This window comes from Spinacia oleracea, chromosome 2, assembly GCF_020520425.1.
Source record: "Spinacia oleracea cultivar Varoflay chromosome 2, BTI_SOV_V1, whole genome shotgun sequence".
In the NCBI taxonomy this organism is placed as follows: domain Eukaryota; kingdom Viridiplantae; phylum Streptophyta; class Magnoliopsida; order Caryophyllales; family Amaranthaceae; genus Spinacia; species Spinacia oleracea.
Genome location: NC_079488.1, coordinates 47,058,149 through 47,202,327, shown reverse-complemented (window position 1 = coordinate 47,202,327; position 144,179 = coordinate 47,058,149). Strand labels below are relative to the sequence as shown.

The 144,179-nt window shown below is 36.8% G+C and overlaps 6 protein-coding genes and 2 long non-coding RNA genes across 12 annotated transcripts; 1 reads left to right on the top strand and 7 right to left on the bottom strand.

The window, feature by feature from the left end:
- Positions 1 to 43,579: 43,579 nt before the first annotated feature.
- On the bottom strand, positions 43,580 to 47,735 carry LOC110798470 (uncharacterized). Its single transcript, XM_056835902.1, has 5 exons — positions 47,270 to 47,735; positions 44,913 to 47,046; positions 44,454 to 44,802; positions 44,150 to 44,270; positions 43,580 to 44,072 (listed from the first exon to the last, which is right to left on the bottom strand). Exons 2-5 carry the CDS (start codon positions 47,043 to 47,045, stop codon positions 43,580 to 43,582), a joined length of 3,096 nt encoding a protein of 1,031 aa, XP_056691880.1. The 5' UTR covers position 47,046; positions 47,270 to 47,735.
- Positions 47,736 to 52,111: 4,376 nt separating this feature from the next.
- LOC110785000 (uncharacterized) lies at positions 52,112 to 54,863 on the bottom strand. Of its 3 annotated transcripts, none has more exons than XR_002532448.2 (3): positions 54,723 to 54,863; positions 53,222 to 54,020; positions 52,112 to 52,712 (listed from the first exon to the last, which is right to left on the bottom strand). It is a non-coding gene; the product is annotated as an uncharacterized lncRNA (long non-coding RNA). The 3 variants fall into 3 exon arrangements; XR_002532449.2 differs by having other exon boundaries at positions 52,112 to 52,709; positions 53,222 to 53,979; XR_008927069.1 differs by having other exon boundaries at positions 52,112 to 52,709; positions 54,723 to 54,860.
- An 8,564-nt stretch (positions 54,864 to 63,427) lies between these two features.
- On the top strand, positions 63,428 to 71,602 carry LOC110785016 (uncharacterized). 3 transcript variants are annotated; one of them, XR_008927800.1, is made up of 14 exons: positions 63,428 to 63,743; positions 63,854 to 63,942; positions 64,038 to 64,125; positions 64,599 to 64,698; positions 64,791 to 64,864; positions 65,006 to 65,077; positions 65,236 to 65,313; positions 66,812 to 66,936; positions 67,373 to 67,445; positions 67,532 to 67,593; positions 67,912 to 68,289; positions 69,029 to 69,128; positions 69,669 to 69,938; positions 71,244 to 71,602. XR_008927800.1 is itself a non-coding variant. In XM_021989459.2 (14 exons), exons 2-13 carry the CDS (start codon positions 63,860 to 63,862, stop codon positions 69,867 to 69,869), a joined length of 1,434 nt encoding a protein of 477 aa, XP_021845151.1. In that variant the 5' UTR covers positions 63,429 to 63,743; positions 63,854 to 63,859; the 3' UTR covers positions 69,870 to 69,886; positions 71,244 to 71,602. The 3 variants fall into 3 exon arrangements, 2 of the variants coding, with proteins under 2 accessions (XP_021845151.1, XP_021845152.1); XM_021989459.2 differs by having other exon boundaries at positions 63,429 to 63,743; positions 69,669 to 69,886; XM_021989460.2 differs by having other exon boundaries at positions 63,429 to 63,743; positions 63,851 to 63,942; positions 69,669 to 69,886.
- A 456-nt stretch (positions 71,603 to 72,058) lies between these two features.
- On the bottom strand, positions 72,059 to 75,598 carry LOC110789775 (uncharacterized). Its single transcript, XR_008927799.1, has 3 exons — positions 73,848 to 75,598; positions 73,513 to 73,608; positions 72,059 to 72,324 (listed from the first exon to the last, which is right to left on the bottom strand). It is a non-coding gene; the product is annotated as an uncharacterized lncRNA (long non-coding RNA).
- Positions 75,599 to 78,538: 2,940 nt separating this feature from the next.
- LOC110784999 (probable plastidic glucose transporter 1) lies at positions 78,539 to 85,244 on the bottom strand. Its single transcript, XM_056836765.1, is given in 6 exon segments — positions 78,539 to 80,089; positions 82,103 to 82,188; positions 82,377 to 82,450; positions 82,706 to 82,849; positions 83,653 to 83,809; positions 83,892 to 85,244. Coding segments are annotated over 6 exon segments (804 nt in total). The 5' UTR covers positions 84,120 to 85,244; the 3' UTR covers positions 78,539 to 79,974.
- Positions 85,245 to 88,649: 3,405 nt separating this feature from the next.
- Positions 88,650 to 92,285, bottom strand: LOC130467846 (uncharacterized). Its single transcript, XM_056836764.1, has 3 exons — positions 91,919 to 92,285; positions 89,069 to 91,431; positions 88,650 to 88,832 (listed from the first exon to the last, which is right to left on the bottom strand). The coding sequence occupies exons 2-3, from the start codon at positions 90,225 to 90,227 to the stop codon at positions 88,798 to 88,800; spliced, it is 1,194 nt and encodes a 397-aa protein (XP_056692742.1). The 5' UTR covers positions 90,228 to 91,431; positions 91,919 to 92,285; the 3' UTR covers positions 88,650 to 88,797.
- On the bottom strand, positions 91,312 to 111,700 carry LOC130467400 (probable plastidic glucose transporter 1). The gene is made up of 5 exons (XM_056835901.1): positions 111,561 to 111,700; positions 111,011 to 111,211; positions 96,234 to 96,333; positions 95,071 to 95,202; positions 91,312 to 91,431 (listed from the first exon to the last, which is right to left on the bottom strand). Exons 1-5 carry the CDS (start codon positions 111,698 to 111,700, stop codon positions 91,312 to 91,314), a joined length of 693 nt encoding a protein of 230 aa, XP_056691879.1.
- A 1,049-nt stretch (positions 111,701 to 112,749) lies between these two features.
- Positions 112,750 to 116,404, bottom strand: LOC130467399 (probable E3 ubiquitin ligase complex SCF subunit sconB). The gene is given in 7 exon segments (XM_056835900.1): positions 112,750 to 112,970; positions 115,121 to 115,202; positions 115,291 to 115,488; positions 115,573 to 115,624; positions 115,626 to 115,921; positions 116,090 to 116,197; positions 116,294 to 116,404. Coding segments are annotated over 7 exon segments (948 nt in total). The 3' UTR covers positions 112,750 to 112,869.
- Positions 116,405 to 144,179: the final 27,775 nt, after the last annotated feature.

Below are 144,179 nucleotides of genomic sequence, written 5' to 3'. Positions count from 1 at the left end.
TAGCAAGGCAGTGTCCAAGCTCAGTTGTTAAAGTTAGTCTTTTGTTTTATTCAGGAGAAGGGAAATGACTACCCAAGGAATTGCCGATGTGGTTAGGCAACTAGCTGAAGTAGTGCAGAACTTAGCACAGAATAGGAATAGCCAGGGAGTTGATCCAGCTGGTGAGATGTTTAAGAAGGTGGCCCAAGGTAAGCCTCCTTTGTACCAAGGGGAGATAGACCCAACTGTACTTGAGAACTAGCTAAGGGAGTTCGATAAGCTTATCGTAGTTGTCAATTGCCCGGAAGACCTTAGGGTTAATAGTGTTGTTTATTACCTTAGGGGGGAAGCTGATCTGTGGTGGAAGAGGTGTGAGAATTCTTTGAGAACTACACCTGGATGTGGATGGGAATCATTCAAGGTAGCCTTAAGGAACAACTTTTACCCACCATACCTGAAGAAGCAGAAAGCCCAAGAGTTCATCGAGTTGAAAATGGATGGTATGTCTGTGACAGAGTACTATTCTAAGTTTATAGTGCTGTCTAGATTTGCACCGGAAGTGGTGGCAACGGAGGAGCTTAGAGCCCAAAGATTTGAGAGTGGATTGACTATGGACTTGCAACTAATGCTTGCTGGAGAGACCTGTACATCTCTTGACACCCTATATGGAAAAGCTGCCCATTGGTATGTCCTGCAGCAAAGGAAGAATGGAATTGGTGAAAAGAGGAAGGATGTTGGTAACCAAAACCAAGGTGGTGGCCAGCAGAATCAGGGGAACTTTAAGAAAAATAAAGGGAACAACCATTTCCAGTTCAAGGGAAACCAGGGTGGAAACAGGAACAATTTCCACAATAACAATGGAGATAAGAATCAGTCTGCAGGGAATGGAACGAGAGTCTATGAGTGTAGACGTTGCCATACTAATCACCCAGGTCGGGACTGTAATGGAAACCAAGTTGTCTGTAGGTTTTGTGAGAAGCTAGGCCATAGAGAATTTGAGTGTTGGGCCTAGAATGGGAAACCCAACCAAGTCAACCAAGGCAACCGCCAAAACAACAATCGGAATAACCAGAACCGGAATGGAGGGAACAATGGTGGAAACCAAAGGGGTAACCAGAATGGTAACAATGGCAATAATGGCCAGGGTAATGGAAAGCCCGGAGGGAACTATCAGCAGAATGGGAACCGAAATTCCAATGATAATGCCAATGGAGGTGGCTATAACAAGGGAGTTGCCCAAGGAAAGCTGAATGTGATCACTAGGCAGGAAGCCGAAAACTCGTCTGACGTCATAGCTGGTACTTTTTCTATTAACTCCATTTTAGTTAAAGTACTATTTGATTCTGGTGCAACTTATTCGTTTATATCAAAGGGTATCTTAGAGAAGTTAGGATTGAAAGAACCTGAAGAGATTAAAGTACCCATAGTGATACCAACCGGTGAGATTGTGAAATGCACTAAGATCCATAGGAATGTACCTTTAACCATAGCCAAGACCATATTCTTGTCTAGCCTAATTGAGTTTGAGTTAGGAGATTTAGATGTGATTTTGGGAATGGACTGGTTGGCCATGTTCAAAGCTAAGATTGACTGTGAGAAGCAGAAGATTCATTTGAAGTCTAGTCTAGTAAAGGTTGTATCATATCGACGTTTTGGGAAGCCTAGGAGTGTAGGAATCGTCACGACAATGGAACTCGTGAAGTTAATACACAAAGGGAACCCTGTTTTCTTATGAAATGTAAGAGACCTAGACCATGTAGTGAGAGAGCAACCAGGGGATATTGCAGTGGTGAGTGAATTCCTAGACGTGTTTCCGGAAGAGATCCCGGGAATGCCGCCCAATCGACCAATCGATTTTACCATAGATTTAGCACCCGGAACTGCACCTATCTCGAAAGCCCCATACCGGATGGCTCCAGCAGAAATGAGTGAGTTAAAAGGTCAACTTGAGGAATTGCTAGAGAAAGGTTATATCAGACTCAGTGCATCGCCTTGGGGAGCGCCAGTCTTGTTTGTGAAGAAGAAGGACGGTAGTATGAGACTCTGTATAGAGTACAGGGAGCTCAATAAGGTCACAATCAAGAATAAGTATCCTTTGCCTAGGATAGATGATCTATTTGACCAGTTAAAAGGAGCGGGAATGTTTTCCAAGATTGATTGAGGTCAGGTTATCATCAGTTGAGAATCGCAGAGCACGATATACCAAAGACTGCAATTAGGACTAGATACGGTCATTATGAGTTCACAGTTATGCCTTTTGGGTTAACCAATGCACCTGTAATATGGACATAATGAACCGAGTATTCCATGCATTCTTGGACAAGTTTGTAGTGGTTTTCATAGATGACATTCTGGTCTACTCTAAGAATGAGGAGGATCATGCGGAACACTTAAGGTCAGTGTTGAGTACCTTGAGAGACAACCAGTTGTACGCCAAATTCTCGAAGTGTGAATTCTGGCTGGAAAGAGTTGCGTTCTTAGGACATTTTGTATCCAAGGAAGGAGTTGCAGTGTATCCTGCAAAGATAAAAGCCGTTAGTGAGTGGCCTACACGTAAGAGTGTCACCGGTATTCGGAGTTTTCTTGGTTTAGCGGGTTATTATAGACGCTTCGTGCAAGACTTTTCTAGAATCGCCAAACCAATGACAACCTTGATGAAGAAAGAAGCAAAGTTTGAGTGGAATGACCAGTGTGAGGAGGCGTTCCAAGCTTTGAAGATGCGATTGACAACCGCGCTAGTGTTAACTTTGCCAGATGAGAGCGGTACTTATGATGTATATAGTGATGCCTCTAAGAATGGTTTAGGGTGTGTGTTGATGTAGAACGGGAAAGTGATTGCGTATGCATCGAGGCAGTTGAAGCCATATGAATCCAATTACCATACCCATGATTTAGAGTTAGCCGCCATAGTGTTTGCATGAAAGATATGGAGACACTATCTGCATGGTGTGAAATGTAGGATATTGACGGATCATAAGAGTTTGAAGTACATTTTTACACAGAAGGACTTAAATATGCGCCAACGAAGGTGGTTGGAGTTAATCAAGGATTATGATCTGGATATTCAATACCATGAGGGAAAAGCCAATGTAGTCGCAGATGCCTTGAGTAGGAAATCAAGTCATGGTGTAAATGCGTTAGTAGTTGCTAGCGAGCTGTGTAAGGACATGCATTGATTTAATCTGGAAATAGTGAGTGGAGAATGCCTTGAGGGTATGATGAGTGCCTTAACCATCCAGTCGTCGGTATTTGATGAAATCAGGGGGAATCAGGCTGGTGATGTTAAGTTAGAGCGGATCAAGGAAAAGAGATTGATTTTAAGATCCACGAGGATGGAAGTTTGAGGTATAAAGGACGATGGTGTGTACCTCAAAAGTGTGGTGAACTAAAGGAGACGTTGATGAGAGAAGGTCACAATACGCCATATTCTGTTCACCCGGGAGGTGACAAGCTGTATAAGGATCTGAAGAAGGGCTATTGGTGGCCAAGGATGAAAATCGAAGTGGATGAATTCGTGGCAAGGTGTTTGACTTGTCAGAAAGTTAAGATTGAGCATAGGAGACCTCAAGGAAAGGTCCAACCTTTAGAGATTCCGAGTTGGAAGTGGGACTGTATCTCAATGGACCTTGTCACTTGTTTACCCAAGTCGAAGAGTGGAAATGACACCATTTGGGTAGTGGTGGATAGGTTGACTAAGTCGGCAGTGTTCATACCAATGAAAGAAACCTGGAAAATGGAACAACTTGCCAAAGCTTACATCAAACATGTAGTGAGATTACAAGGAGTTCCTAAGGATATCGTATCAGATAGAGATTCTAGGTTCCTTTCGAATTTCTAGAAGAGTGTGTAGAAGAACTTTGGTACCACATTGAAAATGAGTACAGTGTTCCACCCAGCCACAGATGGACAAACCGAAAGAACTATTCAAACCTTAGAGGATATGCTAAGAGCTAGTGTGATTGATTTTCAAGGTGGATGGGAAGATAGCCTAGATCTAATTGAGTTCCCATACAACAATAGCTATCATGCCAGTATTGGAATGGCACCATTCGAAGCCTTGTATGGACGAAAATGCAGAAGTCCACTATGTTGGAGTGACATTAGTGAAACCGTGGTATTAGGTCCCCAAATGATAGAGGACACTATGAATCAGGTTAGGACTATTCAATCCAAAATCCAAGTCGCGCAAGATCGCCAAAAGAGCTACGCAGATTTAAAGCGTAGGGACGAAGAGTTCCAAATAGGTGACAAAGTGTTTCTTAAGGTTTCACCAATGAAAGGTGTGATGAGATTTGGGAAGAACGGAAAACTTAGCCCAAAGTATATAGGCCCATATGAATCCTAGGACGGATAGGGAAGGTAGCATATAGATTAGCCTTTCCCATGGACTTGCATAGAGTGCATAACGTGTTTCACGTATCTTAGTTGAGAAAGTATGTCCCGGATAAGTCTCATGTACTGCAACCGGAGACCACAGAGTTAGACCAAAGTTTGACATTTGAAGAAAGACCTGTCAAAATACTCGATAGCAAAGTGCGTAGTACACGAACTAAGGATGTTAAGATCGTTAAAGTGTTGTGGTCTAACCAAGAGTCTGAGGAAGCTACCTGGGAAGCGGAGGAGGAAATGAGAAAGAAATATCCCGAGCTTTTTCCCGAGGTTAGTTGAGTTACGGGGCCGTAACTCGTTTTCTTTAAGGGGGGTAGAGTGCGGTAGAATTTCGCGCTTTTTACCTTATTTACCCAATTTATCCTTTAAGATATGCTTGAATCGTTGTTTCCAGTGAAGTTTCACTGTTTATTGTCATGTTGAATTACTTAAAGAGTACATCAACTAAAACTTTTTGCAAAGAAAACACACTAAAGTCTCAAAATAGTCTCAAGTCTAGTTTTAAAGGTGTGATTTCCGTGCCCAAGTTTCGGGACGAAACTTCTTTTAAGGACGGTAGACTGTAATACCTCGTATTTTTCTATAATTATAAATATATTTTATTATATTTATAAAATATTTCGTTGTATTTTTATAAATTAATTTCATTTAATGAGAATTAAATGCTTTTTATTTTTAATTAATTTAAATATTAATTATTACGAAAACCGAATTTATTAAATAGATCCAACGAATTTATTTAATCTGGAATTGTTGGGTCGTATTTCGAAAACGAATTTAATATACTTAAAGCCCGGTTGTTTTGTCTTGATCAAACCCAACAAAGCTTGCAAGGAGTAAACTTAAATGAGCCCGGTAATAAGCCCAACTCAAAACTACCTTAACCTAGCCCACAAGGGAGAGAAAACCTATAAATAGACCTCTTGTGAAACCCTCACAACCAAAAATTCAGAAATCTCTCTCTCTCCTCTTTTCCTCTCCTTGCGGCACACTCCACACCCACAACCCTCTCTTCGTGCGCCCTTTCTTGCGGCGCAAGGAAGCCCTCGCCCGTCTCTCTCTCTCACCTTCCCGCAGCCGCAGCGTAGCACTACGTGCCTGTGTGCTGTGCGGATGTGCCTTGCTGCGCTGTCACTCATCCCTCGTCTCGCGTCGCGTCGCAGCACAACAGCAGAGTTGTGTGTGCGCGCATTGTGCCTCGCCTGTGCCCAGCGCCCAGCTCACCAGCCCTGCCCCTTTGCGCGCGCGCGCCCGTTGCTGCGGTGCGTTGCGTCGTTGCTGCTATTGTTGTGCTTGTCATGTGTGTTGGTCGGCACACATACACACACACGATTAATTAATCGTTGTGTGTGTGTGTGTTGATCAATTGTTTAATCAAATTTTATTTTCAAAAATATTAATTTTCAGTTTTAAATTGATTTAATTGTTGTGATTAGTTTAAATATTTGGGTTGTTTAAATTAATTAAAACGGTTATGAACACCGTATTGGGTTAGCATTGTGTTTTAATTAAAGAGTTTGGTTTTGATGATTGAATTTATAATTTTAAGATTTTATAAGTTTTTAAAGTGTTGATTTTTGAAGTCAAAACAGGTTTTGGAATAAACTATTGTTAGGGTTTTGGTTTCAAATTAATTAAGCGATTGATTCACATAATTTAATGACACTTTAAATTATGGGAATCAACTTAAATTTTCAGATTGTTTATAAGCTTTAAAAAGTTGGTTTTTAAGGGTTTTAAAGCTAAAAAGTCAATGTTTTTATGTTAGGACTTGAGTTGACTATTTGAGACTATTAAATTAACGATTAATGATGATTTCTAATTAAACTAAGAGTTTTAGAATCTTCAATAGTTGCTGGAAATTTAGTAAACATGGATAATAATTTAGTTCTCTTATTTTGTTTATAGGAGTTGATTTCTTGTGAGTCGTGATTCGCACAGTGGCCCCCGTACTTAGGTATTCCAGGTACGTACAAGACTAGGGTGACCACCCATCCCTTGAGGACTTTTTGAAGTGTATTGAATGCGAATCATGTGAACTTATATGTTATTATGAATTCATGTTTGTTGATTGGGAAGGAATATGTTATTATGAATTCATGTTTAATGTTGAGAACGATGATGAGCGACATTTATGTCGCTCTTAGCTTAGGATTTTATTTTCGCTTAGTTTTATCGTTTTTAGTTCGTTTATCGCATTTTTGCATTAATCGTTACATTTTCTCGTCTTGCGCATATTTTAGTCGTTTTTGCTCTAAATATGCCTTTTGCGCGCATTCTGGTTGTGTAAGGTTCGTTTTGAGTATTAACGTGTTAATATTGTATCATTATGCTTGTCGACGAGTTATATGCTTCACGATTTGCAAAAAAAAACGATAAACGAATTAATAATAATGTTTTCGATCTTTGAATAACATGCTTGGCGATTTACTAATGTTTTACGGCACTTTGCTCTTATGTTTGTGTGCAGCTAGGCAAGCACTTAGTTTCTGCCCACACGACCAACATAGCAAGAGCCAACACGCAATCAGAACAGCCTTGAGCCTTGAGCCTCACGAGCATCACAAGCAGCCACAGCAATGGCACGCAAACAAGGCAATGACAGCAGCTGTTCATTTGCCTTTGCAGCAGCCTCAAGTGCGCTCCTATGAGCCCCCTCGCATTACCTTGATAGAACCTTTGTAGCATCACAAGAGAAGTAGTCACAGCAGCCATACGCGCAGCAAGAAACCACATCAATGCAGCAAGAAGCGCAGCAGCACGCGCAGAACCTGAAATGAGCAGTCTGTGCGCTCGAATCCTCTTTGTGTGATCGAATCATAGATGTTCGGTCAAACAGTTCATTCTGTGCGGTCGAACAAACTGGAATTCTCAGACAGAAGCTCTGATTTTTGGTGAACGATCGAATAAATAATCTTGTTCGACCGCGCAGAATCTGTGCGACCACACAACACCCAATGTGCGACCGAATTCGATTGTGGAGCTGCTATTATAAATACGAAAATCGCCGCAACTTGTAATTAGGCTTTTCATTTTGTTAATTACGTAATTTTCATTTTAGGCTTAGCTAGAATTCTCTCTCTAGAATTAGTTTAGGGATTATATTAGAGATTAGGATTAAGGATTCTTAGCCTCAAATTCTTGATTCTAAATTCAATTCAATCATCATTTTCAGATTTTTTTCCTCTTTCTCTTCAGTTTTGTTCTTCATTTTTGTGCTTCAAGTTTGTTGCAAATTCTTCAATTCAAGGTATAATTCTTCATTTATTTTTGATTAGTTCTTTAATTCTTTAATTGCTTTATTAATTTCGTTTATGCTTTGATTTCATGCTTGAATTCTAGAATTAGTTTCAAATTTTGAATGTTCTTAGTTTTTCCCCAATTTTTGTGGTTTTAATTTTCTGAATTTTATTGTTTCAATTAGCTTCATTAGTTCAATTAGTTTCATGATTAGGATTAATATTAGTTTAATGTTGATGTTAATCATGCTAATTGAGTAGTTTAGTCTAGAGGTTAGGGATGAAGCCTTGGCATTGAATTTGGGGAATTTTAGGGAAAACTCATGATTGATGTTGTGATTAAATGTGATTTAGTGATAGGACATCCATGACTAATTGAGTAGTAGTCGCGAATGCTATTTGATTGGATTAGATTGGAATGTATGATTAGGTTTGGCAAGACATTGTGAGCCTAATTTGTGCAAGTGAATGATAGCTCCTATTATATGCAAGCTTATCTAGTTTAGGATTAGGCGAAAGCTCTTCCATAGGCTAGGTTGCTTCGCGTGCTCCATCCAAGAGGTGGCGAGCACGTCTTTGGTTTCATTCCCCTATTTGCTATGTCGTTGCATATTCATGAATGTCTTGACCTTGTTATTTCTTTGATTCGATTTCCATTGCCGATTCCCGAAATATCTAGAGCTTCTTTATTTGTTTGCATTTCTAGCTTTGATTAGTTTAATTCAAAAACTCAAATTCCATTTGAACTAGCTTTCGAACGCATAGATTGAATAGTCAAACATATCCATTCCTATGGGACGATCCCTATACTTGCCGCTATAGTCCATATAGCCGGTTTGTTTAGGTGTTTTATAAATTTTGTTTGGTGAGGTGAATTTCTATTCAACGACGGAAAAACACCCTATCAAACGAGCATGTTATTATTATTGTTGAATCTATGTGAACAAGCATGTTATGAATTGAATTATGCTTTATAGATTCTATTGAACTATCATGTTATGGACTTTTATAATCGTTAAATTATGTCAAGCATGTTGTTCAAGTTGGTTTGCATGTATGAGTAGTGCGTATGCAACTGTTATTATTTTTATGCTATAGTACAGGATGTCTAGCATAATTATTGAGCCAGTGGAATATTGCCAGTGAGCAATATATATTCTACCAAAGGGGTAGAATATGTTAGAGAGTCTATGTGAATTGAATTAAGGACAATTTGTGCTAAGGGCACACCCCGCTTGTTAATAGGCAATGTCGGGTTATCTCAAACAGTGTTTTTGAGAAGGAACAATGGGAGTAATTTCACTTGAGTCTATGTTTGATCACAAGTCCTAAAGAAGTAAAATAATGAAGTGTCATTGTTGAATTGTTCAATTGTTTGTAGGTTGTGTCTTGTGTAGAGTCTTGAGTCGCCTTGAACATAATATACTAATTAACGTAAAGTGTAACCCAAAGATCTTTAAAACTCTTGGAACGTATATACCTTGAGTATGAACAATGGGGGGAATCTTGCCTGGAAACTTGTACTCCTAGAATTATACAAGACGTTGTTTCATTCTCTTTTATGCCATTGTGCATTGGAATTCCTGTCGGTATGGCCCGACTGTCGGTAGTAGCCCGACTTATTTTGGTGTATGGTTGGCTCCCACCACCCTTTTCTTTCCTTTTGAGGATACATTACTTTACCCGTTCGAAGCTACTTTTTATTAATCTGTGGGTCAAGAGTCGTGTCAAGTGTCGAGTCTTGTCTCCATGATTATGTGTTTATTATATGGCTTTTGCATGTGGATTATTTAAATTTGTCGAGTGAAGCATGTTAGGATAGAATGTTATTCTAGCTTGTTCGTACTCAGCTTTTGCTGACTTCATGCTTCATGTCTTCTGGTCATGGCCTTTGCCTTAATGACCCTATAATGATCCATCAATTGCATTTGCGTTGTTGGGGAGTAGATTTTTAATAAAGAAGGTTTGTAGAGATAACTTGCGGGAGAAGTTATCATGGGATTCGAGTTGAGAGTTTTATTCTTCCGTATTTTATAAACTCTACTTTTATTTAGTCATGACTACTACTATTGCTACTATTTTCAGTTAATGGATTTCAAATGGTTTAATAGTTTGGATTTGGGCCTCAATGGTTCCAACTTGTATTAATGACCATTAACTATTTACTTAATATGTTTGGAAAGTTAGTTAAATTCCGCTGCGTGATTCGGGTAAATAGCCTTAGCCGTTATCACAGTGGCAGTAATATCTTGGTAATTCCTGTGTTTTAAGTTGGAAAATGTTTTATAAAAAGCAAGGAATTATTAGGGTGTTACAAAGTGGTATACTAAGAGCTTAGTTCAGTCCTTCTTTGTAGTAAGTAATACTACAAAGTGGTATTTGCAGAGCTCTAGTTTGAGAGCTGTTTTGCATTAATTAATAGTGCAAAAAGGTAAATCCTTAAACTACGATTGCGGAACTTTAGGATTTTTGTAAATTATTTTCCTAAAGTCAAAATGTTGTTTTTGAGTACTCAAAATTTTGAAAAGCCAAATACCAATTATTTCAAGAATTTGAAAATCATTTGAATTATTCGATTTTTGTTTTTTTATTTTGAATTAATTATTTTAATTCCGAAATAATTTCGGATTTTTTTTCAAAAAAAAAAAAAATTATTTTCAGAATAATTAATTAATTAATTAATTAATTATTTATTTATTTATTTATTCCTTTTAATTATTTTCGAAAATAATCGAATGAATTTCTTAAATTATTCGATTAATTATTTTAAATTTTCGATTTTAATTTTTATTATTTCGTGTATATTTGAAGCTTTTTATTTAAATTAAATTAGAAATTATTTATTTACTCTAAGTGAGGAAAGGGTAAAATAAGAAGGGTATAATTAGACCAAGTATGTGTTAAGTATGCATTTAATCAAGTGTTTATGTGATTATGCCTTGATTTTGTGATCTTTTAATTAAAGTTTGATCATGCCTTGTTTGCGTTATGTGATTAATTGCATCACGATTCATGATTAAGCATGTACTTGTGCATTGAAATTGTATTGCTCAACGAACTTACTTTGTTTTGGAACACTTTAGTAAGACTTTGTAGTTGTTAACTTTCAGGAGTTAAGATGATGATCTCAAAGTACGCAAATCTAGGAAACCTAGAGAAGCTAGATTGTGAAACCCCACACATTTATGTGAAGGAGATCGAATTTGCTTGCAACTATTTTTCTACAGTGAAGAACCTACCTGAACTAAGGAAGAAAGATGTTATGGCAGAGATGGTTATCCATTGCTTACCTTCCAAGAACCCATACATAGAGCTTAAGAACCGATTTCGTGTTATGCATATGGAAAATGGTATTCCTAATTACTACAAGTATGGTACTCCAGATGGTAGATGGAGATATAATTTGGAGATTATGACCACGATTATAGAGCTTGCGGAGGAATGTTTTGATGATGGTAAGACAGTGGAGAACATCAACCTTACAGGATTAGATAATGATACAGAAACTCAGATGGATGAGGATAGTGATGATGATGTTGTTGAGATTGAGAACCCTAATCTTATCATTCCTGAACCTACTATTGAGATCTTCGATGATACAGAAATTGAGCCTGATACCAACAATGATGAAGTAAACATTGTGATACAGCAGAATAATCAAGATATGGAGTATGAGTCTAATCCACAGGAAGACTTTGATGACTTTGAAGACCATGAGCACTCTTCACCAGTTTGTAGAGGTGGTTGGATAGTAGAGTAGCATTTTAAAGACTTTTTTAATGTAATAGCTAGTGCTTAAAAATTTAGTGAAGTAATATCTTGGTAATTCCTGTGTTTAAAGTTGGAAAATGTTTTATAAAAAGCAAGGAATTATTAGGGTGTTACAGTCTAAGGATTCGAGGCATGCACGAACACAACGACACACACGAGCAGCCCACAAGGGGCGCAGTGCGCGCGCGGCCCAGCAGGGCTGGCACGCGGCCCATGCGAGGGCGCTGCCAGCCTGCTGCCTTGCCTTGCGAGCTCGTCCGATGTTTATTTCGTACGTCGCGCTTCCTATTCGTTTTCCGATTCCGGAATTCATTTCCGATTCAAACAATATTTAATATTTCCTATTCCGGAATTATTTTCCGTTTCGAACAAATATTTAATATTTCCGTTTCCGGAATTTATTTTTGATTCCGATGATATTTCCGATTCCGGCAATATTTCCGTTTCCGGTAATATTTCTGATTCCGGCAATATTTCCATTTCCGATAATATTTTCCGATACGTACCATGTTTCTGTTTCCGGCAACATCTACGACTTGGATAATATTTATATTTCCGGTACGATCCATATTTCCGTTTCCGGAAATATCATCGTTTCCGGAGTATTCATAATTTGCCTTTTGACCATTTCAACTCCCACTAGAACCGAGATCCGTCGATTCCGAATATCCATAAAGGAAGTATTTAATTCACTTAAATAATTGATCCGTTCACATACTATTTGTGTGACCCTACGGGTTCAGTCAAGACTAAGCTGTGGATTTATTAATTCCACTTGAACTGAAGCGGCCTCTAGCTAGGCATACAGTTCACTTGATCTCACTGAATTATTAACTTGCATAATTAATTAATACTGAACCGCATTTATTAGACTTAGCATTGAATGCATACTTGGACCAAGGGCATTATTTTCTTCAGTCTCCCACTTGTCCTTAGGGACAAGTGTGCATTGTCTAATTCCTTTGACGCTTAATCCTTGCTCATGAACATAAGGTAAGAGTTGTCATCCTTATTATGTCCAGAGGTATTTCTCGGTTTCAGAGTTCAACTGATCAAATAAACAGCTAATCATAGCCTATGATTCATCTGAGCACGGCCATGCATTTTACAGTTTTTAGCTCTCCGAGTGGCCTTGTACAATTTTCAGCATCTCATCCCGATTTATGGGAGGACAATCCCAATCTTGCGATCTTGAGGTTAGACTTCGTTTGATAGGTGATTACCCGAGCATTGCCGTTTTTCCTTTTACGGTGCGACGGTTGGCAATGTTAAAGCAACCAGTTCTCAAACAAGTAATCTCAAATCACTCAGGTATTGAGGATTAGTGTCTAATAATTTTAATGAAATTCACGTATGACAGATTTTCATCTCGTACAGTAAAGTTTCTAGGTCTGTCCGATACTAGTCTTCTCAAAGTAAGTATCTATACAAATGATTGCGACATTGCCATGTACACATAGTTCAAGAAACGGAATTACTAGTCATCTTGCATTCTAGTCGGCTAGCGTTTTCTATGCGTCCACCTTTATAGAAAACTTCCGACCAGGGATCATTTTCAAAATTTGACATTCAAGTTAACTTGATAGACATGTCTTAGTCACAGGACTGGTCCTGACATTCTATCTTGAATATATCGTCAAATTGAAGGGACTCATCATTTAATAAACCACAAATTAAATGGAAAAATGAATTATATTCATTTATATGAATGGTTAACCAATAACGTTTTAAAAAGTATTAAACTCTAAAACTTTAAAACATTAAATAATGACATCAAAGCCATTCTCCAACATGTTTGATTTCCATAGCTACAGTGTGCGAGTTGTGCTTCTCTTGCGGCAGAGGTTTAGTTAATGGATCTGAGATGTTGTCGTCAGTTCCAATCTTGCTTCTCTCGACTTATTTTCTTTCAACGAACTCTCGTAGAAGGTGAAATCTACAAAGTACATGCTTGACTCTCTGGTGGTATCTAGGCTCCTTTGCCTGTGCAATAGCTCCGTTGTTGTCACAATATAGAGCTATTGGTCCTTTAATGGAGGGGACTACACCAAGTTCTCCTATGAACTTCCCTTAGCCAAATAGCCTCCTTTGCTGCTTCATGTGAAGCTATGTACTCCGCTTCAGTTGTAGAATCCGCAATGGTGCGTTGCTTAGCACTTTTCCAGCTTATTGCACCTCCGTCGAGGCAGAAGACAAACCCAGACTATGATCTGAAATCATCCTTGTCGGTTTGGAAACTTGCGTCCGTATAGCCTTTAACAATTAATTCATCATCTCCACCATAGACCAGGAAATCATCTTTGTGCCTTTTCAGGTACTTCAGAATATTCTTGGCAGCAGTCCAATGTGCCTCTCCTGGGTCTGACTGGTATCTGCTCGTAACACTGAGTGTGTACGCAACATCCGGGCGTGTACATATCATAGCATACATTATTGAACCAATCAATGATGCATATGGAATCCCATTCATTCCTCTACGCTCATCTAGTGTTTTTGGGCACTAATTCTTGCTCAGAGTCATTCCATGAGACATGGGTAGGTAGCCTCGCTTGGAGTGTGCCATATTCAACCTTTCAAGCACCTTATTGATACAAGTTCTTTGACTAAGTCCAATCATCTTTTTAGATCTATCTCTGTAAATCTTGATGCCCAGTATGTATTGTGCTTCTCCTAGATCCTTCATCGAAAAACATTTCCCAAGCCAAATCTTGACAGAGTTCAACATAGGAATGTCATTTCCGATAAGAAATATGTCGTCGACATATAATACTAGAAAAGAAATTTTGCTCCCACTAACCTTCTTGTAGACACAAGATTCGTTTGCGTTCTTGACGAAGCCAAAGTCACTGACTGCTTCACCAAAACGTATATTCCAGCTCCTTGATGCTTGCTTTAATCCGTAAATGGATTTCTTAAGCTTACATACCTTTTTAGCATTCTTTGGATCCTCAAAACCCTTAGGCTGTGTCATAAACACAATTTCTGTTAAAACACGAAAGCGGTTTTGACATCCATCTGCCATATTTCGTAATCGTAATATGCAGCGATTGCTAACATTATCCGAATAGACTTTAGCATTGCAACTGGTTAAAAGGTTTCATCGTAATCCACACCGTGGACTTACCTGTAACCTTTCGCGACCAATCTAGCTTTGAAAACTTCTAGTTTCCCATCCTTGTCCTTTTCAGTTTGAAAACCCATTTGCTTCCTATGGCTTGGTAGCCATCTGGCAAATCGACCAAATCCAAAACTTGGTTTTCACACATGGAGTCTAATTCAGATTGCATGGCTTCTTGCCATTGCTTGGAGCTAGGACTTGTCATAGCTTGTTTGTAAGTCGTAGGTTCATCACTTTCAAGTAATAGAACTTCGTCGCTCTCGTTCATCAAAATACCTAAGCACCTTTCCGGTTGAGACCTATATCTCTGTGATCTACGTGGGGTTACATTTCTAGATGGTTCCTAATTCTCACCAGATACCTAATGTCATCTTGAGCATTCTCTAGAGTTTGTTGTTTGACTCAAATTTCTTCGAGGTCTACTTTTCTCCCACTTGTGATTTTGAAAATGTGATCTCTTTCCAAAAAGATACCATCTCGAGCAACAAACACCTTGTTCTCAGATGTATTGTAGAAGTAATACCCCTTTGTTTCCTTTGGATAGCCCACAAGGATACATTTGTGAGACTTTGGTTGAAGTTTGTCTGAAATTAATCGTTTGACGTATACTTCACAACCCCAAATCTTAAGAAAAGACACAGTTGGAGGCTTTCCAAACCATAACTCATATGGAGTCTTTTCGACAGCTTTAGACGGAGCTCTATTTAGTGTGAGTGCAGCTGTGTTTAGTGCATGTCCCCAAAATTCTATTGGAAGTTCGGCCTGACCCATCATTGATCTAACCATGTCTAGCAAGGTTATATTCCTCCGTTCTGACACACTGTTCCATTGAGGTGTTCCGGGAGGAGTCAATTTTGATAGAATTCCACATTCTTTCAGATGGTCATCAAATTCATAGCTCAGATATTCACCGCCTCTATCAGACCAAAGTGCCTTAATCTTCTTGCCTAACTGATTCTCTACTTCACTCTGAAATTTCTTGAATTTGTCAAAGGATTCAAACTTATGCTTCATTAGGTAGACATAACCATATCTACTGATGTCATCAGTGAAAGTGATAAAGTAGCTGAAACCACCTCTAGCATTTGTACTCATTGGTCCACATACATCTGTATGGATTAAACCCAATAGTTCAGTTGCTCTTTCTCCAACTTTAGAAAAAGGTTTCTTTGTCATTTTGCCAAGTAAACATGATTCGCACTTACCATAATCCTCTAAGTTAAATGGTTCTAGAATTCCTTCCTTTTGAAGTCTTTCTATGCGCTTCATGTTAATATGGCCTAATCGACAATGCCACAGATAGGTGAGATCTGAATCATTCTTTTTGGCCTTTTTGGTATTTATGTTATAAATTTGTTTGTCGTAATCTAGTAAATAAAGTCCATTGACTAATCTAGCAGATCCATAAAACATCTCTTTAAAATAAAACGAGCAACTATTGTCTTTTATTAAAAAGGAAAATCCCTTAGCATCTAAGCAAGAAACATAAATGATGTTTTTAGTAAGACTTGGAACATGGAAACATTCTTTCAGTTCCAAAACTAGCCCAGAGGGCAACGACAAATAATAAGTTCCTACAGCTAATGCAGCAATCCGTGCTCCATTTCCCACTCGTAGGTCGACTTCACCCTTGCTTAATCTTCTACTTCTTCTTAGTCCCTGTGAATTGGAACATAAGTGTGAGCCACAACCTGTATCTAATACCTAAGAAGTTGAATTTGCAAGTATACAGTCTATAACGAAAATACTTGAAGATGGAACGACCGTTCCGTTCTTCTGATCTTCCTTAAGCTTCAAGCAATCTCTCTTCCAAAGCCCCTTCTTCTTGCAGTAGAAGCATTCAGATTCAGAAGTGGGTTGGCTCACCTTCTTCTTTTCAGACTTGGTGCCGCCAGCTTGCTTAGTTGGGCTTGCCTTCTTGCCACCTTTCTTAGCATTCCTCTTCTTACCAGATTTCTTGAACTTTCCCCCACGCACCATAAGCACATCTTGCTTATCACTTTTGAGCATCTTTTCAGCGGTCTTCAGCATACCGTGAAGCTTAGTGAGCGTTTTGTCCATACTATTCATACTGTAGTTCACCTTGAACTGATCATACCCGCTATGAAGAGAATGGAGGATGGTGTTTACAGCCATTTCCTGAGAGAACTGCTGATCCAGGCGACTCATATTGTCAATGAGTCCAATCATTTTGAGAACATGTGGACTTACGGGCTCGCCTTTCCAAGAATTTTCCTATGAGTCTCGAATCTTTCGACTCGAGCCAAATCTTGGAACATGTTCTTTAACTCACTGATGATCGTGAAAGCATCTGAGTTGATGAACGTTTTCTGTAGATATGCACTCATGGTTGCAAGCATTAGACATTTTACATCCTTGTTGGCATCAATCCAACGATTGAGGGCTGCCTGAGTGACCCCGTTGCCTGCGGCTTTGGGCATCACCTCTTCCAGGACATACTCCTTTTCTTCCTGCATAAGAACTATTTGCAGGTTCCTTTGCCAGTTAAGCAAGTTTTTCCCGCTCAACTTCTCCTTTTCGAGAATTGATCGGATGTTGAATGAATTGTTGTTTGCCATAGTTAAAACTACATTTTAAAAGAATAAACAAATAAATAACCATTCACGGTTTCTCTTAATAAACTTAAATTCTAGCATTCATGCATAATTCAATATTTATTAAGCATTTTATTCAAGTTATGTGTTCCGGTAGGTGTGAATAAAATGATTCCAAGACCCTTAAATCATTGAAGAATTAAGCACATTATGTATTTAGACTCAATTCTAAAATATTTTAGGTAAGCAAATACTTTGCTAATAGTCTAGAAACTACTCTTGGTTGATAGGTACGTCTAAGGACTTATTAGGTAAACCTATCTGTTTTGCCACGACATAAAAGGACTCCTTACTTATATCGTTGAGTTTCACCAAAACTAACATGTACTCACAATTATTTGTGTACCTTACCCCTTTAGGATCAATAAGTAACACCTCGCTATGGCGGAAAACTATTACTAAGATTGATGTAAAGGTTATCCAAGTAAGTGTTATTTTGGCATGGCACCTTTTAACTCAATTTTTAAAGTTTGGAACTTAAGGCTCTTACTATGTTGGTTAGATTTTAAGTGAACTAAAATCCTTAATCATGAAACATAATCAAGCCACAATCTCATGCATAATTAAGACATATTTAAAGCAATAAATAATTTAAAGCATGCATAAGATATTAATGTGATCTAGTATGGCCCGACTTCATCTTGAAGCTTCAACTTCAAACTCCGTCTTGAAAATGGATTGGAAACTCCGTCTTGAATTTCACCATGGCAGGCGCCATTTTCTTCAAATAGGATAAGCTATGATTGAAACTAATTACAACTATTTGATGGTACATAGACCATATTTAAAATTAAAAACTTTGGTGCATTAGACCAATTTTACATTCAAATTAATGGTACGCAGACCATATTTTCTATCCTATTTGGGCCATACTAGTCACTTTTCATAACCTGCAAAACAGTACATTTACAATATACCATTCACCCATTCATTTATCAATGAATGGCCCACATAGCAAGTTAGTATAACATATTATGCATCACATAAATATTTGCAACAATTAATCAAGGGATCCAATAATCTAAAAATTATTCAATCCTTATTAATTCTAATCGAGTTGTTTTAACCTGAAAGGAATGTAGACCTAATCAAGAGTTTATGACTAAAATGCTCCCACTAAAACCAAGAAATTTACATGCTTTACAAATTTTTAAACATAAAATTGTATTTCCTAGTCCAACCGGAAACTTACAAATTTAATTAAAAATTAAAGCTCATTAAAATATTATTTAAATCCTTTATTTTTATTTTCCGTTGATTAAAAATAATTAATTTAAATTTTATCAAGGTTTTAATTTTAGTAAAATAATTAGTATAAATAAATTTATAATAATTAAATTATTCAAAATTAAATTCCGAGAAAAAATTAAATTACGAATTTAAATTTATTTAAAATCTTTTTCAACCGAAAAATTAAAACGAACCAACGGGCCAAGACAAAGCCATGGGCTTGCGCTCATGCCTCGTCGAGGCCTTGTAGTAGCAGCGCCCACGGGCCGCGTGCATGAGTGCAGTGCCCATGGCCTGCCACTTGCATTGGTCGTAGCATGAGCATCGAGCAGGCCACGCGTAGCACGTAGCAAGCCGAGCAAGCCACGCCTACGCGCAGCAAGCATCGCTCGCTGGGATGGGCCAGCGCGCACTGGGCGGACCAGTGCTTGCTGGAGCTAGCGTGCCAGCACTCGTCGCTTGCGCACACGGCTTGTGTGCTCGCTGCCTTCGTCTCGCCACTCGCTCACATGCACACCGCACCGCAGGGTGTGAGGGGGTCGAAAAAGCACGAGGCTATTGCGTGACCTCGTCCCTCGTGGGTGTGACGCTTCTTTTTGTCAAATCAAGTGTAATTGGATTTCCTGTGAGTTTACACCCAATTGACTAGTAATATAGGAGTCGTCATTCAGTTTTTAACGACAATGAGAAAAACTGACAAAACCCGGTTATCGTGACATAAAGGGAGTGCAATTATGTTTGACCACGACGGCCGTAGGATCCCTTGTGATCCCTGGTGGTGGGGATCGCTCAACGTACACCCGCAGGGTAGAGATTGAGGGTTCGGGGGACTGTAACTACCGAGAGGAGTACTCGCTTTTCGATAACTCCAGAGGCAGGATATCCTTACTAGCTCAGCATAAATAATTGAAGGGACATGCGTTAACTATTAAACTAATCTGAGTTGATTTTAACAATATGCAACATATAGTACTAGATCGAACGCGATTGTCTGATTGTTTTAAGGGACCTAGCATGATAATCCAATTTCCCAAAAATATCATATTTATTAAGCATGATCGAACAATCAGATTTTAGTTAGTTTAACAGTTCATAAAAGGGCGAGGAAAGCAATTAAACCATGGAAAAGGGCCACATTACGACGCACCCTTAAGAGGTGTGTCACGGTTCTCAGAAAACTAACCACTTTGACTTTGCTATTTCTCCTTTTATTTAACGAATCTCAAGTTATGGGACAGGATACGTTCTGTTCGATTTATGGATCGATTGCGACATTACGCGTGATCAGTTTTGCAGCGTGAGGCTTAGGCTTAGGGGTTTAGAGTCAATACTCAGAATATAATTGTGTGTTGTGTGTCCTTTTCACGTCGAACTTAAGGCCCTATTTATAGAAAAGAGTTCGTGGAAAGATAGAATTGCAGAACTCTAATCCACGAGGAATTAGGAAAAAACACGTACAAGGTATTTTCAGCGCCCAGGCCTGGGCGCCGAAGATTTCGGCGCCCAGAGCCAGGCGTTGAAAATAGGATCTGGGCTGTTTTTCTTAGTCAGATTCGGATTCCTAGAATCCGGAGTATTTGAGATTTAATTGAGTCCTTTAGTGCGTATTAACCTTGTGACGGGATGCGTCTGGGCCCATTACGAACTCTAGGCTCGTTAGGATTTTAATTAATACGTGACTCTTACTTTCTAATCATATTAGGAATAGGATTCTCTCGCAATTTCTATCTCATTTAGGATTTTTGTTGGAGTGCAACACCTAATTCTGACAGGTTTCTATCTTTTATGACTTGCCACTTTTAACAACTACCCATTACGGCAGTTACTATTTTTAGCAGGTTTCCATAAATAGCAGGTTTCTATAAATAGCAGGTTTCGGGTGAAATGAAAAGGGGTAATGAGATTCGTTATTTTATAGCAGATGCGTTGTCAAGTGGAGATTTACGTTTTCATCATCGAACCTTCCCTTTCGGGAATGGGGACAAAAGTAGGTGTCTACACAAGGTAGCACCCCCGCGCGCGTGTGCCTGTGCCTTGATCGCTGCATCGTACCGCATGCGCGACGAGCTCTCTTGCTCGTCGTCGCATGCCAGCACTATGCAACACCCCTTAAGGGTAACACTTAGCTTCCATTGCTTCGTGCGTGCAAGATTCGTGAACGATTTTCATAAAAATCAAAACTTTTATAATTTAAATTTATTGACAAATTAATAACTCATATTAATTTCATAAATTTAGGCGAAAAATCGAAAATTTATTATTCAAATTAATTTCCGATTATATTTTTCATGGATTCAAATCTAGGTCATAAAATTTTAAAACTTTTTCAATTTTAACAAATTTTATGGTGGTTTTTAATCATAGGATCCTAATTAAATTGCTAATTAATTATGAAATTCAAATCAAATTCTAAATTATTCGAATTTCAACAAATTAATTACAATTAAAAATTAGGTTGTATAATTAACAAGATTAAGCTTTAAAAATGTTAAACATATACATTAGGTCAATCATAGATTCAAGATTTACATACAAGATTCGCAAATATTTAATTTAACATCATAAAAATTATAAATTTTGCGTTCGAAAAACTAAAACCTCCGAAAAGTCATAGTTAGGCTTCGAATTTGGGAATTTTGGATTCGGCATCAATCTTTGATTTTAGTCAAAATTTTAAAACGTCGTTTACATGCGAAATTCACTATAAAATTATACGATTCCGACCATTATTGACTAAACTCCCGAAAATCCTGCGAACATATAATCAAATAATTCGAACGAATTTGCAATTAATTACATACAACGAAATTAATCACACCTTTAATTCATTGCAAATTTATAAAATTTAACCATGTTAACTATAATTGATTATGGAGTTAATTAGAGGTTCGTGATACCACTGTTAGGTTATGACAAATATAAAACATACATTTCATGCGGAAAAACCATAAAGCCAGGAATCAAAATTAATTGCCACATAGTCAATTAGCATAATCTAGGATACATACATGTGACGCGTGCCTTCCCTAGCTGCTCCGGAACCGAATAAGAACAAGTTTAGGACTCCAAATGTCGCTGTAACACCCGTCTAAAAACTAAAGAAGAGACGTTAGCCGCAATAACGTCGAGACGGTAAATCTTACTCTAAAGGTCACTATGGACTTAAATAGAAGGAAAAGAGAAATAAAGTAAATAATAATCTGATGACAAAACCCAAATCAAGTATCAAACCACTAAGGAGGCAAAACAACCTCAAACCAATAACTCCCAAAATACAAGGTTTAAAGTTTTAGAAGAAATAAACTATTAAAACAACAGTCTAAGCTCTCTGCTCTCAGCCCGGACCCCTACATGACCTATTCTTCACCTGCAAATAACATTTAGGGTTCCACAGTCAGTGGGGAGTAACTAGAAGTTCTCCCAGAACTATAGAATCACATAACTAAGCATATATAGAGATAAAGCATAGATGACCACATGAGCAAACAATATATAAGCATGATAAAACATAATACCATAAACATGATAAACATGATTTCAAGCAAAACAAGATCACAGCATGAGATGAAAACACACAAAGGAAACTGTACGCTTACTTAGTCATGTCATACTTTCACAAAGGCTAAGTAAAATATTAAGAAAAACTCCTAACTCCAACTTAAGAAAGGCTTTTCCAGAAATACTAATTTCAAAATAATAAAGTTAACTTTCGAAAAGAAATAGATCGTGAGGAAGCGTATAGAATATGAACGTCGGTGAATCCGCAGCCCACCTCCAAAGGTTTGTCAGGGCGAACCTCCAGACGATCCGCAGCCGTCTGTGTCTGAGAATGGCCAAACTCCCGGTCTTTCTACTTGAATCCGCAGCCCAAGTAGTTCCGGACGACAACAATTAACCTAGGTAATTACTACTCGAATCCGTAGCCCAAGTAGTTGGCATGTTACAACCATCGAATTCGCAGCCCAATGATTGTCTTACACTCACAAATCAAAACGTTGGAAAATACTTTATAAAAATCATAAAAATGTATTTAGGGATCGTCAACCCTAAAACTACTGCAGAATCATATCAGGATCACTAACCCTTGATTCAAACTACCTCAAAATCTTACTTCAGAGATTTAACTTCAAAATTCCTTGAAAAGGTTTACAAAACCTACTTTTTATCTAGGTGTCATTCTTATTGTCTAGGTTCGGGTACGAGGCGATTATAACAAATGTTACTGTACATTTTGTACACAACCCTTGGCGAAGCGGTGCTAAAGACAGTGTTATTCTCCCTAGAGCACAACTACGTCGACAAATTATTAAACAACCTTACAACCCACCTTTAAAACTTCAATTCTCCTGCCACTCTTATTAATTCGAATTTGGTTACTGACAAAAATTATTTATAAAACTTATCCCTTAACAATTCCTCAAAACTAATATTTACGTAAATAATATTTAACATCTATCTTTTTCTAAATTAGTTATATAATATAATAATTACTCACAATTGCTTAATAAAAATTTCTTAAACCTCAAAATATTACACAATAATTATCTAATTAAAAAAAACGATTGGGCGAAAAATAACTTCCACATAGACAGAATTTATGAAACTTTTATTCTACCACATACATAAGACATGGCTGCAATTTAAGGACCTTTAGGCTTAAAACTCGAATCAAACAAGCTTAAACAAACATGTAGAACATGGTACCAAAGATAATAATTTAACATGTCTTAAAGCTTCCTAATTAACTCATACCATAAAAAAAAAAACTAACATGTTAACTATTCTACTCTGACATACAACATGCAACCTGGAAATTACCCAAACCACACGGCCATCATGAGTATATAGGTCAAACTTTACTCTTACTATTCTATCTACATTCCAATTTACTAAATACATACTACCTTAACTATTAGTATGACAAAAAAAAAGGAACAACAGTAATAAACTTGTTTCTAACTCTCATTTTATCCAATACCAAACATAAAATGAATGACATAATGATATTAGGCATTATAGAATTATAAGAACATGAAAAGAATTCTCCCACCTTAAACATATTTTTAAATAAAAAGGCTAATTAACAAGATATTATTATTAAACCTAAATCTGTTAATCTAAGGAAACATGATACTAGTATTAGTTAAGCATAACAAAATATAAAACAAAAAAAAAAGATTAGATGATAAGAACATGAAGATAGTCGTCTCTAAAGCTACATACACCATCATATTAGTACGAAATTTTGGACAACATACAATCTTATCATATCCTTCTAACCATCCCTACATATCTAGCCTTAACCCTAAATTTGGCCATGAATTCTAAGCATGGGATAGTACTAGTTACCTTGATAACGAAAATTTTTTTTACAATAACGAGTCACGCCTCGGGACCGTCACGCTCTTCTCCTCCTAGCACAACCAATGGACGAGTCAAGCCTTGAAAAGAGAACGATCGAACATACAACTCTCACTAGACCACTACGAAAGTGTACGTGTAAAATTATGATGGATAACTAGGTAATAGCTCTTTGATGTTGCCTTATACTTGTAAGAAACCGAAACAAATAAATGAGAGGAAGGAGGGTGGGGTGCTCAAGCACACGGTACAAAGAGTGCATTTGCAATCATTTTTACCCACTCAAAAGTTTTTAATTAAAGTATCATTAAGTGGGTCTTTAATATGGAGGTTACAAATTGGAAGGTCAAAATGGAGGTTATAAAGAGAAGAATCGGACTCAGCTTGCCCTTCTGTCCAAAACGCATCACTCCTTTCATTGGAGATACTTTCAATAGAACTTTGTCACCAACCTCATAAGAAATTGCCTTGCGACGCAGGTCCGCATAAGATTTTTGTCTATCTTGAGCAGCCTTCATTTTAGCACGGATCATTCTTACCTGCTCAACAGTATCCCGGATCAGATCCGGACCTAAAACTAGTGAATCGCTGATGTCGCTCCAACAAGTCGGACTACGACACTTCCTCCCATACAAGGCTTCATACGGAGCCATCTGAATACTTCCATGATAACTATTGTTGTAGGAGAATTCCACCAGACTCAACGATCTCACCCAAGATTGCTGAAACTCAAGGGCACAAGCGTGAAGCATATCTTCCAAAGTCTGAATAGTTCTCTCCGTTTGACCATTTGTAGCAGCATGAAAAGCAGTGCTCAACTTCAACTTTGTACCAAAGGCCTCTTGCAAAGCACCCCAAAAGTGCCATAAGAATCGTGGATAACGATCCGACACAATATCTCTCGGGACACCATGAAGACGGATAATCTCACTTGCATAGGCCTCCGCTAGCTTCTCCATTGACCAAGTGTTTCTCATTGGAATGAAATGAGCTACCTTAGTCAACCTATCAACAATGACCCAAACAGCATTCTTTCCTCCAGAAGCTTCAGGAAGACCCATTACGAAGTCCATAGAGATAGAATCAAACTTCCAAGCGGGAATCGGCAAAGGTTGCAATAAACCCCCGGGCCTCTGATGTTCTATCTTTACCTTTTGACAAACTAGGCAACGAGCTACAAACTCAGCTACTTCCTTCTTCATACCCGGCCACCAGAAACTTACCTTTAGATCTTTGTACAGCTTCCCACCACCTGGATGAACAGAATATGGAGTGTTATGAGCCTCTTCCAGAATCTTCCTTTTGAGATCGGCATCATTCGGAACACACCATCGACCCATGAATTTCAAACTACCATCTACACAAACCTCGAAACTCTCAGCTCGACCCTGAGCCTTAGCTTCACGTATCTTTTCTAACACTGAATCATTTCTCTGCTTAGCCCTCAATTCTCGGAACAATTCAGGCTCGACACTCATGGAACCCAAGAATGACGAAACAAACCCTTGAGGCACAACTTCGATATTCAGCCTCCGAAACTCTTCACACAACTCCTTAGGCACAACCACAACGGTGTTCAAAGAATGTTTGTTCTTACGACTTAAAGCATCCGCCACCTTGTTGGCCTTTCCTTCACGGTAGTTTAGTGTCAAATCATAATCTTTGATTAGCTCTAACCACCTTCTTTGCCTCATGTTAAGGTCCCGTTGAGTGAAGATGTACTTCAAACTCTTATGATCAGTATACACCTTACACGAAACTCCATACAAGTAATGTCGCCACATTTTAAGTGCAAACACAACAGCAGCTAGCTCGAGATCATGAGTTGGATAATTCCTTTCTTGAACCTTTAATTGTCACGAAGCATAGGCGACAACTTTACCTTCTTGCATCAGAACACAACCCAACCCATTCTTTGAAGCATCACTATACACCTCAAACTCCACCCCTTTATTGGGTAAGGTAAGAACAGGTGCAGATGTCAAACTCTTCTTCAGCTCTTGGAACGCATTCTCATAAGCATCGGTCCACAAGAACTTGCAGTCTTTTCTCATTAGCTTAGACAACGGTTGAGCAATTCTTGAAAAGTCCTGAACAAACCTTCGGTAGTAACCAGCAAGACCTAGAAAACTTCGAACCTCTGACACATTCTTCGGACTTTCCCACTCTACAACAGCCTTATGTAGGGGAATACAGTTAAACATAATAACATGTGCGGAACAATCCCCAAAGCCAAGAAACATGTATAAAGCACAGATTAAGCAAACTTACATTTGAAGCGTGTTTTCCACAATAATATGTCAACGAACACGAACAAAGACCTCCACTTGTCGTTCCTCTACTTGGTTCACCGACACGTTCAGATCCGTCTTGATTATCGTAGCTTAGACAATTGATCAAGATACTTTGCCTTTTGGGATGAATACACTATGGAGGCACAGAGAGAATTAGGGTTCTCTGTTTTCTCCTAGGGTTGTGTGTAATCTGAATTGTGTGTTAGGAAAAACATAAGTTTAGGTTATTAGAATAACCTAGATAATAATAAAGCCAACCGACCAAAGCCTAAGGCCATTGGCCGGCCAGCAAGCCCACGAAGGGTTTATGCGCGGACAACAATGCGGGCCGCGAGTTGCTGCTTGCTTAGTGCCTTGTCCGCGCGCGCCACACGGCAGCAATGCCCATGGGCCAGCGCTACATTGCCATGCACGCTGCGCCCATGGGCCTTGCGCTTGTGCGCTCCGGCTCGTGGGTTGCTTTCGTATTACGATTAAATTATCCTTCGACAATTTATTTATCGTTTCGTACTTGACGATCCAATGTCGTACGATACGATTATTCGTCTCGCCTAGCTTATGAATATACGCAATACGATATACGATTTCACGATCCAATGTTTAATCGTATAATTATGTTTTTCCAAACTAATTTCCCGAAAAGCTATTAAATGAATTTCCGATTCATTTAATCCGGTGATCTGTTACGTGCCATTGGTGTGACCTTGTAGGTTCAGTCAAGAGTAAGTTGTGAGCTTAATATTCATTAGAACTCACTGATCGGAAGCATTGCTCCAGCTAGCTGTTCCGATCATTTGATCTCACTGAATTAATTGTTCGCAATTAATCTGAACCTTGGTATTAGACTTAATGCACCTTGGTGAAGGACATATTTCCTTCAATCTCCCACTTGTCATTCAGACAAGTGTGCATCCACATTCCTTTGTCACTTAGTGTTACTTACTGAACATAAGGTAAGATCCAAGCCATCCTTATTAGGTCCAGAAGTGTTTCTCGGATTACAGAGCTCAACTGTTAAACTTTTGCAGAAGGTTAAGCCTAACCATTCTGAGCACGGCCATGCATTTTACAGTATCTAACTCTCCGAGAGGCCTTGTTACACAACAACACCATATCCTATCAAAGATAGGAGGACAATCCATTCTTGCAATCTATGAACACTCACTTTGATTCATAGTACGCCCAATAACTACTTTTATAGCCTCCTTTTACGGTGCGACGTTTAGCTAGTATCAAAGAGAACTAATTCTCAAACGAGCAGACATAATCTCTCATGTTCTGAGGAATGGTTCTAATCACCATTAATGAGAACTACCTATGACATGAATTTAATCTCTTAAAGTGTTCTCATGGTCAATCCGATACAAGATCCAATAAGTATCTATGCAAAAGATTCTGACATCCAGTCACTCTAGTTCAAGAAATAGAACTAAGTAATCTACTTGCAATCTAATCTTCATTAGTCATTGGTCGTCCACCTTTCAATGACCTGGATTAGGGATCCTTTGTGACTTCAATACTCAAGTTCACTTATGGGTGTTTCTTTGTCGAAGAATCCATCTTGACATCCCATTTGAATGATTTGAATCACATGGACTTATAATTTAATACTAAACCAAGATTAAATGAACTATGAAATATAATTTCATAAATGATAAATGTTTAAACCAAATGCTTACCAATTTGTGGGCCTCTAACCCAAAATCAAGCATTTAATGTTTTACAGATATAGGCCTTTCACCCAATACTTAAAACATTCATGGAACTCAAACTTGATTCCATATCTGCATATGAATGTTGTGTATCATTCAATGCAGAGGTTTAGTTTATCATACTTTGCTATCCTTAGCATCTTTTCTATCGAAAGCCTTTCCATGTAAGATGAAAAAATCTTTGAATATGTTTCTAGAATGATCTAGTCTTTCGTTGCTGTTTAGAATGATAATCATATCTAAAATAGAAAATCATCCAGGTAGCAGACTTGTGATCAACCTGAGTTCATTGAAGAACTCCCACTAAAAACAATTCCCTTTTATTGCTTCTTAGGCAATAATGAATTCATATCAATTATGTAGAATTTCAAATGATGCTTCCCTTTTGGAAAACTCCAACCAGTTCACATAGAAGTGGGAGATACATATTTCAACTGAGAACTTGGAAACTAATCATTGATTCAGTTTCCCATGCATCACGTATGGTTTAGAACCTATGTAACCACCTTTTAATCACGACGCCTAATTGCCCGTGTTTGTTTGTGGTTTGCCTAACAACAAGATTCAGCTTTTGCTTAGGCAAATGAATGTAGCATCAAAACTTTAGTTATCTTCACTTCCTCTTATCAAGTGCTCATCCTACATATCCAAATGTATTGGATGTTCTTGATACTGTTCCAATGATCTTTGATCCAGATCAATAGAGATTGGTATAAATCGTCACGATCCAATGTTCACGAGTTATCTTGGTGATCACATTTTACATGATTGATTGTAATGCAAAAACCAATCGCATTTTAAAATCTATCCATGTAACTTTTAGCTTCATTCTGTTTCAAGAGATACTGAATCTTGCTAAAATCTTGGCATTGCCATGTGATATAAGGTGAAGGCACCTCATCAAGGTTCTTCATGCTTAACTTTAGTGATAACAGCCTAGCTTTATACTTAGTTAAAGCATTCATAACTTAGACTTACTCATATGGATTGAGAGTATCTTTTGAGTCTCTCCATTGTGCTTGATTTAGTAATTACTTTTACAGAATCCAAACAACGCTTCAGATCCTATCCAATAGATCTTTAACCCAGTATGTTCTAAGTTTTGCCATGGTTCTAATATTGACAAATACTTTCAAATCTAACCATTTGAATGTCATTTTCAATAGAGAGATATGTATCTCATATATTGAACCAATAAACATGACTTAGCTCCCACTAAACTCCTCATCTATAAGATGATCCATATTTTCATTAAGCTATGATTTCTCAATAGCCTTTTAGACAAATATGGTCCAATTCCCACTAGCATGCTTTAATCTACGAATAGATTTCTTAAGCTTGCTCTTTTATCTAGCATCCAAAACTTTTACATTGTGTGATGTACACAATTCCTTTCTACAAGTCCAATTGAGTAAGGTGTTTCGTTATCCAATTGCCATATTGCCATATGCAATGATTGCTAGATTTATCCAAAATAGTTCAAGCATTCCGACTTGGTGAAAAATATTTCAACATTATCAACGCCGTGAAGTTGTTTACAATCTTTAACCACCAATCTAGCTTCTCTTTTGTATCTGAATACAATATCATCTTTGTATGTTTTGAAAACATGTTTGCAACCAACGGGAGTAACTTTATGCAAATCAACGTTGTATTTGCAACCAATGGGAGTGAACCCTTTATGCAAATCAACGTTCTATGTTTAGAAAACATGTTTGCAACTAATGGGAGTGAACCCTTTATGCAAATCAACCAAATCATAGATTTGATTCTTCAAGATGAAGGTACTTTGGATGAAATGGCCTCAAACCATTTTGTATGGCCTCGAACCATACTTGGGAATTTTAATTCGTCGTAGCTAACCTTTAAGTCGTATGTTTTTGAAGCACTTTCCAAAGTCTTCATTGTTTTCATTCCTCAAGATATCTATGTATCTATCTTGGTTGAATTCTATTCCCTATACGATTTACTTAGGTATTGAACATCAAACGTTAGTGTCTATAAAGACATTACTCAAGTCCTTTGAGTATTAGGATTCTCTTGAAGCACTTCTAAAGTCTTCATGAAGCTCTTCCAAAGGCTTCTAAGTACGGAGCTTTTCCAAAGACTCCTAAGTATCCTACATTTGTTTGTTGCTTGACTCGAAGTCCATTCGAGGTCATTTTTCTCCCACTTGCCTTTTTGTAAATATGATGGTTTCCTAAAAGACATTATCTTAAGCAACAACCATATGTTCTCAGATTTGTGGTAGAATCAATACCTTTTGTTTCTATGAGTCGCTCATAAAGAAACATATATCCATCCTTGAGTTTGTTTGATGTAAACACTAACTCCCACTGGGTTCGACAACCCTAGATATATATGTACTGAAAAGATGTACTGAACCGAAGTTCAATCCTTATGACATCTTATCCTTAGCTTTGACAACTTTGTTTAGTGTGATAGTCATTTGAGAGTATCATTTAGAAACTATATAGGAAAATAGTCGTGATTATCGTTAATCGAAATAGATTCCGATTTCTCCATTTGGACATACCATATTCTTATGGAGCTTCGATTGTTATAATGCCATATAAACAATCTAGATAATCTTTCTTGGCTCATGAAAACATCACCTTGACCCAGCCTAGATGTTCCAAAATTCTTGCCAAGTTGATTTTATACCCTTTTGTGAATTACATTGAAGCATTTCACACATTTCACTTTGAGTAAATATAGCCATATTTTCTCAAATTCTTGTGAAATAGGTAAGTCATAAAATCCATCTTTGTCCCATGAACTTCATTTTCTAGAAACTTCTAACAATAGTCCATTTCTATATCATGTTCAACAAGCAAGACCCACATGTCTTAAATTAACCAACTTTCAGAAATCCATGCCATGGAATCTTAGAATGTTGACTTGTTGATATGGTCGTATGACATGGCCAGAGATATGTGGAACATAAATCAAAATGTTTGATTTGAACCTTCTGAAGTTTGAGTGTGAAGAGATTCGTTTGTTTATTAATCAATCATATGACTCAACCCTTAAATGACCATTTCATTCAAATAAACACTTAACGAATGTTTTTGTTACTTTGAATGTGAGTCTTTCCGTTGTCCAAATAGAAATTGATTATGATGATTAATGGAACATAATACCATTAAGTTCCAGCCTTTAGAAGGACTTTAAAACAAACATGATGATCGTACAGTTAATGTAAAACTTTGCTTCATTTCCCACTTGTAGGTCAATTACCAGACTTAGCTCCCGGAATTTGAGTTCTTAATTAACAAGAGTTAGAACCTCAAGCGGTAATCTAATACCATAGGATTTTATTTGCTAAGTCGTTTCTCTTTAACACAAACTTTTAGGCAGAAATTGAATATTGAATTCATTTCTTTTGTTCCCCTTTCCTATCCTTTCTAGCACGTTTTCTTATAGTCCTAAAGATTTTACTCTTTGCTTGATCTTCTTACTTTGTTATGCGTACAAAGTCCCTTTTTTTTATTCACTTTGAATGACCGCATCCAACGAGTCTAGTTCATTGTCGAATCAAAAGAAAATTGGTTGTTAACCATTGGTTATACATGAGTCTTTAACTCAATACTTCATTATTTCAAAACTACCCAGTATTCTGAATATATGAGGTCCAATTGGTCTACCATTCAAATTCTAGTTTGAAAACAACCATGAAGATCACTATAAGAAAATAGCATTCAAGATATGCTCTCACTCTCCTTTTCTTTGAGAATCACTCTCAAAATAGTTACCAATCGATCGAGGAAATATCGCAGTTCTATTGTCTGAACGCAATAAGGGTGAAGATTGACTATTCTACAAAATGAACTAGCAAAGAAAACATTTATCATACTTTAATAACTTGAAATAAAAGCATTCACGCAATCATCAAAGCTATTAAACATTTCATTCATGCAAAAAATAAAACATGGTCCAAAATGAATGAAACGATTCCAAGACCCCAAAAGTCCTAAATCCTTAAGCAGCTTTAGCATGTCTTAAGTAGTTTAAGATTTTAGGTAAGAAAAACCTATTGCTAGTAATCTCCAAATTACTCTTGGTTAATAAATTAATGCCATAATTTATCCCATTGCCACAACATAATGCCATTGTTGTTTGAGTTGTAACCACAATCAACGTGCTCCTTTAGGACGCCTTACCACCTAAGTCAACTAAAATAGCACCTCGCTTTAGTGTAAACCTACTATCTTAGATCCCTAGATTTTTGTAAGTGTTGATTTGGAAGGCAATTTTTAAACTCAATATTACTTGGACCTAGTTGTTTCTATGTTGGTTCGATTATTTAGTGAACTTAAAACTAATCGATTCATAGGAAACAACCTGTTCATGCAAAGCATTCATACATTCACGCATAATATATATATATAGAAGTGCATAAATAAATGGTGATCTAGTATGGCCCAAAACATCTTGTCTTGAAGCATCCAATCTTGATCACCTGCTTGTTAGCTTGGCATCGTCTTGAATCTTCGTTCAAATGCTAACTTAAAGTTCTAAACTTAGAAATACTTGAAAATAATAAATTACATCAAAATTTCCATGGTACGCAGACCATATTTAAAACTTCACATTCAAAGATAGAACGGTACGCAGACTGTATTTAACTATCCTAAATTGGCCATACTAGTCACTTGGAGTACCTGCATTGCATAAAATATATATTCTATGCATTCACCCATTCGTGTGCTAAAACGAATGGTCCATATAAATATGCAAGTATTTACGTGAATTAATTAAAATTCACGTTCACATAAACGCGTCCTAAAAGATTAATCAATTTCCACATTATTAATCCTTAGACTTTATTCTAATTAAAATTGAATTTAATTAAAATAATGCGACCTATGAAAATAATTAAAAATAATTATTTCATTTTAATTTCATTTAGTGGCTCCCACTCAAACCAATAATTATTCCGGATAATTAATTATGAAATATTAAATTAAAACTCGCGGCCCAGCCCAAGCAAATAAAATATTAAATTAAATATCCCGTTAGCCCAAATTAATGCAAATAAGTCAAGCCCAACAAAAAAATTGTCATGTGCTAGGCTTGTGCCCAACCCATTAGCATTGCGTGGCCTACGAGGCACACGAGCATAGCCCGCAGCCATCGCAGCCGTCGCATGGCCTACGAGGCATGCGAGCATAGCCCGCACCCATCGCATGCCAGCGCACGCGTACCCGCAGCATCGCTGCTACCCTACGTGCCTTACTCGACTCGTCGTAGCGCATCGCTGCACCATCGCAAGGGCTTGCGCCCTGCAATGCGCGCAACACACGCCCTTGACCTCTAGCCCAGCGCGCGTGGCACGCAGCATGCATGCTGCTGCCCGCGTCGCTGCGACTCGATTGCGCACGGTAGCTCGCATGGCTCGTCGAGCCACACGCCCACCACACACATGTGTTTGTGCCTTTGGTTCGTGATACGGACCAACTTAATTAAAATTAAATTTAATTTCACGAACTTGCATTAATTTTATTTTTCAAAAATTTACGATTTTTATTTTCGAAAAACAACGATTTTTAACGATTCAATAAACTTTAACGACAATCCAATTTCGTAAAATTATTAAATCAAGGGCTAACAATATTCAAACTTTTAAGAACAAACGAATCAACATTTAAAGTTTGAACTTTTAATTAATAAAATCCGAAGCTTTAAATCGTTCATAAACAATTAAATTTCAGATTTTAATAATTTGGTTTAAGTGCGATTAAAATAAACGAAACCATTCAAAATTTTAATCCAATAATTTTTTAAAATTGGCCACTGACCCATGAAATTATATCCCCTTTCCCAATTAACCGAATTATTAAACCAAAATTAATTAAAATTCAATTAGGGTTTCAAATTTTACGAATTGGGGAAAGGCAAAATTAGGGTTTATACTTATCGGAAAAATCTGAAAATTGTACCATAGATCAAGCATGTAACCAGAATAATTGTGTCAAATTTTCAAGAAATTACGAGTAGTTTTGGTCGACCTTTTGAATTGAATTAGTGTCCGACACTTTTAATTTTAATGAAAAATTAAAAAAAACGCCCAAAAAACGATACTTCGAGGCCTGTTTTCGCAATTCTATTCCCATGAGTTGATCTTAGAAAATCGTTTTCAATCCAGTTAGGGTTTTAAAACTCGAAAAAACGAACATTTTTTATTTCGGACCTGATTATTACGCAATTCATCCAATAATTCGTAAAAATTCCGAAAAATCAAAAAAAATTCAAAATTTTTCGACAGATGCAAAAACAATAATAATCATGCTAATTCATGCTTTGAATACATAAGGCTCATGATACCACTGTAGGGGAATACAGTTAAACATAATAACATGTGCGGAACAATCCCCAAAGCCAGGAAACATATATAAAGCACAGATTAAGCAAACTTACATTCGAAGCGTGTTTTCCACAATAATATGTCAACGAACACGAACAAAGAACTCCACTCGTCGTTCCTCTACTTGGTTCACCGACACGTTCAGATCCGTCTTGATTATCGTAGCTTAGACAATTGATCAAGATACTTTGCCTTTTTGGATGAACACACTATGGAGGCCCAGAGAGAATTAGGGTTCTCTGTTTTCTCCTAGGGTTGTGTGTAATCTGAATTGTGTGTTAGGAAAAACATAAGTTTAGGTTATTAGAATAACCTAGATAATAAGCAAGCCAACCGACCAAAGCCTAAGGCCATTGGCCGGCCAGCAAGCCCACGAAGGGTTTATGCGCGCACAACAATGCGGGCCGCGAGTTGCTGCTCGCTTAGTGCCTTGTCCGCGCGCGCCACACAGCAGCAATGCCCATGGGCCAGCGCTACATTGCCATGCACGCTGCGCCCATGGGCCTTGCGCTTGTGCGCTCCGGCTCGTGGGTTGCTTTCGTATTACAATGAAATTATCCTTCGACAGTTTATTTATCGTTTCGTACTTGACGATCCAATGTCGTACGATACGATTATTCGTCTCGCCTAGCTTACGATTATATGCAATACGATATACGATTTCACGATCCAATGTTTAATCGTATAATTATGTTTTTCCGAACTAATTTCTCGAAAAGCTATTAAATGAATTTTCGATTCATTTAATCCGGTGATCTGTTACGTGCCATTGGTGTGACCTTGTAGGTTCAGTCAAGAGTAAGTTGTGAGCTTAATATTCATTAGAACTCACTGATCGGAAGCATTGCTCCAGCTAGCTGTTCCGATCACTTGATCTCACTGAATTAATTGTTCGCAATTAATCTGAACCTTGGTATTAGACTTAATGCACCTTGGTGAAGGACATATTTCCTTCACCTTAATCTTAGAAGGGTCCACCTTAACCCCATATTTGCTGATGACATGGGCGAGGAAAGCAACCTCTTTCAACCAAAACTCGCATTTTGACAGCTTGGCAAACCACTTCTGTTTCCGAAGCACATCCAGAATTTGCCTTAGATGCCTATCATGATCTTTCTCGTCTTTAGAGTAAACAAGTATATCGTCTATGAAGACAACAACACACGTATCAAGATACTCATGAAACGATCGATTCATTTGATCCATAAAGATCGCAGGGGCATTTGTGAGACCAAAAGGCATCACTTCAAACTCATAATGACCATACCTCGTACGGAAAGCAGTTTTCGGTATATCTTCCTTTTTCACAGGAATCTGATGGTAACCAGACCTCAAATCGATCTTTGAGAAAATTCCTGCACCTTTCAACTGGTCGAACAAGTCTTCAATTCTAGGCAAGGGATACTTGTTCTTGATAGTCACCTTGTTCAACTCACGGTAGTCGATGCACAACCTCATTCTACCATCTTTCTTCTTGACGAACAAGACCGGAGAACCCCATGGAGAGACACTCGGCCTGATAAAACCCTTGTCAATCAACTCTTGTAACTGAGTTTTTAACTCTTGTAATTCAGGAGGCGCCATTCTATATGGAGCCTTTGATATCGGAGCAGTACCAGGAACAAGATCGATACCGAACTCGACATCTCTTTCTGGAAGGATACCTGGCAATTCTTCAGGAAATACATATGGATATTCTCGAACAACAGGAATACTCTCGAGATGTTCTTCCAGAGATAGATCTTTCACCACACAAAGGAAGACCTCTTCACCCTTTTGACGCATCTTTCTCATTTTCAAAGCAGACACAACTTTCACGGACCTCTTCACCACAATACCAGAATAAGAGATCCGGTTCCCTTTAGGACCACGAAGCGTCACCTTTTGATCGCGGCAATGGATGGTCGCATGATACTTCGACAACCAGTCCACCCCGAGAATTACATCGAACTCTGACATCGGGAACTCTTTCAAATCAGCAAGCAACTCAGTCCCCAAAATGTTAACAGGCACACCTTTGAACTCATTATGACACGCAATATTCTCTCCATAGACATTACAGGAGATCTACCAGTCATATTAGCCTTTTTAACAAAACTACTAGAAACAAATGAAATAGTAGCTCCAGTATCAAAAAGAACATAAGCAGGTACAAAATTTACAAAGAAAGTACCATGATTACGTCTGGATGAATGTCTGCCTCAGCTTGAGTCATAACATATATTCGGTTCTTAAACGGGGCAGAAGAACCAACAGGTGCTGCAGCAGGCGGAGTAGTAGCATTCGGATTCTTGGGACACTTGAAGGACTTATGCCCCACTTCCTTGCAGTAGTAACAAACGATAGCAGAGCCATCACAGTTCTTGCCAGCATGGAAATCCTTCCCACATCCACGACACTTAGAATCAAGTTTCGGCTTGAAACTCGCACCTGAGCCAAAACTAGAACCCTGCTGATTGTTGCTTCGGTTACCTGAATCATACCTTGGCTTCTTAGCTGGAACTTGAGGAAAGGTAGCAGTCGGCTTCTTCACACTCACATATTTAGTAGCTTCTTCTTCTAGGATGAAAGCATGGATGCTGAGTGCAATCTCATAAGAACCCTGGAAAGTCTTAGCACCAGAACTAAGCACATGGTTCCTAACTTTCGGATCCATCTTTTTGATATACCGTTTCACACTCTCAGCCTCTGTAGGGACTACAGCAGTGGAAAAACGCGACGGAGCAGTGAACTTATCAGTATATTCTTGAATCGAGAGTGACCCTTGAGACAACGACAAGAACTCTTCCTGTTTCTGCCATCGAAGCTCATCCGGATAGAACCTTTCTTTCAGCTTAGTAGCAAACTCAGACCAACCAAACTCACCTTCAGCCAAGCAACTTTCCCTAACAGTACTCCACCAGTTGTCCGCTTCCATTTTCAGGTAATAGGAACCGATGGAAACCATCTCATGAGGGGGGCAGTTAGTTGCAGTGAACAACTTTTCCATCTCCGGGAGCCAACTTTCTAGTACTACGGGATCAGCAGTTCCCTCATAGGTAGGAGGTCTATGACGGTCAAAGACTGATTGTCCTTGATTAGGAGGAGGTGCAGTCGTTCGGTTCGCCAGTGCAATGATCGCATTCTCAATAGCCTCGCGTCTGCGACGAGCGGCCATCTTCTTATGACTTATCCTATGATGCATTCTACAAAAATGAAACGGTCAAATAGGTTAGCCCATAGAAAGCAAGACTCAAACACATAAGAAAGAAGAATTATACCCCGAGGTTTTCTTCCTACCCAAGTAACTCTCACTGACTATTGCCTTGAAGCTTATGGTTCTAAAAATTCACAGATAACAGAAACTAAAGGTTTCACAGAAATTGTAGCAACTCAATGAGAGTTTTTGGAACGTTTGGCTCTGATACCAACTGTAACACCCGTCTAAAAACTAAAGAAGAGACGTTAGCGGAAATAACGTCGAGACGGTAATTGTTACTTTAAAGGTCACTATGGACTTAAATAGAAGGAAAAGAGAAATAAAGTAAATAATAATCTGATGACAAAACCCAAATCAAGTATCAAACCACTAAGGAGGCAAAACAACCTCAAACCAATAACTCCCAAAATACAAGGTTTAAAGTTTTAGAAGAAATAAACTATTAAAACAACAGTCTAAGCTCTCTGCTCTCAGCCCGGACCCCTACATGACCTATTCTTCACCTGCAAATAACATTTAGGGTTCCACAGTCAGTGGGGAGTAACTAGAAGTTCTCCCAGAACTATAGAATCACATAACTAAGCATAGAGATAAAGCATAGATGACCACATGAGCAAACAATATATAAGCATGATAAAACATAATACCATAAACATGATAAACATGATTTCAAGCAAAACAAGATCACAGCATGAGATGAAAACACACAAAGGAAACTGTACGCTTACTTAGTCATGTCATACTTTCACAAAGGCTAAGTAAAATATTAAGAAAAACTCCTAACTCCAACTTAAGAAAGGCTTTTCCAGAAATACTAATTTCAAAATAATAAAGTTAACTTTCGAAAAGAAATAGATCGTGAGGAAGCGTATAGAATATGAACGTCGGTGAATCCGCAGCCCACCTCCAAAGGTTTGTCAGGGCGAACCTCCAGACGATCCGCAGCCGTCTGTGTCTGAGAATGGCCAAACTCCCGGTCTTTCTACTTGAATCCGCAGCCCAAGTAGTTCCGGACGACAACAATTAACCTAGGTAATTACTACTCGAATCCGCAGCCCAAGTAGTTGGCATGTTACAACCATCGAATTCGCAGCCCAATGATTGTCTTACACTCACAAATCAAAACGTTGGAAAATACTTTATAAAAATCATAAAAATGTATTTAGGGATCGTCAACCCTAAAACTACTGCAGAATCATATCAGGATCACTAACCCTTGATTCAAACTACCTCAAAATCTTACTTCAGAGATTTAACTTCAAAATTCCTTGAAAAGGTTTACAAAACCTACTTTTTATCTAGGTGTCATTCTTATTGTCTAGGTTCGGGTACGAGGCGATTATAACAAATGTTACTGTACATTTCGTACACAACCCTTGGCGAAGCGGTGCTAAAGACAGTGTTATTCTCCCTAGAGCACAACTACGTCGACAAATTATTAAACAACCTTACAACCCACCTTTAAAACTTCAATTCTCCTGCCACTCTTATTAATTCGAATTTGGTTACTGACAAAAATTATTTATAAAACTTATCCCTTAACAATTCCTCAAAACTAATATTTACGTAAATAATATTTAACATCTATCTTTTTCTAAATTAGTTATATAATATAATAATTACTCACAATTGCTTAATAACAATTTCTTAAACCTCAAAATATTACACAATAATTATCTAATTAAAAAAAATGATTGGGCGACAAATAACTTCCACATAGACAGAATTTATGAAACTTTTATTCTACCACATACATAAGACATGGCTGCAATTTAAGGACCTTTAGGCTTAAAACTCGAATCAAACAAGCTTAAACAAACATGTAGAACATGGTACCAAAGAGAATATTTAACATGCCTTAAAGCTTCCTAATTAACTCATACCATAAAAAAAAACTAACATGTTAACTATTCTACTCTGACATACAACATGCAACCTGGAAATTACCCAAACCACACGGCCATCATGAGTATATAGGTCAAACTTTACTCTTACTATTCTATCTACATTCCAATTTACTAAATACATACTACCTTAACTATTAGTATGACAAAAAAAAAAGAACAACAGTAATAAACATGTTTATAACTCTCATTTTATCCAATACCAAACATAAAATGAATGACATGATGATATTAGGCATTATAGAATTATAAGAACGTGAAAAGAATTCTCCCACCTTAAACATATTTTTAAATAAAAAGGCTAATTAACAAGATATTATTATTAAACCTAAATCTGTTAATCTAAGCAAACATGATACTAGTATTAGTTAATCATAACAAAATATAAAACAAAAAAAAAAGAATAGATGATAAGAACATGAAGATAGTCATCTCTAAAGCTACGTACACCATCATATTAGTATGAAATTTTGGACAACATACAATCTTATCATAGCCTTCTAACCATCGCTACATATCTAGCCTTAACCCTAAATTTAGCCATGAATTCTTAGCATGGGATAGTACTAGTTACCTTGATAACGGAAAAAGTTTTTAGAATAACGAGTCACGCTCTTCTCCTCCTAGCACAACCAATGGACGAGTCAAGCCTTGAAAAGAGAACGATCGAACATACAACTCTCACTAGACCACTACGAAAGTGTACGTGTAAAATTATGGTGGATAACTAGGTAATAGCTCTTTGATGTTGCCTTATACTTGTAAGAAACCGAAACAAATAAATGAGAGGAAGGAGGGTGGGGTGCTCAAGCACACGGTACAAAGAGTGCATTTGCAATAATTTTTACCCACTCAAAAGTTTTTAATTAAAGTATCATTAAGTGGGTCTTTAATATGGAGGTTACAAATTGGAAGGTCAAAATGGAGGTTATAAACAGAAGAATCCTAAGATGAAAGGGCTTCAATATGCACGGTTAAACAAAAGATTAAGATGGAAAATAGAAGATTTGATATTCATATGATAATTTTTGTCAAATCAATAAATTGGAAGGAGAAAAAAAAATAAAAAAATAGATCCAAAACAATTATAAAAATCAATAATAAATAAGTACCAAATAAAGTGTAACTAGATTGATTTAAATAAGAAAATATTTAGAAGAGAAATTTCAACGATATAATATATTTTTTTAAAAAGGCACCAAAAATATGGGGTGTTACAGTCGCCCCTCCGTAGATAGTCCACAACACATTCGGATCCGCCTTAGATTCAATTAACTAGAATATTATCTAAGGTTTTATGTTTATTCGAAAGCTTAATTATATTTTTAGGCAAATTATTAAGTTAGTTCTTAAACTTAAACTATATGAATACTTGTTGATTGTGATGTATAAATTGTGATTATGAATCACCTATTTATAGGGAGGAAATATCGGACTTAGAGTTCCACTAGGATTCAATTTACTAATTCAATTAGAATTCTAGTTAAATCAATCTATTAGAATTTAATGTTTAATCAAACATTTAATTTAGGAAAACAATTAATCGAACAATCCTGAACGACTAAGGATTCGTAGCATTGCACAAACCACACACACGCAGCCATAAGGCCACGGTGCGCGGCTCGGCCCAAGCAGGCTGGCAGCACGGCCCATCGTGGGCGCTGCTGCTGGCCTTGCTCGCTCGCTTGCTTGCTCAGCTGGGCCTGCCTTGCTCGTTGCTCGGCTGGGCCTGCCTTGCTCGCTGCTCGGCTGGGCTGCTCGCTATTGCTGTGCGAGCGGGCTTCGCTGGGCGCGGGCCTGGCTTCGTGTTGGGCCTTGCGTCTAGCAAGCTCGTCCGACGATCGTTTCGTACGTCGCGCTTCCGATTCGTTTTCCGATTCGTTTTCCGATTCCAGAATTCATTTCCGATTCGAACAATATCTAATATTTCCGATTCCGGAATTTATTTCCGATTCGAACAAATATTTAATATTTCCGATTCCGGAATTTATTTCCGATTATGACAATATTTCCGATTCCGGTAATATTTCCGTTTCCGGCAATATTTCCGATTCCGGCAATATTTCCATTTCCAATAATATTTCCCGAGACGTACCATGTTTCCGTTTCCGGCAACATTAACGACTTGGATAATATTTATATTTCCGTTACGATCCATATTTCCGTTTCCGGCAATATCACCGTTTCCGGAGTATTCATATTTTGCCTTTTGACGATTTCAGCTCCCACTGGAACCGAGATCCGTCGATTCCGAATATTCATAAATGGAGTATTTAATTCACTTAAATACTTGATCCGTTCACGTACTATTTGTGTGACCCTACGGGTTCAGTCAAGAATAAGTTGTGGGTTATTATTATTAATTCCACTTTAACTGAAGCGGCCTCTAGCTAGGCATTTAGCTCACTTGATCTCACTGAATTATTAACTTGCATAATTAATTAATACTGAACCGCATTGATTAGACTTAGCATTGAATGCATACTTGGACCAAATGTATTATTTCCTTCAAAAAGTCCTCACCTTTAATATGCTCCATGACATGAAATTGATTCTAGTTTCAGGAGAAGTTGATCTCACTTAAACATCATTGAACATTGAAAGTAGAACTTGTATATTGAACATAAAAAGTTGGATGTTCATATGTTTTAGTTTGGAAAAGGGTTTGCACTTTTCCAAACATCCTTGAACTTTTGAAAAGACTTGTATTTTGTAAAATTGTATGATGATTGTTGTAAAAGGGAAACCTTTCAAGTATGAAAGTTCCTCACTTTACTAATCATTTTCGAAAATAAAGCTTGAAACTTGCATATTGATATTGAAAATGTGCTTAGAAATAATTTGAGAGGAATTTCAAGAGGGAAATCCTCCCAAAGATTGCACTTTTGAACACTTTTTCTAGTTTATCATGAGTATGTACTTAGATGAAAACATCATGGGAATTGAATATTGAAGTTAGAAAGGTAGAAACTTTGATTTAATCATAGTGATTTGCATTAGGGATTCGGTTTACCTTGCTAGGTTTAGGTTAGTTTTCCGATTTGTGCTCCCAATTGCTTTAATATTTCGGATTTTTCACCAAATGCCCCTGAGGTTTACTTTAATGCACCAAATACCCCTAAACTTTCCAAAATGCACCAAACACCCCTGACGTATGCAATAATATCATTAAATGCCCTTTTGTCTGACGGACGTTAACCCTCCGTTAGGCAGTTAGTTCGTTAAAACATAATGCACCGAATACCCCTGAGGTTTGGTAAAAAGCACCAAATACCCCTGAGGTTTGGTAATTTTTTTTCCAAAAACTAGCCGTTGAATTTGAATAATATAGCCGTTGCAGTCACCCATACACTAATTTCCCTTATATATACCATACCCAACAACAACACCACACTGCCCTAAACCCCAATCCCCCCCAACTGCACAAACAGTCCACCCCAAACCCCCACCTGCACAACCAGAACACTGCAACAGGAGCACCAACAACAAGCAGAACCCTGCAACACCAGCAGCAGCAACAACAAGAACAAACAACAACAGCAGCAGCAGCAACAGCAAGAATAACAAGACAGCAGAGCAACAAGAACAAACACCAATAGCAGCAGCAGCAAGGACTTCAACACAGCACAACACCAGCAGCAAGAACAACACAACAACAACAAGAATAGACAACACCAGCAGCAAGAACAACACAACACAACAACAACAATAACAAACAACAGAAGCAGCAACAACAGAAGCATCAACAACAGAAGCAGCAACAACAGAGCAGCAAGAACAACAACACAGCATGAGTTCTTGTTCCAATACATCATCATCCAATCTGTTTTCATACATACTTGTTCCAAACAAATGTTGTCCTATTTGTTCCAAAAAATGTGCAATAAAAAGCTCCGAGACATCCAAAAATCCACAGAGGCTATATTACAAGTGTGATCCTTGTAACCATTTTATGTGGTGCAAAGGAAGTGTTCTACACCAAAATCAACAACACCAACAGCAACAGAGCAATATAGAGTATGAGGGAACATCGGAAGACAACGACAATATAAGTGACGAACTGAAGAAACTGAAGAAAAGAGTGAAAGAGCTCAAAAAATTCCAAGCTGCAGCAATTAAAATAGGAATTGTAATGTTTTTGTGTCTAATGTTTGTAGTAAAGAAGTAATCAAGACAAACAATGATGGTTGTAATGGCACGAGCACATGAATTTCATTTATCAATAATATGCAAGTCTTTGAACTCGTAACTGAAATAGTTTGTTTCCAAAATAAACCGAACATCAAGTTGTGGGTAGCTTTACAAAAAAATGCCAAAATGTGCCACAACCTAAGTTGTTTTTCAAAATAAACCTAAGCTTTAAAACAGAAATACTAAACTGAATCCTAAGCTTACTTCTAGTTATGCAGCTTTGGACTTCTTGCTGCTCGATGCATTAGATGTTGGAGCCTTCCTCTTCCTAGCACCAGATGTTGATGCACCAGCAGAACCAGCAGCAGCTGTAGCAGATTCTTTCCTCTGTTTTGCAGTGGAACCTCCTTTACAGGTTCTTGAGTTATGCCCAATTTGCTTGCATTTCCCACACTTGACAGTGGTGTTTCTTTTCCCCCTCTTCTTCTCATGAGCACCTCTTCTTCTCTGCTTGGCTGGTCTGCCAGCTGCCCTTCTCATTAGTGGGGGAAGAATCCTAGGTAGCTCAAATGTAGGCCACTGTGTTGAGTCAGGCATGGGGTGAATATGCTCTGAGTATGTGAGCTTATAGGCTGCCCCTTTGAAGTAAGGAGAAACAAAATCTGTAGGATTGAGTCTTTGATGGTATATTACCCTAATAGCATGCTTGCAAGGTATACCACACCCTTGCCATTTCCCACAACCACAAACTCTAGCAGCAAGCCTAATAGGGAACTTCACATGACCATCTAAAACCTCAAATTCACCCCCCCCCCCCCAGCATTAGTTGCATAACAGAACCTCGAGTCAGCACTCCTCTCTTCAAGCTCCTTAGTAGCATATGGCGTCAATTGATCGGGTCCAATGTCAACAGCTTTATCAAATCTGGCCCCGATCTTCGTCATGCACCAAGACCTTATTTCTAACATAACAGAATACAATAATTGGCATCACACATTTTAATGCAAAATAAATACCCGACTCGGAAACTTGAACACATACCCGACTCGGACACTTGAACACAAACCCGACTCGGACACTTGAATACAAACCTAAATAAATAAGTTCCAATGACACAAAAATAGGATAAAATGTAAAGGATTACCTTCAAGAAGTGACAAAACAGGAAGATCCCTAAAGGGTTTGGTACACGCGTTGAAGGATTCCACAAAGTTGGTGGTGTTGTGATCACAAGTGACCTCAACATCAAACTTGTGTCTAGACCACTGTTCAGGCACTTTGTCAAGATATCCCACTGCTTCTGGGATGAGTTTGCCAATCTTTTCCATGGCTTTGTTGAAGACATATGGATTGTATGCATCAGCAGCAACCCAGAACAAGTCATGGAAGGCTGTGCCACTGTATCCAGCTTGTCTGCAGTTGGTATACAGATGCTGAGCACAGACCCTCCTGACTGCTTTGGGGAAAACATCATACAAAGCAGATTCTACTCCCTGCATAACACAATTCCAAGTTTCAATAACTAGGGAAGTGAACCAGAAAACTGAAAAAAATATAAACAATACTACAAATAATAAAAACCAAGAAAGGGAGGAGTAATTACCCTCATTCTGTCACTAATAAAAGTCCAGTCATCCCTCTGGCACCCATGTTGAACAAACAAAGCCTTCAAACTTCTGAAAAAATAGGACCATGTGTCCATACTCTCCGTACTCACAATGCTATAGGCTAATGGAAAAATCTCATTATTCCCATCGATAGCAACTGCAGTGAGGAGAATTCCCTTATAGTATCCACTCAAATGTGCACCATCAATGCCTATGATAGGCCTACAACCTCTTAAGAAACCCCTAACTTGTGCAGCAAAGGAGAAAAAGCAAGCCTTGAAACGGGGTGTCACGTTACCAGAATCTGCAGTCCAAGTGACCAAGGCATAACTCCCAGGATTGGTAGATTTGATCATTTCAGCATAGGATGGTAAAAGGGCATATGACTCATCAAAACCTCCATAAATTTGCTGCCTCCCGAGGCTTCTCACCTTGTACATCAACCTCTGTTTCACTTGTACCCTATAAATCCCCAATGCCTTTCTTTGAAGTGTCTTAATTGGGATTTCTGGATTTGCTTCAATGTCAGGAAGTAGTTTGGTGCATAGCCACTGAGATGTCACCATGGGATTCTCCTCAAGTCTCCCACAAGACTTGTGCTCACTGACAAGAGTTTTAATGGCCCAACTGACCCCATCCAACAACACACAGGCATGGATCCTCCAATTGCATGACTCAACCAGACACATTGCAGTGAATCTGGTTGTATCAGCCTTTTCAACACTCACAGCAAATCCCTCTTGAATACAGAAGTCTCTGAAGACCTCCATGAAGTGTGTCTTGCTTTGGAATATCATCCATGGTTGCAACTTGATAGTCCCCCATGGCATGCTTCCCACAACTTTCCCATTTGCATACAAATTATCCAGCTTATTACTCCCATCTAAATGATCCTCAAAACTTCTCTCAGAAATTACCTCCTTAAGAACATCTTGTTCTTCATCTTCTTCAATTTCTTCGTCAATGAAATCGTCGGAGTTGAAACCAGTTTCACTATCACTCTCACTCTCCTCAAAATTTTCATCATCACTCTCATCATCCCATTGCTCCTCTTCCTCCACATTGTATGCAGTGGGTTTCCTCACCCTTGAACCAGCAGGCCTTCCCCCCCTCTTCTTAGGAACAAACTCACCCGTCTTCTTAGCATGACTTCTGGAAATTCTGAAACCCCTCCCTTTGTTTAACTCAGCCCTGTTAGGAGGGGGTGTCTGATCTGGCTGGTGTTCTGTTTGATGTTGTTGCTGCTGTTCTGTGGGTTGGTGTTGCTGTTGTTCTGTTTGTTGTTGTTGTTGATGTTCTGTTTGTTGTTGTTGCTGATGTTCTGTTTGTTGTTGTTGTTGCTGTGGTTGTGTTTGTGGTGAGGTTGGTGGTGGTGAGGGACTTCTTGGTGGTGGTGATGGACTTCTTGGTGGTGGTGATGGATTATTTGGTGGTGGTGAGGGACTTCTTGGTGGTGGTGATGGATTATTTGGTGGTGGTGAGGGACTTCTTGGTGGTGGTGATGGATTATTTGGTGGTGGTGAGGGCTCTCTTGGTGGTGGTGAAGGCTCTTTTTGTGTATTTGGTGGTTGGGAACCTCCCGGGGAAAAGCAGTCAGCATGTTGTGAGCTGTAAACACGTACGTACTCTACGCTTAAATCCTCAACATCATACACAGGCACCTCAACTGCCACTGTGTTTGCCAATTGCTCCTCCAAATCCCTTTGAATCTCAGCCTCCCTTTCTAACCTTCTCCTTTCCTCTTCCCTCTCCCTCTCAAACTCCTCAGCTTTCCTTCTAAGTTCTACAGCCTTCCTTTCCTTCCTATCCTTCCTTTTCTTAACTGCAGTCCTAAATTGGATTGAAGTTTCCTTCTCATTTGCCTTCTCTATCCATATTTCCACAGTATCTGTGCGCTTAAATAAACCCCACATGCCCATCAAACCAACATCATTCAACAATTCTACTCTTTTATTCGTACTAGGATTAACATAAAACAATCTAAATAAATCGGGAATCAGAACATCTTGCTTAATAGAATCATCAAACAAGTCATCAACCAAATCCATGTAGTTCGTTTCATCAGTATCTTGTACCCTCACATCAAAATTCCGATCATTATAATGACATAACAACCAAATTGCGACCATCCTATACAAACAATAAACACAACACAAAAATTCAAATTAATGAACTAAATCATTAGGCAAAACAACAAAGCACAACCAGACACTATGTTTTACCATTAACACCCCAAAATTCAAGTTAACCCATCTCATGGAAAAATCACGATTTTAGCAAAACCCTAACCCTAATCAAAGCAAAATTCGCAAAAAATAGCACCAAGAACAAGAAACGAATTGAGTGAACTAACCTTGACACAATTTTGATGAAGTTGAAGCCACAAATTCCAGTCCTTTGCTCTCCTTGCACCCACTTTTGTAGGACTCGCGAAAACTGCAGATTTTTGGACCAAATTGTCGATCTTTTCGTGGGGATTTACTTCGACTAACTATTGCGAGTTGTTTTACACAAATCCCAGCAAATTTCGATCTTTCTCTCTCTTTGGTTTGGTACTCAAGTGCTCTCTAATGGTGTAAGAGAACAGAGAGAAATGTCGAGGAAGAAGTTGGGAAGTTAGGTTTTGAATTTGTTTTGTTTTTTTTTTCTTTTTTGATATGGCGCCAGAAAGGACAAGTAAGGGCAACAAGGTAAAAACATGGTAACGGAGGGTTAACGTCCGTCAGACAAAAGGGCATTTAATGATATTATTGCATACGTCAGGGGTGTTTGGTGCATTTTGGAAAGTTTAGGGGTATTTGGTGCATTAAAGTAAACCTTAGGGGCATTTGGTGAAAAATCCGTTAATATTTTAGAAAATTGTAGGAATTGAAAATGGGGAAATAGAATCTGTGTTTGATTTTTGAGAGAAAAAACCAATATTACGAGGTTGTATAGAATTCCCCTCCCCCTCATTTGGGTGAAAATGAGGGGTTTAAATATAAAATTATGCGGCTAAACGCCAAGCCATGTCAGTGCCCAGCGCAGGGGCAGCGCCTAACGCAGGTGACGTGTCTCAGGTCGCGCCAAACAAGGACGATGACGCCGTCCTTTTCTTTTGTTTTGTATCTTTGTACCTTGTACGATTTTCGTCACGTAGTTTTGCTTGGTGGTTAAGGCATTTTGCGACTAAAAAACCACCATTTTGAATCCGTGTTTTGAATTTTGAACTCGGTTTTACGGGACGGGGCCCGGCATGCTCGATTTTATGGGTCGGCGCCCGATATTGATTGCTTAATGGCATTTCGACTGGAAACGGCCATGTAAGACCAATGGAGAGGTCCATTGGGTGAGATTGTGTTGGGATTTAGAATTTGATTTTTGGAAATTGAATTTTGTACCGAGTTCCGGAATGGGAACGGGCTCTGGAATTGGACTTTGGATTTTGGAACATATTTTAGCAATTGGGACTTCCGCATGGAGTTGTACCAACCACCTACCAAGGGTAATGGTTTCCTCATTATCCCAATAGTGTAGACACAAATTAGGTGTCTACAGGTTTCATTACAAACAAATTATATCTATTCATTAACAGATCAATTTAGAAAGTTTTACTTCGTTAGTTCCTTCATGAGTAATTTGAAGAAGTTGCCAAGCTTCCTTAGCGATGTTGCAACCCATAAAACGGTTGTATTAATTAGGACCAATACCAAAATGAAATAATTTAATAGCCTTGGCATTTAATTCAAGTTTTATATAATCAGACTTATCATATTGAGAGATTGGTTTAGGAACAACCTGATTTTCTTCATTTCTCGTTGTAACTTTAAAGTTCCCGACTTCAATTACTCTCCATACCTGGTAGTTTTCGGCTTTGATGAAAATTTCCATGCTATTCTTCCAACAGGGATAATATTTCTCATCGAAAAATGGAGGTCGCATGGTTCAGTAACCTTCTGGGAATATCTTGTAAGTTTCCATCTCTTCCAGGAACTTGACTCTACGAGGTTTCCTACTTGTTACCGAGTTTCGACTCTGATACCTACTGTCATTATGATGGAACACCACAAAAGGGGAGGTGAATTGTACTAAGAACTTATAGCCAAAATAATCGCCGAATAAAAAAATAAAATCTATAGGAACACAGTACACAAGAGAGATTTTTGCGAGAAAACTTCCAGGCCTAACTAGAAATAAAACCTCGACCCACTTGGGATTTTTCTAAAACTCTTCACTATAATAAGCAAATAACAACTAAGTTACAAACCTATTAGAAACTCGAATCTTACTTGAGTTCCTCTAAGAACTCAAGTTCCCTATAGTTATTCCCTCAAACAACTACGCTTACTGCTTCTACTCTGAAGCTTTTTCTCTCTCTACACTCAAGCTTAACTCAAAGCCTACAAAATAAGAGTTCAATCAAACCCTTACCCCAAACAAGACTTTACCCAAAGTCTCTCTCTCTCTCAAAATAAAACAGACCCTTGAATAATAAACACTAAGAAACAGGAACTTAGAACTCTAAAGGAACCAGTATGTGGAACTAACTTAATAACGAGTAAGACAAAGTATATGATGTATATAATTATTTTCCACCATGTTAAACACTTTGCAAAAGTAAAAACGTTCTCCTTTTATATGCAACAATTATTCTCTTCCTCAAGTAAACTTCCACTTACTTAGCCATGTTTCCTACAAAGTAGGCATGATCCAATAACCAAGTAAATAGAAGAACGTGTGGAGTAAGGACCAAGCATTGTCTTAAGTTTCTCCACTGATTTTAAACCGTGCAATTTATGCGTCCTAGTTTCTACGCATGATCTTTATGTTCCTAAAGCAAACTCATTAAATATTAGTTATATTAAACGTGATTTATTCCATGGTTCCATAGGATTACAAACTAAGTAAGAAACTACCCAATTAATCTACTCATAAACGTAAATTAATCTTTGACTAACTAGGATTCCCAAATTAATAAGACTCTAATTAATTAATTTATTCCAAAATCTGAATCTTATTCATCTTATTAATAATCATAGACTTAATCAATTATCTATTTATTATAAGACTTTTAAACAAATTAAAACTCTTAAATAAACTATCCTAAATGCACATTTATATTCTAAGCTAACTGACAATTAGATTAATATATACTGATGTTATATTTAGGATGTAGACCAAGTTCCTTATACACGAGTTCCTAGGCATGAGTTTCTCAGACACGAACTCCTGACAAGAGTTTCTGTTTCCTTACATTGAAGTCTAGAATGTAAACTCATACGAACAGACTTCTTCTCTTCGAGTTCCCCTTCAGGAATTGATGCTTCTCTTTCGGAGTTCCTCTAGCTCGTTTGGAATTCTAGTTCTTCCGTAGGAACGTTCTAACTTCCAGCTTCTCTAAAGCTCATCCTTAGGAACTGCTCTGCAATTCCAGCTTTAGATTTTATGCTTCTTTGTTATAAGCGTCTTACAATCATCAACTTCCAGTAAGCTCTATTATTGATGATGTTAACACAACCTTTCATTAATGATTCTTTATAACTTGAAAACCTCGTTAGTTGATTACTTTAGTTTATCATCATCAAAAATATATTAGCTCAGATTTCTTACATGTTTATTTAGAATTAATGATTTGCAGCTATCACAAATGAGACTTTTTTGAATTTTTTTGTTTTTTTATAGCTTTAAATTCCTACTTGTTGCGTAAATTGTTCCCTACATATTTGTTGGATTGGACTCTCCTAATTGGTGATTTGAAATTAATTAAATAATCCGTTTTTAAAATTAATTAAATTCAATTTGATAAAACAATAAGCTTTTATAATTAATTAACTTTAATTGTGAAGTCATCGAGCCTATTTTTTGACTATTCTATAAGGGGTCATTTACAAAAATGACCTCAAGAGTTCCCTTATAGAATAGAGCATTTGTGATGCAGTCCAGAGATAACAAAGATAATTTTGAGACATCAATCAATTTTGCCTTGTTCATCTCGAATGTAAAGCTTTAAGAGAAAAAGACCGAAATTGATGGTCTAAAGAACATCTTTATTGAACTTAAAAACATTACAGATTGCATACATCATCGAATCCATTACAATGCATAATTAAGTAGTTAAGTACTAACATATTGAGGTTGCCATATATGATCCTCGAGTGATTCTAGCCTATAAGAAGCATATTTTTTAACCAATAAGCATACATCTCTGGGTACCTCTTAAGGTCTTTGTAATCAACATACAGTATACCAAATCGTGAACTATATCCCAATATCCATTCAAAATATAATTGTCGACCATGACCACGCAAAAGTAGCCAACAATGTTTGTTTCCTTGTCGATGGTCTTTTTTCAGGGCACCCAAGTAGTTTTATAGGAATGAATTCCTTTCGTATCATGCAATCCCTATTATTGATTGCTTCTTATCTTTTTATAAAGACAATGTACTACTACATGTACATATTCGTATTATAGTTTATAATTAATTCGCAAGGTCTGCAACAAATGATTAAGATGATGAAAAGGTATAATAGTGGTACCATTCTCAAACACAATGACCGTGGGATTTTCATAACGCTCCTTAATGTAATTTATAGCCTTGTACAGACCCCATGGTACCTCATAAGCTAGTAAGAGTTTGCCTACAAAGATAAAAACAATTGTTACATAGGATCACTCTTGGCATCTTGTATTATATACACATACATGGTTGCCGAAAATTAACTTATGACCTATTGGGACACCAATTTTACTGACTTTGATTTAGTAATCATGCATTGACAAAAAAGAATTATAGAAAGAAAATATGAAAAAGAACATAGACCTAGCTAGAGTATATGAGAGAAGAGTCATAATTGGGGAAGAGTATTAAATCAAGCATGTTGGTATGCCGGGGTCTTTGGCTTACTCGGTTGGTTATACATCTAATAAGCTGTATAGTGGTTTATTCCCACGAAGTCCGTTGAGCCCTTAACCGTTAACCTCTTACACTCTTACCCTTGATTTTTTTTTTCTTCTTTAGATTTATAACGGAGGAATATTTTATAAAGATGGTATAATCTTCCAAATGCAACGTTTCTATTTCTGGAATTTTTTTCTAGTTGCAACTTTTCTATTTTTGACAACTTTACCTACTCGACTTTACCATACTACCCTCATCCATGTTCAATAACCCACATTTTCCCTGATTACATTTGAAAATGAGGGAATAAATGCATGTAATTTACAATACATCAACTTGCATTGCAAAAATTGGGATGAATAGTAAAAAGGAGGAAGTACAAGTAGTACATAATATTCTGGTACCTTACAATAGAAAAAAGAAAATTTTGTATTTTACCACCTAAAAAAATCCAAATTTGTCTTTTACCACCTAAAGTCTCAAACATTTTATATTACCACCTAAAAAAAATTAAAGTTCATTTCACCACCTGTTAACAGTTAATGGCGCTTTACTGGGACCCGTTAATTAAACTTCCCGCCAATTTATTTTCTCAGTCGGTTTATGCGATTTCCTTCTTTATTCTTCTTTCTCAATCAAATCTTCACCTTCCTTCTATATTCCTCTTCAATTTTTCACCACATATTTTAATTTCTATCCCAATTGCATAATCTTTCCTTTTCTCTCCCTCTCTTCAACAAGACTCCTTCATAATCCCTCTCTTGAAATAAGTTGTAGCCCTCATCCTTCAATTTGTATGCCATTTCGATGAATACTTTAATTTTTTTTGCTTGTGGGTCAAATCCGTTGATCGATTTCTCCCCAATCTGTTTCTTCTTTTTCTTTTTCTTCCCACATGGCCTCTCCATTGCACACCTACTAATCCAAATTCACAAAATTCTCAGCTCAATCTTGAACCCTAGAACATTCCATTCTTATATGAGTACACGCTATACTTATCTAACAAGGCACATAAAAGTTCAATCTTGAAAAGCGAAAGCAAGATAACAACCACTATTAGGAGAATTGGAGGGAATATTAGTTCATAAAAGTTGTGTATCAACATTATCTCTTACAAGCTAGAAAACCAATCAAAATAAAGGTTTATATTAGTTCCTAATAAGATCAATTAGAATTCTCTAACCTCGATTTGTAAAATCAACAAGCATTCAATAAATCCCCAATTTCGATTTCATATGAACCCTAATTTCTGTTCTGGAAAATTTGGGGTTAATTTAATCATTATTTAAACAAACAAAAATACACAATTCGCATATCCCAATCACTTACATATATTGATTCATTTCCGTCAAAAATTATCATCAACTTCAACAAATGACTGCTACGAAATTTGATGCACAACAATTTAAATCGTTACCATATTGTACCTTGACTCGGTTGCTTTCACCCAACAAATTGATCAAAAATCAGAAATTAATGAAAGCCCCAATCAATTTCAAGTTTTTCATATAAATTGGTGATCTATGGGAAGATTTAATGACTTGTAGTTGGTTTTTTGAAGAACGTTGAGGAAACTTATAAGGCAACTGATATAATAGGCGTTGAAGTGGAGATGCTATTAACTTTCCTGTTACCGGGTGGTGACATGAATTTTTGAATTTTTTTGTTTTAGGTGGTAACATAAAACTTTGAGATTTTAAGCTTTTAAGGTGATAATATTGGTCCTGTTTGGCAAAACTAGCAGTAGCGGATAGCTTTTAGCGGTTGAGTAGCGGGTAGCGGTCAGAGTAGCGGGTAGCTGTCAACTAGTAGAGGGTAGAGGTTAGCTGTCAAGGTAGCGGTTGATAGTATGAGTGTTTGGTAAAAGTAGTCGTTGAAGTTACAAAAGAAAATAAAAAATAATATATTTAGTTAGAAAATTAAATAAATTCAACCCATTATCATGATTATTTTTTGGTAACCATGCTATATAGTAAAGTAATGTATGGAAGTAATGACTTCATACACATAAAGTAAAAGACTACATTGTTCCTCTTAGTAAATAAATAGATAAATAACGTCAAATCGATTATGTTTAACTGCAGTTTACAATAATTAAAAGTTTCTTCTAACTTTCCTTAAATCATCAGCAACACGATCACGAATAACCTTCATTTGAGTACAACTAGCTCCGACTCCATTTTCCCTATGTGAAATGTGAAAAGACATGAACACCGGGAAGCTCGACTGAATCCATAAGTACATTACATCAAAAGCAATATACAACCGTCATCAAACATGACAATATGGGACACCCAAATATAAACGTATAATTTAAGTAATAAAACCATCTAAATAAACGTACAACACAACTAAAAATGCAATTGAGTGGCCTGAATCTATCACTTCATTAGAACATACACAATTAAAAGTCATGCAAGCCTTAAACCAATCATGTATATTAGGTACGGTGTACATGGTTGCCCCAAGAGAAACTGCGCCCGAAATATTATTAGGATGTTAATTATGCTCAATTTCATAACGACCTCATCACAAAATATGCAATAATGGCAATGGCAAAATACCAAAATTCATAGGACCGGGAGAAGCACATGAACGTGGAAGTTGGGAGTTATGATTGATCACAGTAATATTATATCGAAGACTAAGGCCATAGTCTACATTATTTCATGAGCTTAATAGGGCCATACACAAGCTGCATTATCAAATAATTAGCGAGTAATTGTATACTTTTCACGTTCATGTGCGCCAGTCCTGTTAATTTCTCGCCGGATTCCTCCCAAGATCAACAACAACAAATAACGACATTCGATACAGCAATCAGCAAAATAAATAAATATGAATGTAGTATATTTTAAAACCCTAAATTTTCAGAGAAAATCAAATTAATTTACATGGACATAGAAACAAAAAAGAGAGAAGGCATACCTGAAGAGGAGATTAGAGAGATTGATGATTGAAGAATTTTAATGGAGATATACGAGGGAGACGACCAGGACTTTTAGAGGAGATAGACCAGCGTGATATACATGAGATATGATGAAAATAAATTGTGACGCTACTTATCAGGATGAAACGTTAATATTTCTAACGTTTCACAAAAGCTACTCAAACTCTACCTCTACCTCTACCTCTATCTATAACCTCTACCTAAAACACTACCTTGCCAAACACTCAATTTTTTCATCTAGTGTTTTGATTAGGTCAAAACACTAACTCGTTATCACCCATTTCTACAACAATTTTGTGAACGAACCGACAATATAAATTACAAACGGGGGCGGGAGAATTCAAACCTGAGATCTATTGTCCACATCCCCCCAATCTTATACCAATTCTTAAATTGACTTGGTCCACACTAAATTTATTGTGCACCATGCCTTAAAATAAAGTCAACAATTTGTTCCTAATTTATTTTTTGCATTTTATTAGGATTATTATGGAAAAAAATATCAAATTAGTGTTGTTGATACATGTTGTGCTTGAATAATGTGATTTTAAGTCACAATTCGCTTTTAAAAACATAGGGTTACTATGCTTCAAAAAATGGTTACTATGTCTAAGAATTTTGGTGTTTAATTTATTATAGTTACTATATGAACAACAAAGGTCACTATGAGTGTAAAAAGAGTGCTATAGAAAACTACTAGTATAGTACCCGTGCGATGCACGGTTTCTAATCCAAATATAAATTTATAAGAAATATATAGACAACTATCTTCAAAATAGTGTTTATTGATATTCTCCAATTTAAAGTTAATGATGGATAGATTAGTTATTGCTCATTCGGTGTCTTATTTATTAAAACAATTAACACAAATAAGGTACATAAACAAAATTATTAATTTTCATTCTCATTCACCACATTTGTCAAACATAAAGTTATCTCACCCACCCTTCATTTTGATAGTTCGTAGTAATACCCCCTTAAAACTCGCACAATCGCCTCATCAATATCGATTATTACCCGATCACTTAACACCTCCCACACCATTTACTTTATTCAGTTAGAGATGACTTTAAGGCGGACAGGGGTTGCACACCCGTAACCTCCTACAATTCTCATCTTCACCCCCTCCATCCACGATACGAACGATACCCACCCCTCCTAATCCCCGTCTTGAGAAGTACAAAATAGAATTCATCCTCTCTTCATCACCCCCCCTCCCGTGTATCCTCACAGGCCACCCTCAAACCCACCCCTAGACTATTTTTTTTTATATATATATATATATATAAGAGATTTTTGAATTTTAAAACTCTATTCTAGAGTCTTTGTAATTCGTTTGGTTAATTAGAGTAATTGAGTAAATAAAAAAACATTACAATATGTAAGCAATAACCGTATTCAAGAAAATATTTTTAATTCTTGTTGCAAATTATTTTTTTCAAAGCATTTGTTGTTATTTTTTATACTCCGTATAAAATAATTTTTTATTGATGAAAATGACTATATAGAAGTTAATGTATTTTTTTAAAAAATAAACCATTCATCCGCTATCATCCGATCTACCTGTTTCATATGCGGATGATGGATGGGTGGACACATGTGATGGGTTATGAGGGTGACTAATGGATGCGGGTGGAGGAGATTGATAAACTGGTGGATGCAGGTGAAGCTCCACCCAATCCAAATCCGGCCCATTGCCATCCCTATTTGTCTATGCGAATAAATTTTGGCACTTCAATTAATTACTGTATTTATAAATCCCTAAAATTAAATTAAAATCTTTTATTAGTTAGTTTTTTTAGCGTATTAGAGTATTAGGTGATCATTATCTTTATGGTGGCGTTACATTTATAAAACCACCCCTAGATATTTTGTGTGTAAATCATTATTATGAAATAGTCTTGTGTCATACAGTTTGTAATATGAATGTTCTGTTTCTAACTTAAATAGTACTCTGTAGTGTAATCTTACTTATTTTCCGTATAATCTAGATGATTTTTTTCCCCGGCCCTTTGGAACTTTAATTAATTCTTAACGTAGTCCCAAATCCCTCAAATTAATTTATTTTTTTAATTTGTGAGTACTTTTTACCGTATAGTCTAGGTGATCAATATATTTATATATGGTGGTGTTCATTTATAAAATCACCACCTAGATATTTTGTTTGTAAAATATTATGAAACAGTCTTGTGTCATATAGCTAGTTTAAGGTCTTATAATATGATTTATTTCTAGCTTAAAATATAGTGTAGTCTTACCTATTTTTCGTATAACCTAGGTGATGTTTTCATAATATTGGTGATTTTTTTTTTCTTTCTAAGTTGAAAGATTTATGATATAATTAAATAACTTTTCTTTATCTGTGAGTATTTTTTACCGTATAGTCTAGGTGATCAATATCTTTATGGTTGTGTTACATTTATAAAATCAACACCTAGATATTTAGTTTGTAAAATATTATGAAATAGTCTTGTGTCATATAGCTAGTTTAAGGTCTTATAATATGAATGATCTATTTTTAGCTTAAAATATAGTGTAGTCTTACATATTTCCCGTATAACCTAGCTAGGTGATCTTTTCTTAATATAGGTGATTCTTTTTTCTTTCTAAGGTGAAAGATCTATGATATACATATTTGATTTTCTACTATGATGTTTATATCTAAGTCATTTTTTATTACCTCTTGAAACTTTATATTTTTTTTAATCTCGGATCTTCGTTAGCATCTACGTAAGACTTTACCTATCTATATAATATACTAAAAGAGAGGAAATCAATGTGGTGATGACAAGTGTCACTCATTGATTCGCCTCTCTTTTAGTTAAAAATACTCTCTAATACATATATGGAATAATATCATAACTTGATCAAGCTGCAGAAAATACTCATATAATATCTTTAACTTTATTACTACTCATTTAATAAATCATGATATCATTGTAACTTTATGTAAAACGTGAATTAGTTCCAAAAAAAAAAAGTGAAGCACAAGTATTAATTAAGTAACTATTGTAAAAGATATTTTTGACTTTTTTATTTTATATATACTTATTACTCATTAAAATACATCAAGATCTATGTATCCTGGCATAATTCTATTTCAATGTCACGAGTCACACCTAACATTATTCTTACATATTGTTACTATGTTTATAATTTATATGTGATTATCTAACACAATTTTATTATATTATCTTTATATATTTACATTGACTACCTAACATAATTATAGTATATCTACTATAATTACTTTTCATTAACATGCATATCTCTAATAAGAATACAATCTTTTCCAAAAAAATATTTCGCAAAACGTGTTTGTTAGTAAATTTGAGTGCATATTATAACCATTTGTCATCATGCAAGATGTCATATGCATTACAATCTTTTCCACAAAATTATGGAATGCAATATTATGTGCTACTTTTGCAATTATCATTCTAATACGTGTTTATTTCATTTTATTACAATCTTTATTCAATGTTTTCCACAAAAATATGTATCCTTTCGTTCTTGAGTGTTAGTCCCTTTTGTAATTGAAAACATTTCAACAAAAAATACTATTGAAATATGGTATTTCAATAGAATCTAACCAATGTGTGTAGGGTAGAGAAAGAATTAAGGGGTTTAATGGGATAAATTTTAATTGAGAGTAAACAAGTGAGCCATTTGGATATTTATAAGGGTATAAAATGGATAATGTTGAACAGATAAGGAAAGACTCCAAAAATAACTAATAAAAAAGAACTCAATAAGAAAGGGGACTAACATTCAAGAACGGAGGGAGTATGTGTTATTCTGTGCAATTCTCACACCTTTATACAATATATTCATTAAAGTACATATATAATAACATGTCATATTATTTACGGTCAAATCACCAGAGTCAAAATTAGCTATTATAACATGCATTATGATACCCCGTTACATCATCATGGAAATTAAAGGAAACGAATGTGAGGTTTGAAAACAAACGAATTACAATGTTTCAACAATAACTAGCTCAATTGAATTATTATTGGTGGATGAGAAGTTAAATTATCACAATTTTACTTTATGATTTTGACATTTCTTTTACTTAGTAAAAATATTCTTATTATAATATGTTTGCAACAAAAAATTATTATTAAATGTTAATGTGAAGTGTTGCAATATCACTTATATATAAAATTTCGAGCAAAATTAATATTTTGACATGTAAATCGTGCATCACACCTTGGTGATGCATGGTGCGGATTTGGATTTAATTGACTTGGAAACAATCCTCACATCCTAAAAATGTGGTCATATTTAATTTTTTTTTTTTTTTATCAATATTATGGTTAATAGTAAAATTATTTTTAATAATAAATTTATGTCAAAATTATCAAAATTTAGCTCAAAGGTAAGGTGGAATTTGACCAAATATATCAATATTAGGTTACCTATATACTATATTAAAAGAGAGAAAATCAATGTGGAGCTGATAAATATCGCTATCTGATTTGCCTCTCTTATAGAAATAAAAAAATATATAAAAATTTAAATATTTGATTCTGTAATTATTTTAAACAGCGTAAGGCGATCGAAGTGAGGTTCAATCTTGATTGAATTAACTTGCCCCTCATAAAAAAATTGATTCTATTTTCCAAAAAAACAAAAAACATTCTACACATGGAGAATATTTTGTAAATTATACTTTATGTACTTTGCTAACAAATATGACCAATATAATGTTATTTTTATATAAAAAAAATTAATCCATTATACTTAGTACCTAGGATTTTTATAAAATTTTAAAAGCAATATACAGATATTGGATAATTAGAATACAAATAAATCAGAAAATCAATCAAGTATATATGAATAAGAGTGTATTAAAAAATTACTATAATACTCTATAATATTTTAACAACTAAATTTGAAAACCGCAATTGGTTGTACAATTTTATACGTAGTATATTTAGTAACTAAATTCGATATTATCAAAGCCATTGATAGTAATATTTAACTATTTTTTTTAAAAAAATGTAACTTTGTTAAACATGAAGAAAACTTGCGTAATCTAATCCACCTACTAATCTACTACTTAGTTCCTCAATTTTAGATGCAACTCTTTGATTTTAACACTATCTATTATATTTACTTATCCCTCTACTTTTTCTGTTTTTTTTTTTTTTTGTGTGATTATTAATACTTTATAATGAACATAGTCATGTACTCTCTAACATTTTTTTTGGATTTGTCTAAATACTTACACAATATTACCATTTTTTAAAAATAATTTTTACTTATTTGATAATTTAAGATATTAACAGTTGAAGTTACTTATTAACAACCGTGAAAATAAAATTGCATTATCCAAAAGCATGGTAGAAGTAGTAAATAAGAAAATCGATATGCAACTAACACACGTTACTCTCTACTTAAAAAAGCTCCTTCATATATTTTAGGCTAAACAATTGAATGATAATTTAATCATTTTTTAACAACATTTGTATACGTAATACTAAAATAGTGACAAATTTATGTGGACCTGAAAAAATAATGTTGTCTGATGTGCCTCTCTTATAATAAAAATAAAAATCATATGATAAAATAATAATATAATTCGTATTTATTTTACCTACAATCTAGCTTCTAATTAGTTATGGTAATAATTGATTATACTACGAAGTACTATTTACTTATGACCAATAAATTTCTTAATTAAAATTTATACTCCATATCCATATCTATATACTTTGTACTATACCAAACGGAAGTCAAATCGATGTGGATATGACAAATATCGCTCTATGATTTGCCTCTCTAGCTTATAACATAAATAATGACTAATTGTAAACTACTGGATGCGGTATCAATTTTTATTTAGAAATTATGTCATACGCTAGATACGGATATGTATGACGAATGTTTATCTTTGATCGTTTATTATTTGAAATCCAATGAATCTTTGCATGCATTTCTGATACCGGAAATCTTATAATAGTTGATCATGTACTATCAATTAAATTATTACAATGCTATCATCTTTTTAAGAATTAGTGTCATATATATAATGAATCCGGATATGCATAACAAATCTTAACTCTTGATTAAATATATTTTACAAGGTTGTCTCAAACATTTTATTGACCAATTTTAATTAACAAACTGAGACCCCTAGCCATTTTTTTTATGACGGGTCCTAGCCTGTACTTAATCTTAAATATGAAAAACAAAATTTTCCACATTGTTATTATCGTAATATTTTTGCCATATATTTAAAAGTTGGTTAAGGAAAGGATTATTGATCGAATATATATAGTGATGTCAGATTGTCAACGAGGCATATTTTTGGGAGACCCCCGTGCATCCTCCTCAAGTGGACGGGGATGGCGGAAAGTTTGGTGGATGATGGAGTTAAAAAATGTATTCGTCGTGGGAGACGGGACAAGGATAAATTTTAGATTGGACCCACCTGCGTTGCTAATCCTTCATCTAATTGATTATGAATAATATAAAAAAAAATTACTACTAACTTATTATAATATTTTATTTATTTATTCAGTTACTCTAATCAGACTAAGGAATTTCAAAAACTCAATAAGTTTTGAAATTCAAAACTATCTTACCAAAAACATTGAGTCTAGGGGTGCGTTTGAGGCGGGGATGGATACATTGGAGGGGGGGTCATGAAGAGGGGGCTAAAGTTTATTTTGTACCTCTGGGATTGGAAGTGGTGGGTATCGTTTATGTCGTGGATGGAGATGAAAATTATAGGCGGGTATGAGTGTGCAGGTCTCACCTCGCCTCAAAGTTATCTCTGGCTGAATAAAGTAAATGGTATAGTTAGGTGTTAAGTGGTCGGGTAATGAATTTAATGGTCGACTGCGAGTAATAACTAGGTATTACTATCGATGTGAAGGGTGAATGAGATAATTAAGTTTATGCTTGACACAAGAGGTGAATAAGAAAGAAAATAAATTTATTTATGTACCCTTATTTGTTTTAACTATTTTAATAAATAAGACACCGAATGAGCAATAATAAATTTATCAATTATTAATTCTAATTTGGAGAATACAGAGTAGCTATAAGATCTATTTTGATGATAATCGTCTACCAAGTTTCATATAAATTTATGTTTAGATTATAAATCGTGCATCGCACGGGTATTATACTAGTTAATTAAGCTAGTTTATACTTATATCCACAGGTTTTTGTAAATGTATGAGTTGTATACGACTTGTTAAATTAAGCAACTACGTAGGAGGAAAAATAAATATATACCTAAAATTATGAGCACAATGGTTTTAGCTTGATTTTATAAATAAGAAGATTATATGTATATATAAACCAAGTGTAACTGTAATTCGTAAGTACATATTTATAGCAAAAGTTTTAAATGAGATTAAAAAATTAATCCTCATTGACCAAAATATAACATATCCATGGTTAAAATTTATACCGAGTACTCCGTATTAATTTTTATGTTCTATAAGTATATGTTTTATTAGGAGATTCAAATTAAAACAAATAAGTAATTGATAAAGTTGATTTTTTTTTTGATAAATGATAAATTTGATACTTTGAATATTCTAAGTTTGGTAATAATTTCTCGTTAATTTTGTATAACAATCGGTAATACTATATACTCCGTGTATTTTTTTTTCTTCTATAGACAATTTTTTACTAACTTAAAAAATAAAAAAAAAATGAAAGGCACACAATGAGATGACATGTGTCATACTTAGTGTCTATTTTATTATTATTTTTTAATAAGCAATTGCACACATAATATTTCTGCAGCTGAAGATTACACATATGTGTTTGTATTGTTTCTGGAATAGTTTGTTATTTGCGTGAGAATGGAAAAATAATAATATAATGTTATTATAATTCCATAAGAAACGTAAAACTTGGCATTATAGAGCTGGATAAATTTCCTTCTATTTTATCATTTATAATTTTTTTGTACCTAGAGTATTAGTTCCCATATAGTAAATAAAATATTTTGATTCAAATTAATTTATATGAAAAGAGGGGTGAATCAGAGGGTGACATTTATCATCACCGTATTAATTTCCTATCTTTTAGTATAATATATAAATTGACGGCTATAATTATCGTTTAGTAGCTAAAATATTATGGAGTAGTATGGTAACCTTTTTTATAGACTCTTATTCATATTGTATTAGTTTTCTAATTTATTTGTATTCTAATATATTATGTAAGTACAAATTAGTAGATTACTCTAAACCTTTTTTTATATAAATATCTTACTATGTACGGAGTACTCCGTATAATGGATTAATTGTTTTATAAAAAGATAACCATATTGGTTATATTTGTTAACAGAATATAGAAAAGATTTTACAAAATATTCCACATGTATAGAATAACATATTTTTCTTAGGAAAATAGAATCAAATACTTTATAAGGAAAATGTTAACAAATTATTTTATTTTAATTTTTTTTATATCTATAAGAGAGGCAATCAGAGAGTGACATTTGTCAGCTCCACATTGATTTCCTCTCTTTTAGTATAATAGATAGATTGATTTTGGGTCCACACTAATATTATTGTGAACCAGGTCCACATAAGAATAATCCTCAATCTTAACCACCGGACCAAGACATCATTGGTTTTTTTACTAGTTAAGCATTAGTGATTTACGCTAAAGCATGACTCTTATTACTTAATTTTAATAACACCATAATTCCATATCTATTTCGACAATTTTCTCCATAATCCATAATTGAATGTTCCTTTTCAATTTTTAATCGACTCGAACCATTTAAGAACACAAATTGTTTGAAATTACAACTATTCATTCTGTCACTTCAACTCTTATTTGCTTGTCAGATTTTCAATTGCAATTGAACTTCATCTGTCCTTAAATTTTCCCCAATTGCAAAATCCTGTATCAATTATTTCGCCATCAATTTTTTTTATTAGTTTATTTATTTAATCCTTCAAATTCAATTTCGTCAATTGCCCCTCAAATTGTTCAGGAATTCGAATTTCACAAAGGTAAGATGAACTCTTTTTTTTTCTGCATTTTTTTGGTGGTAATTTATTAGTTTATGATTTACGCAGCTAATTTTTTGCACAATTGATGATTAATTATATTCTAAAAGAAGGTTTATATGACGAATCGCAAATCCTCTTGCTGTGGAATTTGTGAAAGCTCAAATCTTGCTTCAATCTGCATAGTATGTGTAAATTACAGGTATAATTGAAGTTCAAATCACTACGGTTTTCGGTTTTTATGCTTTAAAATACGTCTCTGATATACTAGGTTTGGTTGGATTGAATTGAGTTCAGATTAAATGAGTACTATACTTTGCTGAAATCGGTGCGGAGTCGCCGTGATCAACTTTACTCGAGGCTTACGGATAAGTTAGTTGCCAAGGTTTGATTTCTATTTACATTGTATATTCTGATGATTTTGATGAAAAAGTACTTTTTGATCATTGTATATTGGACATTTACTCATATTCTTTCAATTGCAGCAAAATTAAATTAAATAAATTGAAGAAACGATTATCATGAGGCGTTAGCGTTATAGAAACATAAAGAACCCAAACTTATGCTGCATTGCTGCACCTTTAGTCGCATTTTGGACATATTTTTGATAGTAGTCTCATTTTGGACATTTTTTTGATAGTAGTCTCATTTTGGACATTATTGTACCATTGCTTGCCAGATATAGCTGCATTATAGACTTTTAGTGATTGGGAGTTGGGTTTGTATTCGTGAACTTAGTGTGCTTTCATTGTTTGAGACCTTTGTGTGGTGTAACCGAAAAGGGAACAAGAAATTTTGAAAGAGATTGAGGGGAGAAAGAGTGAGAAGAACTTGTGTGTTTTGGTTGTTGTACAACAGGGAAAGGCAGATGAGCAGCTTAATTGGAAGATTGTTCAAAATGAGAAGATTTCTGGGCTGAAAGAGAAGCTTCTTAAATCGAGAGAACAACTTCTGCATGGTGCGGAGATTTTTCCTGTTACATATGATTTTGTTGGCAAATTAATTTTGTAACAGTAGAATGAAAAAGTAACTGCGGTTTATAAATGGCAGGGAAATCAAAATTGGAGAAAGTGTCTGGTGATCTTAAAGTGACATACGCGTTGCTTGATTTTTCTAAAAACATGGTACTCCCCCCACCCCACTCCTCTCTTCCTTCTATGTTCCTAAGTGATATGTTTTGATTGGTTCAGAATTCATTCTCCGCATTTCCAAATTTTTCAGACATAGTTTAGCTAAAGCTTTCATGTGCTATATTTTGTGATCAGTTAGAAAAACACCGGGTTGAACAGCTGGAGAAGTCTTATCCTAATTGGATATGCACTCAGAGTTTGGGACATGTAAGTATTTTGTTACATATGCCTATAATCAACTGGGCTACTGTACTTTTGCTTTGCAACAGATATTTTCAGCCAGCTAAGAATTTATCTTTACAAGGCTCAATTGGAGTTTTATAATATTTCAATGTCCGATGCTTCATCGTCACTGTGATCTGCAGATGGCAATAACCTCGGAGCGTTTACATAAACAATCAGTTGTTGTAAAACAAATCTGCAAGTTGTTTCCACAACGTCTGGTAGTTTCCAAAACCCTGTTTGTTTCCATCACTTTTTGGCACTTTAGTGTTTGATTAGTTTTGTAACACTGTTCTTATATTCCCTTGCTTTGTTGCCCTGCTGTCCATGTTACCTTGGTGCTACTTTGGGTAAGATAACGTTGTCGGCTTCAACCAATCCTGTGGGATATTTACTCAGGGATCTCTTGTACATGAATTATTGTTTACTAAGCTATCACTGACTAGAATAATAGATGGTAGATTGGTTTGGTCTAAACTACTCCTAGGCTCCTAGCTGAGAACTTGTTCACAAATCTCATAGGAGTAATATATAGCTTCAGCCTACATAGCGGAAAAGTGGCTGTTGTGGAGATAAATTTAAGAAGGATAACAGGATTGTTGTTGAAATGTTGATCACTCTCAAAGGAAGGGGAATTTCATTGTTTAATTGGAGGGAATAATAATTTGTCTAAAGGGAAAAAACAAACACCCTCCCCTTCCCAGCTCCTTTTGTCACTCCTTTCTCCTCTCTCTTTCGGTCTCTCCTGTGGATATAGGCAATTAGGACAACTTCAAGAAATTTCTGAGCAATTGAACCATTGATGGAAATGAAGAAGGATTGTTGATTAGGAAAACTCCTCCTTGACTCCACACTATTTGGGTTTATAGTTGTGGTGCTTTAGCTTAGGATCTTTAGCTTGGGTGTGGACTGTGCACTGTGCACTGTGCACTGTGCACTGTGCACTGTGCACTGTGCAAGGGAGATTTTTGTAGTATATTTGTTTCACTTGACAGAAAATTAAACATAAATACTTTTCAAGGGGCGTGCCGCGTGTCATAATAATCAAACATAATTAGAAGTGTACTTTATGAATTCCGTATTTCTTCAATCTATCAACAGACTGGTTAATTACATGAGGAACTCCTGTTGAATTTCTTATATTTTAAAGCTTTCAAATTCGTCAGAGATAGACTCATTGGCATTGGATAACTGCTATGTGAAACAGACCTACTTTCTTTTAACAAAATTCAGAAGGCCGCAAAGCCGGCAATACCACCACATTAATGATTGTGACCACCAAGAAAGAGGAGATTATATTACCGCTGGTCTATCTAGCTTGTCCAGACTTGCTAATATAATTTGAAGACGAAGTTCCCTTCCCTTATTTAAATCATGCCAAGTTGGAAATTAAATACATATGTGCCATAGACACGTGCATTGTTCCAGGAACATGGTAGTTAAAGCTCTTTTCATTTCTTTCTCATTCTCAATGTTGGTAATGACTGAACATGCGACTCCTAGAATCTTGGATCTTAGCCACAGGTAATAGGTTGCTACAATTTTCAATTTTCATGTGTTTTTTCTTGGTCTTTGTGATGTTTTTGAACAATCTTGTGTCTACTGCGAACTGGTAATTTGTTTTGCCTCATATGGATGTTGCTTTATATAGTTGAAGTGCTCTAGAAGTGTTGTTTCCCAGTATCTTCTGTGCTTTAAATTCCCTTTTGTTGGTATCAGGTGAAGGTGGATAATGAGAAGAAGGATGGCTTCAATGGTCAGTACGATGTAATTTGCAATGCTCGATTACCACGGGGTTTAAATCCTCATTCCGTTCCAGCAGAGGAGCTAGCAGCATCGTTGGGGTATACATTTAGTTTTGGAAGGAGGGTTTATGTTTACTCTTAAATTCCTTTGACAAAGTTTGTTGGATAAAAAGGCCATCATCATTGATTGTTACTCTGTTACTTTAATGGTAATATTGACTGGATTTTATGCAGTTCAGCAACATAATTTCTTATGTATGTCTTATATGAGAAAAATAGTTTGATGTCCCCTGTAGCAAGGTTTAGGTGATTATGTGAGCGATAGCATACATTAGTAAATGACTAATGTTTCATTAAGAGCTCAACGAGTTGTTCTTTTTTCTTTTGAGTTGAAATTATGGTGTTCCTGCTTCGTCAGAGTTGTTTGTTTATGTAATGAAACTTGATTAATTTTAATTATTTACTACTTATATTGAAAATTGGTCGATGCAGTTTCTCAGGTCTTATTATGAATACTAATCATTTATCAAAACAGGTACATGGTGCAAGTGCTGAATCTTGTTAATCATATCCTGTGTCTGCCTACACTTCACAACTCTGGTTTTGCTGTAAGTTTTCATGAAGATGCTTGATAGTTACTTCCTTCGTTCTTAAGTTATCGCTGCTAAATTCAATGCCTTAATTCATTCTTCAGGGTTCTTGCTCTCGAATATGGCAAAGAGATTCATATTGGGATGCTCGTCCATCCTCTAGAAGGTATTATTTCAAAATCCAGCTGCGTATTTATTATGTTATTACTCCATCCATCCCTTTTTGTTTACCCGGCACTTCTTTTGGGAATTATCTCTAAATGTTTGCCCCATCCTTTACGTCACAAGTTTTTTCTCTAACTTCGGACCCAGACTCTCCCGCAAACTTGTTCCTCTCTGTTTTCTCACTCATTTAAAAGCGTGCCAATCCTAATAGGGCACACAATAAGGGATGGATTGAGTAATGCTTGAGGAATTGAGCATCATTTTTGTTGTATTATCTTCTTAATCATCTTAACAGTTCTTTTTTTCCTGTTATCTGCAGCAATGAGTATCCACTTTTCATTCCCAGACAAAATTGTTGCTCTACTGGCGGAGAAAACTCGTGGTCAGAGAGATCAAGCCATTTTGAAGTTGCATCAGTAGAATCTGAGAGGAAACCCAGACTGGATCCTTCTGGAAGTATTAGTTTCAATTATTCTTGTGCATCACCGCATTCAATAGAGAGCCACAATGACTTGCAGAAAGGGATTGCTCTTCTTAAAAAAAGTGTGGCTTGTATAACAGCATACTGTTATAATTCTCTGTGCCTTGATGTTCCCACTGATGCTTCTACATTCGAAGCATTTTCAAATTTGCTTGCAACTCTTTCTTCGTCCAAGGAAGTCCGATCCGTTTTCTCCTTGAAGATGGCATGTTCAAGGTTGTCTAGCAATACATCTTTTCCCATATGAACTTGTTGCATAATTCTGTTCTATGTTTGTTGTGATAGACTATAATGTGTGTCATTGCTTAGGAGCAGTCAGTTTTGATATAATTTGTATGTGAAGGGGGCATTGAGATTACAAGCCTGTCTACCTAGAAATCATCCCTATCAATCCAGCCACCACAGTGTTTGTTGTGATAACTTCGGTACACTTGTTGGAAATTATAGTTTAAACTTTAAAGACTTCTGGTCAACCTGGTTTTGCAATTTTTCCATGTTTATTTTTGGTATTAGCTACTTGAATTTTACTAGACATCTCTTATTCAGATTGAAGAACATCAGATTCACACAAGAAGGGGGGAGAACACAGATTCCATACACGAGGGGTTGTTAAGTAGTCAAGTCTTTCCTGTGTTTGCTTTACCGTTTTCCATTTCTCACAAGTTGCTTTGGTTTTTGCCTTTTTTTTTTTTTTTTGGCAATTTTCCTTTCGTTTAAGTTAGCTTTTTAATTAAAACTAGCCGTTGGAGCTCTCAAAAAACAGATATTTAACAGTTCATGTACACAGCAATAATTAAAGTATTCAACAGTTCCTCTTTTTTTTAACAGAGTATTTAACTGTTCCTCTTTTTTTTTTTTTTTGGCAATTTTCCTTTTCGTTTATATCATATGCAAATTTAAAGTATTTCGTTTTCTACCATCTTGTCTAATACTTTATTTTTTATTTTTTTTGTAGATCTTGTAAGCAAGTTCAGCAATTGAATAAATCTGTGTGGAATGTGAATTCTATGATGTCAAGCACAATGCTGGAAAGCGCTCATGCACAACCTGCTATGGTAAATGTTACAGCTACAAATTGTTTCTGCTATGGTAAATGTTAAGGCTATAGAGTAAATCTTATTTTTATTCCTCCTTTTGACTAGTAAGCATGGAAAGCTACTAGTTGAATTGAGTTACAAATTAATATATTGATGCTCCATTAGTCCATTCTTCATGAATGTCCGAGCAGTTGACTTGGCTAGATGTCAGTAACGACACTTGAAATTCTGAAATTGAGTAAAGTGCTACATGCAAACACGTCATGGATGCAATAAATGGAAGGGCAGCCATATCCCGGAATTTATTCCATGGGTAGATTTAGGGAGGGGGTTCTTATTTATATATAAAAGAACAATCATAGGTATTAGGTGCAATATTGCAGGGATGGAGTAAAAAAAAAACTCTGTCCTCGCAGCTAAAAAAATGGAAGTAAAACAATAATAGGTTCTTTTTTTTCCCTCCTGAATGTCTGGCATGTTTCTTTCTCAATCAAATGATGGTATTTCTATGTATTAGATGCTTATGTCTTGTTTCTCTATTTAATTTCCCTCATGCAGAGAAATATGTGGGATAAAAATCTTCCGAATTCTGCACCCAGTTTTCTGTATGCGGCTGACGTTGCTGATGTCAGAAAGAATGATAACCTCTTTGACGGATGGGACTTTGTGGAGTATCCAAAATTTCCTCCGCCACCATCTGAAACTGAAGATATTGAGCACTGGACTCGAGCCATGTTCACTGATGCAACAAAAAAGTAAATGAAGCTAAAGTTCCTGTAAGTTCTCTATAACAACGAGAACTGAGATTGTGCTTTTTTCTTGTTATTGGTGAGCAGTTGCAGTTTTACTTGCTTGCTGTTAAAATTAAAATCCTATTTTGATGTTTCTCCCTCTTCCCTCGACGATCGTTTAAGACGGTTTTCAACTTCCATCAGCAATTATGCCTCATTGGGAATTTTGTACTGAGCTCCATTTTTGAGTTCAGGAAACCTTGTGGTTCATGCTTTATAGAAAATAAAAATAAATTCTTGCAGTAGCCCACTGTACAAACAAGAGCTACCATTCTATATACTACCTAACTCAATCCTTCAAACTCCTCAAGAACTTTCATTCCTATGACAAATTATCTTTATCTTATGTTTCATTTAGATAAAAACCTGGTGTATAAATGTTCTTTTCAACAACATAATCTCCCTTCACCTGGATACTATTATAACCGCTGAGTGGTTGCCTGAAGACAAGGTTATAGGTTTTACATAGAGTAAATAGTGGTTGAGGTAGCTGAACTTTTTCTCTTGCTGTTCTTTTCTAGAGTTAGGTATTGCATGACAAATATTTCTTTTCTTGATTTCTAGCCTTCAACTTTATTTGCAACTTTTCTTCATGAGAGGCATATATGAAAACACACCATGAAGAGCTAGCTTTAAAAATCCTTGGTGATAAACACGGTATTTATTATTGGTTTGGCCATGACCGACTTAGTGACATAGTGTAACTTCTTTTCAAATTTGTTCTTTATTTTTGTGCTAAAAATCTTTTGATTTAGAGTTTATTGATTACCATGAATCTGTAACGTTTGATAATAATGATGCTAATCTTCTTGGAACAACTTATGGGTCAGGGGGATAGGCTATACTAAAAGGATTAAGCTTGCTTGGTTGTCTATTGTACTACTGTGGTGCGTAAACTACAAACACCTATTTTGCTGCTCAGCAACCTACAATCCAAGCTGCAGATATGCTGGCAATGTTGTTTATAGGAAATTGATGCTTAAATGTCCATAATATATGTGCGTGATGGATTTCTGGGTGTGGAAGCTGACAACACTATTGGGGTTATCCTTTACTGCTTCTATTTGTTTGAGCTCATTACCTATCATGCATTATGTGTATTGTTTAAATGAAAGCTGGTCAAATGAGGCGGAAAAGATACTCCGTACTACATATACATTCGTGATACTAACCTGTGAAGTACGTCTTTGAAGTTCGAACATGCATTCATGTATACATTGTACAACTGTTGTATAGCATTTTCTGAATCCTTGTCAGTAGAAATTAACAATATATGTTCAGTCAAATGAAATTCTGTGTTTCTGCTCTTTTTTAGGTTAAAAATCCGCTGTTTCTACTGCAGGTACATAAAGGATATATGGTTCAAGTTGTGGCATATGAAGGGATCTGGGCTCAACCTGTTGAATTGTAATTACTTTGTATATAGGAGTAGTTTCCAGCTTATCCGACCCATGTAAATATAAGAAATTGAATCAAATATAGTTCATTTCATCAAAATTACAACCTATGAGCAAATTTTGCACTATGAGACATCATCGCACGCATTGATGAACTAGTTGGGCCGTGCGATGAACGATTTGGTTATATGTTGGTAGTGTAATGAAGTTTAGAAGTTATATTGTTTTTAACTAGGTGTTAGAAGGTGTTTAAACCAAATGACAATAATAAAATTTTACGACCTACGAAGTCTTGTCTTTTCAATCGAAATATTTTTCTACTTATGTTCATCTCCCCTGAAAAAATAGATTCACTTTAAATCACATATTACCACCAATAACATATCATTTGTACAAAAATCAACAAACACTACGCCAGAAAATGCTTTTAATAGCGCTTATTTTTGCCTTTTACAGCGCTTCTTGAAGCGCTGTTGATGGCTCCGCTATTAAAAGTAAAAGTTACATTTAATAGCGCTTTTCAAAAGCGCTATCAAAAGTATTATTAGAATAAATCAAATGTTTCTTTTATAGCACATTGTAAGCGCTATTAAAGGTGTGCTGTTAAAGATTTTCCCGCCAACTTTAAATAATTTTATAATAGCATAGGTATATAAAGCGCTATTAAAGTGATATTTTATTATTTTATAATTTGCTAGCCGAATTATATTTCATTTTATACCACAAAATGATTATACATATTTCAAAATAACACCATATATTGAAGAGTAAAAATAATCGTATATTAATTTCCACACCTCATTATAAAGAATTTTCAATTGTACGTCAACCTAATAAAACCGATTACATAGAGATGTTCTAAAATAAGAACACAAACATTAAACTACGCAACATACATTAATTAATACAACTGTACAATTATTGGTTCATTCAACGTAACCGAGCTAATATACAGTTGTTAGACAACATGGTGCACCCATTGAGTTCTTACTTCGTCAATCTGCTCTTTGTTATAACTTGGAAAATCTGAAAAGTATTGCAAAATAACGAGATATAAGATATTCATACATATTATAAGATATAAGATATTCATATATATATATATATATATATATATATATAGAAGGGAAAAAGTTAAGTGAGAAAGAATTAGCATTACCATAAGCATTATATTGAAAAAATATATTTACATAAGTTTCGTCTACATAAGTGCCATATAAGAAAGCAAAAGTCCACTTAGATTTACAGTTTCAAACATACAAAAGTATCCAAAATAGATGACAATTGTAGAGTAAAGAAACAACACATCTACCTAATTGTTACTCATGGAAGCACAAGGAAAGATGTTAGAGAAGCGAGTTTCTAAACTCAAAGCATACATTCAGGTAAGGTCTCAAGTTCTTCACAGGCATAACAAAATATTACAGAGTTCTTCAGCTATAGAACTTTGATGTGTTTGTATTTTTCTGTATATTGCATTATCAATGGGTTGTTGTTAATATGAAAAACATGTATGATTGTAGTTGTTGTGAAAAACTTTGCTAACTTGTATTTGTGCATTAGATGTTCTGTTCAGTTAAAGCTTTTGGTATGTAAGAGGATATCTGGATATGTGCAAAAGATATTAGATATTAGATAACAGTGGTTTATATGGACTTCCTTGCATGATGTTTAAATGTAAATATATTATTGCTTAATCTGCGGAACAGCGTAAAAAGTTTTCAACAAAAAATTATGTATGAGAGAATAGCAAGGTTATCTGGCAGTAATGCCATACCTCTGCAGGGATTAGTCATGCAAGAGAGTTATGGGACAGATCGATACACTAGTACAAGAACTAGCAGGCTATGGCCTCAAAAAAAGGAAGAGGCCATGGTCAAGAATCTGCAGTTTGCTACTAATAGTACCATGCTGCAGTAAAGTCAATTATAACTTTATAAGTGCTTCTGATTTTGACAACATAGTTACGTTGGTCCAATAGAACAACCTCTCTAAGTAAGAAAACATATACCATGATTTCCAAACATCATGGCTTCTCTAGATATTTGCTACTGGTTATTATGGAACTCAAATCCGTTCTCCAACTCCTTTCTCTCTCTACTTTATGATCTTTGACTTCCTCTCAATTGTGAATTACAATTATCAGTTTACAGATTCACAATTAAGGAACTTCCATAGAGAAAATATAGTTATAACTAATAAATAAATACTCACACATCAAGGTTGTCCCACGATCTTGAAAAGTTGCCTCATACAACATCCAATGAATCCGCTGGCCAGCTTGTCGGCAGGCTTACATTATACACAGTTCTGAATACATAACCAAATATAAACACATGTTAGACATCTAATAGCTAGGCAGACAGAAAATAGCACCAATTTTGTTTTTGGTAAATAAAATTTTTATTACCCAAAGGTAGAGAATACAAGAAGTACCAAACAAAGAAACACCAGAAACACTACAAAAAAAAGGCATCACAGCCTGCAAAACTAACACATAACATCAACTGCAACAGAACAGAAGTAGAAGCAACAAAGAAACACCCAACCTGTGCAAAGAAGCGTAACAACATAAGCAGCAGCACCCATCCTGTGCAGAGAAGCTGCACCTAGCCTAAACATAGCAAAAACAAGCATCTGTACAATAGATCAGCCTGCACAGATAACAGCAGCAAGCCAACAGGCCTCCCCTCAAAGCAGTACCCTGCAGTTAGCAGTAGCTAGCAGAATAGAGGCACACACTAGAAGAGCAACCAAAATGCATAGAGGAGCACTAATACTACATAAAAGATTAACGAGTACAGAAAGTCTGCAGTTTTTCCCCTTCTGTAAAATTCTGATATGAGCGCTGATCTGAATCATCTGCAGAATCTGATGTCAAGTCTGAAAACATTTATGGAATCTCCATTGGTTTCTTTCCTTCCAAATCTCATATACAGTAAGACCGAGGGACATTCTGTACAGGAAAAAAATAGCACCAGTGCGAAACTCACTTGTTATCACTTTATTAGGCATAACAAAATTGACATGAACTGGAACTTAATGCATCAAATTCGCCTTGGACTATAGTGTAAGAACAAATGAAAGTAGCCAATAATCCAAACGTCAATTCTAGAATCTGTCAAGGCTTCATCCATTCATGCCAAAAACAGCTGCAATACTTATTAAGTCCCTTTGACTAGTTTAGGTAATATCAATAAAATTATGAAATAGTTACATATGGCCTCATGGGGTTTTTGAAATATGATTTTCGGTCGTACTTGTACTCATGACTCCAATTTCATTCATGAGATCTAATGAAATTGAAATGTGATTTTGTTCCTTATACTCATTAGTCATTACTACTGTTTCGATCATGAGGCACAAGAGAACGCGATATTTGGTTATCACTAGTTACTTTACTGCTATTTCATTAATGAGGTCTAACAGAAATGCGATTTTTTTGTCAATGGCAATCACATTATCAAAACTACAGGACATGTATTTGGAGTAAAATAGAAAATTGGACATACACACTAGAGAACTTTAATCTTCAATATGTTTTTTCTAGGAAACTGATTCTAGCTAGTTTTTCACTACGGTAGTACTTTAAATAGTAACTAATTCGTGTGAAATCAGTTTAATTTTTAGATTAACAAACAATTATACTATTTCTCAATCAATTCGCAACTCAAAAAATTAATCAAGTGCACAAAATCCAAGATTAAGCAACAAAATTGTAATCAAATATCAATTCCAACAGAATTGACTCCTCCAAATCAATATGCAACCAAAATCAAGCACACGAGCGTTCAATTTAAAAACTTCAAATGAAAATAAGATTTGAAACCATAATCGCAAACGCAAAATTAGGAGAGAGAAAAGGAGAGTATACAAAAATCCACAGTTGTATATATCGACAGAAATGGATATTCCTTTGACGCCATTTTCGAGCTTAGCCTTCTTGTGCGCTACAATGAAGATTGATTCTAAGTAATTCAACCGCCCATTCTCACAATGAAAAACAAGAACCCAGTAATTCAACCGCCCATTCTCAAACTCGATGTCGCACTCTTTCAGTGACAAGGGAAGCGTTGCCTTGTGAAGGGTTTAGGGTGATTGAGTTTCACCGCTTCGATGATCAGGAGTCTTGAGACTTGAAAGTGAGAAGCAAAGGTTATGAGTAAAAGATAAGAAGGGAAGAAACGAGAAACGAAGCTGCTGAGCGGTTTTATTTGTTTCCCATAGGGTTTTTTTAGTTTTTATTTTTTTTATATATTTATTTTTCTTTTAGGTTTTAATAGCGGTTTAACATGGAGCCCTATAATAAGTTGTGCATATGACAGCGGTTATAAAATAAGCGCTATAATATGTTAAAAATAATACATTTAATAGCGGAAGAGGTAAAAGCGCTATTAAAAAAACGCTATAAAATGACATTTCTGTAGTAGTGAAAACTGTTACAATGTACGATTATACTCATGATATCCAATTAAGGGAAAGGCTTAACAAATTCTAACTATTGAACTATATTGATAAAACTTTTCTCATAGGAGAACTAAAACTAATTGTAAGTTCCCTATCAACAAAAATATACAAATAAAACCCACCTAAAATGTTGATGACGATTTACCTACCTTTAATCATTTGCATGGAAACCATACATTATAAGATTCTCCTTCTTTGCAAAATAAATTGCAACTAATTAAGCAAGAAAAATAAACAACATACTTCCGATATGCTTAAGAAAACAAGAACAGTGTGCTTAGAGAGAGAGAGAGAGGGGGGTGGTACTACGTACAACTTGAATTGCATGCATGAAAATAAAAAATCGAAATGTTGAATTAAAACACCCTATAACCTCAAAAATTCTATTAGTGGGAGGTTAAATTTTGAGTGAACGCCAAAAAAGAATGAGAGGAGATTTGGGGATTGAATTAAATTGACATTGAAAATAATTAAGGTTGAAGAGTTATTGGAAAGATGAAGAACGGGGAAGATGAAATAGGGGACAGTTGTTTAGGCATAATCAAGTTGGGTATCGATTCTAATTTTTTGTACTCCCTCCGTCTCATTTCTATAGTCCTGTTTTTATTTTGAGCGTCCCAAAATTAAGAAAAATCAAGAAAAATGTGCTTGGAGAGAGGGGGGGGGGGGGGGGGGGGGGAGGTGGTACTACAACTTGAATTGCATGCATGAAAATAAACAATCGAAATGTTGAATTAAAACACCCTATAATCTCCTACCGTTTTAAAACGGACCAGTCAAAAAGTCTTTAGTGGGAGGTTAAAATTTTGAATGAATGCTACAGGAGAAGGATAGAAAATTTAGGGATTGAATTAAATTGACATTGAAAATAATTAAGGTTGGAGTGTACGTTAATGGGAAGTTGAAGAATGGGAAAGATGAAGTAGGAGACGGTTGTTTAGGCATAATAAAGTTTAGTATTGAACCTAATTTTTGGTACTCCAACCGTACCATTTTTATAGTTTTGTTACTATTTTGAGCGTCCTAAAATTATAGTCATGTTTCTATTTTTAGCCATTAAGTTTTCACTTTCCCATGTACTATATTAATTTAAAATACATTGAAATCCCAACAAAACTTCTCCATGTACTATATTTTAATTTTTCATGTACTACATTCCCTTTTCTATGTACTATATTTCAATTTCCCGTGTACTATATTCCATTTTTCTTAAAACCCGTATTTTTTGTCTACGGGGTTATAAACATGGGACGAAGGGAGTACATGCAATTCTAATAAATTAGGGATTATTAGTATACTACGTGAAAACTAATGGCAATAAAGTGGAATGAATATCCATTATTTTTTTTATAACAAAAAGTAAATAGAAAGATTAATAAGGTTTGGACATGTGTCTTCAACATGGAGTTGCTTATGTGTCATTGAAATGATGATGGTTATGTTTTTTAAATACTAGCTATTGATTGATTGGTCTCGCACGTATTGATGAAATTTACAATTTTTTAAAGGGAGCATCTAACTATTGTCTGTAGGCGCAATGGTGGTTTACATATGATTCTTTTCATTGTATTCAAGAAATTGATAACGAATGTTGAATGGATGGCTTGGTTATGGGACAGGGTAACCCTTGGATAAAGCGTAAGGTTCTATATATGTGAAAAAAAAAATTATTGGACAAGGTCGATACAAGGTCAGAATAGTAGCCTCCAACACTTTAGTAAAAAATAGATAAATATGAATAGATTAGTATTTAAATAGTGTCGATCTATTGGCTCTCTTTTATTGACCCTTGACAAGCACCGATCCGATATGGTTTAACCATTAAAAGGTGACTCTTTAATAACCCTACACCCTAATAACTCGTTGCGCTCGATAACCAGGTCTAGCTGCAAGCAGTATTGATACTGTAAGAGTAATTATCTTTCTTTGGGCTTCAATGTTGGCCCTGCGATAACGTCTACGGCGGTTGATGCCGGCTTGTCGACCACTTTGTCGAGGGTGGGATACAACATCCAGCAGAGATGGGGATGTATGTTGTCTCTCCTACCACTTCGTTTAGCATGAGTCGTCGTCGATGTTGGATAGACATCATCACCACCACCACTATAGTTAACCATCATATAATCCTTCAAATTTGCGATTTTAGACCTTATAAAAAACAAGAATAAAATTTCATTCGAAAAGAGAATAAGAAAAATAACGTCTTTGAAAAGTTTCTTGAATGAGTAGAGATCATTATCGTAAACCTTAAAAAGCAACCAAAAATAAAGAAAGTATTCCACCAGTAAAAACTAATGAAATCTCCTACAAAATTCGGAGGCTAGGGTTTGTGAGAGAAAGGAGGGGAGAAAAAGAGGTGGCCGTTTAGAAGCACTAACCCTCTTGTTTGGCCCTTAGATAAAACAAACCCCACTGTTTATGCCTGTAAACAAATGATGATCGACATCCTGGTACAGTCACAGATTTGAGCTGCACATCACCGTTTGCAATTTATTGCCTCAATGACTCATTTTGCACCCAAAAAATTTAGAAAAATGACACAAAGTAAGGAGTATCAAAATCAAGACTGGATGCAAGAAGCAAACAACCTCGTCAAACGCCTCACCTGGGACTGGATAAGATAAACGCTATCGGACAAGTATGCTAAAGGCATAATCTCCCATAACATCATTATTCTTTTAAGCACACTTATATTTTTTGAATACACCATGTTCACTCTGCACTCTTGTCTAACATCTAATTGCTCTTGACTCATGTTTTAAAGTACTAATAATCAGGAAAAATATCCCCTCGTTGTATAAATATGTCGATACACACCAACACTGATTAAAAAAGAAAAAGAACAGGGGTGGGTATGGGCACAAGCCGCACAACTAGATAATAAACATCCTCGTAATAGCACGAACATATGATACACTTTAACGAAAGAATTTTAGTCTTGGTACGCCCTTATTGCATATTATTTGAAACTCCATGCGCTCAAAATTGTTACTGCGGTGGCGGCGAAAATTATGCTAGCCTTAGAAGCAATTCGAATATGCAAGCTAGTTGTTAACCAAGATGGTCATTTTGTAGTCTGTCCTCTGGTGGATATGAGACCAACTTCCTCACTAGCAGTATAAGTAGTCAGCCAATGCTATAAGTTTCATCTTAGCAAGTCTAGCAACTGCAACTGTATCACCCTTTTTAATCAGGGCCTATAGCAAGCGCATTTCAGCACCATCTTAATATGGGGCTAGCTGTAAATCACGCCTCAGCAGATACCGACTTCTGTCACACTCACACAATCCTTGCATTGTCACATTTTAGGTACCATAAGCCAGTGTATTATGGTGACTCGTCCCAGACCTCTCTGACAAGGCTAATTGGTGATGATGTAGCAATCAGATAAAAACTTTGCTAAGTGTAAATCCGTCGTCATGTCCTGGGAGCTCAGACCGAAGTGACATCTCAATCTCCTCAAGTGATCGCCCTTTAGTTTCTATTATCAAGGAGTAACTAAACATAGCTGATAGCAAGGACACTCCACCGAAACTCATGTAGATAGGAGCAACACCAAATATCTTTTGTAATTCAAGGAAAAATGGACCCACCAGGAAATTGCAGACCTGAGAAAAACACCAAATGTGCAAATAACAGTTTTGAATCAGTCAAAAAATTAAAAGTGATGAGAAACACTTCCCTAAAATAAAAATAAAATGAGAGGCGGTTTCTTTTGTCCAACTAAAAATCCAATTCATCACTTAGCAAGTAATGCATTACCGTTATCATCTGGTAAGGACTGGATAGGACTCTAGGACCCTAATGGTAGAAAAGACTGGAAAAAATGTTCAGGCATACATTATACGTAAAATGAAGCACAACCAATGGCCTGTTTAATGGGTTTCTTCACCATCTGTTTTGTTCCATGGTCTGGTTAGTGGTTACTTATATAAGTTTTAGGAGTGAAGGGAGAAAGTCCCTCTAGCTATTCATACCGGCTCAAGCAAAACGATAGGATTTCCATAACAGATGTATAGGGTGTGAGTTCTTATGAAATTGAGTTGTTTTTACTTCTCGTTAGTGCCACACTGCACATGGTGTTAAGACTTAAGAGTAACTATTTTCCTAGACTCTTTGCACAAGATGTTAAAAGTGGTTTCCCTTGCCACACCATTTTCTTTTCCTTTTTAACATTTTTGTTCCAAATCTATACTTTTTTAGACATGTTCAATGGACAGAGAAACTGAAACTCATAATTTTCCCTCGCATCCTACTGCTGCTAAGCTCTGGAATAATAATGCCAGTTACTGGGCCAGCTCCAATTGCAAAGGAGTACATGTACCTAAAGAAAGAGAAGAGCGGATTCAGTATATTTTCTTCTGAACGAAATGTAATGAAAATCAAGGAGGTGAGATTAAGTGAACCAACAAAAATAGAAATTTTTTAACAAATCAGGCTAAAAGCTGGCTAATGGGAAAATTGATAAACATCAAGAAGCTTCATATAAATCTAGTTAACTAAGTGAAGCATCCACAACAAGCTTTGTTGATTGCAGGTCCTGAAGTTACCGAGTATTACCAAGGTCACCACTTATCCAAGAGATTGTCCCCTCCAAAAAAGAATTGGGGCCTCCCCATCACTAGCTGTGTAGTGATACACCTGTCTCTCATACTAAAGGACATAAAAGATACAGTAGAGTAGAAAATTTGTACGACACTTTTAAGATAGAAGTAAGCAAAAGTCCACGGAGCTTGGTTCCCACAATGACATAATCTATTAGATTGGACAAACTTTATTCTACATCAAGGAAACTCACACCTTGGAATTATCATATACAACCGGGTTATGGAACTCTACAAGAATGAAGCATGAATTTCTAAGCATTAATAATAGGTGGGCAAAGGAAAAGCTAACATTTAAAAGAAATAACTTGGCAGGTATCCAACACCGTAGAGTCCTCAGTCGAATCACATATCCATTGAGCCTACCAGCTTACGAACAAAAAACAACACTCTTTTGCTTCCTCTAGCTAGTAATCTTATTAGGGTTGAGTATACATGACACTCCGTATATATCAGAAAACACAAAGCAAAGTGAAAGGACACTAGAAAATGGTAAGAAGAGTGTACTATTACACGGGATGTTGCATGTGAATGTCTAATGCATCTTTACCTCCAAGAAAGGAAATCACAGTTCCAGATAAAGAAACCTTCCCTAAAATAGAAAGTTCCCATAAGGGGAACTTCCAAATAAGGATAAGGGACTGATGAGACATGGCATTATTCTAGAAAAGGAAGTGACATCATAATTTTCATGAAAGCATTGCATTTGCACCATAACAATCTCCTTTCCTTACCCTGGTCCCAACTTCCTTACCAAACCCCCTAAAGAAAATTTGCAGCCAAACCATTATCTTTGAATGGAAAACCCAAGATTCTTCATGAATCACAAACATTCTCCTCCAGAGGCAACTTGTCATTTCTGTGTTAGAAAACATGTGAGCATGACTCACTATTAGCACGACAAGCAAATATCCATTGAAATAACCAAACCTAACATGGCCTTTGCTTTTGGTGCATGTCAATACTCAATACTTCATTAGTGTTCATTTACATTTACATTTCATATCATTTCAGTATTAAGAAGGCTATATAAGCCAAAGGTGTAATTGTTCGACATTCAGAAATTATCAATACAAACCCCTTTTTCATTTCTCTCTCTAAAAATCTGTCTTGCGACTAGTATATGAAGTATATATTTAAGCTTACTTATCGAGATTTCTCTTCTTTCTTAATTGGATAATCTCCCTAATTATCATAACGTAATCTCCATTCTCTATTTGAGAATCAGTTTAAGTAGTTAAATGAAATTACAATCAGACTTTCGGATTGTAACAGTATTTTAGTTCATTAACTTTCATAACCACACCAGTGGCCACTCAATCTAGCCCAATTTCTAATTCTAGCTGAGCGCCTGAGCCATGAACAGCAGAACTGGTATAGTGACTCTAGCCTGGGGATCAAAGCAGCAATACATGGTTACAGTTCATTTTTAGGCGCATCGGCCCATCTCAGTTCAATGAACTTTTAAAGAAAAAGTGAAAAAATAATTGTCCTGGAGCCGGCCCATTTAAGGCTAGGCCAAACCAGGCCTCCTCAGTAACTAAACAGAGTTAGGTCACATGGAGCACGATATAGCGTATATGAACATTACCATCCCTTTAAATATGACCTTTTACCAAACAAGTGGTAAAGGCTCGAGCCCATACAAGAAAGTTTTAGGCTTGGAACAGCTCAGCAAAAGCCATTCATCCTCTACAGAAGAAAGTGCAAATTTGCGTTAACAAGAAGCATACCCTAATGTACCCAGGATTCATAAGTTGCGACTGACATCTTCATCTGAGAAGCTGATGGCATATGCTGTAAGAAACATCGACAAATCCTGAAAAAATTGCAAGGTCACATTATCCAGAAACCCATAAAATGAATGCCAAGCTGATAAATTAATCCTAATATCCTTTTCATAGCTTGAAAATATTAGGAAGAATTAGAGAGAGAGAGAGAGGTTTCGTGCCTCCTCTACATTTCTCTGCCCAACCTTTCACACCCATTAACATCAGAAAAGCTCACCATTCCTAAATAACTTCCAATGAGTAGTCTTCTTCTTCCTTGCTTATCAATCAAGTAAAACGCAGAAAGATCCCCTAAAGTTCAAATTAAAAGTGCAAGTCAGTGAAAAGGTTACAGAAAGCCATTCGTGGCCGGGTAAGAACTCACTACGTTGTAAAAAAAGTCCATTTCGGCTTTAAAATATGAACTTTGTACCAAGAAGTCAATTTACTATTCAACTGCAAGTTAAGAATATAAAACAAACTTGCCTTAATATAAAACACTGTACATATTATTTTTCAGCTAGATATGCATTGAAGCAAAGGAGCATATTATATATGTTTCTGCACCTGCAAAGTTGGTGAGACCAACATAGCTTGCTAAAGCAGCATTTGTAATCCCAACATCTTGAAAGGTCAGAGATGAAAAATACAGGACGCCATTTATTCCTGCAAATTGTTGCAGCAGAAAAAGAGCACCTCCTGTAAGTGCAACTGCAGCAATTAACAATAGTGTATCAGACTATGGCGAATATTCTACTTATCGGTCCTGATCTCTGAGAAAAAGAATTTTAGAGCATAGAAAGTGGCAAGAATTATGAACTTCCTATCCATAGATAAAGCTGCAAAATAGCTAAATCGAATTCAAATACATTAATAAGTAATAACTCTGTGTTAGGTCTCATCTGAATTTTAATTGCACGGAACGACCCTACCTCAACCTGAGCGAAGTGACAAATACGACCAAAATCTTCCACTAGTCGAGGATAACCTATGGTTTTATCCCCCACAAGACCCTCCCAATTAAAAACATAGGTCCTCAAAGCCTGATGCTCAGCTATCCCACTTCTGAAATAAGGGGCTCATAGGATTCAAACTCAAAGATATTTTGTTTCTTAAATGTGATACGGTTAAAAGTTCCAACACCAAAAAGATGCTTAAGTTAATAATAAGACTTAAGGTCCACTTATGGTTTCAAGATTTTCAACACTTTAAAGTGTCCACAGGTGAATGCTTTACTACAGGTCTTGGACTCTTGGTATAGGGGTATTGTATGATATTTTAGCCAAGACGTAAGCGATTGAATTAAGGTAGTCAAGCAACTGCATAGAGTTTTTGCAAGGAAACAATAATGTTTCGTATTAAGAAGAAGACGCGTTAAACCTCAGGATATCACCGGACAGACTTACTTAATGTAGTTTGCCTTTGGAATGCTGAATGCTTCTTAAAAACAACAACAATACAAGAACATCAACTTTAACAAGAGCACCAAACATTCAGATAAATACTTATACAACCTTTATAGTTTGGCTCCTCGAAGAGCTCCAACCAGTTCGTGTTGATATCTCCCTCACTTCCATTCAATACTGACTGAATCTCTTCTATAGCATCATCAACTTCTGAAGGACCCCAAAGGTTACGAACAATAGATTTAGCGTCGTCAAGTCTCCCCATCTGCATAGACACAGCAGTCACTGATCATTTTTTATTTCAGACGACCAAGCCACAAAAATATGTCTTCATGTAGGAGACGTACTTTGCATAGCCAGCGCGGGCTATCCACTGCAAAATGCATACCAACTGTAAGAAGAAACCTGGGGATGCTTGCAATGTAAAGCATTGTCCTCCACCTAGTAAATTTTTTTATAGGGTTAATGAAATAAAGACTCGGAAATTTGAGGACCTGCATGTAGCTTAAGTATGTGAAACCATTACAAAATAGCAAACCATAATATAGCAAGGTTACATAGATAGAAATTATCATCAAGGTAGAGAAATAAGTTGCAATTGCTCCCTCTACCTTGAGCGCATTTGAAGCAAGTTTGGAGACATTGGTATAGACATTGAACAATTTTACAATCAAGCCACTAAAACGAGAAAGCACTACTTTTCTTTCGGAGGAAAATCATAGTAGGGATCAACCATATTAAAATTACTAGACTGATAAAGCTACATTTAAAAAGAGGAGTAAAAATCACATATGAAAAGAACCATAAAGGAGAACACTATTATGTTTATGAAGCACAGAACCGGAAAGAGGGTGTAGTTTCAATGTTTCGGGTTTCACATTGGCCATGGCATGGTATGGCCAAGGGACAAGGCATCTATGGTACCAAGAGGCACCTTCTGGTTCCATATGTTGGATGGATGTATAAAATCCGGAATCTATGGTTATGACCACCGAAGAGGCCTCCCAGGTGCCCAAGGAAAACACCTCGACGTCTAACCTTTCCGGGTATGAAAAATTCTCCCAAATAAAATAACAAGGTTGTATCACTGTGTGTAGTGTACGATTTTGGACCATTTCAAGAGATTTTCAAGACCCGATGCCGAAACTAAAGTGGTAGACCGGTGGTGGGGGATGCATCTCCGGGTCATGAAAGGTAATGGAATGATATATGACCACCAGTCGATCACATAATGAACCAAGACGGACATGTGGAAATGAGAAGAGGCGTTGTGAAAGCCAGTTGGATAGATAATTAAGAGCCGAAGTATAGTTCGTAGTAGATGCTTCGTACTTCCAACCACCCAAGAGGCCCCACTGGAAGCATCTAACCTCCAATTTTCCTCTGAAAAAGCCATGAATATTCCAAAAACGAAGGTTGTATACTTGTATAATATACGTTTGGTATTTTTAAGGGGGAAAAAATTCAAAACTTAAGTAATAAGGTCAGTGGGGGTTACCTCCATAGGTCATGCAAGGGGTTTGGAACCATACATGACTCGCTTAAAATTCACATGAAGGACAACGAAGGCTTTGAGGCAATTAAGGAAAAATGGTTAGATACGTAGTTGGTTGAGCTAAAAGAGATTTTTCCAACTTCCCGAGAGGCCCAGGACACCGAACCCCATGATAATTGGTAATTAACTTGAGGTCTTACTTTTCTGGAAAAGTAAAAAATGTTCCAAATATAAAGGCTACGTATGTAATACCCCATTTGGAGCTTTATAGCGTACTTTTTATACTCAGTGGTGTAGTGGGATTCATCCCGAAGGTTATAAGGGTCATTTGGAACCATAAGCACCACACTAGTCATTCCCAAGAGCCTCGTGGTTCTATTAAAGAATGTCTTGGAATCCAAGTTAAGGGAGAAGTGAGACTAAGTTTACTGACGGTGACAAAATCCATTGGTAGTGAACCAAGAACCAACACTACGTACTTGAGGTTGGTATAAAGTGGTTGTTAGAAGTATAACTCCGTGATTTGTTATTCATTGACTTGGAGTATATATACATATTACAAGGCAAGTATTCTGATTGAATATTTGCAGAATCAATCACGTTAATTTAGTCGTGATTGATTGACTGATTATTCTAATTTATTCTCTAATTATAGCCTATACATAATTAGATGATTACACAATATATGCTTTACATAATTAGAAGATTACATATTCTATTACACCCCCTCAGTTGAAGCGGGAGGTTGTCGTACGCTGAGACTGTCCCTAAAATCATCAAATAATACGCGCGGAAGCCCTTTCGTGAAAATGTCAGCTATCTGATAACGGGAAGGGACATGTAAGACACGAACATGACCGCGTGCAACTTTCTCACGTACAAAATGAATGTCCATCTCAATGTGTTTAGTGCGTTGGTGTTGTACCGGATTACCCGAAAGATAAATCGCACTAATGTTGTCACAATATACCAATGTAGCTTTCTGAACTGGACAATGTAGCTCTAATAGTAAGTTTCGGATCCAACATGACTCCGAAACAACATTGGCAACACCCCGATACTCGGCTTCGGCACTGGACCGCGACAGTGTGGGCTGTCGTTTGGAGGACCAAGAAATTAAGTTGTCACCCAGAAAGACACAATATCCGGATGTAGATCGTCTTGTGTCGGGGCACCCACCCCAATCAGCATCAGTGTATGAGACCAGACTTGAAATAGAAGAGGGGTACAAATGTAAGCCAAAGGATAGAGTCCCCTGGATGTAACGGACAATGCGTTTCAGTGCAAGCATGTGGCCCTCTCGTGGGTCGTGCATATGAAGGCAAATTTGCTGAACAGCGTAAGAGATGTCCGGACGGGTAAAAGTAAGATATTGCAATGCACCGGCCAAGCTACGAAAATGGGATGGATCTGCAACAGGAGAGCCGGAATCCGCCCCCAATTTTGCCTTGGTGTCGACTGGAGTTGCAGATGGGCGACAAGAAGACATATTTGCCCGCTCAATAATTTCTGCCGCATATTTTCGCTGAGATAGAAATAGGCCACCTGCATGACGAGTGACAGCAATTCCCAAAAAATAACTCAGAGGACCTAAGTCCTTCATGGCAAATTCTGAACTGAGAAGAGACATAATGGACTGCTTTAGAGATTCAGATGAGGCAGTCAAAATAATGTCATCCACATATAACAACAAATAAGCCATGTCGTTTCCACGACGAAAAATAAACAATGAGTTATCCGAAGTACTATGTGAGAAGCCAATTGTGGAAACAAAATCAGCAAAACGTTTATACCAAGCTCGTGGAGCTTGCTTGAGCCCATATAAAGACTTCTTTAGTAAGCACACATAATCCGGATGGGTTGGGTCACGGAACCCAAGTGGTTGATGCATATAGACCGTTTCCTGTAGCTCTCCATGTAAAAATGCATTCTTGACATCCAACTGATGGATATGCCACTTTTTGGATAAAGCAATACTAAGAACGATCCGAATAGTAGCCGGTTTGACCACCGGACTGAAAGTTTCTCCACAATCAATACCAACCTGTTGAGACCTGCCATCACCAACAAGACGAGCTTTATGTCGCTCAAAATCACCATTAGACTTTTCTTTGTGAGAGAAAATCCACATACAACGAATAATATTAACATTAGAGGGACGAGGCACCAACTCCCACGTCTTATTTTTAATTAGAGCATCAAATTCATCAACCATGGCCATTTTCCAATTCGGGTCGGACAAAGCAGTTACTGGGTTACGAGGAAGAGGGGACTTGGTAACCGAAGTGTGGAGATTAAAAAGTTTCTTAGGCTTGAAAATGCCATGTTGGGCTCTAGTGGTCATTTGAGGGGAGACATGGGGAGGTTGGGCCTGCTGTCTAGGAGAATCCCTAGAGGTATGTTGGGCCTCGGGAGTTGGGCCGCTGCATGTAGGGGATAGGACAGGGGAGTGATTGGGAGAGTTAGATGGTGATGAAACTCGTGGGTGGGCTCGCTGTTGTGTACCAAGTGGAGTGGACTGGGCCGTTGGTGAGGGCGGTCCAGTCTGGTCAATAGGAGAGGGATGACCAACAGGGTGCTGCGGGGTTTGGGCAAGGGGATTGGGTTGGGCCGGCGAACGACCAAGCTGGGTAGGTAATTGGAGGCCCACAGCTGATTGAACAGTCCCGTGGGCACCCAAAGACCTATTCTGCCCTGTCATGGGTTCACTCGGCACAGGAATGGGCTGAGATGCGTGGGCCTGCACAGCTAGAGGAGACAAGCCATCAGTTACGAAATCATAATCACTAGGTTTAGGAGTGTGTGCACTTGCAAATGGAAACGTATTTTCATCAAAAATCACGTGCCTGCTAATAATTATTTTATTATTTGATAAGTCGTAACACTTATAACCACGGTGATTAGTGGGATATCCTAAGAAAACACAAGGTGTAGAGCGGGCCTGTAATTTATTAATGGATGTGGAGGAGAAGAGTGGATAGCACAAGCACCCGAATACCCTAAGATGGGAATAAGATGGATCTTTATTATAAAGAATTTTGACCGGGGATTGATATGCCAATAACTTATTCGGAAGTATGTTAAGGAGATAGGTTGCCATTTGCAATGCGTGATGCCAAAATGAGGGAGGTAAAGATGCATGAATGAGAAGGGTGCGTATGATATTATTGATGGTACGTATTTTGCGTTCGGCTTTTCCGTTTTGAGGTGAAGTATGAGGACAGGACAACCGAAAAGACATACCATTTAATTCACAGAATTTTTTGAAAGGACCATTAATGTATTCCCTCCCATTATCACATTGTAAATTTTTAATTTCTCGTTCAAATTGAGTTCGTATGTATGCCCGAAATTCCATAAATTTAGCAAACACATGGGATTTATTAGAAATTGGAAATGTCCACAGAAATTTTGAAAAATCATCAATGACAAGCATATAATAACGATGGCCTGATGAACTCAATATAGGAGAGGTCCAAAGATCACTGTGAATAATATCAAATGGCAAACTAGTAGAAGAATTAGATGCATCAAAAGGCAATCGAATATGTTTTCCCAGCACACATGAATGACAAACATAATTAGAAAGAGGTTTATTACATGGAATAAACTTATTTTTGCATAAAGACGATAAAATAGGGGCACCCGGATGGCCTAATCGGTCATGCCATAAGGTAGGTGAGATAGCAGCAAAAGCGGATGGTGAAATGGCTTGAGTTTTGAGAGAGGAGGGGATGGGATAGAGGTCGCCTTTGCTATCACATCTCATGAGATGCGTCCCCGTCTTGTAGTCCTTCACAGAAAACCCAAAAGGATCAAATTCAACAGAAACAGAGTTATCATTAGTAAATTTACGGACGGAAATCAAGTTTTTGATAAGATTAGGAGCATGGAGAACATTACGTAAGGACAAGGGTTGATGGGGAGAGGAAAGGGATGTATCACCATAACCACGAATCGGAATTGAATGGCCATTACCAACAATTATATTACGTTTAGTGCTCAAATTAAAATAAGACGAGAGAGTACCTTGATTAGACGTCATGTGGGAAGTGGCACCGGTGTCCATGTACCAATTAGGATCGGGTTGGTGAAGAGACATAGTGTGCATTGCATGATCGATGTCCGTTGGGCAATAAGAAGGCCCTGCCGCAGTGAAAGCCTGTGCTGGCCTTGGGCCAAGAATACCAGCCTGCTGATTAGCTGGGCCTGATGGACGAGCCCAATGGTTGGTTGGATATGGGCATGGAGGGGCCCAATGTTGCATCCATGGAAAGAAGAGTTGTTGTGGCTGAGCCCAACCTTGTTGCTGTGGCTGGTTGGGCGTCCCACCGTGGCCACCGTGGCCACCACCACGGACACTGCCTCCCTTGCCACGACCACCATGCCCACGGTGGTCTGAATTTCCGCGACCGCCACCACGGCCACCTCCCTTTTTCCCCCTGTAATTGTTGCGATTCCCACGGCCACCGTGGTAATTATTGTTACCATTATCACGGTGGTCATGGGTATCATTTGTGGCAGCCACCATCGCGGAGGCCTCGATGGCGGCACTAGCGTTTAAAGTATCTTCTTCCAATAACAACATAGAACGAGCAACAGGAAATAAAGGAAGAGGATCTTTGTGCTGAATTTGAGATGCAACATTACGATACTCACCCGGGAGACCGGCGACAAGGCGGAGGACCATGCGGTGGTTGGATACCGGGGCGCCAACGTTGGCTAGTTGATCAGCAAGCATTTTGAGTTGCTGACAGTAGGCCGTGGCATTAGGGAAGTCGGCCATAGCAATCGTCGAGAACTTATGCTCCAAGTGAACCGCTCGCGAGTTTTTGTTGTTTTGGAAGAGTTCTCGCAAACGATCCCATGCTTCTTGTGCAGTGGAACCAGGCTCAATGATAGTGTGAAGGAGGTCGTTAGAAATCGTCCCGTATATCCATTGGAGAACAATGGCATCAATACGAGACCAGAGAGCCTTGTCCACCGTTGGTGCAGCCGTCGGATCAGTTGGTGGAATGATGTGGTCGAGGACGAGGAAAGCCCTAGCATGAATCTGAAATAGTTCAGCCCACGACCCATATTGGGATGATTCGAGCTCCAACATAACGGGAATGAAGGTTTTGATGTTGCTTACAGTAAGGGCAGGGTGTGTAGAAGGAGGCAAAGGAGTTGGGTCATCGCCAGCCATGGTGTTTGACGGAGCAGAGGAAGAAGACAGTGGCTACGGCGAGGGCTAGGGCTGCGTGTTTGTGTTTAAACTGCTGATACCATGTTAGAAGTATAACTCCGTGATTTGTTATTCATTGACTTGGAGTATATATACATATTACAAGGCAAGTATTCTGATTGAATATTTGCAGAATCAATCACGTTAATTTAGTCGTGATTGATTGACTGATTATTCTAATTTATTCTCTAATTATAGCCTATACATAATTAGATGATTACACAATATATGCTTTACATAATTAGAAGATTACATATTCTATTAGTGGTGTTAGTAAGCGGTACGAGTACGAGTACGCAATTCGCTACCCAACTATATTAAATTAGTCCAATGCGTTCCACAATACTAATACGCAGTACGTAATACGTGTGTACTCAGTACGTAGTTCGAGGAGTAAATTACCGTATTTGGTAGGAAACACTGGGTGTTACATAGTGGTACTTGTAGTGGTGGTATTGTACACATTTTTCCCCTCCCTTTTACTGTCGCATATTTTCACATATATCGACCTATTTCCCATACTGTCTATTTAATTATTTAAATAAAAAAGAATACAAGTACAAAATCAATACTTTCATTACCCAAAAATAAATTAGCACTACCCCCCTCCATTTATCCCAAGTTTGGTCAGATCATAAGGCCCATGGATTCAAAAGAGTGCACCTTGGGAATCAGAGAACCCTCAAGGTCAACGTGAAATCGCCCATCACATATTTTTCCCATTTGTTTCTCTTTTTTGGGATTTTTCCCATTTGTTTCTTATTTTTGGGATTTTTCCCATTTGTTTCCTTTTTTTTGGAGATTTTTCCCATTTGTTTCTCTTTTTTCGGGATTTTCCCCATACCTCTCACTTTTTCTGGGACATTATCAAGCATTATGCCTCATAGAGTCTTACCTGAGCTGCTGAAGTAAGATTGGATTGAAATTGTTCATAATGAAATATTTATTGTTTTATAAAAGAAAATCCCACAAAAAAAGTATGAAATTGTTGCAACTGTTAGTAAGGTCAGTGAAAATTGGACACTGGTTTTTGTATAAACTGAACTTACCAGTGTGGATCATTTTCTGCTGGAATCGCTATAAACAATGAGGCTATGATCCTAAGACAAGTGCCAATCTGGCACAGTGATACCAAAGATCCCCTGTATTTCGTTGTCCGAGCAACCTACACAATTATATTAGTAAGTTGCCAAAGCACTATTAAAGCTAATGGAGAAATAACTTTGCTATCATACATATTGATTGAGATTCTTAGGCACAACACATGACAGCTTTATTTCAAATAGAAACTTATTTTGAGTTATTCTCGTAAAATTGTGTGTTTATTTATTACACCATTAGTTAATTGAAAAGTAGTTATGACGGGAGATAATGGGATAATTTTTTAAATGATTGAGAGAGGGAGGTAGACCATAAATTTTGGTAATGGACTAATAGGTATAAAGAGCTAATAAAATATTAGTGGATACATAACATAAAAAGAAGTGTAACATTAAATTGAGACGGGCGTAAAAGGAAAGCGTGACGATTAAAATAGGATGGATGGAAAAATAAATACTAATAATAATAAGTTAAAATCAGTTAATAAAAACCAGACCAAATCATATCAAATTAACACAATTTAGCACAGATCTCGGGTCAACTAAACATACCCTGTTTCTTGTCTATCCTGTTAGAGTTTCCCATGTGTGTTCCAAGAAGAATTGTCCCACGTTGGTAAAAATGAAGGGTGGTGAGTAGCTTATAAGGTTGTGGTTACTCCTCCTATTATCATATGGTTTTAGAATGGAACCCCACAAGCTTTATATGTGGGTCAACTCCACTTCTTGCTTGACCCAGAGCCTAACAAATTGGTCTCATCTCTCACGGGCTAAGATTGGACTGTTTTTAGTTGGCCCAAAGTTGCAAGTGGGTGGAGCAAATCAAGTTGGTGAGTGTGCCACCAAGGAGTCATGATATGGCAAGCGAGGGGGGGGACCATAAATAAAATGGCTAGTGCACAACAATGGAGTCCTTAGGTGAAAAGAACATGCCTGTTAGACAATCTTGAAGATGGGTAATCTTGTGATGTGGTAGAAATATATTAGACAATCTTGAAGATGGGTAATCTTGTGATGTGGTAAAAATATATTAGACAATCTTGAAGATGGGTGATCATGTGATATGGTGGAAATATTTTAACACCTGCGAAGGAGATCGAGAGGTGACTAGTTTATAAGGTTGTGGTTTACTCTTCCTATTACCATATGGTTTTATGATAGAACTCCACAGCTTTATATGTGAGTTACCTCCCTTGCAAGCTTTAGGACGGACATACTTAAACACAAAAACAAAATCTTCCATCAAATTACGTCAGCTTACTCAGCTTAGCTTACACCGTTCTTACCTCTCATATACATTTGGATTTTCACATAATCTTCGGTGCATATTTCTGGTCGAAGGAATGGTATACAGTCGTGTACCATCACCAACACCGGAGAGGTAAGCCCAAAATTATTCATTATGAATTATCTTTCTCCAACTTACACAATGAATCATAGATATCCTAATTGGCTTTAGACCAATTAATGCTTCAAGTTTGTCAAAGTCTCCAACCATTTGCAATGATTTTCTCCTCGGCTTTTTGTCGCCCCAAGAAAAGAAAACCTCATCAATGAGAAAATATAGCAACAACTTTCTGAATTATTTTTCACTCGCCTCACCTTCCACCACACGGAGGCACTAAAAACTGAACTTTCTTTCCTTTTTCTCTCTTTTCTCGCTATTTATCTCTCAATTTTAAAAACAAATTTGGGAAAACTATAGCGTGATATCAGCATTGTTTCATTATCATCCTCACATCTTGTATACCGACGACCTAAGGCTGCTGGAACAAAATGTTAAGCACGGAGACTCCTTATTAACTTGAATGACACACTCTCGACTCTCGAGATCATAAATGTCACCCAACGCTAAAATCAGTGTTGATGAACACTCTTTATCATTCTTCACGTTGAACAGACCATGAAACAATGAGAATTAATGGATAATCAAACTAGTCTACATATCATCCCAACCAAGATTTGTTACTTTCCACATGTCTGAGTAGCTTTAGTTGTTTTGTTGTCTTCTAACGACGATTTGATCCTAAATAATTTTATGCTTCCTCTATCCCACATTACTCGTTACACTCACTTTTACACAATGTTTTAGGTGCTAAGTGGTTGTTTGGTTATCGATTGTTATTTTATAGAAAAAGTAGATGTCATAAAGTTAGTTGGGTATTTTTTTTAATTGAGTGAGAGAGGGTGTGGGACTAAACTTTTAGTGGGAAGAATGAGAAAATATAATTATTGTGGAGTCATTCCTAATTTGGAAGTGTAACCAATAATGTGGGACGGATGAAAAAAGAATGTATAACAACTAATGTGAGAACGGAGAAAGTAGCTTCATTCATACATGTTAAAAATCACCAAACTTGATTTGGATGACAATAAGACAAATTTGATTAGTGGTTAAGTGTTTCATGGTCTGTACAAAGTGTAGAAATATTCTATAACACTGATTTTAGCGTTGGTTGACTTTTATGATTCCGAGTAAGTATAAGACAAGGATTCTCCTTGTTTAACATTTTGTTTAAAAGAGGTCGTCGAGGTCCTCAATATGCAAGATGTTGGGGACGATATTGATTTTGCGTTGCATTTCCCTAATCTACTTTGGAATTAAGTGATACAGAAAAGAGAGAGAAAAAGGAAAGAAAGTCCAATTTTGAGTCCAATGGAGCTCAGAAGTACTTTGAGTAAGATGGTGATGGAAGGTGAGGCGAGTGAAAACAATTCAGAAATTTGCCGCTACATTTCCTCATTGATCAGGTTTTTTCTTTTGTTAGAGAACAAAAACCCGACGAGCAAATTATGGCAAATGGTTGAAGACCTTGACAAACTTGAATCTATTAATTGGCTTAAAGCCACTTTGAATTATATCTATAAGTCAATGACTAAGTTAAAGAAAGAGAAATCAAATAACTTTTGGGTCTACCTCTCCGGTGTTGGAGGCGATGGTATGCGAACATATATCATCTCTTCGGCTAGAAAGTCCAAATGTATATGGCAAGTAAGAAGGATGTAAATGAGCGGGAGTTGAAGCTAAGTAAGATGACTCCATCGAATGTAAGATTTCATTTTTATTTATTAAGTAAACTCATCCACTCCATAAGTCTAATTACTGTTATATTTTTAATTTTTTTTCTAGATTCTAGCATGCCCACACTCTTATGTTGAATGAAGTAAATCAAAGGATAAGTACACCTCGGGACTGTTTCTTCTTCTTTTGAGGGGACATTTTTACTCTCTTTTGTATCGGTTTTAAGCATTCGTAATTTTAACCATTTTGTGAGCTCACTGTGGTTCCAGAGCTTGTGTTTCGGTTCTGGTCATGAAAACACCAGTTATAGGGTTCGCCCGTTTGACTTTGAATCCCAATCTTGTTCTTTATATAAGTCAAATTAACTTTACTTTACTAGTTTTCTTCGATTTTGAAACTTTTACTTTTAATGTGTACTACTATTTAACAACAACAAAATTGCAAGAAAATCGGAGTACCACGTCTATAAGGTTGTGGGCTACTCCTCCTACTTTCATATGGTTTTAGGATGGAACCCCACAAACTTTATATGTGAGTCACCTCCAGTTCTTACAGGGAGTTAGTTCCTATCATGAAGTCACGGCCTTTCTATTGCCTAATATCTAGAAAACTTAAAGAGTACTTAGGAAAATATTTATATACCCACAACACACATTTGCTACTGTATACAGCACAAATTAACCCTTTGGAATCTTAACAAAGATGTCAAAAGTTTCAAAGTGTTGAACTCAGCTATCAAACTCACTACTTTTATTAAGCCCAAAGGAGAACTCCAAATCTCCAATGATTGCATCAGATACAGCTGATAACGGCTCTGAAGAATAACCGTCATTCAAAATTTACAGTACTAACAAATGATAATTTATGTCCCTTCACCCTGTGTGATAAATTACATTTGCACCCACTTGTTCTCATCCCCAAGCATCAAGAAAAAGGAAAAGGATATACAAGAGGAAATGGCTAGATCTACTATGAATCAACTTGTAGTTTAAATTCCCCAATCCAAAAAAATGTTTATGTACAGCAATAGCCTTATTGCTAAACACTACGGATGGGGTAGAAATATGTAAATTTCAGTGTTGAATTGAAATTCTGTAGCACATCTCTATCACTTATTTCTTTGCGTTTAGAATATGCTAAGAACTAAAATACCTTAGACACTATTAATATTTAATACCACAATTTAAGGAAGACGAACACGGTTTTGATTAGTAAAGTGGAATCACATAATGTAAAGGATATTAAAGCATTCGAAAGGCTTGTTTCTCTCCCAATTAACTCTCTTAAAGCTAGTTAAAATTGTTATTAACATTCAACATAATTTCCTCTCCCTAATATGCTCTGTGTAGAGCTTTTCCTCTGCCTATCTCATTCTTCAAGCTACTACCAAGTTAACCTATTATTCTATTACATAAAGTGCCCCGTCCCCCTCTAGATATTGTTGCTTAGCAGAATATTTCTTGATCAATATTTGTAATTTCTCCAATAAAAATTACAGGACAAATCCACCCAATTAATTAGCCTAAGCATTGAGTTACTTAAGCAGTTAAACTCACTCCTTAATCAACCTCGACCACAACAATTACATACCAACAGTATCATTAAATCGTGTCCGCACTTCACAAAGTTCTTTTCTGCAAATTTCTCTTCTTAAAAATAAATAATTATTTACTATACACTTCATCCTCACTAACCAACGACTGAGACGGAAGGGAAGGGATTGATTGGAAAATAAAATGAATAAAAATTTTTAAAGAAAAAAAAAAGCAAAGGAAAAAAGAAAAAGGTTTTGCTATTAAAATTAGACATTAAAAACAAACTGATTCGTAACTTATTCCACAGTACCTCTGATATGTATATTGGCACAAGAACTGTGTTCACCCCAATACCAAGACCCACAAGAAATCTTCCCCAAAGTACTTCATTAACAGAGTGTGCTTGTGCACTGTCAAGAAATAAAGCAGACTCAATAAGTAAACAAGATATCACAATTGTTTTAGAAAATAACTTCAAATTTATGCAGCTAATAAAAAAATCTAGTACTCCCTCCATTCTCAAAAAATAGTCCTTAGTTTCATTTCAATATTTAAACGTACTGTTTTAGGAGTTACAATTCCATTTTTGGTAACTTTTACACTCCCATCCCCAACTGTTTACTACTTCCTCCGTTTCTATATAGTTGCAACAATTCCCTAAAATGGAAATGTCACAATAGTTGCAACACACCTAAAATGGAAACATTTTTACCTAAAGTTTCAATTTTACATCTAAGATGGAGTAAGTAATGTGACTATAGTGGTTGTGTCCCCACTCAAATACCACTTTCTTAAATTACGTGTAGAGGGGTATGTTGCAACAATAAAGAATCGGAGGAAGTATTTCCTACTTTCCTAAAGGCCCATTTTTTTGGTTACTTTTTTTATTACTTTTACACCCCACTCCCTTTTCTTTGTTTAAAAAATTACCCCACTTGCTTTTCTTCTAATTTTTTTTTATTGTCAACTACCTTAGTTGGCATGATTATTATATTCAAATTCAACTAAGCTTCTTTTATGTGTTGTTCACTTGGAACTCCTAAAACAATACAGAGGGAGTATGTTAAAAAAAATCATAAAAAGTTAATGTTAAGAAACTATACATCGAGACGAATAAAACAAAATCTCACATAAATATGTTTTGCAATATATATCGGAAGGAATTTAGAGGATTCTCATCAATTGTAAATAGTGTCATGATTCCAAATAAGACTAATATTCGAGAACGGAGGGAGTAATTAAAACAAATAGTCATAAACAAATAAGATATAAATAAGACCCTTGTAAAACTTAGAACTTCACAAGAAAAAAAAAATTAAAAAGTGATTTTTTCATAATAGTTGGGATGGAAAATTAACAGAGGTTAGATAATTTCTAAAAAATAAAGTAATAATATTATAATAAGAAATACATGAAGAAACAACAACACTATCCAATGAAGAAAGTACCATACAGTAATTTTCCAAAAAGATGCCGCAATTTTTCTCTACGAAAAAGCACCAACTATAGAAAAGGAAGGTGTAGTATAAAGATTTTCCATTCCATCCCTCCTAAGCTAGCATAGACTTGGAGGTGCTTCACGCCATATATGGTTTTACCCCCACCCCCATAAAAACGCCTATTCAGTATTCACATACAAGTCGAAACTCTCAACTCCTTTCTTCCAAATGACATACACTAGGTAAAAGACTTGATTTGAGGATGCAGGCTTCCGGCTACAATTTTGCCTGAAATGCAGTCCAAAATCCAAGGGAAAGCTCTTACCTTATGTGAAGGGAAATATCAAAGTGGATAAACTAGGAACGATTGTTACCAGGTTTTAAAATATCGGTATTACAGGATGTGCAGAACCACTAGATCCCCTTCACTCGAGACTTGTAAAAGTACTCAAAAATCCCAAGAGTGTTCCAAATTTCTCATGGAAGTTTCGAACGTTATCAGCTCTTTCATTTCATAGTTGAAGATTTCTCCCGAAATATTTTTAAATGGCCCTACCCATAAGAAAGCTTTAGATAACACTTGTAAAAGCATCTGATAAGAAAAATCATATGATCGAACGTAGGAGATAATGAAAAAGTTAAAGAATTTAAAAAAAGAGGACTAAAAAATGAAGCGCTTCTGCCTAAGAAATTCTCCCAAAGCAAACACATCCCTATTCCCAGCGGTATACACCGCGAAATGAAACAAGATCGAACATACTCCAAGGAGCAATTAAATGGGAGGCGTTAACAACTGTCAGCACATCATAATCAATCCTTGCCTCCTCGGTAGAATCTAGCCTATTTAAATTTATTCAACTGATTCCATGAATGAGTGACTCCATGACACGAGTCTAATGATGAGGAAGGGCCACAATAAGCTGTACTCCCTCCATTCCTAAATAAGTGTCCACTTTGGACATTTACGCGGGATTTAATAAAACCGAGTTGTGTGTAAGAGGTAATGATTGAGTATGTTTTATTTGGGAAAAGGAAAAAGTAGATAATTGTTTAATGTTAAAAGTACAAATAAATAGGGATGTGGGGATTGAAAAGTGGGAAAAGTGTAGAATGTGTAAGAAAAAGTAGTAATGATTTATTGAAAAGTGGGAAAAGTGTGTGGAAAAGTGGGAAAAGTGTATAGAAAAGTGGGAAAGGTGTATGTCAAAAAATGGAAACTGGATACTTATAAGGGAACGCTATTTATGGGAACTGCACACTTATTTAGGAACGGAGGGAGTAGTTCTTTTCAGCACAAGGAGTGAGTCTCAAACTTCCGGGAATTAGAGATGAATCATACATAAGTCATTACTTAGCAAGAATATTTCTAAGGATAAGGTGAGTAAACACACAACAAGTTTGACGTTTCCTTTTTTGGAAAGTGAAGGGCAGCAAAGAACAGAAAATTAGTTGCGAACTCTGGCTAAATGGATCATATACTCAGCTTGAGGAATCAACCAAATACACAAGAATCCCAGAGACCGTTAGGTTATGATACATATGACAATTCATAAATCATGCGGAAAAACCATAAACCCAGGAATACATATTATTTACACATAATCATTTAGCATAGAATAGATGCATACTCTTTGTTGCGTGCCTTCCCTAGCTGCGCCCGAACCGAACAAGAACAAGTCTTTAGGACTCCAAGTGTCGTCCCTCCGTAGATAGTCCACAGCACGTCCGGATCCGCCTTAAGATTGACCAACTAGAATCGCCCTTAAGGTACTATTATTTTCGGCACTTTATAGGCAAATGTGTGACTGAATTTTTCTCTCAAAAAACTCACTTTGAATACTTTGAAACTTGTGTTATAAATTGTGAGCCCTAGCCTCATATTTATAGCGGTATGGAAAGGGAATCGAAATCCTATTCAGATACAAATTAATCAAACCTAGAATCCTACAAGAACTCTAATTTAATTAATTTATCAAATAGAATTAGGAATTTAATCATTAACCGAACTCTGCATGTTTTAGGAAACGTGCACGAACACAAACACTTGCACACACACGCACGACAGCCACGATGGGCCTCATGCGTGCGCGCGAGCAGCAGCCCACTCAGCGCCCGCGCGCGCTGCGCGCTGCGCGCGCTGTGCGCGCTGTGCGCTGCGCGTGCTGTGCGCGCTGTGCGCGCTGCGCGCTGCGCGCAGCCTGCTGGGCCTGGCCTTGCTGTTTGTGCGGCGCGCTTGGCTTGCTGGGCGATGGCCTGGCTTCGTGCTGGGCCTCGTCCGGCAGGCCTCGTCCGATGCTTATTCGTACGATGCGCTTCCGATTAAATTTTCCGATTCCGGAATTCATTTCCGATACGAACAATATTTAATATTTCCGATTCCGGAATTAATTTCTGTTTCGAACAAATATTTAATATTTCCGTTTCCGGAATTATTTTCCGATTCCGGTAATATTTCCGATTCTGACAATATTTCCGTTTCCGGCAATATTTCCGATTCTGGCAATATTTCCATTTCCGATAATATTTTCCGATACGTACCATGTTTCCGTTTCCGGCAACATCTACGACTTGGATAATATTTATATTTCCGATACGATCCATATTTCCGTTTCTGGCAATATCATCGTTTCCGGAGTATTCATTTCTTGCCTGTGACGATCTTAGCTCCCACTGAAACCAAGATCCGTCGGTTCCGAATATTCATAGATAGAGTATCTAATGCCATTAGATACTTGATCCGTTTACGTACTATTTGTGTGACCCTACGGGTTCAGTCAAGAGTAAGCTGTGGATTAATATCATTAATTCCGCTTGAACTGAAGCGGCCTCTAGCTAGGCATTCAGCTCACTTGATCTCACTGAATTATTAACTTGTCAATTAATACTGAACCGCATTTATTAGACTTAACATAGAATGCATACTTGGACCAAGGGCATTATTTCCTTCAGTCTCCCACTTGTCCTTAGGGACAAGTGTGCATTTCCTAATTCCTTTGTCGCTCGATGCTTGCTCTTGAACATAAGGTAAGAGTTGTCATCCTTATTACGTCCAGAGGTGTTCCTCGGTTTCAGAGTTCAACTGATCAAATAAACAGATAATCATAGCCTATGATTCATCCGAGCACGGCCATGCATTTCACAGTTTCTAGCTCTCCGAGTGGCCTTGTACAACTTTTAAGCATCTCATCCCGATTTATGGGAGGACAATCCCAATCTTGCGATCTTGAGATTAGACTTCGTTTGATAGGTGATTACCTGAGCGTTGCCTTTATAGCCTCCTTTTACGGTGCGACGGTTGGTCAACGTCAAAGCAACCAGTTCTCAAACAAGTAATCTCAAATCACTCAGGTATTGAGGATTTAGTGTCTAATAATTTAATGAAATTTACTCATGACAGATTTTCATCTCTTACAGTAAAGTTTCATAGGTCTTGTCCGATACTAGTCTTCCCAAAGTAAGTATCTATGCAAATGATTATGACATTGCCATGTCCACATAGTTCAAGAAACAGAACTACTAGTCATCTTGCATTCTAATCGTCTAACGTTTTCTATGCGTCCAATTTTATAGAAAACTCCGATTAGGGACCATTTTCAACCTTTGACATTCAAGTTCACTTGATAGACATTTCTTAGTCACAGGACTGGTCCTGACAGTCTATCTTGAATATATCGTCAAATTTGAAGGGACTCATCATTTAATACTAAACCAAGATTAAATGGAATATGAAAATACATTTCATATATGATAAATGTTCAACCCCAATGTTTTATAACCATGGGCCTCAAACCCATCTTTAAAACAGTTCATGGAATTCAAAGCTATGCTTGATTTCCAGTGCTACAATGTGAGTGTTGTTTCTCACTTGTTGCATAGGTTTAGTTATCATGCTTTGCCAATCTTAACATCCTTTTCATCGAATGTTCTTCGAGATATGATGATAAGATCTTTTCGAGTTTGTTTATTATGTGATCTAGTCTTTCTTACTTCGATGGTGGTTTTACTCATTTTGCAATGAAGAACCATCAAGTTAGCAGACGTTTTTCTTGCTTCAAGAGTGGTTCTACGCATTTTTCAATGAAGAACCATCAAGCCAGCAGATAGGTGATCTACCCAAGTTCAGTGAAGAACTTAAAACAACCCTGTTTTATTGCTTCTTAGGCAATAATTACTTTTACTTCAACTGTATAGGTTGCTAGTGATGCTTTGGTTTGGATTTACTTATCCAAGCAGTTCACGGATATGTGGAAGACTTTCCAGCTGTATCTTAGAACATAGAAATTAATATTTAATTTCCCACGCAACAACTCATGGTCTCCAATCCATGTTGCCATTTCAAAACACGATGCTTTTTAGCTCGTCCTTGTCAATGGTTAACTCCAAAGGAATCTTGCTTGATCCTTTGCCAGTGTTTATGCGTGTAGCATCAATATTTAGCATATCTTTATTTCCTTGAGTCAAGAACTAATCTTATGTACCTTTTCAAGTACCATAAGTTTTTCTTGATCTCAATCTAGTTGATCTTCACTTAGATCAATAGAGATTGGTATATGTTCATCATGCCCAAAGTCATACGATACGTTTTTGGCGATCCTCATATTATATCATACATGATAAATTCTTTTGCAGAATAATTCCCAATTGAATTCTATTCATGTAACTTTAGCTCATTCAATTTTAGTAGATACTGAATCCAGCTAAATTCTTTGACATATAATATAGGTGAAGAATCTCATTAGATTCTTTGATGTTAACTTAGTAAATGCTTATACATAGTTCAAACATCCTTTACTTAGATTTATTCACATGGGTCGAATATCTCCAATGGAGACTTTCGTGTTTGATTTAGTAAATGCCATTACTTAATCCAAAATAATATCATAAGATCTTTGTAAATAGATCTTAATACCCAGTATGTACTAAGTTTCGCCATGGTCCATCATTGATGAATAATTTCAAATCTAAGTCATTAGCATTTGAATGTTATTTCACAATAGAGAGATATGTGTGTAATACACATAGGACCAATTAAGTTTTACGTACTCCCACTAAACTTCTTATATCTCTATAAGAACCATGTGTATTTTATGAAACTAAAATACTTATTAGCTTCACTAAAATACAATTCCAATTCCCAATTGCTTGCTTAAATCTGTACTTAGATTTTATAAACTAGCTTTTCTTTCAAGCATTTATTTGGATCCACAATTCCTATGACATACCATGTACATAGTTTATTCCAACATTTGATTGAGGAATACGTTTTGTCATCCAATTGCTATATGTACCAATATGCAATCATTGCTTGAATTGTAGACTTAAGCATTACGATTTTGCATGAGGTTTCAACACAATCCATGCCATGAATTTGCTTGTAACCTTTAGCAACTAATCTAGCTTTGTGTGTGAACACAATTCCATGTTTGATGGTTTTTATCCTTAAAACAAACTTGCAACCAATAGGTGTGAAACTATTCTTGCAAATCAACAAAATTTCAATTTTGTCATCAAAACATTGAGTTTGTTTTATGGCCTCTAACCATTTAAAACATTTGAGTCTATATATGGCCTCTAACCATTTTAGGGAATCTAGGTTTCGTCATAGCTTTCTTACAAGTCATAAACTCATTAATCTACATGATAATAGTTTGACTGCAAGTTGTAGGTTTCTTCACTATCGAATAGAAGAATCTCATAGTTTCATTGACCAGAACTCTATGTTTCCTTACTATCTAATGGAAGAATCTCATAGTTTCAGTGACTTGAACTCTATGCCTACAAGGGTATAGAACATCAAACAATAGAATATCAATAGCCATTTGAAAGTCCTTTGAATATTCTGTTCTCCTTGAAGCACTTGTAAAGTTTTCTAAGAGATGTCTATTCTTTAAAGCCACTTCTAAAGTCCTTAAAGAATAAGTTCGGATTTTCTGAAGCACTTCGAAAAGCCTCCGGAATGTCCGTTTATGTTTGTTGTTCGCCTCGAAGACTTTCGAGGTCTATTTTCTCCCACTTGTCATTTTGGAAACGAATCTCCAAAAGGACATCATTTCGAGCAAACAAACATTATGTTCTCAAAAATTCGTGGTAGAAACAATACCCTTGTGTCTCATCTGAATAAATCACAATGATACATATATCTATACTTGGGCCTTAGTTTGTTGAATAACAAACACTAAGCTCCCACTGAGTTTAGGAACTCTTTAGATATATTATGAAAAGATATCCTGAAATTACTTTTCAATAGCTTTGACGAATTTGGTTTAGTTTGGTGGTAGTTGAGCATTTTGTTTTAGAAATTATAGGAAAAGTCTTTATGATTCATCATTGATCGAATCAAGTACTAATTGACTTCGATCATTCCAACGTAGATATGCCATATCTTATGGAGCTAGATTGTGAAATTACAACACACAATTATTGATGATCATATTTGGTCTCAAGTAATCATTAACATGATCTAACCTAGATCTTTATGATTTCTTACCAAGTGGATTTTATACTTCTGAATCTTTGAACTAGCCAAACAGATTCAACTTATATCACATTTGAGTAAATAAACCTATATTCACTCAAATCCATGTGAAATAATAAAGTCATAAAATCTTTCTTTAGCTTTGAACTCCATTGTCTAGGCGTTCTAACAATAGTTCATATCTTTTGTTACTTTCAACAAGTAAGACTAGTTGTCTTAAAATGATCTAGAAATCAATCAACTTTCAGAAGTCCATCAAAATAGAGCTTATGAATGTTAACTTGTTGATATGGTCTAAGCAACAATGCCAAAGATTTGTGGAACTCAAATCAAGGGGTTGATTTGAACCTAGTAAAGTTCTTTAAAGAGTTGTTTGTTTTAATCAAGCATATTGACTCAACCTGTAATTGACCATTTCATTCAAATAAACAAACAAACATTGTTTTTGTTTTTCTTTGAATGTGAGTCTTTCTGTGTTTGAAGCAGAAATTTAGGTATGCTGATTATGGAACAAAATAGCCATTAAGTTCCAGCCTTTGAAAGGACTTAAAACAAACTTAGATGATCCTACAATCAATGTAGCATTGCCATGCTTCATTTCCCACTTGTAGGTCATTAGTGTATCCTAGCTTCCATTGTTTGAGTTATTACCGAAGTAAGAACCTCAAGCGGTATATGATACCAAGGAAGTTTGATTGCTAGGTCACTTCTCTTTAAACATAAACTTATAGGTAGAAACGGAATCGTAAATTCCTTTCATTTGTTCCTCGTTTTCCTATTTCTTGTACCCTTTCTTATAGTCTTAAGAATTGAATTCTTTAGTGTTGACTTTTATACTTTGTTAGACATGTCCAATGTCACCAACAAGGTTCTTTACCATTTTAATTTATGTTGAATATTTTGTTTCAACTAGATGATCTTACCAGAAGCTTCTAAAGTTCTCTAAGCATCGATCTATTCGAATGTCTAGGGACTAGACTCATTCGAGAATTAAATGGACAAAGATATTAGGTTGTTAACCATTGGTAAAGCTGAGCGTATTAAACTCAATGCTTTATGATCTCAAAACTACATTGTATTTTGAATTCAAAATCACCAATCGGTTTGCCATTCGATTTTGATGTTCGAAAACAACCATAAAAGTCGCTATAAGAAACGTACATTTTAAATCGCTCATTTTCTCTCATTTCCGTGAATCGTTCTTGGATTCACTACCAATCGAGGAAATTTACTGTTACCTTTCTAAAAGGATTTATTGCAGTGCAAGATATTTAATTATAAACAATAATTAAAACATACATTGAAGCATGCAAAGTCTAAACATTTATCATGAATAGTAACTTGAAATTAAAGCAACCATGCAATTCAAACAAGTTATTAGCATTTTATTCGATTTTATTGTTCCGGCAGGTGTGAATAAAATGATTCCAAGACCCTAAAATCATTGAAGAACTAAGCACAGTTTGTCGACTTAATCCTAAAACATCTTAGGTAAGCAAAAGCCCTTTGCTAATAGTCTAGAAACTACTCTTGGTTGATAGGTACGTCTAAGAACTTGTTAGGTAAACCTATCGATTTTGCCACGACATAAAAGGACTCCTTACTTATATCGTTGAGTTTCACCAAAACTAACATGTACTCACAATTATTTGTGTACCTTGCCCCTTTAGGACCAATAAGTAACACCTCGCTGAGCGAAAACTATTACTAGATTGATGTAAAGGATATCCAAGCAAGTGTATATTTTGGCATGGCACCTTTTAACTCAATTTTTAAGTTTGGAACTTAAGGCTCTTACTATGTTGGTTAGATTTTAAGTGAACTAAAATCCTTAATCATGCAACATAATCAAGCTTTTGATCTCATGCATTTTAAGACATATTTAAAAGCAATAAATAACTTAAAACATGCATAAGATAAATGTGATCTAGTATGGCCCGACTTCATCTTGAAGCTTTAACTTCAAAGTCCGTCTTGAAAATCTCCGTGGGAGGCACCATTTTCTTCAAATAGGATAAGCTATAACTAATTACAACTATTTGATGGTACGCAGACCATATTTGAATTGAAAAATAACTTTGGTACTTTAGACCAATTACATTCAAATTAATGGTACGCAGACCATATTTTCTATCCTATTTGGGCCATACTAGTCACTTCATAACCTGCAAAACAGTACATATACAATATATACCATTCACCCATTCATTATCATGAATGGCCCACATAGCTGGTTAGTAAAACACATTATGCATCACGTAAATATTTGCAGCAATTAATCAAGGGCACCAATAATCTACCAATTATTCAGTCCTTATTAATTCTAATCAAGTTGTTTTAACCTTAAGGATTTGTAGACCTAATCAAGAGTTTATGACTAAAAAGCGCTCCCACTTAAACCAATAAATTCATATGCTTTACCAATTTTAAACATAAAAATGTATTTCTAGTCCAACCGGAAACATACAAATTTAATTAAAATTTAAAGCTCATATCAATTTATAATTGAATCCAAAAATTTAATTTAATTTCAGTCGTATTTAAATTAATTCATGATTTTAATTTTAGTAAAATAATTAGAATAAATAACATTTATTATAATTATAATATTCAAAATTAAAATCCAAGAAAATAATTCAAATTATTAATTTTAAAATTAATTAAAATTACGTGAACTGAAATTTTCAAATTAAACATTCAAAAACGATCTAATCGTAACGCAAACACCCTACGCGTTGCATGCCCATGGGCCGTACGCACACAGCCATTGCTGGCCATGTGCGCGCAGCCCATGCGCTCGTCGCATAGCTGCTGCCTCCCTATCGCAAGCCTCCGCACGCATTGGTGCTCGCTGCGCGCGCCAGCGCTCATCGCACGCGAGCTATCGCTCGCTGTGCGCGCGCGCGACATCGCTCGCTGGGCGCGCGACATCGCTCGCTGGGCGCGCGACATCGCTCGCTGGGCGCGCGAGCCATCGCTCGCTGGGCGCGCGACATCGCTCGCTGTGCGCGCGAGCCATCGCTCGCTGGGGCGCGACATCGCTCGCTGGGCGGGCGACATCGCTCGCTGTGCGCGCGAGTAATGCTGGGCGCAGCGTTCGTGGCACGCGAGCTTGCGCTCGCTGCGCGCGAGGCTGCGCGCTCTTGTGCGAGGCAGCGCGCGTTGTGGCGCAGCTCGCTTGCTGCCCACACGCGACTGCCTTGGCTCGCTCTTCGCCCATGCCCATTCGTTCATTGCTCGTGGCACACGACACAAGGCAGGGCTGCTGCCTTGTGCTCGTGCACTACGCCCTTGCTCATTGCATTCGTGCCGCACGGGCGACGAGCTCCCTTGCTCGTCGTCGCATGCCTGCATTATACAACACCCCTTAAGGGTAACACGAAGCGTCCATTGCTTCGTGCGTGCAAGTTTTATGAACGAATCGCATAAAATTTAAAATTTATATTTAAAATTAATGACAAATTAATAAATAATATTAATTTCATAATTTTAGGGCGAAAAAATCGAAAATTTATTATCCAATTGATTTCCGATTGATATGGATTCAAGTCTAGGTCATAAAAATTTAAAATTTATCGTAAATTTACAATTTTTTATGGTGGTTTTTAATCATAGGTTTCTAATTAAATTACAATTAATTATGAAAATCAAATTAATTCTAAATTATTCTAATTTTCAACAAATTAATCATAATTAATAATTAGATTGCATAATTAACAAGACTAGGCATTCAAACTTGTTAAACATATGCAGTAGGTCAATCAAAAATTCAAGATTTATCAACAAGAATCGCAAATATTTAATTTAACATCTTAAATTTACGAAATTTTGCATTCGAAAAACTAAAACCTTCGAAAAGTCATAGTTAGGCTTCGAATTTGAGAATTCTGGGTTCGGCAGAAAAATACTATTTTTGTCAAAATTTTTAGAATGCCTTTTACATGCGGAATTGACACAAAAATCACTCAATTCGGATGAGTAACGAAGAAACTGCCGAAAAACTGCGTACGTATAATTAAATAAACGCAATTTGCAATTAATTAACAATTACGAAAATTAATCACCCCTTTTAATTCTTGCAAATTTGTAATATTTAACCATGTTCATGCAATTTAGATTATGAAAATAATAAGGGGCTCGTGATACCACTGTTAGGTTATGATACATATGACAATTCATAAATCATGCGGAAAAACCATAAACCCAGGAATACATATTATTTACACATAATCATTTAGCATAGAATAGATGCATACTCTTTGTTGCGTGCCTTCCCTAGCTGCGCCCGAACCGAACAAGAACAAGTCTTTAGGACTCCAAGTGTCTTCCCTCCGTAGATAGTCCACAGCACGTCCGGATCCGCCTTAAGATTGACCAACTAGAATCGCCCTTAAGGTACTATTATTTTCGGCACTTTATAGGCAAATGTGTGACTGAATTTTTCTCTCAAAAAACTCACTTTGAATACTTTGAAACTTGTGTTATAAATTGTGAGCCCTAGCCTCATATTTATAGCGGTATGGAAAGGGAATCGAAATCCTATTCAGATACAAATTAATCAAACCTAGAATCCTACAAGAACTCTAATTTAATTAATTTATCAAATAGAATTAGGAATTTAATCATTAACCGAACTCTGCATGTTTTAGGAAACGTGCACGAACACAAACACTTGCACACACACGCACGACAGCCACGATGGGCCTCATGCGTGCGCGCGAGCAGCAGCCCACTCAGCGCCCGCGCGCGCTGCGCGCTGCGCGCGCTGTGCGCGCTGTGCGCTGCGCGTGCTGTGCGCGCTGTGCGCGCTGCGCGCTGCGCGCAGCCTGCTGGGCCTGGCCTTGCTGTTTGTGCGGCGCGCTTGGCTTGCTGGGCGATGGCCTGGCTTCGTGCTGGGCCTCGTCCGGCAGGCCTCGTCCGATGCTTATTCGTACGATGCGCTTCCGATTAAATTTTCCGATTCCGGAATTCATTTCCGATACGAACAATATTTAATATTTCCGATTCCGGAATTAATTTCTGTTTCGAACAAATATTTAATATTTCCGTTTCCGGAATTATTTTCCGATTCCGGTAATATTTCCGATTCTGACAATATTTCCGTTTCCGGCAATATTTCCGATTCTGGCAATATTTCCATTTCCGATAATATTTTCCGATACGTACCATGTTTCCGTTTCCGGCAACATCTACGACTTGGATAATATTTATATTTCCGATACGATCCATATTTCCGTTTCTGGCAATATCATCGTTTCCGGAGTATTCATTTCTTGCCTGTGACGATCTTAGGTCCCACTGAAACCAAGATCCGTCGGTTCCGAATATTCATAGATAGAGTATCTAATGCCATTAGATACTTGATCCGTTTACGTACTATTTGTGTGACCCTACGGGTTCAGTCAAGAGTAAGCTGTGGATTAATATCATTAATTCCGCTTGAACTGAAGCGGCCTCTAGCTAGGCATTCAGCTCACTTGATCTCACTGAATTATTAACTTGTCAATTAATACTGAACCGCATTTATTAGACTTAACATAGAATGCATACTTGGACCAAGGGCATTATTTCCTTCAGAGACATACAGAGGTAACATCATTTAAATGCTCGGACTCCGTAGACCATAAGAACGTCGAAATTAAGTTACTATATCCAAAAGCAAGCTGCATGGTAATCTGGCACCCCAGAAGATACCTGTATTCTGTTCTGAAACACAACACCCCAAAATGGCCACAAGAGTAGCGCGATATACTCCATTACTCCTTAGTCACCTCAAAACACATAATGTAGACGTATACGACTGCAAAGGGCCAAACCACAACTCCCACATAAAACAAAAAAGTTCTTATAATCGAACCATTGTGACAATCAAGAAAGACCAGAGAGCAAGATTCATTATTGGCACAGTAAAGCACACGGATATTTTAAGGTAAGAAACATTGGCTCATTTCCAGAGCATATAGTTTGAAGTAATCGTAAACAAAGCTAGAAAGAAATCCCGTTAACCCTCATGAAGCTAGATTTCTCAAAACCAATCCTAATAATACTCAGGAATTTCAAGTAAAGTGTCTTCTGTGAAGTTTACTGCTAAATCATCAAAAGGGAACTAGATCTTTCAACCCAAAAACCCTACCTCGCGTGTATTTATTAAACAATTATTCACATACACCACCATGAGGGAGTAAAAGGTGGGACATATCCCTCTGTAGACTCCAATCAAACCCTTAAGATGCTTGTTAAATGATTACCAGACTAACAAAAGCTTAAAGTGGCAAAAAAGAAAATCAAAGTAAACCATAATTTACAAGAACCTGCTGAGCTCCATAACAAAAACAGTAGCCCTAAACTTTATCTACCATAAGAGAACTCTTCCTCCAATCACTAATCAAAACTATTCCTAGCAAAAAGTACGTTAAACTACAAACCTTAACAGTACAAAACAAATGAATTCATCCTTATCTGTAACAAACAAAGATAAATAGTAGTATTTCAAGTAATGACTTCATGCTCTGGGATCCACTTGCAATCCTTATTTCCAACTCCTTAATGTACTCCTACCATTTACCATCTTGAAGAAGTTTTGCAAATAGTTCAATAGTGCCATCTAGTTTCTCTCCTCAAGAAGCACCAAAGAATATCAACCTTTAAATTCCCACATTAGAATACCATAGAAAAGAATACCATAGAAAAGAATACCGTAGAAAAGAGCATACAAATGATCTTCCACAAGGCCCAAAACCCTAATGCTAAACCTAATGTCAAATTTGGGATTGCTCCGTCCATTTAAGACTTTAAGTCCATAGAAAACCAAGTAACAAACCAAGCCAAGGCCATGGTCCTTTTCCAAACGCGCAAACCCCCTACTGTCGTCATAGTAAATCAAAATCAAAGCATCTCAATGACTAATGAAGGAAGCATAAGCCCTCAAAACTTAAATTTATTTCAAAAATAAAAAGACCTGATAGGATCAAATGCATATAAGATATAGCATGTACACACAGGATTATTTGGTGATATAGGAAACATAGTAGAATAGCATTCTAGTTGAGTAGTTGACAGCATCGTCCTTACCACTAATTATTCCCGTTTTGAACATATTTGCAGTTACGATCATAATTAAAACACGGTGAGATTTACTTTCTTAAAACAAATAAAAGGTTATTCAACAATTACCTCAAAATAACACCAGTAATCAACGGAACAGTGTCGATTTGAAGTGTGCGCCGACAACCAAATTTATCAACCAAAGATCCAGAAACGAGACTCCCAATAAAGGCACCAACAATAAATATGCTCACTACAAGGCCCTCTATCATAGAGTTCCCCTCAAAACCAAGTTCTCGTGCCACTGATACAATAGGGCCATTCATGAGTCTGCAAAAAGGCATATAGCGATCAGTATCACTTCCTGCTTAAAACATACTTTATGGCATACAAAAGAAAAAGTAAAAACATACTTTATGTATAACGATAAAGCATCGTATTTTGAGCTCAGTTCAGCTGTAACAATTTATAACATAAGAAAGAAGTTTAACATAATTTTTCATGTTCCTTCGAACCCCTCAAATTTGGATGACCAAGAAGACAACGGCATTTGTAGATACCTAATACCATTACTCATTAAACCATTGGTAAGGATGTACTACAGCTTATGTAGAGAAAAATAAAAACCCGTACTCAAACAACTTAGCATTTAACATGAAATACTTCCTCAAGAACTTACCCAATATGATAGCCAAAGAGAAAATTAGCCATGGATGCTATCAAAGCATGGGGAAAAGAAGGCAACCATCCAAAATCAATTTCTCTCGCACGATCATCGTTCCCATTCGATAACTCCTCGACATTACTACCTACACACATCTTAACCACATTTCACAACAGCCATCAATAATAAGCAAATAAATCCATATTCATTCATTTCCACAAAAATAATTCTAGGTTTCACTTCAAACAAGTATGCAATTACACCAAAATAATTATTAAGAGTGCCCATTGACCAAATGGGAAGGGGGGCAATTGATTATCCTCACAAATGGGTTTGAGTCCAACATTGAGGGCGTGAAGAATTTCTCCATTCCTCACAAAACTTATTGAAAAACAAGAAATAATCTCTCCATTCCACTCTAATAATAAGCCACATTTCTATTTTGCAATGTCCTAAAATTAATAGGCAACTTCAATCAATTTTACCATTTAATTGTGTAGTTCATACTCTATAAGATGATTACTCACATCAACCTGTATTTCAAGCCGATTCCATAATAATCATCGCGAACAAAATGTGGTCTAGTAAAGTGAAACGGAGATCAAGCCAAGTAATAATTAAGAATACCCACACTAGTAGAAAAAACCCTTGTTGCAGCGGGCTTTTAGACCCCTGTTGCAGCGTACATCGTATGCTGCAACTGGGGGGCCTGCAACAAGTATTGACTTGTTGCAGCGTACAATGTACGCTGCGAAAAGTACTTTTTTGCAGCGTACATTTGCATGTACGCTGCAACAAGTGTGTAAAATTAGGCAAAAATTAAGACTTGTTGCAGCGTACAAAATGATGTACGCTGCAACAGACTGGTTTGTTGCAGCGGGCTTTTATTTGTACGCTGCAACAAACCAGTCTGTTGCAGCGTACATCATTTTGTTCGCTGCAACAAACCAGTCTGTTGCAGCGTACATCATTTTGTACGCTGCAACAAGTCTTGATTTTTGCCTAATTTTACACACTTGTTGCAGCGAACAAGTATATGCCCCCTGCAACAAAGCTGTGCTTTTGGCGGGAAAATTTTAGTTTTATTTATCTATACCTAGGGTGTCTTGCACCAAATATAGGAACCTGTCAACAACAATAAATAAAATATCGTAACCTGTAGAACAAATATAAAAAATAATAACTGGTGTTTTGTATACATATATATATCCCAAAACCAAAGTGCACGTACTACATTCAAATATACGTTCCAATTTCAATGTACGCATACATTTTAATGTAAACGATTGTTCTATAACAACTAAACCACCTCGATCAAGCGCGCTCAAGCCAATAGTAAATACTTGCGGGTAAAACACTTAGCCGGTTGCTCACGAACCACATCAATTTCCTCACTAGTATAGGCGCATTCCTCGGAGTGTAGACCTTTACAAAAACAGAAATTTCAACTAAGCATTAGATTAAATTCAAATTAAATATCACACTTTAACATTCAAGCAACTAATAACAATGTCCTAATAGTCTTGGAAACTTAAAGCTAAGCATATTAATCATGTAAAAGGTATAAAATGAATTCTTAGGTTATGTAGCTCAAATTTGGGAGCGAAAATGTCATTTTAGCCTAAATAAAACCTATAACGACCCAATGAGCCTTAAATGTGCGTAAATAGATTGGAATGAGTCTTAGAAAGTTAAAACTATGCATATTAAACATGTAAAAAGTTTAAAATGAGTCATTAGGTTCTTTAGTTCAAAGTTGGGAGCGAAAATGTCAATCCAGCCTAAATAAGACCTATAACGACCCAATGAACCTTAAATGTGCATAAATAGATTGGAACGAGTCTTGGAAACTTAAAGCTAAGTATATTAATCATTTAAAAGGTTTAAAATGAGTCCTTAGGTTCTTTATTTCAAATTTGGGAGAGAAAATGCTCATTTTAGCCTAAATATGGCCAATAACGACCAAACAAACCTTAAATGTGCATAAATAGATTGGAATAAGTCTTGGAAACTTCAAACTAAGCATATTAATCATGTAAAGGGTTTAAAATGAGTCTTTAGGTTCTTTAGTTCAAGATTAGGAGCGAAAATGTCTCATTTTAGCCTAAATATGACCTATAACGACCAAACAAGTCTCAAATGTGCATAATAGATCGGATTGATTTTTGAAAAGTTAAAAATAATCATATGAATCATGTAATAAGTTTGAAATTATTTTTTAGGTTTGTTAGTTCAAAGTTGGGAGCGAAAATGTCATATTAGCCTAAATATGACCTATAATGGCCAAACAAGTCTCAAATGTGCATAAATAGATTGGATTGAGTCTTGGAAATTTAAAACTAATCATATGAATCATGTAGTAAGTTCGAAATGAGTTCTTAGGTTCGTTAGTTCAAAGTTGGGAGCTTGGGAGCTAAAATGCCTCATTTTAGCCTAAACATGACCTATAACGACCAAACAAGTCTCAAATGTTCATAAATCGATTGGATTGAGTCTTGGAAACTTAAAAAAATCATATTAATCATGTAATAAGTTGGAAGTGAGTCCTTAGGTTCGTTAGTTCAAAGTTGTGAACGAAAACGTCATTTTAGCCTAAATATGACCTATAATGGCCAAACAAGTCTCAAACGTGCATAAATAGATTGGATTGAATCTTGGAAACATAAAAATAATCATATTAATCATGTAATAAGTTAACTCTATATATGTCATTTTAGCTCTATATATGACCTATAACAACCCAACGAACCTTAAATGTGCATAAATAGGTTCGAATGAGATTTAGAAACTTAAAACTATGCATATTAGTCATGTAACAAGAATCAAATGAGTCCTTAGGTTCTTTAGTTCAAAGTTGGGAGCGAAAATGTCATTTTAGCTCTATATATGACCTATAACGACCCAACGAGCCATAAATGTGCATAAATAGGTTCGAATGAGTTTTAGAAACTTAAAACTATGCATATTAGTCATGTAATAAGAATCAAATGAGTCCTTAGGTTCTTTAGTTCAAAGTTGGGAGCGAAAATGTCATTTTAGCTCTATATATGACCTATAACGACCCAACGAGCCATAAATGTGCATAAATAGGTTCGAATGAGTTTTAGAAACTTAAAACTATGCATATTAGTCATGTAATAAGAATCAAATGAGTCCTTAGGTTCTTTAGTTCAAAGTTGGGAGCGAAAATGTCATTTTAGCTCAATATATGACCTATAACGACCCAACCATGCCACCTATTCCCTTGACACGCCGGATTTACTGTTTTCCCGGCGGATTTTGGTTGTTTAGGTAGTCAAATTTCAGATTTGTCGCTGGAGTGAGACTTAGTGAGAGAGGTGAGATCTTAGAGATAGGTTACCCATACAATATTTTATATCAAATTGCATTCACTTTATCTCTGTTGTTGAATGTAACGTATTTAAACAAATTCAGTTTTTGAGTGGCAACTTCCATAAACTTTACCATAATTCCATCCCAAGATGACAGTTATAAACTTGTAATGAGATGCTACTATAAGTTCCCATTTTGCACGCATCACTTTTACTACAGTTTACCAAGAGAAAAGATCTTACCTCCTATGACATCTAAGGGTGTAACTCTTGCTTCATGTCCTGACAATGTCCTGATAAGCTTGAAGTCTCGAGATGACCATACCTGATGAAATAGGGCAAAATGATACAAAACACTCCTTGTAACTTAACAAAACAGACTACTGAGAGTAATTGAGTGCCAAGTCTCATACCTTAACAGTTGTATCATATGAAGCAGTGACCAAATAATATCCCTCCTGAGGCTCAAATTTGACCTGTGAAATAAGCTTTGAATGGGCAGGAATTATGTACAATGACTTTTTCTTTCTCAAGTCCCAAATCCGACAAGTGTTATCCTCAGAACCAGTGGCCAAATGATAGCCATTAGGAGAGAAATCAACTCCATAAACCTGAGAGGAAAAAGAAAAAACCTGAGTCAACAATCAGGGTTAGCATCACAAAAATAAATGTTAATGACTAGAGAAGAAATTTACAGGTTTGATGTGGCCTTCCAAAGCAAGAATACTTCTCAGATGGATGGAAGGCAATACGAGCTAGGCGGTCTAAATGACCTTCAAATGTTCTCAATAAAGTGCCATCTGTGTTCCACAACTTTGCAGTACGATCAGCTGAGGCAGTTGCTACATTGTCACTTACAGGAGAAAATGCAACATATACTCCATATCTTGGCAACCCCACTAACAGAGCTAAAGAAACAAAACAAGCAATAAACAGACCATTAGTACTCCCCTTCAAAAATGACAAACCAGTCTCATAATTTAGGGCAATGGCCCCGCAATCATGGCTAATTGAATGCACAGTTAAGCACCATGCTCTCCATATCTTGACAGATACAACAGATTAGTCAGCTCAATTGTCGATCTAACTCTCATAATTTATAAATCAAGTTGGACAAATCAACATACACGAATCTCATAATAGCATAACAGGAGACATAATCAGAAGATGGATCTAGTGTTGCTGGACTCAAAACACTCAATCCACCCCCACCCCCGCCCCGGCCCCGGCCAGAACAAAAACAAAAAAGACAAAGACAAAAACAAAGGAAATACACTGCATATCGTGTGCACATGAAGAAGTAAACAAACCACCAATCAGCTACCAAGCTCATCATACAACAAAACAGTAATCAAGAAATGCCAAAACAAACAAAAAATTGGTTGAATGAGATGTACTTACCTACCAAAATCTCACAGCTGGTTTCCCATATGAGGACTTTATACAGAACTTTTTTACATTCTGAGGTACTGACTTGATTGTTGTACGAACACGTCCGGATACATTATCCCCAAACTTTGGTTTCATTGAAGTGATCCATTCTCCATGATTTGTTTTAAACTCATACCTGATAGAGATTTTAGCAAGTCAGAATAATATACAAGAATCAAACCCCCACAAGTCCATAGATTCCAGTTAATAAAAGTTAAATCTATAGCAGCTAGACCGTCGAATAAGCAAACATCAGTATGCAATTTCATTGTAATTCAAAATAAAAAATACAAATTCCTTTCTCCTAAGAAGCCTGCGGGCATTAACAATCAGTATTACTTAAACACCTAAGTACCTAATCAAGTCCACATTTCAAGCTAGGACATAAAACATTATCGAGCTATAAGCTAACTTCGAAGGGAAGGCTCAAGGCTCAACAACAATAGATAATCTAGAATGGAAAAAGGCTAAATAAAGTTTGACAAAATGCTCAACCTAAAACAGGTAGAAGCAGCATTCGCTGCAGTTGCGTACCATTCTTCTCAAAAATGGATAACGCCAAATAAAAATTGGAATTTTCAACATACAGGTCTACCAGGAAATAGCAGCTTCAATCTTCCCCCATGAACAACTTGCCACAAAAAAAAAAATTAATATAAATGAACAAACCCTAATTCTGAAAACGAAAATCAAGAGGGAAAGGGAAGAAAGTTACTTGCAGCGGCGAGGATTGACGGAGAAGAGGGTTCGCGAGCAACAATATCACTTGGAACCACCGGCCGAGGAAAGTAGCTTCGTTTTTCGAGCAAGGATGGACTTCATTGGTGGTTTTTCGAGCAGGGAAGGTGGTTTTTTGAGAAAGGGACCACCGGTGAGGAGGCGAGGAAACAGACCCTTGCTGGAGTACCACCGGCAACGGGAGAGACCCAGAGGCGACGGTGACTGGCGAGAACCACCAGCGACGGGCGAGATGCAGGGAACGCTGAGGGAAGAAGAAGGGAGTGGGCGCGTTTGAGATGAAATATTTGGTCTGAATTAACTTTGAAGCCGAAGAAAATTACTAACATGTTATTGCAGGGGGCTTTTACACGTATGCTGCAAAATAAAGGGGTTATTGCAGGGGGCTTTTACTTTGTACGCTGCAAAAAACTCTTTTGCAGAGGGCAATTAATTTGTACGCTGCAACAACCCTTTAAAGGGTTTGACCCACGTTGACCTACTGGTTGTTGAAGCGTATTAATACATGTACGCTGCAACAAGGGGGCTGCAACAGGGGTTTTTTCTACTAGTGCCACTAAAAGGAATACAAACTGATTAACCAAAAAAGAATTCAAACCTGGGTTTGGGGTTGAATTTGGAGTAGCCTCTTGCTGGCGCTGCTTCTTCTCAGAGGCACAAACTGAAAACTGTTTCTGGGGTTTGACTTTGATGTGATGGAAACGCATTGAATTATAGAGAGAAAAAGGCATGAATTTGGTGGAGATAGAGGTGGAGGTGGGTCTCGAGGGTAAAGAACAGAAGGGAGAATGAAACGCTGATACAGTACCTATTCCCTCAATTAGCTACACCTTTTATGGTGTTCTCAATTATTGAGCTTTTATGGTGTTTATGGTGTGTGATCTTTCCATATTGCCATATTAGGTTGTAAGGAATTGGGAAGCTGCACAAAGTGGGAGTGGGATAGTCTCTTGAGTTCATATTGTACTACTCCCTCCGTCTCCGGTTGTTCTTTACGTTTTCCGTTTTGGTTATTTCAAAATGTTATTTACATTTCTTTTTATATTATCACATAAATGACTTAGTATTCTATCAAATTTCCAATTATTATTTTAATCAATTAAATTCATTTGGTCATTTAATCTATCACACTTTTCCATTAGGACATTAAATTTTCCACATTTCCCAATATCAGAATTTTGATAAAAGTGAAAACATTATAAATAAACTTAATTTATCTTGTTTAACTAAAGAAATTGAGCAATCTCGATGCAAATTAATTAATCGTTAAAACGCGTGAAAAATTTCAAACGTAAAGAACAAAAAGAGACGGAGGGAGTAGTTTCATATGCACGCAATGTGTGCGATATTAAATTAAAATGTCATATTGTGTTATTGCATTTAATAAACTCAAATAATAAATAAGAAGAATTGTTCATAAAGTTCTTCTAAACAAACATTTCACTATTGTAAGTATTGTGATTGTACTTTTTTTATGTGCATATAAAGTAATTATATAATAATTATAGTAGGGAAAGCATTATGTCTAGTTTTTTATTCTCATTCCAAGCTAAATACAATCACGACAATCCACATTTTCCTCGACTCATAGCCACTAATCTCTGATATATGCCAATTGCCACCTAAACCCCGCCTCAACTTTTAAAAATAAAAAGAAATCCAAAACCCCAAATTAACATGTTTAAATTTTGTTTGCTTTTGAATACGTATAGTTTTTCAACTGGTAGACCCAAGGGAAAAAGAGATGTGACTTAACATAGTAGTGTATTTAGTCCTTTGTTTTCGGCAATTGTGAGATCAACAATATAGTATGATAATATGCTACTTTAGAGCAATATAAAAGAGCAGTAACCTTACTCATAACGTGATTGCACACATGTCAAACAATATTACATTTTAAGTAGTATTGCACATAGAAGTATAACAATTAACAAGGAAACTCAGTAACAATATTTGCAACCGCACTACTACCACTTCATATTCATAACACTTCAGAATCCGAAGTACTTTAAAGTTTAAACAATTATTTACACTAGAATGGAGAGCGTTCAACGAGAGAAAGAACTCTCCGTCCAGGAGTCTGATTTAATTCGGCGTTCGAATAAAAAATTAAACGTACGGAACGAAGTACAAGGAATGTCGAGGACAGGGGAAGTGTAATGACAGATATCGATTGAAACCGAGGGGGAAGTAATGGAGGTAGCAACGACAGAAAGAGGGAAACATCATGTTGTGTCATACAACAATATGGCAAGGGAAAGAGGTCACCATCGAGAAAGTGATGCACGCATCGTAGAAGAAGAGGAAGAGGGTTACTCGTATGACGACAGGGTTGTAGACGGTGAATCGCCAAGGAAGAGAAACAACGATTGCGTCGTCCATGGAAATACTCCCTGGTTATCAAGTTATTTGATAAATGACTAAGTTATGCGGTTCTGATCTGAAGGCTTCGACTAATGTGGAGCCTAAAAGGGGAAATTGCCCTCACAGATGTAGGATGCGCCTTCTACGTGGTCAGATTCACTTCGATGGAGGACTATGATTTTGTGATGACCCAAGGACCATGGATGATTGGCGACAGTTATCTAACAATTCAAAAATGGGTCCCGAATTTCGTCCCCGACGAAGAGCCAATTTGCACTCTGACAACATGGGTAAGAATCCCGAATTTGTCAGTGGAATATTTTGATAAAAAGTTCCTACATCGAATAGGAGAAAATATTGGTAAGGTAGTTCGGATTAATAAAAACACCGAGTCGATGGATAGAGGACAATACATCAGTTTTTATATCGAAGTCTAGCTACCTATCGAGACCATTGCTTTCAAAGTTTCGGTTGAATGGGCGAGTTTGGATTATTCAATACGAAGGGTTGCGTCAAATCTGTTTCAAATGTGGTTATTTAGGGCACAAGGATGATCAATGTCCCAAATTCAAAAATCCCAATATTGAAGGGTCGAATGGAAATGCAAGTACAAAGGACCAGGAGCAAATATCTAAAAATACTGATCCTCCTAAGAAACCAGGAGAGCATGACCAGTTTGGAGCATGGATGCTTGTACAACGTACACCACGCCGGGTGACAACAAGGCCTAGGAGTAAGAACTCCAAACAGGTAGAAACTGGAGCTGGGGTGAAACAAGGCCAGGGGAAGCATGATGTAGTCCAGGGCGGCGATAACCATCGAACCCCTAAGGTTGAGAAACATTCGATACAATCTAACCCATCACAAGTAGCTTCGAGAGTTACAATCCTAGAGAATAGTGCAGAAGGCGATAATTTGATTCGACAAGATATGGAAATTTGAGAATAATTTAGAAGCCAATTTGGAAGGAATATTACTTTGGTTGCCCCACTGAATCAAATATAGTCTAACCCCCAACTAGAGGCGGTACAGCAGGGTGAGGATACTTTTCCTCTGGAAGGAAATAATTTGGGACAAAATCTTATTAACGAGGAGGGTGATGTTATGGTATCTGTGCCAATCACATTTGATTTGGCAGCAAAGGAAGATCCCTAATTCAAAGGGAGGAGATCTTTTAATAACTGAAAAGATAACTTAAATAGTTCGGATGCCCCGAATCCTTCAAGTCAACTTGCCTCTACGAGAAAATCCTTCCTAGCTTGAATAATAAAATCAGTCACATACGAGAGGAAAAGGAAAAGATTGTTACTTAATCATCGAATGCCCTTTTTAGTCGAGACAAGGAAAACTGAATTGAAACACCTACCCATTCACTTTCTCGAATACAAGAACCCAATGAGCCCCTTGATATTGAAGGACATTTTGTAGCAAGCACTCACGAATCCCCAAGAAATTCCAATTACCCTAGAGAGTCACGTACCACTAACCTACACGACATTCATATATTATCTCACAGAAGGACCAGCGATGGTCAAAGTTCACCCCTTAGTGCACAAAGTGGAATTCCAGATCGATTCATATCTCCCATCCACACACAATTCGCCGGATTTATTGGCCTCAATACAACTCCCGATGGAGTTAGTTCATCCAATGAACGACCTTCGGGCAGCGTTCATTGATATTCTGCCTAATATTCCTCTGAATTTGGCCGACGGTACCCTTGTTTCCCAATGTTTAATATTTGTATTAAAATTATGGTGTGGAACGTTCATGGAGCAGGCGGTCAAGGTTTCTTGAATGTAATCAAGGAAGTTGTGAGGATCAATCGACCCACTATTTTAGCCCTAGTCGAGACACATATTAGTGGAGAGATGGCGACAAAAGTCTGTAATCACATTCATTTTTCTGGCCAATTTTATTACGATGCCCAAGGGTTTAGCGGAGGGATTTGGCTATTTTGGAAAAAAGAGGAAATTTCGGTTACTATCTTGGATGCTCACACACAACATATCAAAATAGAGATATTAAAAGCAGGTACGGAGCAATGGGTTTTTTCTGCCATCTATGCTAGTCCAGATTCGACATTGCGTAGAGATTTGTGAGTAGCTCTAGAAGAGGTAAAGAAAAGGTTTACAGGCCTGTGGCTTCTAGGAGGAGACTTTAATGATACAATGAGCATGGAAGAACGAGTTGGTGTAGGAGGATCGGAGATGCAACGCCGATGCCGCAATTTTGTAGAATGGATTGAGGGCAACGGCTTAATAGATTTATGTACTCAGGGCCCAATCACACTTGGGCTCGCTGTGAAATGGAGAATACCTACAAGGCTGCAAGATTGGATAGGTTTTTGTGTAATGAAGATTGGAGAATAAAATTTGAAGAAGGCCCAATCACACTTGGGCTCACTGTCCCATCATTGTGAGTTTGAGTGGATTTGCGCCGGTTCCAACTGCTATTAGACTGTTTTGTTTTCAAGCAGTATGGTTAAGTCATGATACCTTCGATGATTTTGTGACCAAAAATTGGATACAAGAAGCTCCTGTTATGCCTTTTCAAGTGGAGTTTGCTGAGAAATTAAAAAGGTGGTACAAAGAAGAATTCCATAATGTTTTTATAAAGAAAGTTTAATTATGGGCAAGATTGGAGGGGTTTGAACGCAAACTTTCAATAAGATGGGACCGAGGGCTAGTAAAACCGAAGCAAAGTTAAGACGAGAATTATATGATGTATTGTATCAAGAGGAAATCATTTGGTTCCAAAAATCAAGGTTAGAGGCAATTAAAGATGGAGATCGTAAGACTAAATTTTTCCACCTCCAATGGTTATTCGACGGAAACACAATCGAATCAAGATGATACAAGGAAACGATGGAAATTGGGTAGTAGAACCTAATGTAGTGCGTCGAATGGTAGTGCAATACTGGCAAGATCTATTTACTGAAGAACAACCAAATGTGAGAGTTCATAATTTTATTACTGGTTGTTTTCCATTGATGTCGAACCAAGATTTGAAGAGATTAACACGGCCATATGCGGGTTGTGAGGTAGCCAAAGCAATTAAGAGTATGGAACCCTTCAAGGCACCTGGCTCAGATGGATTTCAACCGCTCTTTTATCAGAGGTATTGAGATTTAGTAAACCCTAATGTCACTAAGCTTGTTCTTGTTGTTGTTAATGGTCGTTATTTCCCGGAGAAACTCAATAATTCATTCCTAGTACTGATTCCTAAAGTCAGTAGCCCTCAATTAGTGACCCAATTCATGAAGGAAATAATGCCCTTGGTCCAAGTATGCATTCTATGTTAAGTCTAATAAATGCGGTTCAGTATTAATTAACAAGTTAATAATTCAGTGAGATCAAGTGAGCTGAATGCCTAGCTAGAGGCCGCTTCAGTTCAAGTGGAATTAATGATATTAATCCACAGCTTACTCTTGACTGAACCCGTAGGGTCACACAAATAGTACGTAAACGGATCAAGTATTTAATGGCATTAGATACTCCATCTATGGATATTCGGAATCGACGGATCTTGGTTTCAGTGGGAGCTGAGATCGTCACAGGCAAGAAATGAATACTCCGGAAACGATGATATTGCCGGAAACGGAAATATGGATCGTATCGGAAATATAAATATTATCCAAGTCGTAGATGTTGCCGGAAATGGAAACATGGTACGTATCGGAAAATATTATCGGAAATGGAAATATTGCCAGAATCGGAAATATTGCCGGAAACGGAAATATTGTCAGAATCGGAAATATTATCGGAATCGGAAAATAATTCCGGAAACGGAAATATTAAATATTTGTTCGAAACGGAAATTGATTCCGGAATCGGAAATATTAAATATTGTTCGTATCGGAAATGAATTCCGGAACCGGGAATTTAATCGGAAGCGTATCGTACGAATTAGCATCGGAAGAGGCCTGCCGGACGAAGGCCCAGCACGAAGACGGGCCATCGCCCAGCAAGCCAAACGCGCGCCCAGCCAAGGCAGCGCCCAGGCCCACCGCAAGGCAGGCCCATCGCGCGCCAAGGCCATGGCCTCGCTGCGTGGGCTGCTGCTCGCACGCACACGCATGGGCGGCCCTCGTGGCTGCCGTGTGTGTGTGAGTTTGTGTTCATGCATGATTCCTAAAACTATTAGAATTAGTATATGATTAAATTCCTATTCCTAAAAGGATAAATTAATTAATTAGAGTTCTTGTAGGATTCTAAGTTTAATTAATTCGTATCCTACTAGGATTCCAATTCCCTTTCCATAACTCTATAAATACGTGCCTAGGGTCACATATTTTCAGAGATTAATTCAAGTATTCAAAGTGAGTTTTGAGAGAAAAATTCAGTCATATTTCTTACCTAAGAGTGCCGAAAATTCTAGTACCTTAAGGGCGATTCTAGTTGGTCAATCTTAAGGCGGATCCGGACGTGCTGTGGACTATCTACGGAGGGACGACACTTGGAGTCCTAAAGACTTGTTCTTGTTCGGTTCGGGCGCAGCTAGGGAAGGCACGCAACAAAGAGTATGCATCTAAACTATGCTATATGATTATGTGTAAATAATATGTATTCCTGGCTAAATGGTTGTTTCCGCATGATTTATGAATTGTCATATGTATCATAACCTAACAGTGGTATCACGAGCCCCTTATTATTTTCATAACCTAAATTGCATGAACATGGTTAAATATTACAAATTTGCAAGAATTAAAAGGGGTGATTAATTTTCGTAATTGTTAATTAATTGCAAATTGCGTTTATTTAATTATACGTACGCAGTTTTTCGGCAGTTTCTTCGTTACTCATCCAAATCGAGTGATTTTTGTGTCAATTCCGCATGTAAAAGGCATTCTAAAATTTTGACAAAAATATTATTTTTCTGCCGAACCCAGAATTCTCAAATTCGAAGCCTAACTATGACTTTTCGAAGGTTTTAGTTTTTCGAATGCAAAATTTCGTAAATTTAAGATGTTAAATTAAATATTTGCGATTCTTGTTGATAAATCTTGAATTTTTGATTGACCTACTGTATATGTTTAACAAGTTTGAATGCCTAGCCTTGTTAATTATGCAATCTAATTTGTAATTATGATTAATTTTTTGAAAATTAGAATAATTTAGAATTAATTTGATTTTCATAATTAATTATAATTTAATTAGAAACCTATGATTAAAAACCACCATAAAAATTGTAAATTTATGATAAATTTTAAATTTTTATGACCTAGACTTGAATCCATAATAATCGGAAATCAATTGGATAATAAATTTTCGATTTTTCGCCCTAAAATTATGAAATTAATATTATTTATTAATTTGTCATTAATTTTAAATATAAATTTTAAATTTTTATGCGATTCGTTCATATAACTTGCACGCACAAAGCAATGGACGCTTCGTGTTACCCTTAAGGGGTGTTGTATAGTGCGGGCATGCGACGACGAGCAAGGGAGCTCGTCGCCCGTGCGGCACGAATGCAATGAGCAAGGGCATGGTGCACGAGCACAAGGCAGCAGCCCTGCCTTGTGTCGTGGGCCACGAGCTATGAACAAATGGGCATGGGCGAAATGCAAGCCAAGGCAGTCGCGTGTGGGCAGCAAGCGAGCTGCGCCACGACGCGCACTGCCTCGCGCAAGCGCGCGCAGCCTCGCGCGCAGCGAGCGCAAGCTCGCGTGCCACGAGCGCTGCGCCCAGCGATTGATCGCGCGCAATTGCTCGCGCGCACAGCGAGCGATGGCTCGCGCGCAGAGAGCGCTGGCGAGCGTGCACAGCGAGCGATGGCTCGCGTGCGTCGAGCGCTGGCGCGCGCGCAGCGAGCACCATAGCGTGCGATGGCTTGCGATGGAAGATGCAGCAGCTATGCGACGAGCGCATGGGCTGCGCGCACATGGCCAGCGATGGCTGTGTGCGTGCGGCCCATGGGCGTGCGATGCGTAGGGTGTTTGCGTTGCGATTAGATCGTTTTGAATGTTTAATTTGAAATTTTTCAGTTTACGTAATTTTAATTAATTTTAAAATTAATAATTTAAATTATTTTCTTGGATTTTAATTTTGAATATTGTAATTATAATAAATTTTATTTATTCTAATTATTTTACTAAAATTAAAATCATGAATTAATTTAAATACGACTGAAATTAAATTAAACTTTTTGGATTCAATTATAAATTTATATGAGCTTTAAATTTTAATTAAATTTGTATGTTTCCGGTTAGACTTGAAATACATTTTTATGTTTAAAATTAGTAAAGCATATGAATTTATTGGTTTAAGTGGGAGCCCTTTTAGTCATAAAACTCTTGATTAGGTCTACAAATCCTTAAGGTTAAAACAACTTGATTAGAATTAATAAGGACTGAATAATTGGTAGATTATTGGTGCCCTTGATTAATTGCTGCAAATGTTTACGTGATGCATAATGTGTTTTACTAACCAGCTATGTGGGCCATTCATGATAATGAATGGGTGAATGGTATATATTGTATATGTACTGTTTTGTAGGTTATGAAGTGACTAGTATGGCCCAAATAGGATAGAAAATATGGTCAGCGTACCATTAATTTGAATGTAATTGGTCTAAAGTACCAAAGTTATTTTTCAATTCAAATATGGTCTGCGTACCATCAAATAGTTGTAATTAGTTATAGCTTATCCTATTTGAAGAAAATGGTGCCTCCCACGGAGATTTTCAAGACGGACTTTGAAGTCAAAGCTTCAAGATGAAGTCGGGCCATACTAGATCACATGTATCTTATGCATGTTTTAAGTTATTTATTGCTTTTAAATATGTCTTAAAATGCATGAGATCAAAAGCTTGATTATGTTGCATGATTAAGGATTTTAGTTCACTTAAAATCTAACCAACATAGTAAGAGCCTTAAGTTCCAAACTTAAAAATTGAGTTAAAAGGTGCCATGCCAAAATATACACTTGCTTGGATATCCTTTACATCAATCTAGTAATAGTTTTCGCTCAGCGAGGTGTTACTTATTGGTCCTAAAGGGGCAAGGTACACAAATAATTGTGAGTACATGTTAGTTTTGGTGAAACTCAACGATATAAGTAAGGAGTCCTTTTATGTCGTGGCAAAATCGATAGGTTTACCTAATAAGTTCTTAGACGTACCTATCAACCAAGAATAGTTTCTAGACTATTAGCAAAAGGCTTTTGCTTACCTAAGATGTTCTAGGATTAAGTCGACAAACTGTGCTTAGTTCTTCAATGATTTTAGGATCTTGGAATCATTTTATTCACACCTGCCGGAACACATAACTTGAATAAAATGCTTAATAAACATTGAATTATGCATGTATGCTAGATTTTAAGTTTATTAAGAGAAACTGTGAATGGTTATTTATTTGTTTATTCTTTTCAATTGTAGTTTTTAATATGGCAAACAACAATTCATTCAACATTCGATCAATTCTCGAAAAGGAGAAGTTGAACGGGAAAAACTTCCTTGACTGGCAAAGGAACTTGCAAATAGTTCTTATGCAGGAAGAAAAGGAGTATGTCCTAGATGAGGCGATGCCCGAAGCCGCAGGCGACGGGGTCACTCAGGCAGCCCTCAATCGTTGGATTGATGCCAACAAGGATGTGAAATGTCTAATGCTCGCCACCATGAGTGCGGATCTGCAGAAAACGTTCATCAACTCAGATGCTTTCACAATCATCAGTGAGTTGAAGAACATGTTCCAAGATCTGGCTCGAGTCGAAAGATTCGAGACTCATAGGCAAATTCTTGAGACCAAGCTTAAGAAAGGCGAGCCCGTAAGTCCACATGTTCTCAAAATGATTGGACTCATTGAGAATATGAGTCGGCTGGATCAGCAATTTTCTCAGGAAATGGCTATAGACACCATCCTCCATTCTCTTCATAGCGGGTATGATCAGTTCAAACTGAACTACAGTATGAATAGTCTGGACAAAACGCTCACTGAGCTTCACGGTATGCTGAAGACCGCTGAAAAGACGCTCAAAAGTGATAAGCAGGATGTGCTTATGGTGCGTGGGGGCAAGTTCAAGAAATCTGGAAAGAAGAGGAATGCTAAGAAAGGTGGCAACAAGGCCAGCCCAACTAAGCAAACTGGCGCCAAATCTGTAAAGAGGAAGGTCAGTCAACCCACTTCTGAATCCGAATGCTTCTACTGCAAGAAGAAGGGGCATTGGAAGAGAGATTGCTTGAAGCTAAAGGAAGATCAGAAGAACGGAACAGTCGTTCCATCTTCAGGTATTTTCGTTATAGACTGTATACTTGCTAATTCAACTTCTTGGGTATTAGATACAGGTTGTGGCTCACACTTATGTTCCAATCCACAGGGACTAAGAAGAAGTAGAAAGTTAAGCAAGGGTGAAGTCGACCTACGAGTGGGAAATGGAGCACGGATTGCTGCATTAGCTGTAGGAACTTACTATTTGTCGTTGCCCTCCGGGCTAGTTTTGGAACTGGAAGATTGTTTCCATGTTCCAAGTCTTACTAAAAACATCATTTCAGTTTCTTGCTTAGATGCTAAGGGATTTTCCTTTTTAATAAAAGACAATAGTTGTTCGTTTTATTTTAAAGAGATGTTTTATGGATCTGCTAGATTAGTCAATGGACTTTATTTATTAGATCACGACAAACAAGTTTATAACATAAATACCAAAAAGGCCAAAAAGGATGATTCAGATCTCACCTATCTGTGGCATTGTCGATTAGGCCATATAAACTTGAAACGCTTAGAAAGACTTCAAAAGGAAGGAATTCTAGAACCATTTGACTTAGAGGATTATGGTAAATGCGAATCATGTTTACTTGGCAAAATGACAAAGCAACCTTTCTCTAAAGTTGGAGAAAGAGCAAATGAACTATTGGGTTTAATCCATACAGATGTATGTGGACCAATGAGTACAAATGCTAGAGGTGGTTTCAGCTACTTTATCACTTTCACTGATGACTTCAGTAGGTATGGTTATGTCTACCTAATGAAGCATAAGTCTGAATCCTTTGACAAATTCAAGGAATTTCAGAGTGAAGTAGAGAATCAATTAGGCAAGAAGATTAAAGCACTGCGGTCTGATAGAGGCGGTGAATATCTGAGCTATGAATTTGATGACCATCTGAAAGAATGTGGAATTCTATCAGAATTGACTCCTCCTGGAACACCACAATGGAACGGTGTGTCGGAACGGAGGAACAGAACCTTGCTAGACATGGTCAGGTCAATGATGGGTCAGGCCGAACTTCCATTAGAATTTTAGGGACATGCACTAAATACAGCTGCACTCACTATAAATAGAGCTCCGTCTAAAGCTGTCGAAAAGACTCCATACGAATTATGGTTTGGAAAGCCTCCAAATGTGTCTTTTCTTAAGATTTGGGGATGTGAAGTATACGTCAAACGATTAATTTCAGACAAACTTCATCCAAAATCTGACAAATGTATCCTTGTGGGCTATCCAAAGGAAACAAAGGGGTATTACTTCTACAATACATCTGAGAACAAGGTGTTTGTTGCTCGAGATGGTGTCTTTTTGGAGAAAGATCACATTTCCAAAATGACAAGTGGGAGAAAAGTAGACCTCGAAGAAATTCGAGTCGAACAACAAACTCTAGAGAATGCTCAAGATGACATTCAGGATGAAACTCAGAGATCTTTAGAAGAATGTGGTGAGAATCATGGTCAATCTAGAAATGTTACCCCGCGTAGATCGCAAAGATATAGATCTCAACCGGAAAGGTACTTAGGTATTTTGACGAACGAGAGCTATGACGTTCTATTACTTGAAAGTGATGAACCTGCGACTTACAAACAAGCTATGACGAGCCCTAGCTCCAAGCAATGGCAAGAAGCCATGCAATCTGAATTAGACTCCATGTCTGAAAACCAAGTATGGGATTTGGTCGATTTGCCAGATGGCTACCAAGCCATTGGAAGCAAATGGGTTTTCAAACTGAAAAAGGACAAGGATGGGAAACTTGAAGTTTTCAAAGCTAGATTGGTTGCAAAAGGTTACAGGCAAGTCCACGGTGTGGATTACGATGAAACCTTTTCACCAGTTGCAATGCTAAAGTCTATTCGGATAATGTTAGCAATCGCTGCATATTACGATTACGAAATATGGCAGATGGATGTCAAAACTGCTTTCTTAAACGGCGTTTTAACAGAAACTGTGTTTATGACACAGCCTGAAGGTTTTGAGGATCCAAAGAATGCTAAAAAGGTATGCAAGCTAAAGAAATCAATCTACGGATTGAAGCAGGCATCCAGGAGCTGGAATATACGTTTTGATGAAGTAGTCAAGGACTTTGGTTTCATCAAGAACGCGGACGAATCTTGTGTATACAAGAAGGTCAGTGGGAGCAAAATTGCTTTCCTAGTATTGTATGTCGACGACATATTACTTATCGGAAATGACATTCCTATGTTGAACTCTGTCAAGATTTGGCTTGGGAAATGTTTTTCGATGAAGGATCTAGGAGAAGCACAGTACATATTGGGCATCAAGATTTACAGAGATAGATCTAAAAGGATGATTGGACTTAGTCAAAGCACTTATATCAATAAGGTGCTTGATAGGTTCAAGATGGCGGACTCCAAGCGAGGCTACCTACCTATGTCTCATGGAATGACTCTAAGCAAGACTCAGTGCCCAAAAACACTTGATGAGCGTAGACGAATGAATGGGATTCCATATGCATCATTGATTGGTTCAATAATGTATGCTATGATATGTACACGCCCGGATGTTGCGTACGCACTCAGTGCTACGAGCAGATACCAGTCAGACCCAGGAGAGGCGCATTGGACTGCTGCCAAGAACATTCTGAAGTACCTGAAAAGGCACAAAGATGACTTCCTGGTCTATGGTGGAGATGATGAATTAATTGTTAAAGGCTATACGGACGCAAGTTTCCAAACCGACAAAGATGATTTCAGATCACAGTCTGGGTTTGTCTTCTGCCTCAACGGAGGAGCTGTAAGCTGGAAAAGTGCTAAGCAAAGCACCATTGCGGATTCTACAACTGAAGCGGAGTACATTGCTGCACATGAAGCAGCAAAGGAAGCTATATGGCTAAGGAAGTTCATAGGTGAACTTGGTGTAGTCCCCTCCATTAAAGGACCAATAGCCCTGTATTGTGAAAATAACGGAGCTATTGCACAGGCAAAAGAGCCTAGACACCACCAGAGAGTCAAGCATGTACTTCGTAGATTTCACCTTCTACGAGAGTTCGTTGAAAGAAAAGAAGTCAAGATAAGCAAAATTGGAACTGATGACAACATATCAGATCCATTAACTAAACCTCTGCCGCAGGCGAAGCACAACTCGCACACTGCAGCTATGGGAATCAAGCATATTGGAGAATGGCTTTGATGTCTCTATTTAATGTTTTAAAGTTTTAGAGTTTAAATCTTTGTAAAACATTATTGGTTAATCATTCACAATAAATGAAAAGAATTCATTTTTCCATTTAATTTGTGGTTTATTAAATGATGAGTCCCTTCAATTTGACGATATATTCAAGATAGACTGTCAGGACCAGTCCTGTGACTAAGAAATGTCTATCAAGTGAACTTGAATGTCAAAGGTTGAAAATGGTCCCTAGTCGGAGTTTTCTATAAAATTGGACGCATAGAAAACGTTAGACGATTAGAATGCAAGATGACTAGTAGTTCTGTTTCTTGAACTATGTGGACATGGCAATGTCATAATCATTTGCATAGATACTTACTTTGGGAAGACTAGTATCGGACAAGACCTATGAAACTTTACTGTAAGAGATGAAAGTCTGTCATAAGTAAATTTCATTAAATTATTAGACACTAAATCCTCAATACCTGAGTGATTTGAGATTACTTGTTTGAGAACTGGTTGCTTTGACGTTGACCAACCGTCGCACCGTAAAAGGAGGCTATAAAGGCAACGCTCAGGTAATCACCTATCAAACGAAGTCTAATCTCAAGATCGCAAGATTGGGATTGTCCTCCCATAAATCGGGATGAGATGCTTAAAAGTTGTACAAGGCCACTTGGAGAGCTAGAAACTGTGAAATGCATGGCCGTGCTCGGATGAATCATAGGCTATGATTATCTGTTTATTTGATCAGTTGAACTCTGAAACCGAGGAACACCTCTGGACATAATAAGGATGACAACTCTTACCTTATGTTCAAGAGCAAGCATCGAGCGACAAAGGAATTAGGAAATGCACACTTGTCCCTAAGGAAAAGTGGGAGACTGAAGGAAATAATGCCCTTGGTCCAAGTATGCATTCTATGTTAAGTCTAATAAATGCGGTTCAGTATTAATTAACAAGTTAATAATTCAGTGAGATCAAGTGAGCTGAATGCCTAGCTAGAGGCCGCTTCAGTTCAAGTGGAATTAATGATATTAATCCACAGCTTACTCTTGACTGAACCCGTAGGGTCACACAAATAGTACGTAAACGGATCAAGTATTTAATGGCATTAGATACTCCATCTATGGATATTCGGAATCGACGGATCTTGGTTTCAGTGGGAGCTGAGATCGTCACAGGCAAGAAATGAATACTCCGGAAACGATGATATTGCCGGAAACGGAAATATGGATCGTATCGGAAATATAAATATTATCCAAGTCGTAGATGTTGCCGGAAACGGAAACATGGTACGTATCGGAAAATATTATCGGAAATGGAAATATTGCCAGAATCGGAAATATTGCCGGAAACGGAAATATTGTCAGAATCGGAAATATTATCGGAATCGAAAAATAATTCCGGAAACGGAAATATTAAATATTTGTTCGAAACGGAAATTGATTCCGGAATCGGAAATATTAAATATTGTTCGTATCGGAAATGAATTCCGGAACCGGGAATTTAATCGGAAGCGTATCGTACGAATTAGCATCGGACGAGGCCTGCCGGACGAAGGCCCAGCACGAAGACGGGCCATCGCCCAGCAAGCCAAACGCGCGCCCAGCCAAGGCAGCGCCCAGGCCCACCGCAAGGCAGGCCCAGCGCGCGCCAAGGCCATGGCCTCGCTGCGTGGGCTGCTGCTCGCATGCACACGCATGGGCGGCCCTCGTGGCTGCCGTGTGTGTGTGAGTTTGTGTTCATGCATGATTCCTAAAACTATTAGAATTAGTATATGATTAAATTCCTATTCCTAAAAGGATAAATTAATTAATTAGAGTTCTTGTAGGATTCTAAGTTTAATTAATTCGTATCCTACTAGGATTCCAATTCCCTTTCCATAACTCTATAAATACGTGCCTAGGGTCACATATTTTCAGAGATTAATTCAAGTATTCAAAGTGAGTTTTGAGAGAAAAATTCAGTCATATTTCTTACCTAAGAGTGCCGAAAATTCTAGTACCTTAAGGGCGATTCTAGTTGGTCAATCTTAAGGCGGATCCGGACGTGCTGTGGACTATCTACGGAGGGACGACACTTGGAGTCCTAAAGACTTGTTCTTGTTCGGTTCGGGCGCAGCTAGGGAAGGCACGCAACAAAGAGTATGCATCTAAACTATGCTATATGATTATGTGTAAATAATATGTATTCCTGGCTAAATGGTTGTTTCCGCATGATTTATGAATTGTCATATGTATCATAACCTAACAATTCAGGCCTATTGGGCTTTGTAATATCGTGTATAAAGCGGTAAGGAAAGTGATTGTCAACAGAATTAAACTAAACCTCCATGTTATGACATCACCCACACAATGTAGTTTTGTTCCTAGAAGACAAATTACGGACAACATCATCATTGTGAAAGAGATGCTTCATACTATGAGGAAGAAACAAGGGATTAGTGGTTATATGGCCTTAAAAATTGATTTTAAAATAGCTTATGACAGGTTGTGATGGAGCTTTATACATGAGTCTTTACTCGAGATGTGGTTGCCCCTAATAATGTTTGATGTCATCATCAAAAGTATTACTTCGATATCCTTGCAGATTTTATGGAATGGGGAACCTACGAATAGTTTCTCACAATCTCGAGGCATTCGTCAAGGCGATCCTATATCCCCTTATATTTATGTTATTTGTATGGAACGACTAACCCACCTAATTGAGAGGGAAGTGGATGTGGGAGCATGGAAGCCAGTTCAGGCCAGCCGGAATAGGCCTAAGATATATATCAAACCTGACCTTTGTCGATGACCTAATCTTGTCCGGTGAAGCATCTGTTGATGAATCAACAATAATCATGAATTTTGTGGACTAGTTTTGTGAAGTGTCGGGGAGTAAAGTTAGTGTTTCTGAATCTAGAGTTTTTTTTCCAAGGAACACTAATACGGAGGAACGACATAATATTTGTCAAGCCCTTTGAATGGAAGACACTAGTGATCTTGGTGCATATTTAGGCGTTCCTACAATTAATGGCCGAACGTCGAAAAGGGAGCACCAATATTTGGTAGACCGCATTAACGGCAACAACAAGCCGGATGGAAGTCTAAGTTGAGATCACTGGTGGGACGTGATACCTTAGTATAATCTTCAATAAGCTCCATGTCGTATTATGCTATGCAAACCACAAAAATTCCAAAAACTACTTGCGATGAAATTGATAGAGTTTCAAGGGGATTTCTATGGGGGCAGTGAAGACTAACGTCGCATTCACCTAGCCTCGTGGGATATAGTTACAAAGTACAAGAAGGATGGAGGATTGGGGATTCGATCCATGAGGCAAGCCAATGCCGCATTCCTCACTAAACTTGGATGACGAGACCTAGCAGAGCCTGATTCGTTATGGTCAAGGGTGTTACGACGTAGTAAATATTATTATAGACGGTGTCACCTTGATATATTCAAACACAAGCCAGGAGCGTCTAATGCGTGGCTCCAGGTATTAATTTGTTCTATTTTTTGGATTTAAGTTCTGATTTGTATCGAAATTTTGTCGATTTTTTAGGGTTTCAGTTTTTTTGGTTGAATTAATGTTTAATTGAACAAGTATTGGAATTAATTTATGCTTTTAAGTCCGCAAATTTGTACCATTGTTTGCGATTATAATATCTAAATTTGGGTTTTCAAATGTTGATTTGTTAGCATTCTAGTTTTAGGGTTTTAATCTATTTTTTCTTGTTTTTTTTACATAGTTTTGTTTTTTATTTACAAAAGGTTTGTGGTAAAAAATTTGAATGATCAAATATATATGAAGTAGTTTATGTTGTTACTTCAATTTTGCAAGGTTGAGATGAGAAGAATGGAGTTTGGTTTGTTATTTGTACATTCTCCTATTTTATGATTGTTTACTTTCATAGGTTGTATTTTTTACTTTTCTGAGATATTTATTTACTTCTAAAATAAATGAACGATAAATTATGTACTGCTATATCTATATTTTCACCTTCCATGAGTAGCACAAATTTTTTAATTCTTCCTCCTTTGTGTGTTTGTATTGGAATGATTGATTTGCTTTTACTTCGAGCCATGATTTCCCCCTGAAAATAGAGTTTTGGTTGCCTGTTGCACCTATGGAATAGGAGAAACATTTTAAGTATAGTCTCCTTTTTCCTGCTCCGAAAATGAGAGCTTCATAGATTTTCTTGAGCGGTGTTTTCTCAAGCCTATTATAGTTAACGCCATGGAGAGTTTTGTTCTTCTTAGCTTAACGTTTTTCCTGCATTTGATCATGGTGCTACTCTTAAAACCAGTCATTGTTGCATCAAACAGTCGTAGCTCAAGTTGAGGCAAGGTAAATCAACACAACATCGACCTTGCTGCTTGTTAGGTGTTCGTTAGGTGTTGGCGGGGAAACCTAAGGGTTGCAGGCAGGCGGGTCATGAGCATTATAGTCGAGTGGCTGGCTGATTGTGTGCTAATAGGTGATTGTTTTCAGGGTGCTTTGGATTTAATTAAAGTAGTAAATTAGTAGTCTCATTTTGTTTTGTTTTTTCTCTTGATTAGTCTTGTTCTATTTGTAGATTTTTAGTTGTGTTTCTTTGTTGATATAGTGTGAGTAAATTTTATGCTTCTTATCACAAGTCTTTTATTCATTTAAATAACCAAAATCTGAACAGGGAAGAAATAGGAAGGGCAAGCAGAAAACCGAGGAGCCAGAAACTAAGGTTGATTGATCTCCATATGACAATAGATTCAGAACATAGGACTATGTCCTCACATACAAGGATCATAGTTTAACGGAGGGTTATTGTAACACCCTAATAATTCCTTGCTTTTATAAAAATCATTTTCCAACTTAAAATAAAGGAATTACTAAAGTATTACCGCCACCGTGATAACGGTTAAGGCTAGTACCAGAATTACGCAGCGGAAATTAATGTCAACTAACTTTCAAACCAACATAAATAATAATTATTGAGGCCTCCTACAAGTTGGAACCATAACGGCCCAAAAACCAAATTATTAAAAATCCAACAAACCCAAAACATGATTAAAGTATAATTTAAAATAGTTTCAAAGCACAAAAGAATGCAACTCTCTCAACCATCCCAAGCTACATGATTTCGGTCGTACTTTGATCTACCAACCTGCTAAATTAATCTACTCCTCAACAATGCAAGTGCAAATGATGGATCATCATAGGGTCATTAAGGCGAAGGCCATGACCAAAATACACAAAGCACGTAGTCAGCAAAAGCTGAGTACTTACAAGGCTAGAGTGAAATAAAATTATAAACATGCATCACTCGCTAAAGTACTAACCAACATGCAAAAGCTATTTAATAAATAACAAACAAATCATGAATACAAGACTCGACTCTTGACTCACAATTTAATTAGAATCAGCTTCGAACGGGCCAAAAGAACATTCCATAAAGGAAGGGTGTTGGGAGCCCACCAAACACCATAATAAATAATGAATATCTGACCATACCGAGTGTCGGGCCATACCGACGGAATTCCAGTGCATAAATTAAATGAAACAACGTCTTGTATCATTAGTAGGAGAACGAGTTTTCCGGAAAGTCTCCCCCCATTGTTCATACTCAAGGTATATACGTTCCAAGAGTTTTGAAGCTTGTTCTGGTTGCACTTTACGTTTATTAATATTTCATTAATGGTGAACTCGAGACTCGAACACACATACATACATACATACAATTAATAAACGACAACCAAAATAGTCTCATTTTAATCCTTTAGGACTTGTGATAAATAAATCAAGACGTATTGAAATTACTACCAAGTTTCTTCTCACAAAAAGTGAAATTCCACATCATACCTGTTAACATGAGGGTTGTGCCCTTGCACGACAAATCCTAATTCATTTCATATAAAATATTCCCAACTGAACCCTACATGTGCGGTGGCTTACGTGAGCTAACCCTTCACATGTGGTAAAATAAATAGTACAACGAGGTACGAATAATTGGCTCAAAAGTATGCTAGACATCCCGTACAATAGCATAACAATACATAATTCATCCCTTGCATGTGAAACAAACCATACATGCATAAATACTGAACAACATGATTGACAATAAAATTCATACTCACAATAGTCCCAACATGCTTGTTCAATCAACAAATCAATAATTCCAATAATAATAATTCACATGATCGTTCACCAAACCAAATATGAATTCACCAAGTTCACATAATATAATTCACATCAATAACAATCATGTAATGTCCCTTGACAAATAATGTGGTCGCCCTAGACTTGTACGTACCTTGAATATCTAAGCGTAGGGGCCACTTTGCAAACACGACCACTCACTTAGAAATCACCTCCTATCATCAAAATAATGAAACCTTAATTATTTCCATGTTCATTAAATTTCCAGAAACTTTATGAAATATAAAACCTTGCTAATAATTAGAATTCAATCGTTCTTTAATAAAATAATCGTCTCAATTTGCAAAACTAATCCCTAGTATGAAAACATACTTTTTCCACCCTTAAAATCAATAAAAATCAACACTTTAAACCTTTTTATAAATCTGAAAATATAATTGATTATCATAATTAAATTAATCACCTAATTATGCTAATCAATTGACCCATTAGGTCTAGGTTAAAACCGTAACTTGAATTTTCCAACAAAACTAATTTAACATCATAAAAATCAAATCTTTATTAAATAAACGAATCTGAAAATTCATGCTTTAATAATTAAAATACGCCTCATGAATTAAAACATATAAATCCTCATAATACGGTGTTCAAAACCGATTCCCAACATTTCAATTATTCAAAACAATAATAATAATAATATAATTTGAAATACGGAATTGAAATAAAATAGATAAAGGAAAATAGGATTATACCAATCTGGCCTATAGCACGGAACAACCACGAATTAATTGTGATTGGGCGAAAGAATTGAACGAACGAGTAAGAACACACACACACACACATGCACCACTCGTGTGTGTGCGCGCGCGGACAAGAGCGAAGAGCAGGGCAGCAACGCGCGCGGGACGAGGGACGAGGGGCGCGAGGGTTGGCGCGAGCAAGAGGGACGAAGCAAGAGGGATTGCGAGTGAGGCAGCGCTGGGCGAGGGCACGACACGGCACAACAGCACGCGAGTGCTCGTGTGCGAGTGGGGTGAGCCAGCACAAAGAGAGGAGAGAGAGAGAGAGAGAAAGAGTGTGGGGAAAGAAAAGAAAGAAGGCTTTAATAAAAAGTAAGGGGATCATTTGATGAGGAGAGTCCTATTTATAAGCTCTCAAATCCCTAGTGGGCTAGGCTTGGGAATTTGACATTGGGCTTAACAATTAAATGATTGGGCTAGCCTAGAGCTTAGAATTAAATTCTTTTGATTGGGCTCGATTAATAAAACGAGTTGGACTTTTATTTAAAAACCCAAACCTTTAAAATTACTTGCGACCCATTAAATTTCCCGACTCAAAAATTAAATTCGTTTCGTAATTAATCAAAATAATAAATATTCTAATTAATTAAAATACATTTAAATAATATTTAAATGCGAAATAAATTCTAAAAAAAATCATAAAAAATGCTTTATAAATATATTTATAATTTTTATAAAAATACGAGGTATTACAGTTATGTCCTTGTAATAAACGAGAACTGAACTAAGTACCAAGGATTCCAGTCAAAATAAAAGGATGGAGAGAATTATCGTATAGAGGCTAATAGGTATTATGTACTCTCTATCCTGTCTTTCTATACGAAATTGTGCGAAAGAATGCAAAGATGAGTATAAAATTGACTAAGAATTGCACACAACTGACACAAATACTGAGACTACTGACATCGATCCATTGAATTTCCGTCTCAAAATTCTTTGGAATCTCTTTGTATTTCTTTTGCCTTGTTCTTCTTTTACTTTGGCGTTTAGCTTTTCATTTTACAGATATGTTCACACAGGAGCAAAGGCACGTATCTCATACAGGGCTTAGTTAATTATAAGCAAGAGTGGAAAGAAAACTTATGGTTGACGAAATCTGGTGTTTGTTCACACTTTTACAATCAAAGCCTCTACTTTTAAACTGTTTTGATTTACTTTTTTTGGTATTTTATTTACTTTCATTTATTCTATTTAAAAACACTAGCCTACTAGCTCAATGGGTAGAGCATTGTGCAAATGGGCAAAAAATGTGGGTTCGAATCCCACGTAGGTTATCTATGTAAGTGTTGGATTTTTTTACTTCCGAATTAAACAAAAGGAAAATTATGTCAAACCTAAAAAAGATATAAACATTCTTTACCTTTGAATCAAATCTATGAAAATGAAAGTGGCCGGAAAATAGTTTCAATTTACTTTTGGAACAATTCAATCTACTTTTGGAGCAATCCCATTTACTTATATACTATCATTTTCTTTACTTTTTTATTCCATGTTTTTATTTTGAATAAGTTTTGTAACTCTTTTATTTTTTTAGTTTAATGTATACTAATTGTACATGTATTTTAAAAATATTTTGATTTACTTTTTATTTATCATGATCTACTTTTTAAGTTATTTATCTACTTTTTATTTAGTTTGATTTATTTATTTTTATTTACTTGTTATTTATTTTGATTTACTTTTGAGTTGCTTTTATTTACTTAATAGTATTACTTTTGAGGTTTTTTAATTCACTTTAGAAGACAACCTATGTAGGAATCGAACCTACATCCCACATGCATATGCATAGTTCTCTACCATTTGAGCTAATAGGTTTTCATATAACATTTAAGAGAAAATTATTATTGATGTTTTATTGTTATTTAGCTTACTTTTAGAGAGATTTTGTATACTTTTGCAGAGATTTAGTTTACTTTCTGAGTAACTGCTTGCCAAACCTGAAGATCAACTACACAGAATGCATCAGCTTATATTTCAGTATCCCATTACCAAAGGTAGGCCCTGCATTTAAGAAATTTCTTATATAAAACAGAGAATTTACATGTATGTCTTCAATGACGGTAAATACATGTTTATAAAGGATTCAGACTTTCCTGATAACCCAACTCCTGCAATCTTTTGACCATTTCCGAGAAAAAGAGTAGCAGGTAACTTTTGTCTGTGCTGCAAGCATCGACTACAACAGACCAAGGACTAAAGGATACCACGGAGATAGGGTCAGGCCCTTTGTTCCCTGCTTTTTGTACCACAAAAACCCTGCTCTTCTTGCGAGTAGCGTGAAGATTTCAAATACATCAAGGAAAGTTATTGTGTCTTCTCCTGGTTCATCTGGTTCCATCGACAAGTTCAGGATGTCAACTCCATCTTTCATTGCCTAAAATAATAATATTTTGTAAGGCTCATAGATTATACGGTAAGGTTCATTTGTAATCCCCTGTAAATTTACAAACGTTATTTATATATTTTAACGTATAGTTAATATATTTAAATAAGAAATTATGAATTTTTGAAATAAATATATAATTAACGTATATTTGTTTTATTACATTTAAATATTTTTAACGATTTATGAAATCAAAAGTAATTTTAGAATTTTACGTTGAAAAGAAATCGAATTACGAAAACCGTTTGAATTCGGAAAACAATTTTGATCGATTTTGGATTCAAACACTAAAACAAAATTCTAATCCTAGCCCAAATTGGTAAAGCCCAAATAGATAATCCCACAATTCCCTATCCATGTTTCAATTTAATTTCACGTAAATCAAGAATCTCAATTCTCTCCTTTATTCAACTTCACGTGAAACAAAACCCTCAAACCTCTTCCTCCCCTTCACGTGGAACTGCTGTTTCCTCCTCCCCCTTTGTCAGTCGCCGCCCCAGTCACCTGCAACCACCACCGGCATCGCCGACCGGTAAGCTCCCCCCTTCTCACCTTCGTTTGTTTTATTCTCTCTTTCGTTTGTTTTTTTGCTCCTCCTTAACTCTTTGCTTGCTTCTCTATGCCGCCACCACCAGCGCACACCACCACCACTGCGCAACCAAAAGTGCCGCACCATCACTGCTGCCGTGCACTGCTGTTGCACCGTCCAACTCGCCGGCCAGCGTTTTCCATCCTCTTTTCTTGTTTCTTCATTCTCACAACAGCCACCAAGCACGACCGAGAGAGACCACCGCAACCACCACCTCCAGTCGCGTCGCTGTTCCCGCGACCACTGCTTCGTGCCGCGCCGCCTGTGCTTCGTCGGCCAGCCACTCTCTTCTCCTTTTTGGTTATTTCTTAAACCCTAAACTAATTAATTAACTTAATTAAGTTTTAAATAATTTAAATTATGTTCTTGAATTTAAATTATACGTTTTTATGATTAGTTAGAATTTTAAGATTTTATATTATGTTTAAATAATAAATTTAATTTTCAGATTATATAAATGCATTGAAATAATGATTTTTAATTATTTAAAGCATGAATTTTAAGTCTTTAATGGTTGGAAATCATGGTGGGATGATTAGGGATTTTGAATTGATTGTTTCAAAGTTCTAAGAACGTTAATTGGTCTTGGTGAAGTTTTTAAACAAGTTATATTGCTGAAAATTTAAAGTATAATGTTTGCGAAGAGTTTTCAACGAATTTCAATCACTAATTCAATAATTATGATGCTAGAAAATCAAATGTTCAAGTTTTAATGTTAGGGAAGGTTCTAAATATGTTTAGGATGTATTTAGAATGCTTTATTATGGTTGCGAATGATTAGAAGTTGATTGGGAATATTTGTTGGTTGTTTTAGGGGGAGAATTCTCTGTAGGCGACTTTTGAAAGTGTTAAAGTGGCCTTTTAGTTTGTTTACACAAGGTACGTATGTACCTGTGTGCTTGGAGATGTGTGTTATTATTGAAACCATGTTGAATTGTCGATGAACTTGGTTATGTTGAAATTTACATGTTTTATATTGTTGGATGAACATGTTGAACATATATTTCGTTATGAGAATTATAACATGTTAGTATGGATGATTGATGCAAACATGTTGGTTGGGAACACTAGATTATTTTATATATATTGGTTTAAATCGATTGATCGTTGTTCCCTTTTAGCTTTTCACTACTTTATGAGGGCCGAGGACCTTGTTTAATAAGTTCAAACCTTATACCCATATACAAGGGTTGATCATTATTAAAGGAAAGGTTGAACTAAGTGGAATGAGTCTTGATTGATACCTTTGTGATCACTTACTTAATTCCAAGATAAAAACAGTTGTGAATAATTGTTGATTGTATGACTTATGTGTTGAGTCATAACAGAGTTTTAATCCGTGAATCATGTAAAGTGAAACTGAGTAGCAATAGCTTTAGACTGTGCACGTCTGAAGTGACGGACAATCAGGAGTTGGGGTCATGGGTCGCCTCTGGCTTTTTCTGGGACCGGATTGATCACCGGTTCTATTTCAGTCAAAAGTTCCTCGATATCGCAGGTCATTGGGGTTACGGAGTCGCGCCCGTACCTCGTCTTCCTTAGTGAAGGCTTCTATTAGAAACTCGGTCCATTGACTATTTCAATTAAAATAATGTTAATGATACAAAGGTCTAGTTCAGTCAAATATTGTCTTCAAGTCAATATGTTTTGGTTATCCTTACTTATATTTTATTAGTATCATGTTAGGGTTGTTCGTTTAATAGAATCATGTTAGGATTATTATTGATTTAGGATGTAGTACTCAGCTTTGCTGATTACGTGCTTTGTTTGTGTGTGTTGATCATGGCTATGCCTTATTGATCATGTGATGACCCATTTTGGTGAGCAGTCTCTAATGATCAATAAGCATTGTCCATCTACAGGTTTGAAGATGATGCATCATTGGGATCGGGATTGTTAGGTTATGATACATATGACAATTCATAAATCATGCGGAAACAACCATTTAGCCAGGAATACATATTATTTACACATAATCATATAGCATAATTTAGATGCATACTCTTTGTTGCGTGCCTTCCCTAGCTGCGCCTGAACCGAACAAGAACAAGTCTTTAGGACTCCAAGTGTCGTCCCTCCGTAGATAGTCCACAGCACGTCCGGATCCGCCTTAAGATTGACCAACTAGAATCGCCCTTAAGGTACTAGAATTTTCGGCACTCTTAGGTAAGAAATATGACTGAATTTTTCTCTCAAAACTTACTTTGAATACTTGAATTAATCTCTCAAAAATATGTGACCCTAGGCACGTATTTATAGAGTTATGGAAAGGGAATTGGAATCCTAGTAGGATACGAATTAATTAAACTTAGAATCCTACAAGAACTCTAATTAATTAATTTATCCTTTTAGGAATAGGAATTTAATCATATACTAATTCTAATAGTTTTAGGAATCATGCATGAACACAAACTCACACACACACGGCAGCCACGAGGGCCGCCCATGCGTGTGCGTGCGAGCAGCAGCCCACGCAGCGAGGCCATGGCCTTGGCGCGCGCTGGGCCTGCCTTGCGGTGGGCCTGGGCGCTGCCTTGGCTGGGCGCGCGTTTGGCTTGCTGGGCGATGGCCCGACTTCGTGCTGGGCCTTCGTCCGGCAGGCCTCGTCCGATGCTAATTCGTACGATACGCTTCCGATTAAATTCCCGGTTCCGGAATTCATTTCCGATACGAACAATATTTAATATTTCCGATTCCGGAATCAATTTCCGTTTCGAACAAATATTTAATATTTCCGTTTCCGGAATTATTTTCCGATTCCGATAATATTTCCGATTCTGACAATATTTCCGTTTCCGGCAATATTTCCGATTCTGGCAATATTTCCATTTCCGATAATATTTTCCGATACGTACCATGTTTCCATTTCCGGCAACATCTACGACTTGGATAATATTTATATTTCCGATACGATCCATATTTCCGTTTCCGGCAATATCATCGTTTCCGGAGTACTCATTTCTTGCCTGTGACGATCTCAGCTCCCACTGAAACCAAGATCCGTCGATTCCGAAAATCCATAGATGGAGTATCTAATGCCATTAAATACTTGATCCGTTTACGTACTATTTGTGTGACCCTACGGGTTCAGTCAAGAGTAAGCTGTGGATTAATATCATTAATTCCACTTGAACTGAAGCGGCCTCTAGCTAGGCATTCAGCTCACTTGATCTCACTGAATTCTTAACTTGTTAATTAATACTGAACCGCATTTATTAGACTTAACATAGAATGCATACTTGGACCAAGGGCATTATTTCCTTCAGTCTCCCACTTGTCCTTAGGGACAAGTGTGCATTTCCTAATTCCTTTGTCGCTCGATGCTTGCTCTTGAACATAAGGTAAGAGTCGTCATCCTTATTATGTCCAGAGGTGTTCCTCGGTTTCAGAGTTCAACTGATCAAATAAACAGATAGTCATAGCCTATGATTCATCCGAGCACGGCCATGCATTTCACAGTTTCTAGCTCTCCGAGTGGCCTTGTACAACTTTTAAGCATCTCATCCCGATTTATGGGAGGACAATCCCAATCTTGCGATC

What these genes read in the sequence shown, in the direction of transcription:
- LOC110798470 (XM_056835902.1), bottom strand. Translation starts at nt 47,045, where the DNA reads ATGGTCGCAATTTGGTTGTTATGTCATTATAATGATCGGAATTTTGAT. An exon ending in TGTTTTGTCACTTCTTGAAG is followed by an intron (nt 44,271 to 44,453) that starts GTAATCCTTTAC and finishes CTGTTATGTTAG; the next exon opens with AAATAAGGTCTTGGTGCATG. An exon ending in GAGAGGAGTGCTGACTCGAG is followed by an intron (nt 44,073 to 44,149) that starts GTTCTGTTATGC and finishes GTTCCCTATTAG; the next exon opens with GCTTGCTGCTAGAGTTTGTG.
- LOC110785016 (XM_021989459.2), top strand. Translation starts at nt 63,860, where the DNA reads ATGACGAATCGCAAATCCTCTTGCTGTGGAATTTGTGAAAGCTCAAAT. An exon ending in CGGATAAGTTAGTTGCCAAG is followed by an intron (nt 64,126 to 64,598) that starts GTTTGATTTCTA and finishes GTTGTACAACAG; the next exon opens with GGAAAGGCAGATGAGCAGCT. An exon ending in GAGAGAACAACTTCTGCATG is followed by an intron (nt 64,699 to 64,790) that starts GTGCGGAGATTT and finishes TATAAATGGCAG; the next exon opens with GGAAATCAAAATTGGAGAAA.
- LOC130467846 (XM_056836764.1), bottom strand. Translation starts at nt 90,227, where the DNA reads ATGGCTGGCGATGACCCAACTCCTTTGCCTCCTTCTACACACCCTGCC. An exon ending in CCACATGACGTCTAATCAAG is followed by an intron (nt 88,833 to 89,068) that starts GTACTCTCTCGT and finishes TTTTCTGTGAAG; the next exon opens with GACTACAAGACGGGGACGCA.
- LOC130467400 (XM_056835901.1), bottom strand. Translation starts at nt 111,700, where the DNA reads ATGTGTGTAGGTAGTAATGTCGAGGAGTTATCGAATGGGAACGATGAT. An exon ending in TGCCAATATACATATCAGAG is followed by an intron (nt 95,203 to 96,233) that starts GTACTGTGGAAT and finishes GTTATTCTTCAG; the next exon opens with AGCCGTTATCAGCTGTATCT. An exon ending in CTTTGTTAAGATTCCAAAGG is followed by an intron (nt 91,432 to 95,070) that starts GTTAATTTGTGC and finishes ATAATTGTGTAG; the next exon opens with GTTGCTCGGACAACGAAATA.